At 44.0% G+C, this 140,985-nt stretch overlaps 8 protein-coding genes and 4 long non-coding RNA genes across 16 annotated transcripts; 7 read left to right on the top strand and 5 right to left on the bottom strand.

Annotated features, from left to right (window-relative positions):
- The first annotated feature begins 4,161 nt into the window (after positions 1-4,161).
- On the top strand, positions 4,162-8,483 carry coq2 (coenzyme Q2 4-hydroxybenzoate polyprenyltransferase). The gene is made up of 8 exons (XM_064297437.1): positions 4,162-4,300; positions 4,751-5,108; positions 5,594-5,760; positions 6,331-6,452; positions 6,585-6,670; positions 6,794-6,927; positions 7,277-7,465; positions 8,028-8,483. Exons 2-8 carry the CDS (start codon positions 4,793-4,795, stop codon positions 8,181-8,183), a joined length of 1,170 nt encoding a protein of 389 aa, XP_064153507.1. The 5' UTR covers positions 4,162-4,300; positions 4,751-4,792; the 3' UTR covers positions 8,184-8,483.
- Positions 8,484-13,400: 4,917 nt separating this feature from the next.
- Positions 13,401-23,923, top strand: LOC135233654 (inactive tyrosine-protein kinase PRAG1-like). Of its 2 annotated transcripts, none has more exons than XM_064297436.1 (6): positions 13,401-13,684; positions 15,938-16,299; positions 16,626-18,241; positions 19,261-19,421; positions 21,459-22,204; positions 22,820-23,923. In XM_064297436.1, the coding sequence occupies exons 2-6, from the start codon at positions 16,051-16,053 to the stop codon at positions 23,849-23,851; spliced, it is 3,804 nt and encodes a 1,267-aa protein (XP_064153506.1). In that variant the 5' UTR covers positions 13,401-13,684; positions 15,938-16,050; the 3' UTR covers positions 23,852-23,923. The 2 variants fall into 2 exon arrangements, with proteins under 2 accessions (XP_064153506.1, XP_064153505.1); XM_064297435.1 differs by lacking the exon at positions 13,401-13,684 and adding an exon at positions 13,719-13,877.
- Positions 23,897-24,269, bottom strand: LOC135233655 (uncharacterized). Its single transcript, XR_010323909.1, has 3 exons — positions 24,148-24,269; positions 24,056-24,074; positions 23,897-23,996 (listed from the first exon to the last, which is right to left on the bottom strand). It is a non-coding gene; the product is annotated as an uncharacterized LOC135233655 (long non-coding RNA).
- A 2,515-nt stretch (positions 24,270-26,784) lies between these two features.
- Positions 26,785-29,735, bottom strand: mboat4 (membrane bound O-acyltransferase domain containing 4). The gene is made up of 3 exons (XM_064297434.1): positions 29,447-29,735; positions 29,052-29,276; positions 26,785-28,422 (listed from the first exon to the last, which is right to left on the bottom strand). Exons 1-3 carry the CDS (start codon positions 29,566-29,568, stop codon positions 27,435-27,437), a joined length of 1,335 nt encoding a protein of 444 aa, XP_064153504.1. The 5' UTR covers positions 29,569-29,735; the 3' UTR covers positions 26,785-27,434.
- A 3,237-nt stretch (positions 29,736-32,972) lies between these two features.
- On the top strand, positions 32,973-54,334 carry gldc (glycine dehydrogenase (decarboxylating)). Its single transcript, XM_064297432.1, has 25 exons — positions 32,973-33,400; positions 33,577-33,655; positions 37,223-37,358; positions 38,659-38,823; positions 38,944-39,021; positions 39,914-40,061; positions 41,699-41,895; positions 43,364-43,460; positions 43,665-43,770; positions 44,123-44,262; positions 44,732-44,812; positions 44,955-45,052; positions 45,386-45,470; positions 45,630-45,671; positions 45,870-46,012; positions 47,016-47,091; positions 48,789-48,914; positions 50,455-50,604; positions 51,188-51,300; positions 51,543-51,684; positions 51,979-52,090; positions 52,429-52,524; positions 52,852-53,024; positions 53,343-53,423; positions 53,780-54,334. Exons 1-25 carry the CDS (start codon positions 33,110-33,112, stop codon positions 53,918-53,920), a joined length of 3,096 nt encoding a protein of 1,031 aa, XP_064153502.1. The 5' UTR covers positions 32,973-33,109; the 3' UTR covers positions 53,921-54,334.
- Positions 54,335-54,565: 231 nt separating this feature from the next.
- On the top strand, positions 54,566-66,591 carry LOC135233651 (cilia- and flagella-associated protein 57-like). 2 transcript variants are annotated; one of them, XM_064297430.1, is made up of 24 exons: positions 54,566-55,611; positions 56,121-56,294; positions 56,578-56,888; positions 57,206-57,456; positions 57,745-57,892; positions 58,199-58,336; positions 58,425-58,567; positions 58,919-59,084; positions 59,244-59,357; positions 59,531-59,743; positions 60,084-60,260; positions 60,425-60,583; positions 60,717-60,872; positions 60,958-61,051; positions 61,309-61,499; positions 61,946-62,119; positions 62,283-62,441; positions 63,240-63,383; positions 63,689-63,805; positions 64,221-64,355; positions 64,636-64,695; positions 65,015-65,110; positions 65,346-65,466; positions 65,643-66,589. In XM_064297430.1, exons 2-24 carry the CDS (start codon positions 56,135-56,137, stop codon positions 65,840-65,842), a joined length of 3,627 nt encoding a protein of 1,208 aa, XP_064153500.1. In that variant the 5' UTR covers positions 54,566-55,611; positions 56,121-56,134; the 3' UTR covers positions 65,843-66,589. The 2 variants fall into 2 exon arrangements, with proteins under 2 accessions (XP_064153500.1, XP_064153501.1); XM_064297431.1 differs by lacking the exon at positions 64,636-64,695 and having other exon boundaries at positions 65,643-66,591.
- A 9,092-nt stretch (positions 66,592-75,683) lies between these two features.
- LOC135233649 (uncharacterized) lies at positions 75,684-85,711 on the bottom strand. 2 transcript variants are annotated; one of them, XR_010323906.1, is made up of 3 exons: positions 85,599-85,711; positions 85,284-85,346; positions 75,684-75,822 (listed from the first exon to the last, which is right to left on the bottom strand). It is a non-coding gene; the product is annotated as an uncharacterized LOC135233649 (long non-coding RNA). The 2 variants fall into 2 exon arrangements; XR_010323907.1 differs by lacking the exon at positions 85,599-85,711 and adding an exon at positions 85,485-85,577.
- LOC135233650 (uncharacterized) lies at positions 83,463-84,089 on the top strand. Its single transcript, XR_010323908.1, has 2 exons — positions 83,463-83,853; positions 83,948-84,089. It is a non-coding gene; the product is annotated as an uncharacterized LOC135233650 (long non-coding RNA).
- Positions 85,712-100,687: 14,976 nt separating the features above from the next.
- Positions 100,688-104,888, top strand: LOC135233648 (transcription factor Jun-like). Of its 2 annotated transcripts, XM_064297429.1 has the most exons (3): positions 100,688-101,403; positions 101,921-102,015; positions 102,092-104,888. In XM_064297429.1, the coding sequence occupies exon 3, from the start codon at positions 102,108-102,110 to the stop codon at positions 103,029-103,031; it is 924 nt and encodes a 307-aa protein (XP_064153499.1). In that variant the 5' UTR covers positions 100,688-101,403; positions 101,921-102,015; positions 102,092-102,107; the 3' UTR covers positions 103,032-104,888. The 2 variants fall into 2 exon arrangements, with proteins under 2 accessions (XP_064153499.1, XP_064153498.1); XM_064297428.1 differs by having other exon boundaries at positions 100,699-101,403; positions 101,921-104,888.
- A 10,669-nt stretch (positions 104,889-115,557) lies between these two features.
- On the bottom strand, positions 115,558-116,729 carry LOC135233647 (uncharacterized). Its single transcript, XR_010323905.1, has 2 exons — positions 116,629-116,729; positions 115,558-115,982 (listed from the first exon to the last, which is right to left on the bottom strand). It is a non-coding gene; the product is annotated as an uncharacterized LOC135233647 (long non-coding RNA).
- A 50-nt stretch (positions 116,730-116,779) lies between these two features.
- On the top strand, positions 116,780-125,033 carry zgc:152968 (uncharacterized protein LOC564848 homolog). Its single transcript, XM_064297403.1, has 16 exons — positions 116,780-117,021; positions 117,462-119,029; positions 119,118-119,201; positions 119,281-119,488; positions 119,716-119,864; positions 120,396-120,536; positions 120,766-120,880; positions 121,121-121,192; positions 121,422-121,568; positions 122,096-122,209; positions 122,449-122,522; positions 123,053-123,157; positions 123,618-123,733; positions 123,889-124,027; positions 124,165-124,285; positions 124,519-125,033. The coding sequence occupies exons 1-16, from the start codon at positions 116,874-116,876 to the stop codon at positions 124,608-124,610; spliced, it is 3,393 nt and encodes a 1,130-aa protein (XP_064153473.1). The 5' UTR covers positions 116,780-116,873; the 3' UTR covers positions 124,611-125,033.
- A 481-nt stretch (positions 125,034-125,514) lies between these two features.
- On the bottom strand, positions 125,515-136,400 carry LOC135233644 (angiopoietin-1 receptor-like). The gene is made up of 19 exons (XM_064297419.1): positions 136,150-136,400; positions 132,393-132,683; positions 131,939-132,049; positions 131,611-131,763; positions 131,275-131,406; positions 130,793-130,930; positions 129,919-130,044; positions 129,476-129,763; positions 129,010-129,318; positions 128,447-128,607; positions 127,998-128,205; positions 127,770-127,880; positions 127,453-127,643; positions 127,153-127,266; positions 126,987-127,057; positions 126,788-126,828; positions 126,504-126,600; positions 126,289-126,388; positions 125,515-125,940 (listed from the first exon to the last, which is right to left on the bottom strand). Exons 1-19 carry the CDS (start codon positions 136,199-136,201, stop codon positions 125,866-125,868), a joined length of 2,769 nt encoding a protein of 922 aa, XP_064153489.1. The 5' UTR covers positions 136,202-136,400; the 3' UTR covers positions 125,515-125,865.
- Between the last annotated feature and the right edge of the window lie 4,585 nt (positions 136,401-140,985).

Below are 140,985 nucleotides of genomic sequence, written 5' to 3'. Positions count from 1 at the left end.
AATGCACTTTCTCTCCCATCCAATGAATTCATACTTTCAGCTGGTTAATATGCATTAAAGGTCTAATTGCAGTAGAGCCAAAATGGTCAGAGCTAGGACTGCCTGAAACCGTTACAGCCCATCCTAATGCTGTGGTCTCTCAACGTGAGGATCAAAGAAGTGTCAATGCCAGCACACCAGGCAACCATGAGGCTGAAAAATCTGAATAAACTGTTCAGAGACATAAACAGTTTGCTCTTTGACTCAGAATGTTGAGTTTGTGTTGTTCGAACTTAATGAGAAAAGAAGGCATTGTTGTGAATTTCTCTCCGAACAGCTACTTTCACGAAGGGTTTAACTGCTTATTCTATGAAGATGAATCACACTTAATACCTAAGGACAAGCTTATCTCCAGTCTATTAAAACCAGACATACTGGCTCTCGGTAGTGCTTTAGTCCGTGTCCACCAGGGCTTATCTACAAATATTTGAGATCATTTATCTCATTGAGATCATGCAGTCTTTTAATAAGAACCTTTCATACTGCATGATAAATGACTGATATTATTTTTAATCATGGCAGATAGGTCTACCTGTATTTTAATCAGACGGTGAATCTAAAAGAACATTGTGAATACAATACCAGGCATCTTTAAACTATGAAATTAATCATTGAATTAGCATCTTGTGAATGATACATTTATTGACAGATTTTTGTTCATTCTCAAAAGAAAGCAAATTTGTGTTAGTCTGCAGAATTGCACACAGCGTTTGTAAGTTTTTGAGTTTTTCAGGGGAAGAGTACTGCATGTTCCATGCACATGTAAATTCAAAGAAATATAAAAACTGTAAAAAGATCTGTTGAGCTTGCAGACATTTTAATAGTAAAATTATGAAGATGTATTATTTGGTTCCACTGTAAAGACACAGACACAGAAAATGCCTTCTGTCAGTAAGTGTAAATGCAAAGAAGGCTCCAATATATCAGTAAACCTCTCTCCCCAGTCCGGCTGTGCTGAAGATTAGCTGCTTCTTTTCAGGCAGAGGTATTGTGGACGGAATGAGTCGGGTTGTATTGCTGTATTACTCCTGGATAAAGTATCAGGGCCAGTAATCTTCCTGGGATTAATGGTTTCTTTTTTATCTGCCATGGCTGTTCTGCTCAGATGTCTAGACTCTGAGAGAGCCTTCCCCTGGAATACTAATGACAGCTCCAGCTCGCCTGAAACCAGCCGAGTGCCACCCTCTGCTCTGGGAAATAAATGGCATCCTTGTCAGCCATTTACATAAAGGACTTGGAGGGAGTAACCATGGGAGCAGAGTACTCAGGGTCCCCTGTGCACCTGTCAGACAGAAGCAGAGCATCTTGGGAGATTTCTGAATAATAGAGGGTTGATGCACCTTTCAAGTGACAGGGCTGTTTTTAAATTAATTGGGGTCACAGAAATTATATTGAATGTCGCTGGTGAGGTCTTGTTCCAATTCTAAACTTCCTCGCTCAATTTTAATATCCTAAAATTAAACAGGGACTAGATGTGGATGACCAGGATGAACACACCAGACATAATTTCAGTGTACAGATCAGCATCTCCAGCTGTACACTAAAGCAATCCTTCGTGAAAGAGATCCAATTCTTTTCCTTCTCCATGCAGAACCATCTCCAATCATATATGAACTGATAGAAAAGTGAACTGAAAGAAAAGGTTACATCAGTTACAAATCAATTAAAAAACTTAAAGAACCACAAGAACAAGCGAAGAAACGGTCTCAAAAAAATGAAGGAACCGGTTGAGTTGTTTGCCAATGAGAGGCAGTTTGCACTTGCTATAGTCATTCATATTTCAAAAATTCATATTTCAATGGGGTGAGATGAAACTGGCTCTTAAAGCCAGCAGATGTGTGTGAGGCATCGAGCATGGCTCTATACTCACACATTCCAGGGTTTGCGTGAATCTGAATGCAAATAGGTCTGCTTCCTGCTTCCTGTCCTTGCCCTGCTCAGGAGTCAGACCTTGAACGGCCCCAGCCTGTGGGGCCCGTTAGCATTCTGCAGCGCAGCTGTGGGGAGAGGTAGAGAGTGCCATGGCAGCTCCACGCTGGCCTGACGTGACTCCACACTCCCGCCTGGCAGCTCTCTCTCCATCACCTGCTCTTCTGGCTCTTTCTCAAATCGATCACACAGACTTCCTATTTCACCTCAGTCAAACATCTACATTAATTACACACACACATACAATATGGACCTGTCTGTGTCATTTCTTTTTTTCACAAATAAAAATGAACAAAGACAAACCTCTCTCACTTTCCCTTTCCATCTCCTTTTTTAATCTCTACTCCTGTTTCTCTCCCACACACACACATATACATATATATATATATATATATATATATATATATACATGCAATTTCAATACCGCAATAAAGAATTTTTGTTATGCTTTATGAAATATGTTCCAGTGCTGCAGCATGTTTTCACTGTGAAACCTTTCTGCCTGTCCTCATTCTGCTCACTGAGCCATTCACTGAAATATTCCTGGTTCACATCACGGCTGCGTTGGCTGTTAAGCGGTGAAAAGGCACTGTAGGCAATGCTTCAGTGATGCTTTTGGCCTAGAACACAATGTTCTCTTAAAATACTCATCTGGTAAGGATGTCAAATCATCTAACACAATCTATGATGTTGCTCACTGGGAACATCAAAACCTTTTTATAAACCACTGTAGCCTGTCTGTCACTTCAAAAATATTTCCCCTAAATTAAATTTATAAAAGTAAAATTATGCATGTAGACACATCTTTATTTTCGAAGGAAGATTAGCAGTTGGAATAGTCATTGTTACCTTTTCCACACTTTGTCTGTTGGCAGCTACCATTGCCACAGCAGGAGAGGGGTCTCACTAACCATCCAGCTATTGTCTGCCTGTTCAGATTAGATTTAGGAGCTGAGTCGCAGCACCGCGATGAGAGACACATACCCCCTTGTGGACATCATGTATAATTGCAGCCGGTGAAGGGTCTTGGCTTTCATCTTATTTTCTGCTAGTCTGTGTTGATATCATAGTACATGTCTCTGAAAGGACAATGAGAGACATCGGCAGCTATTTCAGAAATACTCTACAAAATAACTAAAATGGACAACTAAGATTTAAACTAATATTTAAACGAAATAATTTATTTAGATTCATATAAATAAGTTTTATATTTAAAAAAAGTATATAAACGTATTCAGTCGTGCAGTGATAAACTGATACAGCACATGTTGGGGACCTAAAGGCCAGGAATATGTTCTCATATTCCCCATATGGAGCCATTATAACTAAGAGAAATGAAAGAAAGAAGAGCAAGTTGCATTATGAACATTATGAAGGAGGTATGGGCAGCTGCATACGCTTTGTGAAGCAGAGAGGAGGGCTGGAAAGAGGGGTTCAGTTATTAATGAATCACACATCCTGCCGCAGGCTCCCCTCTGGCTGATAGCATTAGCATTGCACCATTTCATTGGATTACAGCTCAGCATGTTTCTGACAGGGCATTTATCCAAAGGGCCCGTGTGCCTCTGCAGTCCTATAGCGTTTCATGAGACATTGACTGACGGCAACTTGTTGAACATTGTTCAAGGTTGTATTAAAAACCGATGGATGACACAATAGATGAATGCACACGTTACTAGAATATATGATACAGTGTAAAAAATGTATTAAAGCACGCAACGCAGAGACATCTGGAGACATAGAAGCTATGATGGGTTTGCAGGAGAGACAGATAACGCATGCTGTATTGTATTTCTGTTGTCACATATGTTATGCTGAAGGTCTTTGATAGTGTCCTTTGCATCTGGAATTGAAAAATTCTTGTTTAAGCCTCCAGGGCACAATTTCACATTCTATGATGAGACACTGTGAAAAATGCGATGACAGAACTCCATGAGAATCAGCCTGCTTATTGTACAGTCGACACATGCATTTTCTACGTTAAAGGCATACTACGCAGGATTTTACCTTGAAAGTATTATTTAAAAAACCATGCTCAGTCATGCCTATGATGCACTGGCAGGCATTCAGAAAGGTTTTTGTCGATATTTGGTCATGTTAAAGTGGAAGCTCGAACTACATCGTGTTATGCATGTATAATAGATGTAATGCATAACTTAATTGAACGTAATCGTTATGTAAAATATGAATTAAACTTTGTTTCTGCTCGTAGCAAGGGGGAAAACCGTTGCCCTTCATGCGGAACCAAAGGTAGCCGTCCACATTTCTGAGGGAAGACGCACGTAACTCACGTGGTGTTTACGGAAGTCACTTACGTTCTTCTGCTATTACTGTAAGTCTAACTTTACCAGAGTACAAACTGTATATAGACACTTTTAATTAATTAATTAAAAACGAGCCCTGTTTGTGTAAACAGTTGTAAATACGAAGTTATCGTTAGTCTTCCCTTTCGCACATAAAGCATAAGACAGTTGGCTATCCGAGAACAGCTAGTTCGATTAATGGTCATTTATAAATGTAAATTTTAGTCTAATGTTTTTACAATAACCAGCTTTTATGTATTGGTCTCAATCGGACAAAGTCGCTGTCATTTTCAGAAAGTTTTTTAAATACGAGGAAAGCCCAAAGCCAGCAGTCGAACGAACAAAGAGACAGAGGAAATGTCCTGCTAAGCACTTTCTTTGACAGAATGTGTGCGGTTGCTCCATTGTAAAACAGCTCCCATTTACAAAAAAAAAAGACTTAGAATGTAAGCTGGTTTGCCTGTTTCCCTTCATCTCAGGTTTGACAGGTCTTCTAATGAGGAGTTTGAAGAACAGATATTATGATCCTTCCTAAATCTACACGGCTCTCTCTCCTCTTCTTAAGAAGATTTCACCCTGGAACTTGCTTCTCCTGCCTTTCAATCGACCACAGACCCAGAAACAGAGAGACGGAAAATGGGGTGTTTAGAACCCAGGGGAAAAGTTTGTTTAATTCCACTTTTCGCACGCAAGGCTCGTGGTCACACCTCTTGTCCAAACTGGACACTGGTCTTGGTGAGAGACGATCGTTCAGCCTGTCTGCTGCCGGGATCGTTAACTCTGCACCGGTGGCTGTTCAGCCCTACCTCCGGCTTATGAGACTGGACAAACCGATCGGTGAGTCACTTAAGTTTCGGCATTGCTAAAAAGCAGGGTTTTTTTGGTTTTGTTTGTAGAAATACAGTTTTGCAGGCGTTGTGTTGCATTTTTATTTGAGTTGAATTTTCAGTACACTTCATAAAGCATCTCATAAATTTCCATTACTGTATTTAAAGTCTTGTTCAACTTTGCTGGTTCGTTAAGGTTTGAAATAATCAAAACATTGGAAGCATATGTAAACATTATTAGATCCAGGACACACATAAAATAGTGTAAATAAAAACCGAAGCAGGCGTGCAGTGGTAGATTTGAGGATGATGATGAGGAGGGAGATGTTACTGGCTGACTGAGTGTGTTTGCTGCAGGGACGTGGCTGCTCTACCTGCCCTGCTCATGGAGCATTGTTATTGGCTGACTGAGTGTGTTTGCTGCAGGGACATGGCTGCTCTACCTGCCCTGCTCATGGAGCATTGTTATTGGCTGACTGAGTGTGTTTGCTGCAGGGACGTGGCTGCTGTACCTGCCCTGCACCTGGAGCATTGCTCTGGCGGCTGACCCCGGCTGCCTGCCTGACCTGGCCATGCTCATGCTGTTTGGGACGGGGGCCGTACTGATGAGGGGCGCGGGGTGCACCATCAACGACATGTGGGACAAGGACTTCGACAAGAAGGTACCTCTGCCAGGGACAAAATCATTTATGTACAATGACACAAGTGCTGCGTTGATATTCATTTTTTAGATGGGTGATTGTTAAATAATGTCCAGTAGAACCTCTAAGATATTAAAGCATTGAGAATGAAGATTACTCAGAAATGAAATGCTTGATGACATTATTGAGGTGCCAGAAATGTGCATGTAGCAATTCTGCATCTTCCAGGCATGATTAAATTGCCAAGTCTGATCAGACTGGCTGCAGTGAAACCCAGCCCCCACCCCAGCCACAGATAGTTTGTTAAACTAAGCTCTTCTGCAGCTGCGCTGCATGTGCTTTAGTCTGTAATTACAAAATCACCAGCATTTATTTTGACTCCTCGTTTGTGACTGCTGGAGCCTGACTGCTGTGATGTGGAGATGGGGCCTTGTGATTGCTTTTGTTTTGCTTTCAGCTTAACATTCTCTGTAGGAGATATTCAAGGGTGTGTTTGTTCTCAAAGGTCCTAATGACCACAGAAGCCCCCCTCCCCCTGCTCTGAGGGTTGCCGTGGGGACTCAGAGCTCCTAACCTGTGTGGCTTTGTCAGGTGACCAGGACAGCCAGTCGGCCAATCGCCTCCGGGGAGATCTCTCAGCTGCAAGCTCTCTCTTTCCTCGGGGTCCAGCTGACCTCAGCGCTGGCTGTGCTGCTGTCTCTCAACTACTACAGGTGAGTGACCTGCCAGGTGGGGTTCCCCAGTCAGTGAAATGCTGTGACCTGCAGGTGGGGTTCCCCAGCCGGTGCGTGTTGATGTGTTTTAGAAGTTTTAAACGCTGTTGTGTTTTTTGCTGCTTTTTGCAGCATCGCCCTTGGTGCTGCTTCGTTGTCACTGGTGGTGAGTTATCCTCTGATGAAGAGGATCACGTACTGGCCCCAGATTGTGTTGGGTATGTCCTTACGTACAGCTCTTCTACCTCAGTGACACGTTGAGATTGTTTTCATGTGTAGTGTAGCTGGCTAAGAGCAGCATCCACCCTGGAAGACCTGTGAAAGTCTCACCTGCTTTTCAGGATTTGCCTTTAACTGGGGAGCCCTGCTGGGCTGGTCTGCTGTGAAGGGGTCCTGTGATTGGTCAGTTTGCCTGCCTCTCTACTTCTCTGGGGTGATGTGGACATTGGTGTACGACACCATCTATGCCCATCAGGTCAGTCAGACATGTCCCAGAATGCACTGGATCACAGCTTTCATATCTGAGATTGTCGCTGAGTCGAGCTCTCTTTAGTGCTTGTAGTGTGCTGCTGAGTACTCATATACAGCTGGTGACACCAGGATGAACATGTGACTCAGGGCATGTACTGATCATGTTTAGCATAGATGTTCCATTTCGTAACAGTGTCTCTCGACCCTTTCCTCGTGAATATTCTAGGGGAAGACACAACCTTGTAATGAATGCGAAAACTAAGCAGCCCAAGCAGATTACTACTATTCGCCTCAGTGCTTGGTGGATTGCAGTGTTCTTCCCTGGGTTCCATGTTCGTTCTCATGTTTCTCAGGACAAGGCCGATGACGTCCTGGTCGGGGTGAAGTCCACCGCTCTGAGGTTTGGGGAGCAGACCAAGCTGTGGCTGAGCGGCTTCACCGGGGCCATGCTGGGGGGGCTGGTGCTCACGGGGGTCAACGCCCAGCAGACCCTGCCGTACTACGCCGCCGTTTCCATGGCAGCCCTTCACCTCTCCCGCCAGGTGTGATGTTACAGCAGAGCACAGCGCTGCAGTGTCAGCACACACACACACACACACACACACACACACACACACAGTAATGCACACACTACACGCACACACACACACACACTAATGCACACACTAATGCACACACACACACACACACACGCACACACACACACACACACACACAGTAATGCACACACACACACACTAATGCACACACTACACACACACACACACACACACACTACACGGTGAATACTCATCCGGCTGCACGAACAGTGCCGTTGCCATCACACATGAAATGGCCTAAATTACTGTATCTGCTCTGCAAAGCAAGATCATTGTTTCAGCTCTTCCATACGACCTGAGTTGTAAAGCCCGTAAGGGCATGTGGGGGTGCATTGAGAGCTGATAGGGAATATAATCACTCTGCAGTATAACACCACACAGTAGCGCTATGCAGGCATTGTGGGGTATTGCTGTCTTTAAAGTCAAACTTGCATTGCCCTGTTTTCTTTATATGCTTGTAAGAGTTGTTCCAGGATTGATATCCACGCTTCTTTGTGTCCCACAGATCTACACCTTAGACATCAACAAGCCTGAGGACTGCTGGAAGAAGTTTGTCTCCAACCGTAATCTCGGACTTCTTCTGTTTTTAGGAATAGTTATTGGAAATTTGTGGAAAACAAGAAATGATATTTTATTAGAAAATGGGAGAAAAGAGGAATAAAATTATTTGGGATGTGTTATAGGTATTGTGGACATTATTTATAGACTGAGAAATGCTTTTGAAGCACTTTTGCTTATTTATTCTTGCCATGTAGAGATCTGGCCACTAGGTGTCAGCAGAAGAGCATAAAATGCATGAGTGGTCGTAGACAAAGCCAAAGTGTGAGATTGAATTCCGTACATCCTGTCATTTTATGAGTTATATTACATTTGTCTATTATTTTAATGGCTTAATTATTTTAAACATTTAACACCAAAAATTAATTAAGATAATTGTACATGAAATAAAAACTTTACTAAAGATGGTGGATTAATTGCCATGTATTCAAACACAAACCCAGCCCATTATTTTTTAAATATCATGTTTATTCTCCCTTTTTTATGTTCATGTGCACATTACCATGTTACTGTGAAGGTGCTCTGCCCACCTGTTACATTACAGCCACATAGCACACACTCGTATCCACAGCGACTAAAGGGAATACCAGGATTAGTATCAGGAATACAAAGTGCAGTGTCACCAAGACGTCTCAGAAGGCTTGTCTTTCCTCATGGACTATCATGTTAACGGACAAAACAATAAATGAGTCTTGTAAGCGGTTACCACTATATGGCTAACTATAGTTCAGTATCTTCTGCTGTCTTCTAAAGAATGCCTCCTGTCCCTCCTTCCACAACACCACATGAAACATCCCAGATCTCAGGCCTGCTATGCGACAGTTTCTGTTGAAATAAGTGCCGTACAAGTAAAATTTAATTGAATATTTTTCAATTAACAGACATAAAAAGACAGATGATAAAAGGCAAACTGATCTCAAGATAGTTGGGAATGTGTCATATGCTTTGTGTTCAGTTGTCATGGTTACTGAAAGAGATGGAAAAAAGAAGGCTTAATTATAACATAATTGACAAATGAAAAAAATTGAAGTGAGAAAGTCGATATGTAAAACAAATAGTAAATAACAGTATTGTGCAAATTGTCTTGCAATATTGCAATTGTCCTGCCAATATAGCACACAAGTGTTTTAGTGGGAAAGTTAAAAAAATGAAAAAAGAAAGACCCTTGTGCGGTACCTCAGTGTATGTGGGAAAGGCTTAATTTGGTATGGTCAGTGTGACAGGTACTCTTTGAAGGTATGAAATGTGAGAGGGTGTGACATTAATTCATAGACTTAGGCGTGTGATAAATCTTCTAACGGATGTAATCTCTTAGAAGATTTCACCTTCGCAAAGTGGAAAGTTTGCTTGCATTTGTTGGTGATATTAACAGAACCAAGTATGAAATTTGTGTTTTGGATGGAAGGGTTGAGTAATGGGAGGTTACTGAAAAAAACAAAGTGACGGAGAGTGTGCATTCCGAGATGCTCTGCTGATCACTTCTGTCTAATCTCCTTGGCATCTGTAACTGAAGCCCGTAATGGTGCTTTTCCTTACGAGCAGTTCAGCCGGCTGAGACAGTGCATTGCTAGATTGACTGTGGTCATTAAGAACCCAGAAAATGGATCCATTCACACTCTTAGGCAATATGTGGAGCTCAAACGCGAAGCTGATTGATAGGATCTTGCATGGTGCATTCTCTATGATCCATAATGCCCCCCCCCCTCCCATTGTCATATCTCTGTGAAGCAGCGAAGACATAATGCCCCCCCCCCTCCCCCAGATCGACTCCGACCCGTACCAGTGCTGTCTGTGGCCCCCAGGAGCAGCGCATAACGGGCTTAGGGTCGCTCAGGGATATGGGAGGGATACAAACCCTGCCCTGGACCTGTCGAAGTGTCCTTGAGCAAGACACCTAACCCCTAACTGCTCTGGCGAATGAAAGGCATCAATTGTAAAGCGCTTTGGATAAAAGCTCTATAAAAATGCAGTCCATTTACAATTCTGAATTCCATACAGACGGTAGGAATTGTTGCTCGAGTAACTCCTGGTGGCCGTCCGGGTGCCTGTGTCTGGCTCTCTCTGAGCACACGTATGACTGGGTCTCCTCCGCCCCTGCTCTGCATTTGCACAGCTTGCAGGTACGGTGTGAAAAGAAGCAGTCGCTGGCAGGCTAAACTCACTACATCTGTGCCGGCAGCAGGGACTATGTGTGTGAGCTTGCCTGTACGTAGGCTGTGAATTGGACATGCCAGATTCAGGTGGGAATGAAGGTGCCAAGTTAAAAAAAAAAATATATATATATATGTATATATATATATATATATATATATATCCACAATTTGCAGATGCTGAAGTGCAGCTGAAACATGGCGCTTGTTTGGTTCAGCGAGGCTTTGTTAGGATTATCTGGGTGTGCTGGTTTTTGTAAACGTGCTTGCAGGACTGTAATCAGCTGGCTCTATGCTGTAGTGCTCACCCCTGCCTTTCTTACAGCTGCAGCATTGTGATATATCACCACACTGAGTCAGAGTAGCGCCCTGTTCTACTCCAGAGCTGCTGCCCTCACTGCCAAAACCAGCAGAGCCGGGGAAAAAGTCAAAACTCGTTTAAACGGAGGGTTATGGATCCATACGAACCCCCCACTGTCCCACATAATGCATTTTACACATTCAGTTTTTGTATACATGCATTTCCATTATTGTTTTTCTATTTCATAATCCTGCTTAAAGCTGCAGGTATCACAAAATGGCTGCCTTGGTAGTTCAACTAACACCCACTAGATTTTTCACATTTTAATTAATAAATTAACAGGAAAAGTCTTGTCAGTTTCAGACCTGAATGCAAACCCTTTTCTGAAACTTCCCCTAAATGGCTGTGATGTTTATAGGGAGTATCTGTGCAATGGTTTCTCATAGATTTCTCGTTTATTTGACATTAATTGGTGCCCTTTGCAGAAAATGTAATAGTAAAAAAGCACAAGAGTACATCATTAGGAGGAATCCTGTCTTGCCACGTCTGCACTTCAGAAACCTCAAATGCACCTAGTGATGCTTTTTTCCCTTGATGGTTTCTGAGCTGGAAACATGAAACACTCCGAGCAAAACAAGGCACACTCTTTTCTTTCCTGTCAGCAGAACTGACTGACAGTTACACTGAGGATACTTTCTTTGAAAAACTTTCCTCAACGAGACAAGAACAATGGCTCTTAATCAGGACAGGAGCCAGTTCCACTTCCTGTCTTCATTTTTGGACCCCCAACTCATATATTCTCTTACTTCTCTCTTTCCATTTTGTGCTCACTTTTTGTACCAATGATAAAACCAGAAACAACAGGTTCAGTCAACTGGTCTATGCATAAATAATCTATTCTATATTTAAGTGCAGTTGGTTTCATGTCAGATGGACAGTGGCCTGAATGTGTAAGTATTGGTATATCTGTGCAGACGTGTGTGTGTGTGTGTGTGTGTGTGTAAGAGAGAGTGTGTTTATGTAGACATAAAATTAACTTGGCTGCAGATTTGGAGAATTAATAATTAGGGGACCAGGTTTTGTTCCAATTTTGTTTTTCATTTTTTAGAGAGGCTGTGACTATTTTGAATGAAAAATGAAGTAGTATGGAGTGTTACTCTATATTGTACCAAAGAGACATTTTGTTATTGGGTTTACACGCCAGGAATGCAACATTAGCTAACTAATTAGCGCTGAGCCAGAACATGAACACAGGCAAATCCGCCTCTGAGTGAAGATGCTGAGATGGAGACAGAGAAGACATGCTTTAATGAGGGCCTGTCAGCAAGCTGCACGCATGCCAGCCAGAGGAAGCAGATCAGGCTGTAAAATATTCATCACATCAATGAGAAAGGAGACTATGAAACAGCTCTTACTACAGACATGAGCCCATGAATTCAACAGTCTGCAGATGTAGTTAGTTTAGCCCTCCCCCAGTCCAGAGACATGCAGGTAGGCTAATTGGTGACTCTAAATTGCCCATAGGTATGAGCATGTGAGTGGATGGTGTGAGCGCCCTGTGATAGATTGGCGACCTGCCTAGGGTGTTTCCTGCCCAGTGCATGCTGGGATAGGCTCCAGCACCCCCGCGACCTTGACCAGGAATAAGAGGATACAGATAATGGATGGATGGATTAATGTATGCCAGATATACTCAGGTCATGTGCATTGTATATTAAGGAGGACATTTCTTGTGCAAACAAGAGCAACAGGGGATGACATTTTCATATATGACATGACATTCTTGGAACATCACACAAACTCACACAGACAAAATGTGTCAGTGTTTGCAGCAGTGAGACACAACGGATCATGTGCAAGCTGAAGCCCCTGGTGTGACGCTCAAACCCATGTCTGACAGTTTGGATGAAGTGCTGGACGATGGTTTACTTGAATTGCAATAGGACATGAGATTTCCCCGCTGATCACCCTGTCTGTGAGCACAGTGATGTCTGGGTCTTGCGTCCGGCCCCTTTAGGGGGGTAGCTGTGCTCCTCTGAATGAGCTCAATCCCAGACGGCAGGGACCTCTGGGAGTTCCCCCTTTCAGAACTCTGCAGGCTGTTCTGTTCCTTCACGCATCGCTAAACGCATAATCACTAAAAATCTAACAATTTAGAGCACATGTAGTATGCAAATGGCTGTCCTTGTCCACAACCTATAGGTAAAACCTGTTTCCTTCTACATACAAGAATAACAGAACATTAGCACTATCAATAGCGGTTCAGTCATAAGCTATAATCTTAATGCTGATACAGGACAAACTTGTTTTGACCCACGATATAAAATAAATGTCCTGAGATTTGAACAACGGTCTTTACAGATGCTTCAGGATCTAAATAAAGCATACATACACGCTGTTGAAAATCATAGCCAAAATCATTTACAAAAAAAAAAAAATTGAACTCTGATGGAGGCTTTATCAGCACCTGAAAGTAAAGGCAGCAGGAGAATAATGGACATTCGTCCGTTCGACGTTACGTGAGCTGCAGGAGTTGTATGTGGGCTAAGTGTAAAAATCCGTTTAATATTATTTTTATTAGAACTATTTCCTATGATGCACCTGGCAGGTCGTCAGAAACTTCTGCTGGCCGAATACTAAAATATCAAATCACACACTAATTGAGCGCATAGGCTACGCTAAAACTGAAAAAGAAACTATCACTTTAAGGAGCTTGGCACTACTACAGGTAAAACAGAGTTCCAAAGATTTCAATACACGGAAAGGGAAATATACCCTCGCGTAGGCTATTAAGACGTAAAGATGTATCTTGGTTTTTTTCACCCGAAATTATTATAGCCTACTATTATAATTCTCGACGTCATAACACGGATGCTTACAGATACAGCTTTGGTTTAAGTCCGTCATGGTGGGCATGTCATTTCTCACGCGGAGCTCCTCCCCTGTTGCCGGAGCTCTGCACACTTTTCCCCCAAACCTTATCAGCTTTGCAGAGCTCCTGCTGCAAGAGGGCTCCTCGTGGTGGAATCTGTGGCTGATGGAGCGGTGTCCAGCAGATATGTACGCAACTAGAATCTGAATTAGCAAATGGTCAACTAGTTTCGGTGAGGATATTTGCTGCGGGCACGCAGGTCTGTGGAAGATTGGCCACAGGTGAGTAAAATGAGGAGGCGTAACATTAATCGATTGCAGATGTCACCCGGTATGCTGGACGCGTACAGGTCACTATAGTATCAGTGTGACAAACAGCGAATTCTTGCTGAGCGGCAGTCCTTTCCAAAACTACGCATCTGCAGGCCTGTAAATCACGGAATAAGGCAACGGCTCGTCGCGCGGTTAATACTTGGTAACTGAACGATCGTGTTATTGTATTTGATAGGCTATTGTGATTGTTTAGCCTATGCGTGACGAATTATGTAAAATTGCTCAGTCGTTAATTTTATGTTTTGTCAGGAATCATCATTTCCCTAGGAGCTTGGAAATTCAAAATTTATTTATTTATTTATTTTGTAGCATGAATATGTTATGGCTATCGGGGGACATGTAACGCTACATAATAATGCGGAACACATTAATCGTACAATGAAACACGTGTTTGATGCGCAGTCCAGATTTGTTCATGGTATGAAAACGGTAAAATTGTCATAAAGTCATTGCTAACGCAAATATCGGTAATGCTTATATAACCCAACAATGGCTTAGAATTAGTTGTCAGTTATTTAATCAGCATTTCTTTCTCTTTCATTTGTGGTTGAAATAATGAAGAGCGTTTCTAATCCACGCAAAGGTGTGTGTGTGTGTGTGTGTGAATTCCCCCGTGATCCTGTCTTGGCGATGTTCCCAAGCGTCCTTGTCAGAATTGCAGTTCTGCCCGTTTGAGTTGAGGTGCAGTGATAGGTTGTAGGTTGTCAGTGGCTGTTACTCTCGTAACGAAAGATCCACTCTGGTTTCATTATTTAAATCAAAATTTCCAAATCTAGGGAGCAGTGTGGTCCATTGCCAGCAGCACACACGCATTTGATGAATAGTGCTAAGACAAATCAATCACTGTACACACATGTTCAACTTAACGTCAGCAGGTGCAAGGTCTCACCTGAAATGTGGAGTTTGTTAGGTTTCGTCAAAATTGTTCGCCTTGTTTGGGACAACTCTTGTTATTTTCAGACTAAACCTAGTTGTGCTTTCTTCCATTGGGGAAATTTATTTATTTATTTATTTATTACCAAACTTCATACTTTAGACAAGTATTTTTGAAGTCATGATTGTGAACTAGTGAAGAATGTACTTTTCCAGACAAACTTAAGTTAAGAAAATGATTAGCTTCATAATATACACCAATTATCTAGCATAATGTTACATTGCATATGTGCTCCAATATTAGTAATAAATTTACTTGTGTGTGAAAGTATGTTAAATTTGGGTTTAAAGGCAGAAATTTGACTGTGACTGAAACAACTTTCCACTCTTCTAGACCATAGCGATATACTGAGATACCAAAGGGTGTGGGGTGGCTTAGCTTCAGCCGGAATGGTAACATCTCGCCTAGTTCTTAGAGGACTTCCACATCTGTTCCCTGATTGGCTGACCAGTCAGTCCGTGACCCCAGGAGTCGCATCCCTGAGGTTCTGCTGCAGTGTCATGTGCATCACAGTGTCTGACCACCCATGATTCTGCCATAACTGCCATAACTGGCATCGCATATCTGGGATCTGCTGCCTGTTCATTTGTGGCACCGGTCGCTTGATGGATTGTGTGACCAGCATAAAAGATTCCTCAGGCTGTTTACGCTCACGGTCGCTGTTCATAACCGGTGAAGAATGCAAGCGTGCCACTTTGTAGTGCCACTGAAGGGCTAAGTGAGTGTTATGCTGCTGGAGATTACATCACACTGAATGTAGGTTACATTAAATTTGGGAATTTCATGAGTGAGCATTTGTGGAGGCTTATGTCTTCCAAAATGTTAGGCTCAGCCTTGGCTGTAAATTACGTGTTTATATATATATATATATATATATACCTTCAGTATATTTAACCCTGTTTATCAATTTATAATATAAATTAAGAACATAGAATAACATAGAATTTTGTTCCTTGTAGCACCCAATGATAAAGTGCACAAAAGGACTTGTGCTTATTGTTCAAGTTCATGTTAGCCATTCTGATTTGTCTTACTCAGTTTCCTTAGTCTTCCTCCAGTTCCACGTCTAATATCTTGAAAGAAATATGCCTTCTTGCATTAAAAATATGAGGATAGGTGCCGAGATTCAGGCTGACAGGCCCTGCTGTAAAGCCTAAAATCATTTTGTATCTGGGAAACGTTCAGAGCCTGTAAGGGAAACATTTTGAGCTTCTTGGTGTTGTTTGTTTCATGCCAGTCGCAGTCGTGTTTGTCTGTTATCTCTGCAGGACACTCCCAGAGGAAACCTCCTGAGGTCAGGTGACCAGGTAGCTGTGATTACACCATGTCAGAGGTCCTCCTGCCCAGTGGAACCTGGCAGTGATTAGCGCTGAAGAGGAAGATGTCTGCGTGCGGCAAATTTGCTGACCACTTGTGGAAACCAGGCTCCTGCAAGAACTGCTTCCACCCCAGCAGTGCCCACCGTTCCAATGGTGGTTTGGTCCAAGCCAAGGCCCGTGCAGACGCAGATGAGGATAACTGTGTGAACCTCTCCACCTCCTACTCAAAACCCACCATCGCTGTCAGGCCCACTGTGATGAACCCGGACACGTCAGACATGTTGACGGATGTCAACATGAACACTGAACAGGTTAGGCCTCAGCATGCTTCTCCGTGTGCTTTTTCAAGGCCTAAAATGTGAAAGGTTTCTATCATGAGAAAAGCAGCAGATGGTCATATCAACTGTGCTGCCTTACAGAATAATTCTTGTTATGTCTGATACTTCTTATGGGGGCTATAAAAGCCATTGTTCAGATAAGATAAGAAGCTTTATTTCTTTTGAGATGGAGGTTTGAGATGACTATTAAGCTTACTGCATGACACTAGAACTATAAATGATAAAAATATTGCTTACGTGGTTTTGCACTTATCAGAATGCTGTAGGAGTTTTATATGGGTATCTTCCTTCTGTTTCAGGATAACCAGAAGTACGTAATGGACAAGCTCAGCCTGATGGAGATGCTGGAACTTTCTCCCTTCTATAGAGGCAAAAACGGCTGCAGCAGATCGCTGAGAGAGGTTGTTATGCAAAACGCCGCCTCTGGGAAAGTGGACTACTTTTGCAGGTTCTCCTGTGATTCTCTGTCCTGCTCAGCCCACCAGCCCGAGACGCGGTTTGTCAGCAGCGTCCCGGTGGAAGGACAGGGGCCCCTGGCTCTGAGGGAGTGTGGTGCCAGCGCTGCATCCAGGCCTCAGGTCACTGATCCTGTGAAGAGCAGCAGCCCCACCAGGGCTTCTGTACAGGAGCCTGAGAGAACAGCGCCCTCCTCTGGAAGCTGTGAGGAACACAGGGGCATCGTTTCAGACGGACTGGCAGCACAGAAGCAGCAGGCTGCCCTGGCCAATGCCATGGACATTGTTGCCACGGCCCCCACCAGCCCTGTCCAGTCCAGGAACACGGAGCCCCCAGATTCTTCCGGCAGTTTCTCCCTGGGCTGTGTGCCACTGGGGAGTCCAGATCACAGCTGCAGCTGTGGCAGCTCCCTGGGTGAGCTGCCTGGGGCACCAGGCCCCTGCTCCTGCCCCCGCTCCTGCCCCAGCCCTATGGACTCATCCAGCTGCTCCACAGGGCAGTCCTGGCCCCAAACAGTGCTCATTTTACCCAGCATGCCCTCAGACAGCGAGAGCATCACACTGCGTTCTGAGCCCATATATGCGGAGAGCACCAAACGCAAGAAGAAGGCCACTGTGGGGAGCCCTTCCCAGCAGCACTCTGCTCTGGAGGGGGCGCTGGCTGTGGACCTCCAGGGCCCCAGAAATCACAGCATGACTGGCAACACAGGAGGGCCAGGAGGGATTCTTTACCTGGCACGTTCAGGTTCAGCTGTAAGATTGCTGTGTCCACACTTAAGCTCCGCCTCCTGCAAAGACTCTGGGTGTTCCACCTTCCAGTGTTGCCATACCAGCACAGAGACCAACACAGGTCCTCTCAAGTGTAGGCCTCAAGTCAGCCCTCCCATTCCCCCCAAGAGGAGCTCTTCTTCTCCAAAATTTGAGCCTGCATGCCTCTCTCCTTCACCCCACCCGGAGGTGCATTCATACCCCAGCCCCCCCACGCAGCAGCTCTGCCTGTCCCAAGCCTGGAACAGAGACATGGGGGGGGTTCACTCCCCCATCCCTGCTGGGGAAGCCCTGGAACTGAGGAACGCTCAGAACCCCAAAACTGAGGAGCAAGAAGAGGAGGAAGGGGGAGAGTGTGGAACACCCAGGGCCTCCGACACAGCCTCTGTGTTACAGCCGAAGGATTGGTGTCCCACAGTGCACTGCAAGGAGAGCACCTCACCCGGCACAGCTCGCAGCGGGGTCAGTCCGCTGGGCCTGAACCGTCACCGAGGGAACAGGTTCACCAGCGGCACTTCCTGTACTGCAGCTCAGTCAGAGGGGAACAGTGGGAGCCACCACGACACCATGCCACCTCAACCCCCCCCCAGCGACACCATGCCACCTCAACCCCCCCCCAGCGACACCATGCCACCTCAACCCCCCCCCAGCGACACCATGCCACCTCCACCTCCCCCCAAGAAACACCACAGGTCAGAGCTCCATCTTAGCAGAAGGATGCTTCTCCTGCATTTTTACTGTTCAAATGCATGCAGTTATAACCGTTCCCATACACCACATCTCTTCATAAAGCAGTGACACTGTGATGCGTGTTGTGATGTTATGGTGTTGTTCTGCACCTCCTGGTCCTGGTGCTGTTGTTAAGGTCAATGGAATCATGAACTCAGCGAATATGAAGACATTTTGGCCACAAAACCTGAATGATTTTGGAGGGTACTGCTGTACATTCATGTGATGGAACTGAGACCTTGAACAGAGCCTGAATAGAGCACGTGCCTCTCTCCTGCTTGACTTACAGCACTGGGCTGAAGTGCACCCATTTATGACATACAGCATCCAATGATGAGGCTACAAATTTCTAAATAATTTATTGCTACCACAAATAAAGATTTGGCTGTAAATTATTTAACACTGACTGCACTCTCATACATGCATGTAAGATTGATGGCTTATTTCGGGCCTCTTGATCAAAATAAGACCAGTTTTCCTAAACCAGTAGAGCTGCCGCACGTTCTCTGGTAATTCCCTCAAACAGCCACAGTTCCCTGACCACTGGCTCTGGCCAAACCTCTGTACTGAGAGGTTTGCCCAGCATGAAGGCTTGCACTCCAATGAAGTTTACATATACTCTTGATTATCATGGTTAAAAAAACCCCAATGTGAATTGTGCCTGCATAATGAAGGAACGGTTTGTTCATGCATCATAAATAACAGAACAATGGGCACTTAGGGTGTGGTATTGCTGCATTGCGACAGAAGCAGAAGTTTATGAACATGCAAACATTCAAAATGAAAAATGATATTTCTCAGCTAATATGGTCTCTCCATTGCTCAGAGAGTGCTTGTGGCTTGTAGGGCGTTGGCATGGGGATGGTCCTCAGTGCGCATAGCAAATGCCAGTCTTTGTCTCTCGGGTTGCAAAGTGTCCGGTAAGATCTTTGTCTCCCGGGTTGCAGGATGTCCGGTAAGATCTTTGTCTCCCGGGTTGCAGGATGTCCGGTACGATGCAGCAGCCCAACGCTGACCTGCAGACGAGAGCCTGGACGGACCATGTGGAGCACTTCACCCCACCATTCAGAACCCTGCCCGGAGGCTTCTGTGCCACTTCCTCTGATGGCCCCGCCTCCTTTCCCAGAATCCTCTCTGATGGGGGTGAGTGAGGCCAGTATCTCAGAACTTCCTGTGGCCAATCACATCATCAACAGTGACAGCAGCAGGCTGATTTCAAATGCCAGATTCTATCCGTAGAATGCACTTTCGAACTATACAGAGCACTGGTAGGATGTAAGTAAAAAATGGCTTGTAATGGGGAAGTAGCAGTAATTTTTGAAGTAGATGGGGAAGTAGCAGCATCCATGCTTTAAAAAAAAACCCCATAAGTCTGGAATTCTGCAGCAGACTCGAATAGGAATATAATTTTGGGGATTATGATCGGAGAGGTCATTGACCACATTGGCAACATAGAGCCCATCTTGAACATGGGTTGGGTTTTCCAGAGAGAAAATAAGGAATCCTTTCTCGTTTAGAGAAGGAAATACAGGTTTTTTCAGGCTTTGCACTTTGGAAGTCCCATCATGACTGACATAAAAGCATTGGCAGAGAAGGTAGGGTACATTACGCAGTGATGATGGAGAGGTTAAACCACGCACTCCCAGAATAATGTACCTTTGGATAAATTGCTTGTCAAATCCATTCTGGCTGATGCAAGCAATAGTCTAACTTGCAGTGAGAGAAATTCACACATAAAATTGGCATCGCTCTAAAGTGGCCGGGTTATTATTGGATGTACGATGTTCAGCAGGCAGACTCCTAGAGCTGGAGTTGAAGGGATGCAACGGAATGCCATCTGCTAACATAGGAGAACCCCCAACTCCACCGCCTTTGAACCTTTTCTGCTTTTTCTGATGTTTGCTTTTTTTTCCTCATTGGAAACCTGTTTTAGCTCTATCATGATAGCCAATCTCCTTTTCCCCAGTTCACTACAGCAGGTGGGGTGGGTGGGAGGGGAGGTTCTGTTAAAATTCCAATGTTATTATCCATCAGTGCAAATCATTGCCATGTTTCCCTCAAGTGTGAATCCAGTGCATGTTTTTCAAATCTTCTAAGGTCATCCATGTTTGACCCAGAGACCTAGTCCCTGTGTAGCCCTGTTAAATCACCTCATCCCCAGTGAAGAGGGAACATAGTCCTTTATGTGCTGTGACCATGTTCAGTGCTGTCTCCATGTTCAGTGCTGTCTCCATGTTCAGTGCTGTCTCCATGTTCAGTGCTGTCACCAAGTTCAGTGCTGTCTCCATGTTCAGTGCTGTCTCCATGTCCAGTGCTGTCGTGGCCCCGCCCGTTTGATATTGCTTCCACTGCAGGCCGCTGCTCAGCTTTTGGAGCAGAGAAATGAAAGGGAAAGGCTCTTTAAAAAGCCCCACACAGTGCACACACATTCCAAGGAGAACAGCCAAAGACAGATGATTAGAGCTCTCTGCATATTAATTTGAGAGAGACTTTTTCTTGCTCAGATCTCAAGGTTTCCTGATTCTTCCTTTTCTGAAGCACTCAATTATAAGCCCATGGAGTCTATTTTGACACAATACAAGGAACCCTCCATAACCCATAAACCATATGTGGTTTTTGTGACATATGGTGACTTGAGTATGCTCATCACTTTTTTCAAAAATATTTTTTCAATTTAACTTTTATTTTGCCAGGTTGGTCCCACTGAGATTAAAATCTTGTTTACAAGAGAGACCTGGCCAGGAAGGATAATGACTTTACTTACAGACAACACAATATAAAAGCACACAAAAATCACAAGGAATAGTAAAATGTGCAAAAATACCATCAAAACAATTTTTCTTTTTCCAATAGAATATGTTCACAGCCTCTTTACAATCGCTGTAAATTCACAGAGAGTGACTGAGCTGTGGGGCTTTATCCCATTCTGAAGGCTGTTCCAGAACACAGAAAGGGCTACTGGCCAAACTCAGCGTGACCTTTTGGAACAGCAGAGCTACCAAATCCATGTGTGAGAAGACGACAGGTTCTGCCTTTTCTCTGGACACGGCGACTGCGTTTGCTACACTCCTCCATCATAACGTCCTGTTAGTGGGCCTGAGCAAATAGCTCTTTTAGATTGTTTGTACCTCAGATTGTTTTGTGGAAATGTTTAATTGGAATGTTTCTGTTCTTTCTCAGGTGGCCCCTTCTTGCCCAGCCTGTCGGTGTGTCTGACCCCCCCTCTGGTGTGGCCTCTTCCAGACGCGCCCCCCAGCAGCAGCCCAGGCCTGTCCCAGCAGCCCCCTCCTCTTCCTGAGAAGAGGCTGGTGAACCGCTGTGTATCCGGGTCCATAACCGGGTTCTTATTCGGGTCCATATCCGGGCCCCGCAGCGAGGGGGGGAGGCGACTGAGCGCCCCAAACCCCCGTTCCCCCCCCAGCTGGTCAGAGGGCGACGTCTCTACGACGACAACCCTGCTGAACCCGCACTCTCCCGCAGAGTCCCAGGAGCATGCTCAGACGACGCTGAGCCACGCCCTGCCCCCCCGCACGCTGGCCCAGCCACTCGAACAGGGACATCACCCCTGTAGGGCCGTCACCTCCTGCTTTTCCTCCCCCTCCTCCCCCTCCTGCTCCTCCTCCCCACCCTCACTCAGTGCGCCCCCTGCTGGCTCTGGCCTCCACCTGCAGATGCTCCTCAGTAACACGGACAGCCGCGAGGGCGTGTACTCCAAATTGGGCGGTCTGTACGCCGAGTCGCTGCGGCGACTGGCGCTGAAGTGTGAGGAGCACTTCACGCGCAGCCAGAGGAACCCGCTGCGGTTCGACGAGAGCAGCTGGTCGCTGTTCAAGCTCACCTGCAGCACACCCTGCTGCCACGCCGCAGACGCCATCTACTACTCCGCCTCCTGCTCCTCCGACCCCCGCAGCCCCTACGCAGTCAAGGTAACCGCCATCCCATAATGCACTTCACTCCTGCAGGCCCTGCGCAGTCAAGGTAACCGCTATCCCATAATGCACTTCACTCCTGCAGCCCCTACTCAGTGAAGGTAACACCTGTCCCATAATGCACTTCACCCCCGCAGCCCCTACACAGTGAAGGTAACACCTGTCCCATAATGCACTTCACTCCCGCAGCCCCTACACAGTGAAAGTAACCGCCATCCCATACTGCAGTTCACCACCCGACGTTTACATGCAGGTACAATTGTAAAAGCTTGTACTGTCAAGGTTATGTTCCAAATTATTCCCATATGACTATTTCTCCTGTGGGTCAACGTCTTTGGTAATAGGCTGGTTTTCGTTTAGTGGAATTTGAATTGGAGATTGTAGTAATATTTTTTAAAGAGAAAAGCATGTAATGTAGTAGAAATGCTCATTGCATGCTCTACATATGTTATAGTCCAGTGTTGTGTCAGTTTGACACAGGACGAGCCCAGGCTTCATAAGGATTAAGGCAATGATTAGGCAGACTTTATTACAGGGTAAAGACTTCCCAGACATAGCTGCTGCTCAGCTCAGATGCTGACTGTTACTGTTGCGTTTGCTTTGCATTTTCAGATCTGTAGGAGCCCCAGTGAGGATGCCAAGCAGGGCCACCTGTACGGGCTGTCTGTGCAGCAGAGTTACCCTCCGCACTTCAACCTGCAGCAGGACTGCGGCCATTTTATTGCCCGCGTCCCCCACAGCATGCTGCCCCCGGAGGAGAACCAGCGCCACTGCGAGCAGGAGCGCGTGGTGGTCATCACCCGCGAGGTGCCCCGCCAGAGCGCCGCCGGGTTCGTCCAGCAGGGGGCAGCCTTTCACCGGAGCCACCCGGAGGTGTACGAGCGGCGCGTCTGCTTCCTGCTGCTGCAGCTCTGCAACGGGCTGGAGCACCTGAAGGAGCACGGCATCGCCCACGGCAACCTCTGCCTGGAGAACCTGCTGCTGGTGCCCCCCCCACACCAGCCCCCCGGCGGCGGCAACCAGAACCAGCTCCCCCGCCTGCTGGTGAGCGGCTTCGCCAAGGCGCAGCGCCACTCCGCGCCCCACCCCGCCGCCGACCCCCTGCTGACGGACCGCTCGCGCCTGGCCCCCGAGATCCTGTCCGCCTCCCAGTACCGCAAGTTCGACGAGTTCCAGACGGGCATCCTGATCTACGAGCTCCTGCACCAGCCTAACCCGTTCACAGCGAGCCCCGCACTGAAGGGGCAGGACTACCGCTGCGAGGACCTCCCCCCCGTCCCGCACGTGTCCCTGTACTCCGCCGGACTCCAGCGGCTGGCCCACCTGCTGCTGCACCCGGACCCCACCCAGCGCCTCCACATCCAGGGGGCTCGCCGCGCGCTGCAGAGCCTGCTGTGGGGGCCCCGGGGGGGCCTGCTGGAGCGGGACGGGCCCGGGGACGGCCCCCGCCACGAGGGCCCCCGCCACGAGCGCCTGCTCAGCTGGCTGGACGTCAAGCGGGCGCTGCTGATGATGAAGTTCGCCGAGCGGTCCCTGGAGCCCGAGCAGAGCGCCGAGCTGGAGGACTGGCTGTGCTGCCAGTACTTCTCCTCCGCCAACCCGCCAAACCTGTGCCATACCGCCGATCTGCTGTATGCCAACTAACGCACCCAACCCGCCACTAACGCACCCAACCCGCCAACCCGCCCACTAACGCACCCAACCCGCCAACCCGCCAACTAACGCACCCAACCCGCCCACTAACGCACCCAACCCGCCAACCCGCCAACTAACGCACCCAACCCGCCAACTAACTCACCCAACCCGCCCACTAACGCACCCAACCCGCCAACCCGCCAACTAACTCACCCAACAACCCGCCAAACCTCTGCCATACCGCCGATCTGCTCTAGGGCAACTAACATACCCAAACTGCCAACCCGCCAACTAATGCACCCAACCCGCCATACCGCCAATCTGCTCTACGGCAAATAACGCACCCAACCTGCCAACTAACTCTCCAAACCCGCCACCTAATGCACCCAACCCGCCAACTAACTCACCCAACCCGCCAACCCACCAACCCACCAAACCTCTGACACACCACCAATCTGCTCTATGTCGACTAACGCAATAATCGTGGGACGCGTTAATTTCAGTTTTGGCTTGGTGGAAAGACTTATTTCATTGAAAAATGCTAAATAAATTAATCTAAGGCTTCTGTTTAACCTATTTAAGCTGTGTGCTGTTCTGCCTTTAGCTTCGCGTGCCACATTTTCAGTTTTGCTCAATATTTGTCCTGAACTGTAGTGAACGTGAAATTCATAATGTTATATACAAAGCAATAGCATAATGTTATACACAGAAACATAGCACTTATTAACATTAAGTTAACATAAAGTTAAGAAAATGGAAGAACAAAATGGCAAAGCAAATTGATTAAGTTGACCCCAAACTATTTAATCAAAAGCATATGCAGTAAGTGGTCCTTACTGACATGATTTTGGTTAATTTTTTTAATGTTTTCATGATTTTTATTATTTATTTTTTTAAAAAGGTGCAGTGCCTTTTTTAGTGCCTTATGTGGCAATTTGTTAATTCATTGCAGAAATAGTGAGAAATCCAACTGTATATCTAACGTGATGCCACTGTAAATCTGCATTAGAACATTGGGAACTTATGAATTAAGTCAGACCTATGTGTGTATATTTTTTAAACACAAACACTTATGAAAGCAGGTCTTAATGCCATGGATAAATTCCATGTGACATATTTATGATAACTTACCAGTTGTTCACAGGAGTACCTGTTTTGGTTTATTTCAGGATATTCCGATGTTTAGGAGCAACTGTAGCCCTGAGTGGATCAGGTAATCCCTCTCAATGGAAAAGGAATTAATGGTATTTTGTCTCTGATTTGTCGATGCCCAAATCTGCACAAAACCTGTCTGAATGTGTCTGTAATTTTTATTTATGAACTGTATGTTCTGTGTTACATGTTTCATTAATGGTGAAACTTAACATGCATTGTGGCTCAAGATATTTCCATTGCAAATGCACATTTGTACGGATGTGTAATATTAAAAAATGTTGAACCAAACCTTATAATCTTATAATCTTATAAAATTTATAGGAGCTGAAATAAGCTCACTCTTTCAGGCTTGGTCAGCTATGTAACCAAGTCTCACACTGACGTTCATTAGTAATTACATGTGTGCAAGCTTCACCTGCTGTGTCTAATAAATTGTACATTTATTTTTACATTGTGGTGCCTTTGGATATATTTTTTGAGAATATTTGTAGGAAATGTATATACTTTAGAGCCACAATAATTTTTCAACCAACCAAAAAAATAAATTGAAATGAATTATTGCCTTCTGTTCAGAATATTGGTATTGTTGGTAGTACACCATTAGTTCTGAGTGTCTCTTTGTCGTTATTTATTAAAACACTGTGATCCTTTCTTCCTTCTTTGAGTTTCCAGTTAAACAAGAAATGATTCCAGTTGACAGGAATTTGTAATGTAATCCACATGGAAGCACAGTCATGTTTAAAATGGCTGTTTATTTGGTTGGGTTCTGTGTAAAGCCATCAGAGTCTCTGAATTTCCCTGCTTTTTTGGCATTATAAACTTGTGTATCATCACTTAAAACATAATTTTGTCAGGAATAGTCGATTTATGTTTTTATCTTTTGGTTGTCAGTTTTAACATTTACCAATTACTGTGTGTGATCCAAGACAACATGATGCATCTCAAGATGACTGGCTTTAAAGAATATGCTGCTGCTATCGCATTATGCTATTATTAAATCATTATAACTTGATAAAATGAAGATGATTATTAATCTGTTCCTGTGGCTGTTTCCCACGTGTATCCCTGCCTGCCTGTGTGAGAGCTGTATCGGGGTAATAATGGGGAGCTCATGGTCTGAATAAATCTTAAATCTGAATGAGTCTAAATTCCCCTACTCAGTGCAGACTCTCAGCCCCCCATACCCCCCCCCTTACTGCTGGGTGGCACTTTTGGTCTCAATCAATCACACTCAAAAAGCATCGCAAGCCCCCATGTCATAGGTGGAATGTGTTGCTATGGCACACTGGCCAATGGAGGGACGCCATTTCCTGTGCAGCCATAGTATGGCTCAAAGCCCCGGAGTGCTCCATGGCCAGACCTCTTTTGTGCTGGAAGTGACTGCAGGTCATGTGTCTTTTGAGAAGACCCTCGCTGAAAAATCAAGATCACCGGAACAAAAGATGATTGTTCATTTTACGATGCGTTTCAGGAGCACTAGCTTTGGGACCTCCATACCTCGCTGAAGCACCATAATAGACACATTAGCAAAATAATGTGTACATTAATAAAAATGTACAAATTTGGGAGCCTAACAAGGAACTTTGAAATCTACTAAAGTAATATAAGAAGATTTAACATAATCCAGAAATTACATTCAAACAAAAAAAATTCTGCAATTGGGAAATAAAAAGATCAGATTATAAAACAGCATTGTTTTATGGGACTTAACCTAAACATTGAAGGCTTAGAAAGTGGCTATAAAAACATTTTTTATTCCATAAAAATTTTTTTTTCATTTTGTTGAACTGAATAAATATATATATATATTTTTTAATGATAAGGTAGATAGATAGATAGATAGATAGGTAGGTAAAAAAGGAGTGTAATTCATATAGGTTTCATGTTTTCTATGTATTACACTGACACCTAGTGGTGAAACAGTGACAGCATTTTTAACCCGTTATGTAGAAGAAGCAGAGCACTGATTCTCGCGCAGCGATTTTTATGGTTCCAAGCCTGTTTCAAAGACAAACTGAATGTTCTGGAAATTTCTGATTTTGACCCTCCCAGCAGAAACTAACTGTGAACCCACAGCATTGTTTTCCTACCTGTAACAGTAGGTTACATGTGAAAATAAACATAAGTTTTTAAATTCTCATGCCTTCCTCATCAAATATCCAGACATAATGAATTTGATGGAAACTGGGCATACGTGCCAAAATGTCCAGCTGCAATTAGTCAGATTAACTGACAACGTTTTACCAACTGCCTGTTCAATCCTCAGGAAACCTTTGCTTACTGCGTTTGCCTATTTTGTCTGTGTTCCATAATCTTTTCTCTGTCTATTTTTGCTGATTGTGCCAGGAACCATATAATTTCTGCTTGAAGTTATATTTTATTGTGTATTTTTTATGTTATTTTCTGTGTTTCTAAATATTTTACAAATCATTAATTTTTAGGGATGTTTTTGTGGCAGAAAAAACAACAGTATGACGTACAGAAGAAGGAAAACAGAAATGTGGGTCTTCCAGAGCAGCCACATAAAACAGGCGCCCCGAAGCTCCACGGCAACCACCACACACGCAATCAGCAGCTGGGTGTGCGCCCAGCCCAGGCCGCGGTACAGCCGCTGTGTGGCTGGAGAGGTCAGGAGAGGGCGCACGCGCTGGTGTATGCGGTAGTCTGCCTTCACCGCGACGCCCCAGAGGAGGAACCCCAGCACCTGCCCCGGGTGCAGGCCGTGCCACCAGGCGGAGAACCCGAAAGTCATCGCCAGCGGGGCGGTCCTGCACCTCTGAAACACCGCCCTGCGCAGCCAGGCAGCCGTCGTCCCGTTCCAGTGCCGCGCAAACGCAGACGGCCGGCTGCACGTCTCCAGGGTCCAGGGGTCCCCGTCCGACACCCCGTCCCACCGCGGGACGCCCCGCCCGCTGTACCCCCGGAAGCCCAACCCGGCCGCGTTGTTCAGGCCCGCGCTCAGCGCCCAGTGGGAGTAATAGCTCAGCCTGAACACCAGGGCGAGGCCCAACACCCACAGGGTACTCTGCACTGCGCTCAGCTGGGCAAGGCCTGGGGAGTAACGCTCCATCACGTCCACAAGGACACATTTACCCCACTGCAGGCCTAAAGCCCAACAGACCTTACAGCACACAGCGTACAGAGGCTGTGGGGCAGGGCTGACCCTCTGCTCCACAAAGGAAACAAACTGCTGAAAAGAACAGAGGGGTCCGCCCAGGAGCCCGGGGAAGTAAAGTGTGTAACTGAGGTATTGGAGTGCTGATGTGGCACTGCCCACACTCTGTGTGCCAGCCAGGTGTGGTGCCAGGGCTGATGTGGCACTGCCCACACTCTGTGTGCCAGTCAGTTTGCCCTCCTGGAGATCCATCGACACCGATGTGATTCTCTGTGTGAGAAGCATCAGGGATGAGACTGCGATCAAGAGCCTGAGAGAATGGTGAAGAGAAAAGGAATAATTACTACGCTGCCGACTTCAAACGAGACCTGGAGCACCACAGCATGGTCTCTCTGATTACACATGACATTTGGGTGGCACCTAGGGTTGATTATAATTAGGTACTGTACAACCTTTCAGTCACAAAAAAAGACAGAAACCAAAATTTCAACATGAATGTCACACAAAAGGCATGCTGATAATGGTTCATCTCCAGACTGGTGCCGATGCACTGTAGGGGTCCAGTACCAAGAGCAACATGAGAAAGAGCACCAAAAATGTACCTAGCTTAAGCTGCCAGCAGTACGTATTATGTAAATCATATTTTTACTGTTTTTAATCCTGACAAAGACAAATAATGGCTGAAACAATGACTGTCACTTGCTTGACATGAAACATCAAATAAATGACTTATTGTTGTGAGTGTTAGATCATGATAAATTTTTTGGGTCTTTATCTCATATTTATAGTCAAGTCAAGTCATCATTTATTTAAAATGCATTTCACAGATGTCTCAACACACTGTACATTTACTTTATCTTAGATATAGATATTTCATATGAAATATTACAGGCAAAAACCACTTCAAAGAGAAGCTGTTCTTTAAACTCCATGCGATACCTGGTGTCTACAGGCTCCTGAAGCCAGTACTCCTTGTACTGAATGAAGAGGTGCCAGCCGGTTTGCCAGCACATCTGGGCTCCAAATACGCAGGTATGAGCGTGCAGGGAGCGTGCTGAGGGGACCAGCACTGCAGAAGCTCCAACAGGAACGAAGACCAGCCAGCAGTACGAGCCCATGGACACCATAGCGAGCACACAGCCACCTAACGCCAGGTAAACGTACCTGAGAAGCCAAATACGCAGCTGCAATGAGCTCAGCGACACACTTAACACTGTAATACAGCTGGTAATACAAATAGAGATATGATATGAGGTGAACAGCAGTGACATAAATCAATAAATTCAATTAAATTCCCAATATGCAGATACTGTTGAAGAATTGATAACACGTACCTGTTTGTTGAGGAGAGGCATCCTTGTCTGGCCAGAATATAATACAGTAAAGCAAAAGGAAACGGCAAAAACTGATAAATCAGTTGTGAGTTTTGCTGAAAAACCATCAATTTCAAATCCATTTTAAAAAGCGTTGTTTTTACCAAAATATCTATTATAGGAGCTCTTATTAATTTGCTGTCGATGGCTTGTATATCCAACGGTCTTCTCGCTGTTGGTTTTATTTAATATGTAGATTATGTTAGCACAAATATACAAGCAAGAAATCCTGAATGCTATCCAGATTAAATGCTGGTGTCCTCTGGTGAAAATTTATACCCCAATTCCCAGCTGATTGCAATGCTCCTATTATTGGGTAAACTGTCTACAGAGATACTTTATCTGAATTGTAACTGCCAACCCTGCTATGTACACATTTATCTATGCTTTCCTTGATATGATTTGTTTGCATATTTCTCACATTCTTTTCTCTCCCCTTTGTGGATACACAGTGCAAGTATGATGCATTACAATTGTTTGTTTCAAATGGACAGTAAAAGCTGCCAAAAATCAACAGGCTGCATGCCAGTATCTGAGACCTCAGAACAGTAATCCGCAGCGGTTATAAATGAGGCTAGCTCGTATGTGGGTTCACTCCGCTTAAGGCAGATGTAATATGACCCACCGTGTGTCCTGCCATAATTCTAACTCTAAATAATAAATGGCTGATAAATGGCTGGTGAAAGCTTGCCGCATACTCGATGTTCACTGTCCAGTAGAGTCCTGCTGTTAAGGATTCAACCAGATCACAGGGCAGAGTCTGTAACACTGAGTAAATCAGAGCAGACTGCCTCTGTCTGGAGCCTCAGACAGCCTTCCTTCTGTGGAAGGTGCGCTTGCCTCTGTCTGGAGCCTCAGACAGCCTTCCTTCTGTGGAAGGTGCGCTCGTCTCTGTCTGGAGCCTCAGACAGCCTTCCTTCTGTGGAAGGTGCGCTCGTCTCCCTGGGAGTCTCAGACAGCCTTCGTTCTGTGGAAGGTGCGCTCGTCTCCCTGGGAGTCTCAGACAGCCTTCGTTCTGTGGAAGGTGCGCTCGTCTCTGTCTGGAGCCTCAGACAGCCTTCGTTCTGTGGAAGGTGCGCTCGTCTCCCTGGGAGTCTCAGACAGCCTTCGTTCTGTGGAAGGTGCGCTCGTCTCCCTGGGAGTCTCAGACAGCCTTCGTTCTGTGGAAGGTGCGCTCGTCTCCCTGGGAGTCTCAGACAGCCTTCGTTCTGTGGAAGGTGCGCTCGTCTCCCTGGGAGTCTCAGACAGCCTTCGTTCTGTGGAAGGTGCGCTCGTCTCCCTGGGAGTCTCAGACAGCCTTCCTTCTGTGGAAGGTGCGCTCGTCTCCCTGGGAGTCTCAGACAGCCTTCGTTCTGTGGAAGGTGCGCTCGTCTCCCTGGGAGTCTCAGACAGCCTTCCTTCTGTGGAAGGTACGCTCGCCTCGCTGGAGAGCCGCTGGTGCCTTGACGCTGACGGCCCAACGCAAGCTCAGCCACACTCTGGCGTGAACCTCACTGCTGATTCAGGAGGGGGTAGACCTTCCCCCGTCCTCCCCTGGAACACGTGATGACCCCAGACTCTTTCTTTTTACACACACTGCAGCCCACAGGCAAGCTCACTCCCAAGTGAAAATATATACTTAAGGGTATTAAAAATATAACTTAATACTTCACAAAAATATTTCAAGTGTACTTACAGTTTTTGTACTTAATTTAATGTATGCTTAAAATGTACTTTTTAAAAGTATGCTTCCAAATATATGTCATTAAATAGTACTGCAGTGTACTTAAGTACTACATCACAAATACTTATAATGATATTTTAGTATACCCATAAAAAGTATGCTTTGGTGAAAGCTGTACTTCAAATAAATTGCATATACTTATAGTGGTATTTTAGTGGGAGCAAAAAAAAAAAGGTGTTTTTAGTCACTAATTAAGTAGATGAAGCCTTTATTGCCCTGAAGGGTATTTTTTTGGCACAGAGTTAAAAAATGGGATAGTCCGTTTTGGGTTGAACCACTAGATGGCCCCCATGCTTCTGATTAACAGGAATAACACCACATGACTGCAGAGCATTAGGATACTGGAGAAAATAACATGTTCTTTCGGACAGCCTAAATGTGTGGTGGTATAGAATTGCATGAACCTTATTTATTCAACATGAAACTTGATGACATCCTGAGCAGTGTGGATATGAACGTGAGAAAAGTATTGAGACCATTTTGACGTCTTTATCAAGTCAGTACCCAAATATCCAAGTACCCATGTGGCAGTATAGAGCGAAACTACAAAAATTGTGTCACTGTCAAAATACTTATGGACTGCACTGTATAAATTTATGAACAACTAAGGATAATGTTGCAGACAGGTAAAGATAAAGAGGAGATTATCCTATTAGTAAGCACTGTCAGGTAAATCATTAAGAACTTGGTAGGTGTGTCAGCAATCAGACGGTGCCAAAATAAGGCTGTTCCTCTAAAGTGGGCGGTGGGGAGAGGGCGGGAGAGGCAGGGGGACTGTTCTGAGGGCAGCAGTGACTGCAGAATTTTGCAGTAGCGAAAAACAGCTGAGTTAACAACACACCCAGTCACTCAATGCTGAGGTCCGCGTACAGGGCACTGCTAAGGTCTATGGAAACGAAAGAGAAAATGTATGCATGAAATGTACATTAACATATAACCATCACTGTCATGCATTTTGATGTTTGGGATTAGTAATACTTTCTTGGTGTTTGTGTATCAGAAAGAGAGAGGTACACACAATCATGCGTGTTCTGACTGCATGTGTGGGAAACATCGTAAGGTTAGACACAACTTTCACAGTAGAACGGCATTCCTGCTTTTTCTGGGTCCATCCAAAGTGCTGGTTCTGTGCTGTAATGCGATGGTTGTGCATTGGATCCTAACTGTGCCAGGCCAGACAGTGACGTGGGGTCCCATGTGGTGAAACATAATTGACCCTGGAGAGGCAGGAGGGCAGGATATACCGCCCCTCTTGGCGCGATATGGACTGGACACAAGGTCGGCCGGCGACTGCACGGGACTACAGGTGGATAAGGAGGAGAACCGCGTGGTGAAAAAAAGCGGCTTGGTGGTGTTCACTGGTGTGCTCTCCTTACTGAGGATGCTGTTGTGCTAAGGATGTGTTTCACTTGCGAATGCTCATTTCAACGGGGAAATAAAAATGTCGATTAAAACAGTGGTTAAAAACAACAAAGGCTATTATTGTTTGTATGTAGGGCATATTGTTACGCAAACAAGTCTAAACGCATACTGTACACCATGATGATATTCTTACTAGAAATGATAGGCCTACGGTCGCTAAATGTAAAATGTTCGGTATCAACAGTTAATCAGGCGACTGTTCGCCGTTCCGAAGGCAACGAAGTTCCAGCGATAGAGCGCTCTATCACTCTCTTCACAACTCCAGCACGTGAGAAAGTTCAAAGCAGCTGTGCACGGGGGCTTGACACTGCGTCAGTGAGCTTTCTATTATTGATTGGCTGGTTCCTTGTGTAATGAGGAGGCGTATGTATTAGCGAGTCACTTTTTAAGAACTTGGCAGACTTCTTTTCTGGAGTTATACATATAACCGGAGAACTGGTGGAGCTGAAGAAATATATATTTTTAAAAGTTAGATTAAAATGCAACGCTGTGTAAAATCCTGGGGTCTCATCTCTAGGTCGGCGAACACTCACGTGCCATGTAGAAAACTAGCTGGTAAAAGCGGCGCTTTACACAAGCCTCTAGCAAACAGATTTTTGAAAGAAACTGAACACGTTTTTCTGTCTTTGCGCGGTGTTCGGTGTTCTGCAGTTACATTCACATCCAGGCAGATCGAGAGAATACTGCCAAGGCACGATGATTTCGCCGAAAGACATATTGGACCAGGTGACAAAGAGAAAAGCGAGATGCTCGACACCCTTGGATTTAAGGTAAGTTTGACAGTTATCAGACAGACAATAAGCTAATAGCCTACAGATAGTCTGCTTACAGTATGCTACCGTAATAAGGACAGTTAACAATGGGCACTGAATCTTACTGATTATATCCATCAATGTGTAATTTTAAGAACATTTTCTAACCGCGCTAACAATTGCCTATTTTTCAGACAATTGGAGAATTGATTGAAAAAACTCTCCCAGCCTCAATCCGTTTACAAAGAAGTTTGAAAATGGATGACCCAGTTTGTAAGTCTATTTTCGTGTTTTAGGCATCAGTCAAGACGCACGTGCTTTGCTTTCATTTTGCCACATGCAAGCTATTTATTTCAATGAACATTCATCCACCAAGCGTAGTTTAAAAACGCCTTGAAATTAAACGGGGAATTATATCGGCGTCCATAAAGTACAATTTATGGATCCATTCATTTTTAATCTACTTTACGACTGCGTCTGTTATTAAGGTGTATAAAACAAGAGTTTTTTGTTGATAAACTCGCTATCTGAACAAGGAAATCAAAACGAAAAAAAACCCCTGAAATGTACGTTGCGCGGTTATTGTGTGAGTCTTCTATGTAGAGCAATTCCGTTAAGTCTTCCTTTGAACATATTTGGAGTTGTTTTTGCAAAACCCAACGAGCAGCACCAATCTCCTGTTGGCTGCAGCCGATGCTAATAGGATGGCAATTAGAGTGTAAAGTTCAGCCTTGAGCTGCAGTCACAAGTCCAGTTCAATCTGGTTGGCGTTGGCATTACATCACAGCCGCAACGGACTGTGTGCGATGAAAAGAGTCAGTGAGTATATATCCAAATATGGGCTGTCGACACGTTTTCCCGGTATTTTGCATATGTTGGCTTTATAGGCCTAAGTCTATGGGTTGTCAAGTGAAAGTGCATTTAAGCAGGGTTCCTCAAAAATAGAAGCCTGCTAATAACCTTTGAAAGTTCTCTGCGGGGAGTTTGGGTTTCGTCTTCTACCAGAGGCACATTTAATATCGACAGAAATAGAAAATTCAAAATACGAATTTATCAAAGACGAGCTGTATCAACAGATATGATTTTAAAGGTACCTTACAGTACAGTCAGTAAAATACGTTGTGGAAGAACTGTCGTTGAAGAAGTGTAGTAAAGGTTTAATTGATGCAGGAAGCTAGTTATGGATTGTAGGCCTAGTCTATACGTCCTTTTATTGTATGTTGTTGCATCTGAAACTTCTTACAGATTCAGTTCAGATTCTTAGGGTCATAAATCTGAATCGTCTCACCAGGGTTATGCACACAATACTATAGGTAGGCAGGGTCTTTTGCAGGCAGTGTGATACGGTCTAACGGCACTCTGGATAAAAGTGTCTGCCAAATATAAAGTCATTACTGAAAGCACTGTCAATGTTTGAGCCCCATCCTAAGCACTGTAACTCCAGGTCTCCGCACAGGAGCTTATTGTTGGGGTTAGGTAAAGATTCACAACACAAGGCACAAGCAAGGCTGTGAAAAAGCAACATTAATCGAATATTATGAAAGAATAGTAGGCCTAGCAGAACTGGTCCACACTATTGGTGTCCAAACAGTGCTATTCACCTGCTCTTGGAGCACACGGGGTGTGCAGATTTATATTGTTGCTCAGCACTTGGTTAATTCAAGCAGTTGATTTTATTGCAGTTTATTGCACCTCATATAGTTTCTTGGGTCCGAATTGGTGAAAAAAACAGCTACCCACCAAAGGCAAGAGTCAATACCAGTGGTAGTCTTCCAAATAATGCAAGGAAATTGTCAGTAATCTAATCAATCCATATACTTAACCTTTTGCTAAACTAGTTATTTGCCTCACAGTACATTTGTGAAAATGAAAAGCATGTTTGAGAACTGCCCTGGGATATGATTATAGATTACTATACGATTCAGTTGTCATTGTATGCATTGTTATTTCTGATGTAATGTGGCCTTGGGGATAAATCGGCCCTCAGTAGGCATTACAGGAGTATAATGAAGCGCTAACAGCTAACAGCAGTAAAGGGGCGCCCAGGAGCAAAGGTGGGAAACACATAAATTCACCTCTGCTGAGAAATGCCGTCCAGCCAGCTAACCAGCTCTCAATAAACCAACACACACAGCTGAGGATGTACGCTAAATGTATTGCTCAATACGATACATATGTGCTATCGCACCAGGTTGTGAAGAGTCTTCCGAGAATGCAAGCTTGCCAATACCGCAGACCAGGGTTTATTACCTGTCGTGAACTGTTGCATAGTGTGTAAACAGTCATGATTTAAATCTGACCTATATTAGAACAAAAACCTATGATTTATATTTGTTTGATTACAGAACGTTTGGTTTATTTGTCCAAATATGAAAGGAGTTTGTTGAATATGCTCCCCGTTGATCTTTCTCAGGGGTGGATGTGCCCCAGTGGAATGGGACAGTGTCCTTCGCCCAAGCCCCCCCCCCTTCATCAGTTGTGCATGTGTCAGGCTGACTGTGCAGAAGAGAAACAAAATGGGGGCAGTGCTGGCTCCTGTGTGCTCAGCCGGAAGGGCTTGGTTGGCAGTGCCTGCGAGGGATTCTCTCCTGAACAATGGATGTGCTGGATCGTTTCAAATGCGGCTGATAGACTCCATTTTTGGCAGTTGAGGGGGCGTTTCAGAGGTCTGGGGAAACTGGCAGGGAGCAGGGAAACGGTGAAGTGAGGGGTGCTGCCCCTGCTTCACCAGCCTTACAGGGAGTGAATCACGAGCCTTCCATTGGCCGGTCCGGTAGAAAAGGCACCATATATTGACCATATTTCCAGACTCCCCCCCCCCCCCCCCATAAACATATCTTAACTGGAAAGTGAAGCTTTAATTCATGAGTAAAAATTCAGTTCACTAAAATTCAATACCCAATTAACTGTGAATAATGCAATTTAGTGAACTAAAATTAATTACTTAAGCTCTACTCTTGCCCAGATGTTCCTCCCTGAAAGAAAAGGCATGTTATTGTATAAAGGTTTAATTGAATAAGGGTTTCATTAAATGAGGGTATTAAGTGTCCTGATGTTTTAATGATCACTGAAATAATTTGGGCTGTGCTGTCAGGCCAGGTGTCTCTTTGCTGCTGGAGGAGTTGCCAAGCAGCAGCGGAATGCCTAGGGGAATTCCGTATCCCAGTGTGCACTGGGTGTTCTGCCCTGCACAGCACTGGGAATTAAACTAGATAACTAGCCATCGGGAAATGGGCCATATGCTGCCCCCCAGTCATCCTTCCGCATAAGTAAACCATAGAAATGTGGAACATACACATGATGTCCCTTCAGAATATCCAAATGCAGCATACAAATTCCAATACAATTCAAATTCAGTGCTTGACACTGCTGAAACAAACCTGTTTTAAGGTCACAAAAAATACTTTAAAATCTGTTTCTCAAAAGCAAGTTTAACAGGAGTTGTGAACATGTATACCCTCTTGAAATGAATCTTACTGAAACATGAAACGCGTGTATGTTTTTGCAATAAGATTAATTTCAAGGGGGAATGACTGAAGTCTTAGTATGGTCACCAGGTCTACTGTGCCTAGACCTCAAGATCGTCTCCTGAAGTAACTACTCCAGTCACTGAACTGTGTGTGGGGCTATTGATTATGATGATATATGATATTATTTAATATTATATGATATTATGCTACTTATGTCTGCTTTAGGGGAATTGATTCCGTTTTGCCTATTTGTACTGTTATACCACACATTGTTTTATGTGAGCAGTTAACATATTCATGACCTGCTGAGCATCTCTGTGGAATGCAGAGGCTCTGTGTGACTGGTGTGCATGTGGCTTATGCCTTGTAGGTGAGAATGAAATTCTGGACACCTTGCAGAAGATAGCGAGCAGGAATAAGCTGTGGAGGTCCTACATCGGAATGGGCTACTACAACTGCTCTGTGCCTCCTGTCATACAAAGGAATCTTCTGGAGAACTCTGGATGGTTGGTTCCTCTTTCACTCCTGATTCAGACACATGCCTACGTCCTGTTCATGTTCTGGATGGTTGGTTCCCGTTTCACTCCTGATTCAGAAACATGCCTACTTCGTGTTCATGCTTGCATGGATACTGGCCACTGCGGAATTGCTACATTTCATCACCGACAAAAGCAAATTGTTGGCTGTGAGATATTAGATTTGCCTGCATGTGGTTTTTCAACAATATGTACAGTGTATTGGTTATTCCAATGGAATGCCATTTAAAATTGCCACATGTCTGCTGTTCACTTGACTATTATGCATTCAGTTGCTGCATTATGGGATGTCATAGCTTGTGACTTTTGGACTCTTTAGGACAGTCCAGTTCTAAGATTCCGGAGTCAAAGCCTTCTCTCTTGAATTTAACCACTTGTTTCCTTACTTGAATAAAGTGGTCATGGTTGTATTTAGTTTTTTTTGTTTCAATTTCTTGCAATGACTAAGGTCAGTAGTCCCAAGATAATGTCTACGGTAGCTTCAGCTTTAGATCTTTATGACTTGCTACTTATAGGTAAACTGATGCATTTATTGCACACTCTTAACCATATAATAATAATAATTCTAATGTATTTATTGCAATCAAAACAACAGGAAAAATAATTATGCTCTGTAAGCTCGTATATCCTTAAGTGTATTTCTGCTGGAAATGATCACCCTTAAATGCAGCAGTTATCTTGCTGTCATTACCTTGGTCACGCAGAGGCAGTTGGGCTGGCACAGACGCAGACCAGAGGAGCGAATTTCATGTGCAGCTCAGCAGAAGAACATGCGTGTGCCCACTTGGCCAGTAGGGGTCACTGGTGTGTGATGAGTCACTGTTATATGGGCTGACTGGAACCCTCCCCTCTCTGGCCAACACTCAAGCCGATTGCGTCATCCTGAGGAGCTGCCCGCAGCGGTTGGCACGGCACAGTGTGGATTGGGTTTGATGCCAAACTGAGGCCTGCTCCAGTGCTAGAACAGAGCTCTACTGGGGATGAGTCATCTTTATTCCCACTGAGGCCTCCTCCAGTGCTAGAACAGAGCTCTACTGGGGATGAGTCGTCTTTATCCCACTGAGGCCTGCTCCAGTGCTAGAACAGAGCTCTGCTGGGGATGAGTCATCCAGCAGATCCTTATTCCCATCCTCATCTGAGCTGTTGACACTCTGGGAGATGCATGTGTATTCTGCATGTGAAGCTGAAAGTTATTTTGATCTCATTTTGTAGGGGAGCGATTGACTGTCGTGTTTAATGTGTCCTAAGCGGCCAGTCTGTCTGATCCTAGGGTAACGCAGTACACCCCCTACCAGCCGGAGGTGTCTCAGGGTCGTCTGGAGAGCTTGCTGAACTACCAGACCATGGTGTGTGACCTCACAGGCATGGCCGTAGCCAACGCCTCGCTCCTGGACGAAGGCACGGCGGCGGCGGAGGCGATGCAGCTCTGTCACAGGTCAGTGACCTTTGACCTGTTTCAAGTTCAAAACCAAAGTCAGCCCATGTTAATCATAAGCCGTGTTTTTCAATTTTCCCAGAAGCTTTGTGATTATTTATTTCTTTTTCTGTTCCTCAGGCAGAATAAACGGAGGACATTTTATATCGACCCTCGCTGCCACCCTCAGACCATTGCCGTTGTACAGACCAGAGCCAAGTATGGGGTGTAGTCTTTCCTTTTCCTGCCCTAACCCTAACCTTACCCTAACCTTACTCTAACCTTACTCTAACCCTAACCTTACTCTAACCCTAACCTTACTCTAACCCGAACCCAAACCCTTACCCTAACCCTTACCCTAACCCGAACCCAAACCTGAGCCCTAACCCTAACCCTTATGTTTCATAAAACATCTCAAACTAAAGCTCATTCTGACATGACTCATCTGTAAAGTGCAGTGTTTCTGATTGGACGTGACTGACTGAGATTTATGCTGCACATTTACATATGAACACTTTCAAGGTTAAAACATCAGGTCTTTTGTGCTCTCTTACGGAAAATGAATACTCCTTCCTTCTGTCTCTAATGAACTTTCCAAAATGGCTGATTCAGCACTGACTTCAGCTCCTGCCTGCCAGATGAGGTCAGGGCAGCCGGGCAGGATGTGGGCCACATATTTCAGCTTCTGTTCTTTCAGATTTGCTTCTAGTCACAGTTTTTGCCTCCTGCAAATCACTGAGACACTAATCGTACATGTGTTGAATTTTCTGTCGCACCCAGCTTTTGTAAATTGTACAGTGTACTGTGAGTGAATGGCGTGCGTGGCCTGTGATGGATTAGTGACCTGTCCAGGGTGTATCCCAGCCTATCCCTACATAACGCACGTTTAATATTACTTTCAGATACTGTGTAGTTTTTATTGTCAGTCTTATGATTATTGACAATACGTGCTGACAGAACTGACAGCCTCGCTCGACTCAAACAGCATTGTTCTGTTCAGGGACTGAATCTGCGTTCAGCTGAAGTGCTCTGTTCTGTGCTGCCGTCTCATGTTGTTTTTATACTGTACTGGCGATTGACCATGAAGCATTATTCTGATTGTCATTGACAGCTACATAGGAGTGAAAACAGAGTTAAAAATGCCTCATGAGATGGACTTCAGTGGAAGGGACGTTTCCGGCGTGCTGTTCCAGTATCCCGACACGGAGGGTCGAGTGGAGGACTTCGCTGGGTTGGTGGACCGTGCACACAAGGCTGGGGTGAGTGTGGCCTAACTAAATAAGGGTTAAAGGTGTAATCTGTGTAAAAACAGTTGTGCTTTCTTTATTAATAATATGCAGTATACCTGTAGATTATGATTTCATGAACTAATTGATTTGCTTAACTTGCTGTATTCCTTTACAAAGCCCAAAGCCCTGTCAGCGCTGTAACAGCCTCAGGGCCTACTGTCAGCTCTGTAACAGCCTCAGGGCTTCAGGGCCTACTGTCAGTGCTGTAACAGCCTCAGGGCTTCAGGGCCTACTGTCAGCGCTGTAACAGCCTCAGGGCTTCAGGGCCTACTGTCAGCTCTGTAACAGCCTCAGGGCTTCAGGGCCTACTGTCAGCGCTGTAACAGCCTCAGGGCTTCAGGGCCTACTGTCAGCTCTGTAACAGCCTCAGGGCTTCAGGGCCTACTGTCAGCTCTGTAACAGCCTCAGGGCTTCAGGGCCTACTGTCAGCTCTGTAACAGCCTCAGGGCTTCAGGGCCTACTGTCAGCTCTGTAACAGCCTCAGGGCTTCAGGGTATGCTGTCAGCGCTGTAATAGCCTGAGATGAACTGCTTGTCCGGGTCCTGCTCTCCCAGCATTCCCTTTCACTGGAGCTGTGCTATGCTAATCGCTGAGGTCAGCCCTGGCTGGTGCTCTGCATGAGAAGCATTTTGGCTGCCCGCAATGACCTGGCATAGGCCTCCGTGTGGGAGGGATGGGGGGGGGGGTTTCAGTTTGGGAGCGCTGCCCGTAACTCCCGGGCCCCCTGCCCTGAACCAGAGCACCACATCCCGGCAGTCATGAGCCCTGGGATTGGTGACATTCTCCCCTGCCTGGGAATTCAGGTCCCGGTTTTAATTTATAAATCAAATCTTTTTGGGAGGCCTCTTCTGCTCGAGTGACTCCTGCCTGACTGGCATATTTGAGAGTTTGTGATTATCTCCATTTTCTCCTTCTGCCCTTGGTGAGGGCCTGTTTGTGCTGCTGACTGGGTTAGCTGTGTGTGTGTGTTGGTCTGCATCTCCAGTTCTGACGCATCATTCTGACAATGGCAGAGTTCCAGGTATAAAGCTTATAGCCGGTGTTGACAGGCTTCTGAGCTGATTATCATGCAGAACTTGAAGTTTGCCACTCCTGTAATGTCTGTGGGCTGGTTTGGCCTTCATAGCTGCATTGTTAAATTGTGTGTCAGTAATACTGTTTCAGAAGGACCTTAAATTCCCTGGGGAATCCCATGTGTCTCCTTCCAACCTCAAGCTTCCATCTCTGTCCCTCTCAGTCTCTCAGTTTCAGTCCAGTCTGTGGTTATAGGCTGTCATAAGTGAATTAAAATGTAGTGCTTTATTGGTGTTGCACTTACAGCTGCAGGTCTGGCACTGTTGCTCTCATAACTCAGGCGAATGCTCTTAAATCACTGTGGGCATGAGCATCTGCTAAAGCAGTTGATAAATAGAATCAGATGACATAGTGCTGGGCTAGAACAAAAACCTGCACCCACATGGGCTCTTTTCTGAAAAGATTGGACACCCGTGTTATCGGAACTTATTGTAACGTAACGTACTGTAACATAATGTAACGTACCATAAGGTAATATAACATAATGTAATGGCGCCCGTGTCCTGTCCTAACCCGAACCCTGTGCCCCTCAGGCTCTGACCTGCTGTGCCACTGATCTGCTGGCGCTGTGTGTGCTGCGCCCGCCGGGCGAGTTTGGCGTGGACATCGCGCTCGGGAGCTCGCAGAGGTTCGGCGTGCCGCTCTGCTACGGCGGCCCGCACGCCGCCTTCTTCTCCGTCAGAGAGAGCCTGGTGAGGATGATGCCCGGGAGGATGGTCGGAGTCACCAGGTCAGCGCCCGAACCCGAACCTGAGCCCTATCCCTTACCCTTACCTTAACCCTTACTCAAACCTGAGCCCTAATCCTAACCCTTACCGTTACCCTTACCCTAACCTTACTCTAACCCGAACCCAAACCTGAGCCCTAACCCTTACCCTTACCCAAACCTGAGCCCTAACCCTAACCCTTACCCTTACCTTTACCCGAACCTGAGCCCTTACTTTTGTCTGAATTTTCCTTTCACTTCTGCCAGTCCTGCTTCACCCCTTGCATCTGAACTTCACAACTGATCAGCCATTAAGGAGCCTTTAGGGACTTAATTCATACTTTATCTCATACTCATAACCGTGGACCTTTGTTAGTTAACATTTTGCTATCATGCTTGCTAAATTCACATAGACTCTTAGTGTGTGCATTGCCATACTTTCTCAAAATTACTTGCCATAAGTAAAACGGAGACAGATTAAGGAGCTAGCAAACTGGCAGAGTGGTCTGTGAATGGTAACATTGTATAGCATTGTATGTTGCATTAAATGTTGCCATTTTGTGCTCCGTCCTTTGACTCATGATTTTATGCCAGAATATGAAGCGCATATATACATACCAGAACCCGGAGACATTCTGGGTAAAATCTGCAAAGGCCTTATGGGTAAAAATCTTCTTCTGGTTGTGTAAGAAATGTGGTGCTTTTGTCATGAAGTGCCGGATTCCAGTAGAAACAGCCCCTTATCTGCTGCACAGAAGGCTTGACAAAAGTAACCTTGAGTGCAGCTGTTATCATAATAATGCAAGCTTGCAAGTCCAGCACGGTACTTTACGACAAGTCAAGCTTGCGAAACTTTGTATTTCGAGACGTCAACGATTAACCAATTTATGAGTTGATCTCTAAGGCCTGTATTAATGGTTACTGGTTTTTAATCATCTTTAATATCAACAGACGCAAACCTTTGGACAACATAAAAATGACAAACTAAAATCAGCGAATGTGGTTCAAACTGGTCAGTAACTATGTAATAATAATAATAATTATTTATTTCATTTTTAAGCCATTTTTAAACTCTCACTGAGATAAAAATTCTGTTCAAAAGAGTAACCGAATATGCTGTCTCAGTTATACATAAACAAGGAGAAGAGGCGAAGATTGATTTAGAAACTTGGCAACTTAATGTTTACATTCCTGTGACACAGTGCTTTGTAGGACAGCTTTTAAAACATACCCAGGGGCATGATGGTGCCGAGTCTTAGCTGATTATTCCAGTCCCATTGTAAAGTGTCCCAGCCCCAGAAGCACTAAGCAGGTTGTTTTTATATGAGTCCAGTTTTAATGACTCTGCAGATGTACCATTTTAATGACTCTGCACATGATGCTTTGTGGTTTCTTTGCTACATAAAGCATTCATGGAAAGGTGGAACTAAAGCGTGTTTTGTGAACGTAGCAGCCTGAAGTGGATTACCTGTGTTTCTGTGTACCTGTGCAGAGATGCAGCAGGTAAAGAGGTGTACCGGCTGGCCCTGCAGACCAGAGAGCAGCACATCCGCAGGGACAAGGCCACAAGCAACATCTGCACGGCTCAGGTCAGCTGGGGGGCAGTAGAACATCCTGATGGAAGTGATGGAAATATAACTTTTTTTTTTTTTTTTTGCCTGGTTGCTAAATGGTTCAGAAAATGACTTATGAATGAAATTAATTGCACCAGTTTTGACAAACCCCTGTTCAGGTTATTTCTTATTTTTGAGTGACCTTGAATCTCTTGTTGACTGCCCTGCATGTCCTTCCAGGCTCTTCTTGCCAACATGGCCGTCATGTTTGCGCTGTACCACGGGCCCCAGGGTCTCAAGCACATTGCGAAGAGGACACACAATGCCACCCTCATCCTCGCTGAAGGTACTTCTGCAGTTCTTTCTCCTTAGATGTGCTATGTGGTATTTTGTTGTTGAACTTAAGTTATTTGAGACTTTGGAATCCAGTCAAGTGTCCTGGTAGTGAGGTGACATCTATTGAAGTTAGCAGAATAGGTAAAGTCTCTTATCGTAGAGTCAGGTGTAGTCAGCTTTTATGGTGCTGGAACAGGGAGCATGCGTGTGAGTGGAGATTACGATGCTTTACGATGCACACTAGGCATAAACAGGTTGTCCAGGTCCAAGTAACTAAGCCTGGAACAAGTGCTGGAACAGGAGGTTTTGAGCCTGACAGAAATGGGTGGGGTTATTATTGATAAGAATGTTATTTCTGATAGGTCTGAAGCGAGCGGGACACAAGCTACAGCATGAAATGTTCTTTGACACGCTGAAGATCCACTGCAGTGTGGCGGTCAAAGACATCCTGGAGAGGGCGGTGCAAAGACAGATCAATCTGCGGGTCTACAGCGAAGGACTGGTGGGTTTCCTTACCTATAACTGAACCCTACAGACCAGGTGTTGCACCACCCTACACCCTAACCCTATAGACCAGGGGCTGCAGCACCCTACACCCAACTCTTGATCTTGATCATAAAATTCTCTACACAAAAAAGTGCCAGGAAAATAATTGGCTGTGGCTGAACGTCACAAGAGCTGGAGTGAGCATGTGATCACCTCAATAGGGTGCATTAATAAGAGTGTGAGCAGTTCCCTTAATTAATGAGCATGTCTCACCCTCACTAAGCTAAATGTTTCACTGGTGTCAAGCAGCCAGCAAGGAAAACTGTATCCATTTTAACTTCTGTTCAACTTCTATCCATCACACTATCCTTTCTGATCATATATAATTATATTTATTTATTATGTATTATTATTATTGTGATATTATGACTAATGGGCTTGGTGAGGAGCAGTTGCTCACTTGTTTATGTGATGTGTGTGTACAGCTGGGCATCTCCCTGGATGAGACAGTGACAGAGAAGGATTTGGATGATCTTCTCTGGGTGTTTGGCTGTGAATCATCAGCGGTGGGAAACCTTTATTTACTTTATCACTCATGACTGGAAAAATGTGCATAAATCCCCACCATAGAACATATGAATTTATGATGAGGTTCATGCTCCTGTTTATTCTTGGGTGACAAGAATCTCCTAAATTGTAATTTTGCAGGAGCTGATTGCTGAGAAAATGGGGGAGAGGATGAAAGGCATTCTGGCAACTCCGTTCAAGAGGACCAGCGACTTCCTCACACACACCGTGTTCAACAGGTTGGCTCAGGACCTGCAGACACAGACCTTTACACCAGAAAACCAGCAAAATGTCTCAGCTGGATGTAGCAGTCCATCCTTATAACCCAACTTTAAAATTTTAATATCCCAGCATAGTCCTGTTACCTCTGAGAGAAGTCATCTGAACAGTTCTATCTATATATACATTTTTTTTAAGCTAAAACCAATTTAGCATGATGAATTTAATTAATTTCCTTTGGTCAAAGCACAGTTCCAAATGTGTGAAGATGTTGCCTGCTTTGCTCTCCCCTTTTGTGATTAATGTCTCAGTAATATGTGTATTAATTATGCAATGTTCCTTTAATTTTGCAGTTATCACTCCGAGACCAATATTGTTCGCTACATGAAGCGTCTGGAGAACAAAGACATATCTCTCGTGCACAGTATGATTCCTCTGGTGAGCCCGAAGTGGATTCTGTTTCTCGTCAAAATCCACTGCATATTTCAACATCACTTATAGATCAAAGCTAGGGTTGCTTGTGTAATGATGTGCTTATATTTATAATTATGTCTTTTATTATATGTGTATAATCACATGTAACTTGCTCAATCCTAGGGCTCTTGCACTATGAAGCTGAACAGTTCCTCTGAACTCATGGTGAGTTTTGTTCTTTTCGGGATGTTACTGAATTATACTTCACTTTGCATATTTTGCACAGATCTTAATCATTTACATGATGTGGACAGTCATTTCAGACCATTTAGTACTGAAGAGATGATGCATCACATGAGTTTCCTGACCAGCTTGCTTCACTCAGATGTCACTCTGACCTGATTCCCTTTGATTCCCTAACAGCCAATCACATGGAAGGAGTTTGCGAACCTGCACCCCTTTGTGCCGCTGGACCAGGCAGAGGGGTATCAGCAGCTCTTCCGGCAGCTGGAGAGAGACCTGTGTGAGGTCACAGGATACGACAAGATCTCATTTCAGCCCAACAGGTCAGGATTTAGTCACTGTTGCTGAATGTATGATTATATGAATGCATCGGAATCCACATATTCAACTAACATTTCAAGTATTGTATTTGGATGGATTGCCAGTTCTGACCTAATATTATTCCCTGGCTATTATATTGTTTATTGTATATTGTATTGTTTTGTGTCATGATTGACGTCCCAAGCCTTGGTGATTATAAGAGACTTTTAACTTTGGCCTTGTGATACTGTGCAAGTGATACATAATGTACCCAGCCTGCATGCTGAGTCTGGGATCTTTCCTACCGATACGAAATGTTTCTTTTTAACCGTCTGTATACAGTTAACCTCTGATAGCTTTGCAGCATCCATTTACACTTGCACAAATGTAGCTTTGACTACTCTGCTTTCTGTAATCATGTCCAGTGACAAGGGCAACCATTGCATTGCAGACATTGATTTATCAATGACCTGAGCTGACTAATCTTTATTGTCAGTTCTCTTGTACTGGACAGAACACAAGCCAGTGGTCCATTGATTATTAGGTATATCTTAATCTTATCACCACTAATGGACTTATCTTGCATACACACTGTTCATTATTTGCTTTAAAAACCTGGTTGAATAACTATGCAGATATTACAAAGAAGTTAATTTTGCTAAAGTTGTACTTAGGCTTAGGAAATTGATAGGTCCTCTAATTTTGGTTGTTTTGCTGTGCCATTTCTTTTACAGCTAAAACCATTTAAAAATTACATTTAAACGTAGCCAGTGTTGTAATTTACCATGTTTAGTGAAAGTGTTCTTTGTTACAGTACTCACTGATTGAGAAATGTATTTATGATAAGTATTACTGTACATTGTTGCTTTTAAGGTTTTTCCTGGATGTGTCAGTGTGATGTCACGTGTTTTCCTGGATGTGCAGTGTGATGTCAGATGTGTGTTTTCCTGGATGTGCAGTGTGATGTCAGATGTGTGTTTTCCTGGATGTGCACTGTGATGTCAGATGTGTGCCTTTGTCTTGCAGTGGAGCTCAGGGTGAATATGCTGGCCTCGCAGCCATCAAAGCCTATCTGAACTCCAAAGGAGAGGCTCATCGAAAGGTAAAGCCCGGAAAAAATCAACAGTCAAGCCAACTGGCTTTTATTTTTAAAAAAATGAAATGTACAGTACTTACACCTGAAATTTCACAATATGGACAATTTCACATGTGGCCCCTGGCATCCTACAGCTCCTTGCCAAGTCTCACATGCTTCTGTTATATTTCAAACTTATTCAATATTCTTGCAAATAAACATCAGCATATTCGACTCTCCCATGGCAGGGAAAGTGTACAAACAAACCAAGAACCGCGGCTGTGTGTTAATTCTCAAGTCGGGGAAAGAGCTCAGGAGTACAGGGCGTTTAGTCTCACCTGCCCAGAGGACAGGTGAGGTTCACAGAGAGCAAACTGAACACAAATAAAGCTTTCTGAGGGAAGACCTGGGTCAGGATGAGGCGCAGCAGTTAGGAACTGTGCCACCTACCTTGAGAGGCCCCTGCTGTCATTACCAAATGGGACTTGCAGTACGTATATGTACACACATTGAGTTCTGTTAGAAAGATGAATGGAAACCAGTTTAACTGTTATGGCTAATTGCACCTTAATTATAATATGAGAATGGTTCTTAAGAAAACCATAACTGTTGCATTTAATTGAAGGCAAGTGTCTTGGATGATTGTATCCAGATTCCAGTGTCCATAGAACATGCATTTAAACATCAGATATTTTTAAAGTGTCTGATTTAATTAAATACAGTATTTTCAAAATGTAAAGAGAATTAAAACTTGCATTCTAAAAAAATCCTTTTATTCACCATAAACTGTACATCTCACAAATGTGCACAGATCTATATCCAATTCAGAATTTGATTGAAATTCTGTGGTTCATAGAATTTACTAGAAATAAAATGTAATTGTTGGTGTTGGTATTACACGACTTGACTGGAATCAACTTGGTGCCACCTAGTGGACACTTTAATATAGGCACTGTAAATTAATTCAATTTACCATGTCCATGTTCTAGATAGATCAGCTGTTGGTAAGGGATCAACAATTCATGATGATGAAAGAGGAAAAGGGCAAAGTGACCCTTGGTTATGTTCCACAGCCATATTCCTCTTAAAAACACCACCATTTATTATATGTGCACATTGGCAGGGTACATTATTGCAAATGCCAATCAGGGCCAGGGTCAAAGTTCAGCTGTGGAAGACAGTACATGGTAAGGAGAAATACTAAGAACGCTAAGATAAGCACTGGGGGGCTGGAGTGATCTGCTAGATAAGGCCGTTCGTACGAGTAGCTTGAGAGTTTTGTAACCTGGCCTTTATTTAACTACTCCCTTATAAGCCCATCTTTAGATAGTGGGGAGAGCTCTTCAACCAGTCAAGGTCCAAACTGCCAATGTTCAGCAAACAAGGGAGGGGAAAAAACACTCATTTTGAAGGTTACAGGATTCTGGTTGCATATGAAGAACCATATTTGGTGATTTTTGAAACAATCCATTGGCAGGCTGGTCAGACCCTCCCCCCCCCTTCATTCCCATGAAACACTCAGGAATGTTTCCCAATATGCAACAATCCTATAATACAGTCCAATACATTTTCCACATTTTGGCAGGATTATGGAATTATGTTAAGGCAAAAAAATCTTGCCTTCATGACATAACTGAAAAAGAAAAGGTAAAGTTTTTGTTTGGCAGTCAGCCAATCCCAGGCGACCTTTCTGACACCTTTCTGACCTTTCTGTTTTCTCCCAGGTGTGTCTGATCCCTAAATCGGCCCACGGGACGAACCCTGCCAGTGCACAGATGGCTGGGATGAAGGTGCAGGTGGTGGAGGTCGATCGGGACGGCAATATTGACGTGGCACACCTGAAAGCTATGGTAGGAGCCTGAAAGCCACAGTGCTACGCTAACACCACAGAGCTACTGTACACTAATGCCACAGTGCTACGCTAACGCCACAGAGCTACGCTAACGCCACAGAGCTACGTTAACGCCACAGCGCTACGCTAGTGCCACAGTGCTACGCTAACGCCACAGAGCTACACTAAAGCCACAGAGCTACGCTAACGCCACAGTGCTATGCTACCACCACAGAACTGCACTACGCTAACGCCACAGTGCTACGCTAACACCACAGAGCTGCACTACACTAACGCCACAGTGCTACGCTAACACCACAGAGCTGCACTACACTAATGCCACAGAGCTACACTTATGCCACAGTGCTAATGCCCGTAGTGTTTTCAGGACGGTGATCACATCTCTATCCCTTATCCTCTCTGCTCTCCCACTGTTTGAATAGTGATAAAATGCATAAGGAGGACAGACTGTCCGCTCTCCTTTAAATATGGGGATTTTGGCATCCTACTATTAAAACTGTCATCCGGTGGAGCACTTACCACTTCAACTGACTCAAAGCCTGAAAGTCTATAGACCTCATTTGTGAATATTGAAGTTGTCTGAAGACTATAGAAAAGCTTGTACTAGGTCACCCTGCAAACAGGCACAATATTAAAGGTTTCAATTTAAATTGACAGTTAGAAAAAAATGACTGTGCAGATTCAGCCGGTTTCGTTTTTCAGTTCATCAAATCTTTGGCAACAGTTCTTGTGAAAAAAATCAGACCCTTTGGCCTTATCTTATTTCTTGATGTTTTTGTAAAATTATTTACAGACTTGGTTCAGCAGCTTGAGGCAGTTTCCCTTTCTAGACCTGCTCCAGACTCAACCGGTTTTCTTAAAAATAGATTCTTTTTTCCCTTTAATCCCCCAGGCTCTGCTTCTAATTAGTTATACCACGTTCATGTCACATTGTGTATAGAATCTGCTTCAGTATTTGTAACTGAAGAGAATGAAATCTGTGTCCCTTTTTCACTTAAATGTTGGTGTCTCCATATTTTAATTTTTTCTTAAAACAGTACATGCAATGTATCTACATGTTATTTCCTTTTGCAAACACACAGTTCCATAACCAATGCCATTGCCATTATTCAATTTATTTGCCTATTATTTACACCTGCAGTGAACATGTCTGTTGTTGCTAGCTTTATTGCTGATTGCACTGATTTCAACCTTAATTTGGCACACTTATTTCTACTAATTAGCAGCTCAATGAGATCTCTAGCTGTTGAATGAGGTGTGCTTTGTTGAACCCCAGCCACTCTCCAGGAGAGGAGGGGAAAGTGAAATTAACATTGTTTGGTCCACACCCTGTTTGATAAACTCAACTATTCGAGTCTGAACTATTGTCCCCTTCCTCTGAATTTACACATTAATATGAAGCTCAGCGGTTCTGCTTTCTGCACTGGCCTCAGAATGATGACGTGTTTGGCTTGAGCCTGCTGTGGGAAATTAAAGAAATGCAGAAAGGGACAGGAGTGCTCGAGATAACCTTGCCTTCACCATTCCTCCGGCCGCAGGTGGACAAACACAAGGCCAACCTGGCAGCCATGATGATCACGTACCCCTCCACGAACGGCGTGTTCGAGGAGAACATCAGGGAGGTCTGTGACCTCATCCACCTGAACGGGGGGCAGGTGTACCTGGATGGAGCCAACATGAATGCTCAGGTGGGCGGAGCTTTGAGCACAACAGTCAATCGTATGCTGTCAGCATTGGCCTGGTCTTTTAATTGCCTTTTTTTTTTTTTTTTAAATACGTTTTTTACCACAATGCAAAAATGTTGTTAAAGCCAAGACCCACATTTCAACAGGAAATATTTCTTGCATGCAGTGTAAAAATAGGTTGGAGAAGCGGGTAAACTACATAAAGTTGCACCTGTAGTGGAGTAGTAATAATAATAATAATAACTTTGTGTATGTGTCTTTTGTACAGTACACACATCCCAAACTGCTTCACTGACACACATGGCCCAGTTCCACATTTTGTTCAGCAATAGATGCATTTCACAAGCTTTGCATGGGGCTTTTTTTTCTTTCTTTCTTCTTTCTTCTTATTTAAGTAAACAAAAACAAACAAAACAAAAGGGCAGAGGAGGTAACAAAGTCATAAAATAAAATGACCTAATCAAACCAGAACAAAACGGAAAAAGAGGAAAGAAAACCAATAATCAAACAAAGAAGAAAAAGAAAAAAAAAAGAAAAAAAAATTAGCAAATTAGCAAATTACCTGTCCTTCTGCTCTGCGGTGCAGGTTGGCTTGTGTCGCCCGGGTGACTACGGGTCAGATGTGTCGCACCTGAACCTCCACAAAACCTTCTGCATTCCCCATGGAGGCGGAGGCCCAGGCATGGGTCCTATTGGAGTGTGAGTGCACATGCATGTAGAATGCTTCTTATTGGAGTGTGAGTGCACATGCATGCAGAATGCTTCTTAGAATGGGTCCTATTGGAGTGTGAGTGCACATGCATGCAGTATGCTTCTTAGAATGGGTCCTATTGGAGTGTGAGTGCACATGCATGTAGAATGCCTCTTAGAATGGGTCCGCACCAGCTGTAACAGTGGAAATCAGTATCGGTGGAAATCGCTCTCCATTTTGTTCTCTGCAGAAAGCAGCACCTTGCTCCATTCCTGCCAAGCCACCCAGTGGTCAGTCTGAAGTCAGATGATGCCGTGTCCTCCCTGGGCACCATCAGTGCTGCCCCCTGGGGGTCCAGTGCCATCCTGCCCATCTCCTGGGCCTACATCAAAGTAAGGCCCCCTGATGTAGCGACCTAACCTTCAGCCTCAGAAACAGAGCAAAAACTACAGCACATGAACAACAGGTTACTGCACTACAAATTTCAAAGCATTTTTATTGAGATCAGGATATTGGTTTGGATTATAAATTAAAAAAAGGTTTGTGAAAAATGTGAACATGAACATTGTTTTGTTATTGTAATGGGGATTACCTACTTTATGAATGGGTTTCCATTAGACTAGAATTAGACTAGATGAGATGAATCGTTGCTCTGCCAGTAATGTGGGTCCTGTCTCGTGTGTCAGATGATGGGGGCAAAGGGCCTGGTGCACGCCACAGAGGTGGCCATCCTCAACGCCAACTATATGGCCAAGCGACTGGAGAGCCACTACAAGGTCCTCTTCAGGGGTGTCCGTGGTGAGTGCCAGCTGCTTCCCCAGGAAACCAGGATCAGCTTACTGATCCTCCTGAGAACCTTTCTACACCCTGTCAAGCCTTCAACACTGTCCTGAGTGTCAATGTCAGCGAGGGCTTTTTCAAGGGTTCCCAACACCAACTCTTTTTACCCTCTTTTTGAGTCCTTGAATTTGAGAAAACTTGGCCTTGAAAGTCATTGAGAAGCTTTTGATTGGACATCAAAGGAGGAACCGATCTGAGATCATTTCTGCTATGCAGTAGAGGGATATAATGTGTGTTCACTTAATTATGAATACTGTCTGAAAATGTCAAAACCAAGTTCTCCACTTCCATCACAGGGTTTGTCGCTCATGAGTTCATCTTGGACGTGAGACCATACAAGAAGACCGCCAATATTGAGGCAGTGGATATCGCCAAGAGGCTCCAGGATTATGGTAGGTGCTCCATACCGTAAACGTCTGGGGGTTGATTATAATACAGAACCACCAGCATATTTGTTGTGATCAATAGTAATTAGAATTAGAATTGGAATTTCTTTTGTCATTGTACTGGTGCGTACAACGAAATCCAGGCGCACTGTAACAGTGTAGTGTCAAGACTGGGCAAGCCTAGTTGAGCCGGACCCTGGATACAGCCTCAGGGAAGCCAGTTCCCTCGCTGTCTATTTGAGTCTCACTGTAATCCACGTGGTCTGGTGCAGTGCTGTAATAAAGCTCTCCTGCCTAATGCTTACCCCCCCCCTCATTTTTGCTCCATGAAAGGCTTCCACGCCCCCACCATGTCCTGGCCAGTGGCGGGGACGCTGATGATCGAGCCCACCGAGTCGGAGGACAAGGCGGAGCTGGACCGCTTCTGTGACGCGCTCGCCAGCATCCGGCAGGAGATCGCCGACATCGAGGAGGGAAGGATGGACTCGCGGATCAACCCGCTGAAGGTGGGGGGGGAGCACAGCGAGCCGCAGTCTATCAAAACAGTATTAAAAACGCATATTAATAAGGAGTATCGAGTCTCTGTTACGGTGTGATATGTGTGTTAAAGCGGTGTTGAGTCAGTGTGTTACGGTGTGATATGTGTGTTAAAGGGGTGTTGAGTCCGTGTGTTACGGTGTGATACGTGTGTTAAAGCGGTGTTGAGTCAGTGTGTTAGGGTGTGATATGTGTGTTAAAGCGGTGATGAGTCCGTGTGTTACGGTGTGATATGTGTGTTAAAGCGGTGTTGAGTCAGTGTGTTAGGGTGCGTCTCTGTGCCGTAGATGTCGCCTCACTCCTTGGCCTGCATCTCTGCGTCTACGTGGGACCGGCCGTACTCCCGAGAGAGCGCTGCATTTCCACTGGTGAGCGTCTCCAAAAAAGCTTCATTAGCAATGTGGAATAGTACCCTGTAACTGCACCCTGTAACTCTACCCTGTAACTGCAGCCAGATGAGGGGGGGTAGCGCTCGCAGATTTTGCTCAAGCCTTTGCTCTCTCACGCATGGTCGCAGTCTTTTTTATCTATTAATTTTTTTTAAATTTATGAACGGGCTTAGACAATCCAATTCTCTGAAATCATTCCCAGTGGCAAATCAGCTGTTGTAGAATGGTCTTGAAGCTATACACCTGTTTCAGTCTGAGCAAACATAATGTTCTGGCTTTTGGAAAGAAATTCACATTTTGATTGATACTGATTTTTATTATTTTTTTATTCTCAGCCTTTTGTAAAACCGGAAAGCAAGTTCTGGCCCAGTATCTCACGGATCGATGACATTTATGGCGACCAGCACCTGGTGTGCACCTGCCCACCCATGGAAGTCTACGAGTCCCCCTTTGAAGAAAAGAGAGCTTCGTCATGACAGCAGATCAGAAGTTTCTCACAGAAGAGAACAGCAGAAGGACAGCCCCTCCTGTTCCCTCTCCCAGGGTTTATTCATGATGTGGATTCGGTGCCTCAGATTTCAGACACTCTGTACAAACACACGTAGTTGCCTTGAGACTACACTTCACTGTCGGTCCCTTCCTGCACTAAAAACTCATTTCATCTGTTAAATCGTATCACTGGATCTGCGTGCTCTTTGTTTATAGTTGTTTTTTGTGGGGGGGAAATGGTAGAGAATATTGTCTGAATTGTGTGTGTGACATTTGTGGTTCAACCACAAAAACGCTTTTAGAAAGAATTTCATTTCTGGGGGCTTATGCTTAACAAATATTTTCTAATTACCTTTGTTAATCAACCTGCTGTAGAGATTTAATAAATGTTCTAGAAGAGATTTATCCTTTTCCATTTGTCACAATACATAAAGGTGGTTGAGGGGCAAATTTGTATATTAAACATTTCTAAATCTGCCTGCCATAATGTATTTGATGAATTGTATCTCCACATAGCTCATGCAATTTTTCTGTGAGGTCAGGGGGAGTGGTACATGGTATCTGATTGCTACACAGGATTGAAATTTCCAGAAAGTTAGTTGATCAAATATTATAGAACTTATTTTTCAACCCTTGAAAAATAAACCCTTTGGTGTAGAAGGTATTTCACTCTACAGATAAAAGATTCAATGGATTCAAAATGCAAGTCATGTATGTGTTCACTAGGGAGATAACATCCACATCATTTAAAAATAGCACAGACCAACATCCCCCTGTACATTTCCTCTGACATTAACTAAATCACACAAAAGTAGACAAAGTTGAATCAGAGTACCAGTGTGAATATAAGGGTACTGTAGAGCCAAACACTGCAAATAATGCCCCAGTGAAGCTTGACAGTTGGCCATTTGTGCGAATACAGTCTACAAACCATTGGTCTGCCAAAGTAAGAACACAAGTTTACAACTAGGCTAGATATATGCTGACATACAAACATTAAATATTAATATGAAAAGAATGGAGTGTTTCTCTGAATGAATATTAATCTGTTACAGTCCCAGGGCACAAGACAGTGCAGAAGTATATATTATGTAGTAAATATCTTTGCCTATAAATCACTCCATTATTCATGCAAGTTATGTTGTATGTAAATATATTTTTAATGGCAATACGTCATCACCATGGTTTTAACTCTGGACTGCTGCGTCTTACCATGGTTTCTAGCAGCAGCGATGCAGTAAATGTGAGACGAAATTCTTTTTAAAAATAAGGAGTAGTTCACTTAAAAATGATAGCTGACTTAATGATAAGGTTGCTGTGCATTTGTAACAAAGCGATTCGCTGATTGGCGGCTTGTGCACGCAATATGCTTGGCGGCTTACTCCATCACATTAATGTAAACCGTGCTATCTTTACGTCTGGTAACCTCTACCCCGGCGCAGTTCAGATCTTGCTTTTACAAGAAGAAAGCAATAATAACTCTACTTTAATGTGAAAATTCCATATAAATCACACAGAACCTATGTGTGAAAGCTTAACCATTTAAGAGCAGTGGGATTCTTTTTGACTTCTTTTGCTCTTGATAGCTCCTTGTTTTGTCACAGTAGCTTTGGAATGCCATTAAAAGCTAAATATTCTGTGTGCTAGAAAAGGAGTCCAGTGTAAAGAGTGGATTAAGGTAGGTGAGGTTAGCTGTGTAATGATGCTTTTGTTGAAATGAGGGCCTTAAAGGAGAAAGTCAAAATTAAATATCTGTGCTTGTGATTGAACCGTGATTTTGAGTTACAGTTTTTTCACACGACGTTAAATATTGCTCACTAATTAGTGGCTACTTGTCCCATAGGCTGACTCACTTGTAAGGCAACTTGTTATTTCGTTTCATTTGAATATGTTCATGGTACGGATGCATGTGTTATGTGTAGAGTAGCCACTTGTAACCTAACCGGCTGTCAGATACAGACTTTCTTTAGCTGGACAGACCTATGTAAATAGGCTACTGACTTAACGGGAAACGTTGAAAGGAGAAAATCGTAAATAACGTTTTTTGAATGCAAAAAAAGTGTTCAAAATACAGTTGGAAGCATTCAGTCGATATCGCAAGCATTCCTGATATTTTCATACATCCCTCTCCTGACGTCTACAAGTACACCACAGTCAAACAGGCTACAATGTTCGCTCTTCCTCTAGGCTACAGCTGGATCATGTCGGCGGTGGCTAGCGCTCAGCCACACTTTGTCTTTGGAACGCAGGCCAGGGTGCCAAACAGCCTTGCCTATTTTGATGAACAGACCATAATTTTCCCGTCTGGAAACAACTGTGTTTTCTATGACACTCACCGGAAATGTCAGCGCTTCGTTACAGGTATATATGTTCTAGCTAGTAAACAACTGTTGAGTTTTAGTGGATAAACGACTGGTTAGATGCTAAGAATGGACACTTAACTTCCAAATGTGGTAGACAGTCCGTTTTAAAATTTCAAAGCACTGGGAGGTCGCTTAGTTAGCAGGTGTCCAGGCTCACATCACATCACGGAGGATCGGCATGCTTGTCCATATGTTGTCTTTAAAAATGTGTTTGAAACAAAAAGATGAAACCTTGCCCGCGTGGAGGATGAGCAGTTAACACATGATGCGTTTTAACGCAGCTACTGAGAAAAGCCAAGGATTGCAGGCCTTGGCCATCAGCCCGGACCGTCTCTACCTGGCTGTGTCAGAACGCGGTGAGAAGAGCACCGTCACAGTGTATGAACTTCAGCAAGATTACATGAGGAAGAGGAAGGTGCTGAGTGGAGAAGGCCTTTTGCAGGTGTTTGTCTGTATGGCCTTCTCCCATGACTCTCAATACCTGATTGGGCAGTCAGGAGAACCAGACTGGACCCTCTTCTTGTGGATCTGGCAGAAGAATAAGCTCATTCCCACCATAAAGACTGGTGGGCCCACCTCTCCCATCTGTAAGGTATGTAGACAGCAATGACTATGACAACATTAACACAGTTATTCCCCCTAATGATAAGTTTTGTTGTGTGAGCTAAGGAGGCGTGAGTTAAGTACCTCACTCAGGGGTAGAACAGCAGCCTCCCAGCGTTCAGCTGAACCCACAGCCTTTGAGTCACAAGCCCAGCTCCCAGCCCATTGTGCTACATCACCACCCACAAAACATTGGCCCGGAGCGTTTTACACAAGTTACGGTTTACTGCCTGCAGCACTGAATACGGGTGAAGTGTGAATATTTTACGCACACCCTTTATTAATTTAATTCTTTATTTTATACAGGTGAGCTTCAATCCTCAGGACAATACTCAGGTCTTTGTGTGTGGACATGGCGTGTTCAAGTTCTTCAGTTATGTGGAGGGGACCCTGAAACAGACCAACAGCAAGAGGCAGGAGCCCCACCACTACCTGTCCTATGACTGGGTGTCTGAGAGCGAGGTGCTGATGGGCACTGACAGGGGCCAACTGCTCCTCTTCAGGTACCAAGACCTGCTGTGGAGGACAGACCTGAGAACCATACAGGACCCTGAACGGTACGTAGGAGAGTGTGATTACATTACATTGCTTTTTATTTGCCAGATGCTTGGCAGAGGATATAAACATATTTTATGTTTAAAGCCTGACAAATGAAATGTCATTGAGCATTTCCATTAAAAACAGTTAATCATTGATTTAAGGCTGGGGGAATTGAGACTGGAAATTGACATTAGCGTTTTCCATGGTCAGAATTCCCGCACTAGTGGAGATACAGTGACACACAGTGGCTTTTGCTCGAATTGCAGGCATTACTCCCAGACTAGTGATCTATTTCTGTCCTTTAGGTTAGAGGAGCAGAAGCAGGAAGACATCCATGTCACAGCCATCGCTGCCTACTCCAAGGGCTTTGCCTGCTCCGCTGGACCAGGGTTGGTTTATCTGTTCCAGAAGACGAAGGATACGGACATCTACAGGATATCCAGAGAGATCCGGGTGCCTGGGTCTTCTCTTTGTGAAAACATTATTCTGATTTCAGTAATACTAAGCCTATTTCAAACTAATATCAGGCCCTGTTTACACTTCTGTGTTTGCACAAGTCTGTCCCATTTGTCCCCTGATTTTGGTCTAAATAGAAGGTTTAAATTGATTGGATTTGTCTAAATCTTATTTTAAAACTGCCAGTGGTCTGGATAGGACTTCCCTGTATGTGTTCTACATATATCTCTTAGTAATTATGTCACTAGGAAACCAGTAGATTTGAGTGTTTTTATGTGTATGATTTATGTGTATGTTTTCCAGATCCCGTTTGATATCTATAGCAACGATCCCATCCTAGCTGTGCAGCAGGAGATTGCCTCCATGTGTGTTAGTCCACTGAAGAAGAGCCTGACAGTCGGCACTGACCTTGGGCAGCTCTACACCGTGGACTTGACCTCGGTAACGCTCCGATGAGCATGCTCAGTTCATACGGTGCTGACGTCCCCTCGGTCAGCGAATGAAGGCTAATCTGGCTCTTATTTTTTAGGAGAAGGACCAACCCCAGTTTCAGTTCCTGTCCCACTCCTTCCACTGTGGTGCCGTTACCGGTCTGTCCATCTGCATTCAGAAACCGCTCCTGGCCACCTGCTCCAAGGACCGCACGGTCCGCATCTGGAACTTCGAGACCAGGTATGGTCAACATGCAGTGTCACTGCATACCTCTTCACTGGATCTTAACCAAACCATAACTTCAAAACTACGACAGATTTTTAACAGAAAAGTGCAGAAGTGCTCTCTTATTTCCAGCGTAGGCACTGTCATTTGCACCTTCTATCACAGAACTTCTGAATTAATGTACATGAAGACGTGACATATTCCAGTGTCTGTTTAAGGCCGAAATGAAATTAATAAAATATGAATGATCAGTGTTTTGTTTAAGAGATGTCCGCTACTTTACAGAAGTTGAGCATTGAAGATTTTATAGCCATATATAAATAATTGAACATGGATCTTCTCTCTTGATTGCGTGTGTTCTCCCAGGACGCTGGAGCTCTGCAAGGTGTTCTGTGAGGTTCCGCTCAGCATAGCACTCCACCCCACCGGTCTCTCCATCCTGGTCGTCTTCCTAAAAAAGCTGCTTTTGCTGAACTTGCTTATCGATGACGTCAGAACCTTCAAGGAGTTCCCTCTGGCAGGGTGTAGAGAGGTGTGCCCTGGGGGAGGACAAACTCTCCACACATTCTGCTGTGTACTGACCAAATTGGCTCTTGCTGCCTAATGCCTGTTCACATTTATATTAAAGGGTGAGTGTGTCCTTTAATGACTTGCTGTTGTGTGATTCCTCCCCCCCCTCACGCCCCCCCAGTGTGGGTTCAGCCATGGGGGGCACGTGTTTGCAGTCGCCTGTGGAACCGACATTCACTTTTTCTCCACTACAACACTGGAAAAAGTCCTGAAACTTACGGGTCACAAGAAAAAGGTGAGAGTAGAGTTACTACGATATATAAAAGTGTGCAGACTCAACTAAAATTGTGTCACTGTCTAAACTTCTGGACTCCACTGTACATGCAAAGTAGCACTTTAATGGTTTTGGACAGACAAAATGGTGAAATGGGTGCAGTTTTTACCAAGATGATTGATATGCTGTCTCAGGTTCAGTCCATCGATTGGAGTGAAGATGACAGAAAGCTGGTGTCGCTTGATGTGGATGGTGCTGTTTATGAGTGGAACGTCATCACCGGCGAGCTGCAGTTAGAGATCGTCCACACGTCTTACATGTACACTAGTGTTGCCATTTCCCCCGACAGCAAGATCGTCTTTGTTGTGGGAACAGACTTTACCCTGAGAGAGATTCATGATGCCAAGGTATATGAAAATGATCTCAAGTTTCTTCATGGACGTGTGTTGATTGTGAAACAGCAATCTCAATGAAGCATGTTTCCCATATAATGTTAATGTTGAAATTAAAATGAAACAATCATATATGTCATAAAATTCACATGACGCTATCATTACTTTTGTTGAAATGGTTGGAAGTAGACTTTCACAGCTTATGAACACATGAGCAAACCGTAAGGCAGGGGTTTTTGAATGAGTGAGACTGTTTCTTCCTGCAAGTAGGCAGATATCTATGTTTCCATTTCAACTGTTTTACTTTGGGTATAGATCTCAGATGTCCTCCGTGCTTTTGTTCTCTGTTTCGTAGATCCTGGCTGAAGTGCCAACCGGTGACGTCACCTACACAACGATGGCCCTGTCCCGGTCCGGCAGGGTGCTGTTCTGTGGCACCACTACTGGAGCCGTGATGGCCATATCCTGTCCCCTGTTTGAACCGAAGAACTTCCTGTACCAGGGCCAGGGCCACACTGCTCCTATTACCAAGGTGCCTGTCCATTTCATGACCGAACACAGAAAAGCAAGACCTTCTGGATTCATTTTTATACTGGAGAAAAAAAATGTCTTTTATAGGAAAACACATTTTCATTACATATCAGTTTTATTCTGTCCTTAAAGATTCTCACAACACTGAATTTTCGATGTCCCCAGATGATCGTCACATTTGATGACCACTTCCTGCTGACTGTATCAGAGGACGGCTGCCTGTTCATCTGGAAGATTGTCTGGGAGAGGTATGGTCTGAAGAAGGACATGGAGTTGTGCTACTTGGAGGAGATCTTCATCACCAAGTCTGACCTAGAGGAAAAGGTACACACGCCCATTGACTGCCAGAACACAACAGGTTGCACATTTGGTAATATATGTGTAATCATAGTGTATATTTCTGAAATAATATTTATGAAATAATCACCTTCTCATCTTCTATTTACAAACTCTCCAGAACCGGCTCATGCAGGAGCTCAGGACTCAAGTGAAGGAACTGAAAATAGACAACAGATTTCAGCTTTGCTTCAAGGACATGGACCACGAGCGGGAAGTGCGGAAGATGACGGAGAAGTACACCGAGGAGATTGAGAACCTGAAAACCAACAACGAGGTGGGCTGAGAACGTCACGTAAGACTCTGTGAGACCCGAGTTTAATAACATGGCACAACCTGATGATCTGTGAAATGTTTTGTAGGTTCTTACAACTGAGAATGAGAGGCTGGAGCTGTTCCACGAGGAGACAATGGAAGCAGTGGTGGAGAAGAACACCAGAGAGCTTCGAATTTTAAGTAAGCCCATGCTACAAGTTAATATATGCAAAGAAACCACTCATAAAATCATGAAGATTGCTTGTGTCCCTACATGAAACATTTTACTGTGGTCTAATCTTCAGTCAAACCAGCATTGGTATATTCAGCTAATTTGCTAAATAGGCCAGGGCGATTGCTGGCAACAAATGGCTGCATACAAGAATTGCCAATCCCTGAATGGAGGGCAGTATGGAGTGCTGTCATTCTCTTGTGTTCCTCCGTGTGGCGCTCTCCAGAGGCGGATACGTACCGGAAGCTGACTCACGAGTACGAGGTCTCCCACGCCATGCAGCTCAACTCCCAGAAGAAGCTGGAGGAGTATGAGTCCAAACTCCACAAGATTGAGGACAGCCACAGACGGGTGCTCCAGGACCTAACTGGACGTTACGAGTCCAGGCTGCAGGAGAACATTGTTAGGCTAACAGCAGTGAGCATTGAGGAGCATGGGGTTGGGGGAGAACATCGCTAAGCTAACAGCAGTGAGCATTGAGGAGCATGGGGTTGGCGAGAACATCGCTAAGCTAACAGCAGTGAGCATTGAGGAGCATGGGGTTGGGGGAGAACATCGCTAAGCTAACAGCAGTGAGCATTGAGGAGCATGGGGTTGGGGGAGAACATCGCTAAGCTAACAGCAGTGAGCATTGAGGAGCATGGGGTTGGGGGAGAACATCGCTAAGCTAACAGCAGTGACCACTCAGGAATATGGCTGATAAATAGGAAAGTAGGCTCATTGTGATAGCACCTTTCTGTGTACAAGGAATGTAGGATCAAGAACAAACGCTTTTAGGGCAGAGGACAGTGTCCACATGGTCAGTCTTACCTGTCGTTCCTCTTTGTCCTTCCTCTGTCCTTCCTCTTCACGCTGTGCCCCAGAGCGAAAGCGTGTCCCATCAGCAGCAGCAGGAGTATGAGGTGATGAAGAAGATGATGGAGGAAGACGCGGACCGAGAGATCCTGGACATCCGCTGCAGATATGAGCACGAGCTACAGAAAGAGAAGGCCATCGCCACCGAGTACCGGGACGAGACCGGCATCATGAGGAAAAAGGTCTCTGGTGTCGCTCAGCCTGTTTCTGTAATGTATCTGTGTCTGTGTCATGTGTGTCTTTGTTTAAGTTTCACAGTGAGGGACAGCCTGTACTATTCAGGGCCATTTATGTGTGGGGGGAAAGTCATTCTCCATGTTTCTGTTTCACGTTTTGTCCTTATAGGCCAGTCATGTGCAGAAGGAGATGAGCAACAAGAACACGGAGATCGAGAAACTGAAACTGGAACTTCAGAAGCGTCAGAATGTCATCGATGCCTTAAAGAAGGACATTGTGGGCTTTAAGAATGAGATCAAACTGAGGAACAGCAATATTGAGGAGAAGGTATGCTGAATACATGGTAGATTCTGTGAGAAAAATATCAGCCACACCCTTCTTCTTAGTCCCTTTTTATATTTTCTGTTTAATTACTTCAGTGTAGCAGTGCTCTGAAATCACGAGGCTCTATAAATGTATTTGCTGAGGCTAAATCAATAGCTTACTTAGTGTTTAGAAGTTGCCAGTGAAAGGATTAGACCCTGTAAGTGCATCAGTGCAATTTCAAAGAACTACGCTAAGAAAACTTAAGACAAGACACTGTATGGAATACATTTAAATTTCTGCTCTTAATCAGTGTTGGAGCCCCACAAGCCTGAATTAACTGTGAGATGTTTGTGTCTTTTGCCAAGCTTGCTGTGCACTGATGTAGCAAATGGAGGGGAAAGCACTAGCATACTGTGTGTCCCTGCAGCAGAAGTGCGTATGGTGGTGAAGCACTAGCATACAGTGTGTCTCTGCAGGAGAAGTGCGTATGGTGCTGAAGCACTAGCATACAGTGTGTCTCTACAGCAGAAGTGCGTGTGGTGGTGAAGCACTAGCATACAGTGTGTCCCTGCAGCAGAAGTGTGTATGGTGCTGAAGTACTAGCATACAGTGTGTCCCTGCAGCAGAAGTGCGTATGGTGGTGAAGCACTAGCATACAGTGTGTCCCTGCAGCAGAAGTGCGTATGGTGGTGAAGCACTAGCATACAGTGTGTCCCTGCAGCAGAAGTGCGTATGGTGGTGAAGCACTAGCATACAGTGTGTCCCTGCAGCAGAAGTGTGTATGGTGGTGAAGCACTAGCATACAGTGTGTCTCTACAGGAGAAGTGTATCAGTGAACTGAGGAACATGATCACAGACCTCGATAAGTCCAAATTTCTCATGGACTACAAAATCAAAGAGCTGCTGAATAAAGTCGAGCCCAATGAGAAGATCATCGAAGAGATGAAGGAGCAGATCCAGGAGGTAAAGACACCAAGAACTATCTGAACTTATACTGAGTACATTTGCATATACAAATACCTCATTTTGTTTTTGCTGTTTATGGAATGAAGGATTATTGAATACATGTTGGAGCTCTGAAGATTTTTCAAATGTCAATGATTGTACCTTGTTATATGGGTGGGTGGGTGGAGATGGGTGGAGATGGGTGGGTGGGTGCACTCCCTACAGTAAAGGGGATTCACATAAAGAGCCAAGGGACTGATTGGTAATGACCGTTGCTAGCGGGAAAAATTAATTTAGACCTGTTTCTTTTTGTTTTCACATAGATGGAGGGTGAACTGGAGATGTTCAAAACGGAGAACACCAAGATGAAGCTGATAATATCAGAACTCAAAGTGAAACTGAAGGTCTCAGATACAGATAAGCGTAGAGAAATGCAAAAGGTATGTGTGTGACCAGAGTACCACTGTAGACAAGGACACTTACTGTACACACTGATAAGAGGGCCCTTACGCATGAAAATAACGCTGTACTGTCTGACACATTAAACAGGGCGTATGCCACATTACTGCCACATTACTGCCACGTTGGTGGTGACACAGTAATGCCACATTATGTTATTTACTCCCTGCTTTGCTCCCAAAAGCCCAACACTCACATTCAAAAGCTCTTCTAATAACCCTGAGGATTCCGCCTCATGCAGGCAAAATTTCAACAAGAATTAGGACACTTTCAGTGAACTCACGAGGACCATTAGAAGAGCCATATTGTGGCTAACATTGTTTCCTGTGACCTTGCCATACTGTGACTGGGGTTGTGTTAAAGAGAAGGTCTGTGCCCCACCCCTCCTCCTTTCAGCTGAGCAACATGGAGTCTCGGATGTGGAGCTTCAAGTCGGACCTTCACCACTGTGTGGAGTTCATCCAGGACCCCCGGAGACTGAAGGAAGGGATATGGAAGCTCCACAGCACCTACCTGGAGCCGTCCGATGTGGTGAGACACCTGTGCGCTCTGCCAGCCTGAAGCAGCATCCAGAGACCTTTTCCCTAGCAACAGCGTTTTATTGTGGCCAGCCCGAAAAGATTTTCGAGGGGGTGAAGGGTGTTTAAAATTCATTACCAAGGAAGTGAATGAATTCCTGCACTTCCACTCATTCTTTCTAATTGATATTTTAAATTTAGCTGTAGTTGATATGAATGTTTCTCAGAAGTATAGCAATGTGCAGGGTGTGAGTTTGCGTTGCCATGTGAGGCTGATTGTGTTTCTGATGCAGGAGTTCATCCAGCGGCTGGACTCCGACTCTCAGGAGAGCATTCGTCAGGTTTTATGTGAGGTGTGTTAGTAAAGTTGGTTGGTTAGTTTGGCTTGAGGGTTTCAGAGAAAATTTAAATTCATTAGTCAGATTTCAGAGTCTGTTTAAATTCAAATTCATATGCAGGAATTTTTGCAACAGCATTAAAACATTGGCTAAAGAAGTAACAGACTGAAAGTTTCATGTAGCAAAAAAGTTTTTTTTTTTTCAAAATAGTTTAAAGTTTCAAAGTTAGTGACATGTAAGCTCTGATGAGATACTGAGAGGGAATGTTCAGTCAGTGCAGCGCGGCTGTAAGAGGTGAGCCTCGCTGATCATGCCCTTGTCTCGCCCCCATCAGCGGGAGGAAATGGCGAGGAACGCGATTCATGCACTCAAGAGCATGCTGGCCAGGGAGACGGAAACGCGCCAGGCTTCCACTATGAAGACCATGAAGGTCAGTGTGACCCTGTTACTGGCTAATGCCTCAGTACTTTACTGCTGAAATGTGACATTATGCTTCTCAGATCTTAGAAATGCTAATTAGTACCCTTCTGAACTGTTCTGAATAAAGAGTCAGAATCCTATGTAAGGATGTCATTGGTAATTTCCCATCTTGAGTTTTATTTCATAGAAATTTGCAGAATAGATGAACACTTCATAATGTTTTTCTTTCTAATAATGCCATGTAGGAAAATGCAACACTGATCACTGAGATAAACAATTTACGCTGCAATCTGATAATCCTGGAAGATCAGCTCCGCAAGAACCAGTCTGAGTTGAACAGAAAGCGGAACTTTTTAGAAGACGAAGGTACTTCCTCTCATTTTACCATAAACTCCTTTGCTTTGAGGATTCCTGTCCCTGCATTCTCCTGAAAGTCTTGTTTCTGAGCCCTGGGTCTCCTGTCTGAGTGATGTAGCTGCGCAGGTGTGCGCAGGTGTGTGTCACGGACGTGGTTATCGTGGCTGCTTCCTGTGCTCTCTCAGGCCCCACGTCCCTGTTCCCCCTCACGGCATTGGCTGAGGTGCAGAAGGAGCAAGAGCGGACCGCCCAGCTGCGGGTCGAGCCACTGAAGAGGCCTTCCCAGGGGGCCGAGGGGCAAGCCAAGCCTGGCCAGCCCCCCCACGGAGGCAAAGAGCCCCAGAGCATGCCTGAGACAGGGGCCCTCCCCAGCCCCCCGTCGTAGAGCCATAATGGTTGTGAATATCATTAACATCTGCATTCTGAATGGGTGGGACTTTGTATATAAGATGCTGGAATTTCATACATGGTGAAACCAAAATGTCAAATTGGTTCAGTGTCAAATTTATTTAAAAAATTAAATTAAATTAAAAAAAAAAAATTCCTATGGACCTAATCTCTGATCTGTGCCCAATAACACCATTACATGGGACCGCTTCAGACCCAGGAGGTTATTGTTCTGGTTTTTACTGGGGTTGGCCACCAGATGTCAGTGTAAGACAATTTGAAATTATTCTCGTAAAATGGCGCAATGAAACGGCTCCTAAAGACACCCTTCACTTTTTGTCTTTTAGTTTTAAGCCGTAAGAAAAAGGTGTGTTTTAACTTTCTCCAAATTCATGAACAGGAGAAAAACAATTCCTGATGTAAAGTTGTAAATGCAGGGTTCATACTTCCATCTCCTGGAGGTGATATTAGAATACTTACAGGAATTGAAAACGCATTTACTGTTCTCTCTGGTCTCATGGTTTAATTTAAATCACCGGATAAAATATCAGAATATTGTCTGTTCATGACTGAATTCACTCCCAGTCCCAAAGTGTGACCTCACCTCCACTGGTAGCTTAAGCAGCTAAAACACGCTGCAGAGAAATTAAGCTTTTAAAATGTGCCTGAATATGTTGCCTGTTTTTGCATGACTCATAATAAAGACGCCTTCAACCTAATTTTAAGAAGAAGGGCAGAAAAAATATGTTGTTTTTAATCTTACCGCAATTTGATAAAAACCTTTAGCCATTTCCAGGAAATTGTAATTAATTGCAAGCATTTCAGCATTTAATACCAGAGCTTATGCATGTTATTTTCAGTTTCGCTACATACGGGTACATTTCATACCATATTCCTGAAAAACCTTCCCAGATAGTAGCTCAGTGATGGCCCAATGTTTTCTTCTGTGGTTATCAGTGTGCACAGGGCTCCTCTCTGATGGGTGATGTGTGTGTGTGTGGGGGGGGGGGGGGGCGGTCGCTGGTTTGGAGGAACAGGTGCAACGGGCCTTGGTTCACACCTCAGAGCCTCAGAGCCGATACGTGACTAACCCCGTACTTCCCTCCGTCCCCGGCTGAGTCATCACGGACAGAGGCCAGCGCTGCCAGAAGAGGAGCATCTCACCTGAGAACCCAACAGGTTAGCGCTAGGGTTAGCGAGCGCTACAGCTCCCTCTCACCATTCACACACGGGTTAGCGAACACTCCCTCTCACCATTCACACACGGGTTAGCGAGCGCTACAGCTCCCTCTCACCATTCACACACGGGTTAGCGAACACTCCCTCTCACCATTCACACACGGGTTAGCGAACACTCCCTCTCACCATTCACACACGGGTTAGCGAGCGCTACAGCTCCCTCTCACCATTCACACACGGGTTAGCGAGCGCTACAGCCCCCTCTCACCATTCACACACGGGTTAGCGCTACAGCTCCCTCTCACAATTCACACACGGGTTAGCGCTACAGCTCCCTCTCACCATTCACACACGGGTTAGCGCTACAGCTCCCTCTCACCATTCACACACGGGTTAGCGCTACAGCTCCCTCTCACCATTCACACACGGGTTAGCGAGACGCTCCCTCTCACCATTCACACACGGGTTAGAGCGCTACAGCTCCCTCTCACCATTCACACACGGGTTTAGCGCTACAGCTCCCTCTCACCATTCACACACGGGTTAGCGCTACAGCTCCCTCTCACCATTCACACACGGGTTAGCGAGCGCTCCCTCTCACCATTCACACACGGGTTAGCGCTACAGCTCCCTCTCACCATTCACACACGGGTTAGCGCTACAGCTCCCTCTCACCATTCACACACGGGTTAGCGAGCGCTACAGCTCCCTCTCACCATTCACACACGGGTTAGCGAGCGCTACAGCTCCCTCTCACCATTCACACACGGGTTAGCGAGCGCTCCCTCTCACCATTCACACACGGGTTAGCGAGCGATACAGCTTCCTCTCACCATTCACACGAGTTAGTGAGCAGTACAGCCCCATCTCACCATTCACACACGGGTTAGCGCTACAGCTCCCTCTCACCATTCACACACGGGTTAGCGAGCGCTCCCTCTCACCATTCACACACGGGTTAGCCCTACAGCCCCCTCTCACCATTCACACACGGGTTAGCGGGCGCTCCCTCTCACCATTCACACACGGGTTAGCGAGCGCTCCCTCTCACCATTCACACACGGGTTAGTGAGCGCTACAGCTCCCTCTCACCATTCACACACGGGTTAGCGAGCGATACAGCTTCCTCTCACCATTCTCACGAGTTAGTGAGCAGTACAGCCCCATCTCACCATTCACACACGGGTTAGCCCTACAGCCCCCTCTCACCATTCACACACGGGTTAGCGGGCGCTCCCTCTCACCATTCACACACGGGTTAGCGAGCGCTACAGCTCCCTCTCACCATTCACACACGGGTTAGCGCTACAGCTCCCTCTCACCATTCACACACGGGTTAGCGAGCGCTACAGCCCCCTCTTACCATTCACACGGGTTAGCGAGCGCTACAGCTCCCTCTCACCATTCACACGGGTTAGCGAGTGCTACAGCTCCCTCTCACCATTCACACGGGTTAGCGCTACAGCTCCCTCTCACCATTCACACACGGGTTAGCGAGCGCTACAGCTCCCTCTCACCATTCACACACGGGTTAGCGGGCGCTACAGCTCCCTCTCACCATTCACACACGGGTTAGCGAGCGCTTTCAAACGGCAGCTGCTCCATACCTTCCTTCTGGGCCTCGAACACTTTCGTTATTTAACATGCAGCACAAGCTTCCCACGTATACTTATGATTCACGCCGTGGCATTAAATATGGGATCAGATTCTTGCCTCTCTGTTCTCCTACATGCTACATAAATACATCAGCGCTCTGTGTTGGGTAATCAGCTGTAGGGCAGGCTATGGCCGGAGAGCCCTCCTGAAGCGATCACCACAGGTTCATTAAAAATCGATACAACCTGTGGAGCTTAAACATAATGTACTAATTACTCTGAGCTTTTCATTAATTAATCTGAACCTTAAGAAAATAATAAAATATACATAGAAAGATTTTAGGACACTTTGGGTTATTCATGACAAGGATACTGGCAAATCTTGAAATTTTAGAGGATGCATTCCATTCATTACTTTAATTCTTTAATTGCAATTTTACTCTTCAACTTGAAAAGGTTGGTGGCCCTGAATCCCGTTGGTTAGTCGATGCCAACAGGAAGCTGAAGGTTCTGAATTTGAGTGAAAAATTTATACATGAACTACAAATGTTATTTAAATATTGAAATATGCCAAGGATAATAAAACAGAGACAAAGCAGCATTCATACGTTTGTAGCCACATAATGATGTTTAAACAGTGACAAGAAAAAGCCTCTCCCCACACACACACACACACAGGATGTGTGTCAGCTCGGCAGTTGCGTCACAGCCCTTGATGATGCCGTTGCTGACGCAGTCGCTCCCCCTGTGTGGGAGACGGGCTCATCTCAGGTGGGCAGGAGGGACGCTGAGTCACCCGCGGGATCGAGGTGCTCGCGCGCCCTGTCCGAACCCCCCAAACCCCCGAAACCCCTGAGCCGCGCGGCGTGAGGGGGTGCAGCCTTTCATCCTCTCACCCTCCCCCCCTTCATCTGTGTGACGCTGAAATAAAAGAGTGCCTGTCTGAGGAGGAAGTCCACACTGCTTCTTCTTAATTTGGAAATGGAGGGAAAACAGGACTCCCAGTCCCTCTGAGGACTCTCAGTCCCTCCCAGTCCCTCTGAGGCCCCAGAGTCCACACACAGACCACATCAGCAGCTCTGTTCCAGTTTCAGAGGATTCTCAGGCTGAGAGGAGAATGTAAACCTGCAGCACGTGGGGAGTGCTGCTGCGGTTAAAATCCGCATGAAACCGTTTTCTAACGCAAACTCGACGGGCGAGACCGTGGTGCTGTCTGCAGGGCGGCCCCCTTTCTGACCCCAAAAACAACACAAAATAACAAACTTGCGTCCCGATGGGAGGATTTGTGGTCCTGCTGGGAACACACTAACCAGAGCACTATACAGCAAGCAGAGGGCAAAACGAGAGTCAATGAGCAAATGCAAAACACGAAATCCAATCGGCGAACAAAACTGAGGGGCTAGTCGAGAATCGAAGACTGTTGGAGTGGTGGGCTATCAAATTTTTCAGGAGATTTCAATAACATATTCTGTTAAAACAAACTGCTACTGGGACATTTGTTATTATTTCTGGGCATGAGTGAGTGGGGAGGATTGGTGTTATATGTGTGTGACTCTGGGAACACCACAATAGGGCGTTTGAGTAAGCTGTTGAGCTGTTATATTCATTTGCCCTATTGTGAGACTGCACTTGAAAGAATGACAATGGTGTGAAAAACAGCCTCACACCAGGTTAAGCCAACAAAACTCCAATTTACCAAATAATCTCAGAAAATCTCCAATATAATGCCCATCTGAATGTGTAAATGTACACACACAGCTTGTAAAAATAAAAAATAACAAACTCCCCTACCTTCCAACAAGGCTGAAGGGAAGAGGAAAGATTGGAAAAAAAATTAAGCTTTGTTGTTTGCCTGTTAAAATAAACTTCTATTTTCCTTCATATGATGGTATTTCTTTCTTCCTTTAAATGAAGGTTTCTCGTTAGCCCGTTAGCGCCTCCCCAGTAGGTATGCAGGCAGCCAGTTCATTAGTAAATTCAGCACACCTGTTTACCTGGGCCGAGTCTATTTAAGCAGAAGATTTTCCCCATTCAGGTGGGTGACTCCAAATGTGCAGTTGCCCCAAACAGCAGTTTTGTGACACACTGAGGCTGGGTTAGCAAGGTCTGGAAAAAGAAATGCTGTTGCACGTTTCCTAAGTTTGTAAAACAGGAGAATTTAGGGGGATCTGTATTAGTTTGTTCTTCACTCTTTGGAGGAACAAACGTCCCCAGTAGAGTTGTGGTGTTGGGGGTGTGAGTAACCCAACACCCAGATAGTTACACTGTGAGAAGCAGTGGTGGGGAAAAAGACTTTCTCCAGTCAAGTTTGTTACTCTTTAGATCTTAGTTTGTGTAATGACACAAATCCTAGAAGCTGACTAAGTCCTTTTTAGACTTCCTAGTGGGTCATGCTTCATGTATGATCTTTTAGAACCCATTGTTATGAGTGCATGGAGGACTAGTTGGGCAGCTTATCTATAAGAAATTATTTATTTTATTTCATTTTTTGAGGCTGTAATGCCTGGTAATAAGGATACTGACTAGGTGTTTATCACAGAAGTTGTGGGTTTCACAGAATCCAATGGTTTTGCCATTTTCTGTTTCATGCTTTCTATGAATGTTCAGTATTTGATGGCATCTGTAAGCCATGATGTGCTCTACAGTGAGGGCAGGGGCCAGTTGGTTGTGGAGCCGTTTCACTAGTTGAGGGTTCATTCATCTTATCAAATGCGTGTCTGAAATTAATGAAAACTAGTTGAAGTGGTGAAAATGAGTCCCCAAATTACCAAAATTAAGTTGGACATGCCCAAATTCGCCAGTGCCATGCATCACCACTGTCTGACCACTGCACCTTGACTGCAAGAACAGGGCACCAAGTGTTTCGCATCCAAAAAAATTATTACCCTGCAGGAAATCGGCAAAGGGGAGCAAGCTCTATCGGTTAGTTTTAAAAACATAATTCACTAGGACTTGCTCCTCAGGGGAGACCGCTGGCTGGTCCTGATGTTCCGGCTGAAGATATAAAATAAAATGTTTAAAGTATCTGAGCGTTTGCCTTCTCACCATACTGAAATTTGAAAATGCATCAAGTGATCAATGTGATTGCATCTGTTCCATATTCATTCAATTCCAGTTTTAAAATGTAGACTAGTGATCCATTGATTAAAATGGGTACCTGGCCAAGCTGGTGTGAACTACAATGAATCTAGCAGTTATTCGAGCCAGAGGAACTGTTAAAAATGGGTTGAATAATAAGTAATTTAACTCCTTATCTGCGTAGAATGCTCTTTAGCCTTTTTTTAAATCTTCCCTTGCATTGCCTGCTCAGGTGTGGCACACAGGGGATTTGGTCCTGAATCAGTCGCTCAGTGGTTTGCATTTTATATTAGTTGCTGCTTCATAATAAAGTCCCCTAGGAGAATAAAATAACAAAATATATTTTATTCTGAACGCCAAAGGCCAGTTGGTTAAGCCTGGTTTAACATGATTCTTCTTGTTTAGCATTTTAATGACCTTGCCAAACCATTACACAAAAATGCAAGTGTATTAAGACCCTTCAGACGTGACCCTGGGTTTTCAGTTAAAACCAGTGCACTCAGATCACTGGTTGTGTTTCAGTTTTTAAAAGCTGTCCATTTTGTCAATTTGCTGTCATTATTTTAACTGTTAAATTAAACCATCATTTACACAACTACAAAGCTTGTTACTTGGCAAAAGTGATCCAACCCATCTTTTAAAACCATAGGGAACAACGTTCTGTAGCAATGGTGCCATTACCTCCGTTTAAACAATTTTCACGAGACACGTTCCGTAGTTGTCACGGCCCCCCTCGCTCCGGCTTCCGGTCTTCCTTTTAAAAACCCCAGGCTCACTGTTGAAAGCAATCAGAGGCAATCAGCGCAATTAAACAATTAACAATTATCGGCGCTGATTACCTCCAGCTGACAGTTGTGACGAAGGATCCGAGAGCTGCTCCTCTCACACTCTCTCTCTGCAGCCGACGCTCAAACCACGCCCACCCCACCACACTGTCCTTTTAAATGAACACCTTGCTGCAGTTCTTAAAGCATACACAACTGCAGTTGTCAGTTAAAGCAATATACTTCAAAAAGTATGCACATTTTGACCTGTCAAGCTATGAATAATATTTGAGGATGTTTATCATAATGGCTCTGAGTCACATCTAAGATTTATTTATTTTTCTATTTGTTTTTTTTTTTACATGTTTTAAGGGGAAGTCCGTTGGAATTAATGTGATTTCGTTAGATAGCCCCCCTGAAATGCCCCCAGCACTCCAACTAGCAACGAGGGTTGTGGGAATTCAATGATCTCACCGGTCAGGTGAGGCTTTGCATAGTTAAATATTAGGAATGGACCTATAGTCTCTTATCTAGGTGCACAGCCTAAGAGCTATCTGGAAGAGCTGTTTTGTTGCCACGGAGATGTCCCACTGATATTGACTCAGAGTAGACTCATACTAGTCTGCTCTGAGTCGGAAGTGTGGGACCATATGGGGGGGGGCTTTGTGGGACCATATGGGGGGGTGGCTGTGTGGGACCATATGGGGGGGGGTGGCTTTGTGGGACCATATGGGGGGGTGGCTGTGTGGGAATGGGGGGCTGGGACCATATGGGGGGGGGCTTTGTGGGACCATATGGGGGGGGCTTGTGGGACCATAGGGTTGGCAAGGGGGGGGGCTGGGCGGGGGGCGTGTGGACATATGGCAGCCGTGGGGCGAACCTGCGCTCCCATACCTGTGTCCCCTCAGGTGACCTTGTGTCTGAGTCACTGTGAGAAGGCCAGTCGCTACTTAACAGCCTCTCAGGGAATGTATTTTTCCGTGCTGAATGTTATTATTACCTGCACTCTCAGTATACGTGGGCTGCACTGAATATGAGGTAAAATTTGTTGGGTTAGAACCCAATCAAAGAACCACAGTGTTACTGTGTGGATGTGGTTTTGATCACTGCACTTAAAGGGTAATTTATTGACATCAAACAGAACAATGAATTGTGCTGTGTCTAGAGTAATTTCATCAGTTTGAAATTTATTTATATTTTAACTTTAGACAAAATAGTTTGAATTTGCATTTAAATCCATGATCAAACTTTGCCCTGATCAACATACCTATATTTTCTATAAAAAAAGGTATATTCTATGTGGTTTGAGTGAAACACAACATCATACACACACACACACACATACACACAGGCAGTCATATAAATATAAAAGGCAAAGTACATGCAGAACTTTAAGTCACTGACTTGAAATAAGCAGTGATGTGAGCTACAGTTTCTGTACAGATGCATTAGGAAATATGCCTATGAATACATTAAAATATAATAACAGCCAATGATGTAAAATGATCTTTAGGATGTGCACACAACTGCCCCACTTATCTATACTGACTGCACACTTCATGAGCCCTGCACTCTCCAACTACAGTGGATTTTTTAGACTCTAACTTTGTGTTGGCCATTACTGTTCCACTAATCAGGCATTGAGTGCTCAGGAAAGGGTTTGTGATGATGGATCTGTCAGCACTAGAGGCTTTGGGGTATTCAGCTGAAACACACGGGCTGCGTTCCAATCCAAATTAAAATAAAGAAGAAAAAAAATCATGCTAGCAGGCTTAATTTCCATTCATATTCAGTTTTATTGTCCCCACGGGGACATTCTCGGCAGGTGTGTACATAAAACCGTAAAACCGTAAAAACCTGCATGACACAGGAAAGACAATAAAACGACAACACAGCCACCTATCAGACCTTAAGTAAGCATCGTAATTCCATTCAAAACATTGAGCGCTCAAGAATAACGACCGCAGTCTTGAGTAAACAGTAATTACAAAATACTGGTACTGACGATGTGGAAATGACTGCGCTTGTGTAGGCTTGCACACCGTACGCCCCTGTATGAGCGTTAGAGTTAGCCGCTGAAATTCGAAGTTACTGGTTTGCTGTGCTGGAATACCGTGTGTTTCACTGTAAACCTCCTGGGATTTTATGCGGGACTGAGATTGCATCTGAATGTTTGGGAGCAAATTAACTGAGGAGAAGAAATATGTGTTATAAAAATGAGCAGTTTAAATGATGTACTCGCAATTAAAGCTCATTTGGGGGCACAGGACTGAACCTTTTGTTTTGCCTTTTGTTGTCAGTATTGCTGTTATTGATGTGTTCGCCTTGGTAAAAATACAAGGAAAACAAAGAAGATTTATTCATTTCCCAGTTCTCATCACTCACATAGTCCATGTATGTAGCTCTGTTATTCTCTCTTGTGTACCATTGACAGAATGAGAGGTAGACTGCTATTAGACTGTCCCAGCAATATATCAATACATCAAATCAGAATTGAAATTAGAAATTCTATCTATTGCACATACTTCGAACCAAATATTATAATTTATGCCAATTATGAATTAAATTCTTGTCTTTAACATATGTTCCATATATCCTAAAAGAAAAACATTTGAAACCTCTTGATTGTGGGCAAAACTTAACATCTTTGATGCATTCTATTCTGACATGCTGTAGGTTGTTATTATATCTTTAGATATAGAGAACAGTCACCCAGCATGCATTGCTGCTGCGGTCATGGAGGTGAAGGTCACGGATAGCTCAGAGCACATGGAGGCCAGTAGAATTGAAGACCAGAGATTAAAAGTGCTTTAAATCATAACAGATTTATTTAAAATTATGCCAGATTATGAAATCTAAAAATAGCTGGAAACATACGGGACTGCAGAGACCAGCCTTTATTTTATTTACTTTCCAAAGAAAACTGTCATTAAGAAAATAATGCAAAAATAATAATGCATGAAAAAACCTAAAATCATGTTACCATGTTTGGTCAACATGAATGGGGGATAGGCCTTTTATTTATTTATTTTTTTAAATAAATGTAAGATGTACAAATTTCTTTTTTTACATGGTGTCTAACTCATTTTTACTGCCACTGTCTTGAGCATGCTATGCACCATTGTGCTCAGTAACAGATAAACTATTAAATAGCATTGCAATACAGTTCAATTCCTAAGAGAGCTCGGAATGGAAGCCTGTCAGAATGTTGGTCTCTTGTTTTGTTGTTTTGTAAAAGTACAGACAGTCGACAGTTTCTGCAGGCAGTCTGCTGGGAAGTGGTGCAATCCGGGGCAAACTGCTGGGAGAAGTGAGCTCCCTCCTCTCCAGGCCGCCGGAACAGAGCTGCCGAGTAATTGTACCTCAGGAGGAAGAGGAAGCGAACACAATGAAACAGTTCAGAGGAAGGCACCTTGCTGCAGTTCCTGAATGAGACCTTCAAACGAACCAAAAATACACTCAGAAGTTTCTTTTCTCCCTCAGATGAATTTCTTTTCCAAATGTGCGGATAGATTCCCAGTCATACATTAGATTCATATACAGTATAGATTATAAAAAACAGTCTAGTGCGCTACATGGATGTGGTCACATGCTGTCATTTGGGGAAAGGTTTCAGAAGTGGTCGCTTCTTCTACAGTATGTATACCTGTTGGAATGGAATAAAATTAATAGAACTAAGTAATCCTTTTATCCAGCTCAAAGTGACCATATAAGGAGTGAGCTATTCTGAAATTTTCCCTCGCTGCCTGGATCCAAGTTTTCTACTTGCCCCAACACACAGATGATAAAATGTAGTCTCATTCCCGGTGTTCCTGCACTGCATGCACCCCTATGTGTTCTGTAGAAAGCATCTGCTGCAGCGAGCATGACCAGACCCTTCAGACCCGAGTCCAACATCAGATGCATTACCGCTCATCTCAGGTTTGCCCCTGTCTGTCTGGATGTGCACAACAGTGTACAATATCTACAGACCACACTGCACTGAGGAATCATCTGTAAACCCAATATGAGTGCGTATATAATTACTACAAAATTAAATATTAGACACCCACATCAATAAAGCACTTCATTAGGAGTTAGTTTAAAATACTATGATAAATTATTTTAGGTCATGTGTTATATTGTCCGTTTTATATCAGTGGCTGCACAATTAACTTAGAGATGGCATAATTAAATTCAGACACGCAGCAACAACACTAATAGCAGTAAACACTGTGGAATAAACACTTTACTATGCCCCCTCTGAAAGTTACCTTCAGGGAGTCAAACCTCATTTCCGAATGAGGAGTTTTTAATTTGGAAAATCATTTCAAAACAGCAATTTAAAAAATTAAAATCATTTAATAATTGGACTCCTTACTGAAAGTACTATAGCCTCATTTAAAAATAGGATACTCTCAATTTCACTGCATCAGGATGATTTAATTTTGACCAAATAACCAAAGTGTTAGAGTAGATATAAATATTACAGTAGATAAAGAATTTACTGAATGAATACTTTGATGATATTCAAGTGAAATGAAAATAATTTTAATTTCTTTAGTTGTCCCTAGGAAAACCTTATCGCTCGACAGCCAAATAGATTTCATTCAGAGAAGAATAAATTAAATGTGGTTCTAATAGTATCAAAAAAGACCAAACAATTGGCTATGAGTCACTGGTTTGGGTGTATTATTAATATTTGAAATGTATCTTATTGATTTTATTTGCACATGTTTTTTTCAAAGGCATTCTCTAATTAAACTTTTGAAGACCCTGATCATTTTTCACAGGATTCTAATGTTGGTTTAAAAAAAATAATAGAAAACTGCCAAAAGATACAATAAAAAGATGTAAACACCCTCTAAAGATATCATCTTTATCTGCTAAAGAGGTTATTGTCTGAAACATGAAGATACTTCTAAAATATGACCCAGTATCATCTTCTGAAGTGAAGTCACAGTTGCATTCTATTCTTAATTCCAAATTAAACCATAGGGCCATAGAATAGATCCAGGCCAAACATACCCTTCCCATAATGGAAAATCGCAGCACCCCTCAAGCCAAAATGAACATGTGACCCAGGCACTGTATGAGGAAATCCAGAATCCAAAACACCCAAATGTGAGCCAAAACTACCTCCTCATACATTCTCCCTATTCAATAATGACACAGTTATGCAGCCTAAAATTCTATGAACTGAGGAAAATGGGAATGTGTTTGGCTGAAGAGACAAAACCATGAAACTCCTTTTAATCCATGATGGCTCCCCTCAGGAGCTGCCGATGCAGAGGAGGAGGAGGACCACCATTCAGGGTAAAAAGAGGAAAAGTGCAGCTCAAAACAATAACCAAAAAAGAAAAAAACCCAATTTTTCAAGGGGCCCTGAAACCTTACGGATATGTGCACAACCTTCGCGAATCACAATACTGACAAGTTCCTTTTTCATTTCACACTCGAATGTTCTTGTATAATGTATTGTTTCTGTGGGAAAACTGGGGAAAAAGACAAAATTAAGAAGTATCATTCATATTCATATATATGTATGCCCAATGTTGCAGTGGTCACTGAACTCTATGGTAAGCTAAATTACATTTTAAATGGTCATCATATACTGTATGTATTCATTGTTAACTAAATTGAACAAATCTTACATTTATAGTGGGTAAAGTGGACTGTTTTGTACTGTATGCATAAATTGTCACGTTTATGAAATTATATGGAGCTGTCTGTATCACACATTAAACAGTGTAATCCAGATGCTTAACCAATAACGCTTCCCATTAATATAAAAGGTGTTACATTTTAAGAATCTCCATCTTTAGGTGAAATACGCCTACTTGCTGAGTTTGTTGGCTGGAACAAGTTTCTTAAAGAGTTGAAGTTACTTTTTTGAATGGCCACATTGTGCATATGTTTTGTATTGTATGTACTGTTATTTTATTAAGCATAATTATTTTATTTGAAGGACATGGCAGAAGAAAATGTATAAGCTGATTTACATTGTATGGTCACATGGGAATATTCAGTAATCCATCATTTGGACAAAAAATTAGAAACCTCTCCAGCACTATCATCATTACTGGCAAAAGTATGTTTCCTGTCAAACCCAGTGTCATTATGTTAAACACCACATTCCTGCTGTAAGCGTGCTCTGGGTCTCTGAGGGATATTCGTGCTCCAAATGGAAGACAGCACAGCCATAACTGTGCGTAAATGTTTGAGTTTAGAGGTTTCACACGAGCGGCCCAAGATCGTTTCTGTATTTCTGCTTCTCTGGACAGCAGATGTCACAGTATTTGTTAAATTGCCATGACAACATGTCACAACAAAAACAGTGATTAAACACAAAACTGTTCAGCAGGTCTCGTGCACAAGGCTCAAGATGCCCAATGGAATAATTTGGAAAATGTAGTAATCATAATAAAAATGTGTTCTTATTTAGATTCTTTTCTCTTTTTTTCCCTGAAGACAGAGATTTTCTTCACCGCTCATTTACTGTAAAGATTGTGACACTTTCGGAACAATTACTAAATGGCTGGAATTCATTAAAGTCAACAAAAGACTTTGCATTTGTTCCCCTTGAAAAACAACCAGATGGTGGTAACTATAGGGTGACTGGGAACAATAGACCACTCCCACCTATACAGACACAAGGCTTTTTCAGGTTCACGCAAGCACACATTGTAAATTTGCCCCTCAGACTCCCAACCAAACCTGCACTGAAGATGCACTGACCGTTCTCTCTACCGAATGGTAATAAGACACTACCATGATGACATCATGAATGCGTCCTCTGCTCAGTGTTTCATTGAATGCATGATTCACTTTTAGTTCATGAATCACGCATTCAATAGTTCACTTTTAGCTGGAGATAATGTGCCTCTTCTTGCTATTAGTTGCTGTAAGTGAGGGATGTGCCTCTTGGTCAGTGCTAGCTCTCTCCTGTGGTACTGTGCAGTCTGTGGGATGTTAAATAATCACTGGCTCACAGTGAATCACAGGCATATTCTGTATTTCAGCTGCAGTCCTCCGGCGACATAGAGGTGGGAGGGAACCTGAGAGCCACAGATGGAGAGAAGAAAGGGAAAATGCTTTTTTCTTTTTAAGCGCATCTCAAACATTATGTTTAGGAATGCGTAAATGTGCATTCTGCGTATTTTGGTTTTATTTTATGCAGGAGTGCTTAATGTTTTATTCATTTTGATGTATTTTTGTTTTTCTTCCCCTCTGTAATTAAACACAGTTCACCTTTGAGTTAATGTGAGGCAGATACTATTTTAATTTTCCATGAACACACATTTTACAGTAGTACATTTCTTCTTGCAAAAATCTTATATAATGAAGTATTTTAATAAAATATTTATGTTAGGAGAGATGGCTGGAGAATACATATATAAAGTTTTCAAGCACTACAGCCCCAGACCCTCAGTGTTATAATGCCTCACAATCACGCATTAATAATGCATTTTTATATTCCGTTCAGCTGTACCACTGCCTGTCACATTAGCCATGGCTGTGTGCCTCCTTTGGTTTAATCCAAAATGTACAATCTGTGTTCCTCATTGGGGATGGGGCTCATTCAAAATTCAAACTGTGGATTCAAAAGAGAGCTTGGCTAGATGACAAAAACAAGACAAAAAATCGGGTAACTGCAGATGAAAGCTTTACTTTCTCTGGTTTTAGTTGGAATGGCTTCCATGATGGTGCGATGCCAAGAGCTGATTAAAGTGATGATCTAGCAAGCTGAAAGCTGGGTGCTCCTGCTCGATGCTGTCCGTGTGCATGCATGTGCACAAAAGGAGCAGGGAAATCACAAAAGCCGTGGGGGAAGGAGTTCCGTCACCATCTAGCTCCCTCAGTTGTTAGGAAGATTATTTAAATTACACTGAGAATAAGCCAACAAAATTGTTTCAAAGGAAGGAACAAGATTGCCTTGTAGGAACAAAGAAGGGAAATTCAATGGTACACAGCTTACAAGAATTTGAAATGTAGTGCAAAATATATCTAGCATAACATTACAAATCCAATTAAGATAATCATATTAAATGTATGCAGTTTTGTTTCAGCTGGTTAATTACTTTCCATTTATAAACTACACTCTCCTTTGAAAAGGCTTTCATAAGGATTATAAACAACACCAGAATATCCAACTAAAACCTTTTATCTAAAACTATATGAAGGAGAGGGATGTTCATCAGTACATCAATTAATGGATTGCTACACAAAGAGCTACGGTAATATTCTGTTTTAGGTAGTTGGTTTTAGTACTGGTGATTTATGTTTTAGCGATGTTTCACTGATCGTGAGTAATTTAAATAACATGGCATACCTTGGAGCATTTCCATCAGTGAATACAAAGACGTATGCACAGTAACAAATGCAATTACAAGGGCTAGTCATGTACTTACAAGGTGTTATTGAACAATGGGTACCAGCCTCTGAGAAGTGTGCCTGTTCCTGGGGTGGTATGTCCCACAGTATGACTGGAACTGCACAACCCGGGTTCATCAGCAAGGTGCGTAATGACAGCTTCTGATCCCCTTTACTGTCTGTGACTGAATATTATGGGTTAACTTAAATACAGTAAGACACACACAACACTTCAATCTTATTTATAATTTCGAACAGTAAGATGTACTATGATGAGTCACCAAAATGTCATGACTCAGAATACAATTATAGAACATTAGACCAAAGTGAATGATGAACTAGGCATAATAATGGATCTTAATGATTGGCATGAGGTTACTCTGAGGTCACACAGCTCTTTCTGAAGGTCATGTGTGCTTGTTTTTATTTCAGCAGGTCCATCTGTCTTAATTCTCTGAGCAGCTGTATGTTGCTTCTCTTGTTCATCAGATCACAGTAAAATGGTTTAGCCAAGGATGCACGCAAAGTCTGCAGATGCAGCTAATTACTGTATCGAAAATGTCAGCTCAAATAAATGGTTTGGCTAATTAATCAAGGACAGAGGTTGGCATAATTCTGGAACAGATGAGACTTTTGTTGTGAACCCTCTGGTTTACCAATTTATTCTAGCATATGGGCCAATAAAATAAAATAAAAGCCTTTGCTGTAATATCAGTAACTGTGGCATTCAATATTATAATCAGAAGTGCCTAAACAGCTGTCTTGTGAGAATCAGAACGACGCAGGTTTAAAGAAGATAAACATTCAATTTGTAAGCTCTCAGGGATATTTCTCAGAAGGCACATGTTACGTTATGTTATTTATTTTTTTCAAGCTTCTTGAATAAAAATTCTATACTTGTGATACAAAGCCAAAATTCTACTGTTCCCAGAGGCAGGAACTCTGGATAAAGCACATGGTACAGGTTCTCTGTGCTCCTTCCCCAGGGGAGAGAGATGACCAGTCACCACATCCTTCCCTCCTGTACATTAAAGCCAGTTCTAGTCAGTTCATGTCTGGGAGAGCCGTACAAGCGTCCCAATAAAGTCCTCCAGAGAGGACGCAGAGTCAGAATGAAATGGCTGCAGTCGGGCCTTTCAGTGTCTCTGAGAGAGGAGACCGTTCAGGAGCACAGGCATCCATTAGCCCTCCTCACTCCCTCATCTCCCAGGCTCCTCATCTCCCAGGCTCCTCATCTCCCAGGCTCCTCATCTCCCAGGCTCCTCATCTCCCAGGCTCCTGAACCTTACAGAACTCTCCGGATATTCTCTGCATTCAGAAAGCTGTTTTTTAAAAGTATTTATTTATTTACTTATTCATTTATTTAGTAATTTATCCATTTATTCATGTTTTAGTCAAGATGCTGCCAAAAGCAGGTGCATTCATATTTAAGTGTCTTTAATTAAAATCCTCCAGTATTTTTTAAGACTCACAGACAGGAATTATGTGATGTTTCACAAACACAAGGTGGTGTATTACATTTTTTTTACACTGTGGATTTGCAAAACCAGTGTGCATTCAATCCCAGAACTGTTGCAACCCTGAAGTACAGATTTCCATTACGTCTAAATTAATTGCGTTCTATTTGTTAGACTTGTTTTGCAACTATACTGCAGATTAAATGTCTGATAGAAAGCATATTATGTAAAATAGATCACACAAACAACCGATTATCATGTCTGTTATGTCATCACCCAATTAATTCCCCATCCCTTAGAGATGGATCAATCAGAGCAACCTTACAGCATCATCAACCTTACAGAGATGGCCTACATCCAAAACCTTGCGATCAGTCCCGCCCAGTGCAGGTGCTTCTGGGACATTTTCAGCTTGATTTTGTGGCAGCTTAGCTGTGAACAGACCCAGACAGGAGTAAGGACCTGCAACACGTCTATTGAGTGATTTGAGGTCATGTTTGGCATGTTTGAAACACCTATCCATTTGTCCCACCTGTCAAAGGTGATGTCAGTAGAGTCACCATATAATGCCATTTTTGTGAGCCATCATTTTCAGGTGGTTTACAAGTTAAAATTCTGTAAACGTGACTGACTGTTAGCTTGGTTCTGTCATCCTGGCCAAATCCAACCTCTGCAACCTTTCAAATGACAACACTTTTCTGCTTGAGGACGCATGATGGGCATGAACGCCTGAGAAGCATGTGACCCATTGTGCTCTACGACAGCGAGCTGTGTGTCAGAGGCATGTCGTGTTATTGTGGGAACATCTGAAGTGTTAAAGAGCTTCAGATGCTTTGACCGGCTGGACGGTTCACCCTCGTGTGAAGAACTGAATGCGCTGGTGGAGAACAAATGAATTATGAGGACTCTGACAGTTCCATCCATGTACCGGCTCTTTCACGTAGAGCCACATTTTCAGCATTTCGTCTCACTTATTGCATCATTTAGTTAGCATAACTTGTAAAGTGGCTATTGACCTATTCACTATATTTCTGTATCATTCTTAACAACATACCATCTGAAAATATTGCCATTTATAAAAGTTTTCCATGACAACTGCCAGAACACGCATTGATTTCCCTATGTGCACGTGCTAACCATGTTAGAATTCTCATATCATAATCTAAGCCTTCATCACCTTTCCTTCGTCTTTTGTGTCATTAAGCCATAAAAGTAGTAATTAAGTGGACGTATTATTTGAGAAGATCAGGTGTTCATTAGTTCAAAAAGTCATTACTTAATAGGTGTGGGTTTACTTGAGGGTTGGAAAGTTCTTTTTGCTCAAATCGATATTTTAAAGTTGTGCCAAGTACAGAATTCAGGCCCTGCCCTACCCCGCCCTCCCTAGAATTATGTTACTGTGGCAACGCCAGCATAACAAAAACACAGCTGAGAAAGGTTTCTCTGTGTGTGTGCGCTGCTAGACCCACAAAGAAGAAAAAAGAATGAGCAGAGGGGGAAGGGGGGGATTCTGACGACCTGCTGGGATTAACAGCTACTGACACTCAAAAGAAGTCTAATATTAGGATTCACATTAAGATGAAGGTGTGTTGCCTTTTGTGATATATTCAATGCAGAAAGGAAAAATGATGTGATGACATTTATGTAACCTGAAGTAAACCTACATGGGTGTTTTCAGGATACTGCACACACTGTGTCTCTGGTCTAGAGCAGCAGAAGCGGATTGGCTAAAGCAGCAGAAGCGGATTGGCTAGAGTAGCAGAAGCAGATTGGCTAGAGCAGCAGAAGCGGATTGGCTAGAGCAGCCGAAGACCACGCCAGGTTCCACTCCTGTCAGCTACGAACTGGAAGATGGGGCTACAGTGAGCATGTGATCATCAAAGCTGGATGACTGAAGATTTATTTATATTTATTAAAAAGGCAGCAAATTCTTCAGTCTTAGTTGTTGAGATACATTTGGTGGGATAGCGAGCAGAGGGCTTAACAGATCAAATGTGGAAAAGGATTTGTACATTCCTCCGATTATATATAATCCCAGAGAGGTGTGATTGCCCAGAGAGTTTTGTTCCCTTGTTTTCTTCTTTTCCCCCAAGGAGCATATTTCCCTGACATAGTTCCTGTTTTCACTGGGGCAATGCTGTCAGTTATGCTTTAATAAACTGTTAAAACCAGGTCCGCCAGGGCATCACAAGGAGACATGGGGGGCAGTGTCAACGTGGAGAAAAGGTCAATAAACATTTACGCTGAACTGGCATTAAGATACCGTCTCTTAACACTTAACAAACAATGCTTGACTTGCTCTGCATGAAAAATCACATCAAAAACACAGAAATGTTAAGAAATGGCAAATAGAAGCTGCTGTGATGTCAAGGCCTTTAAGGATAACCAATATAATTTATTGTACATATAATACAAAACATCTAGGTTTGAGAACTGTAACAAAAAAAAAACATAATTAGTTAAATTAGTTATCGAATGAAGCACTGTACTGAAATTGTTAAAATCCTAAAAGTAAAAGAATGTACAATGCATAATGTGCTTAGGAGAAAATCGGAGTGTACCCAGAAAAGCATATTTCATTTTCATTTCAGAAGAATTCCTTCCCATTTCAGCCATGGTATCACAGTATAACATTTATCAGATGTCAAATATTATTTCACAATTTACACAAATTGTTTACACACATTAGTAACTAGTTTGTCATTTTCAACAAGGGCAAAAGTGGACCCTACCTAAATATTATACACATCTGCTGAACTACAAAAAAGAAACACTGAATTTACTGGATCGTGAATATTTCACAACAATGAAAACATTCTAAAAGCTGCATAATAATGACTACACAACCACAATCTTTGCAAAGTTCAGCCTTCTAATTAGCATTTCATTCAGTGCCTTATTTCTCACACAATAATTAATCAAAATTCATAATAGTGCCATGATTGTATAAACTGTTAGAATTTCATAATGATATTTCTACAGGCAAAACAAAAACAGAAAGAATTAATGCTTACCTTTTGAGATGCACATGATGGCAATTAAAGTTATGATCAGCTCAGCTATGCAATCAGTAATGACTGGAAAACAAAAAAATCCCGTTTTACACAAGAGGAACTGCCCACAAATTATACCTCCACTATAATAAAAAATGATACCTAAACAATTGTTATAATGTTCAATATCATTCACGCTGGGAGAAATTCACTTGATATTACCCTTGAATGTGATCATAGAGAAAGCCAGCCCAGTCGGAGTGTTTCAGTCATTTGCAGCGTGTTTTATTTGTGTATTTGTGCATATGACTAAAGTTAACCGGCCGGGTGAATCACCTGATGCGTCACGTTCCGGGGAGCCGCCATCTGTGCCTCTTCTGAGGGGCGCGCGCGAGCGGGAGAGCCGGAGGAGCGCGTGAGCAACGGCACTCTGAGTGAGACGATGGTGGTGGGACCGCTCTGCCATTTCCCTCCTCCGAAATGTGGGCTGTCGTCTTTTTTTATAAGGTTTCGTTTTTAACCTCAGAAAAGAAAGCTTTTGCTTCGCTACCTTCAGAAAGCTGCCGCTGCTAGATTTATTTGTGAAATGCGATTGAATTTCTGAAATGCGGTAAAGCATAATAACTGATGGCCTGAGCGTATAAATTCTTGAATATGGTTTTCTTGAAACGGGCCCAGTGCTTCCAACATAGTTCTTAAGCTATAAACTAAATGCCAAAATGTACTAGAGTGGCATCGTTTACCAAAGTTGTATACATTTTACTTGAATCTAGCTTTGTAAACCACAGATATGTGGGAACTGGATCAATTGTGTTTATTTTAATGAGGTTAGAATTAATGCATGAGGAAACAGAGGTGTGATGTGAGTGTGTGAGATGTAGGCACTGCGTTAGATTCACACTCAGTGTATAAGAACTGGTAGCGCTGTTAAGGACTGATGCAAAGTAGTATTAAAATGGGAGGGAAGGTGGGTGGGTGGGGTTGTAGGAGGGCTTGTTGCTGTGGAAACAAGCTTGGCTGCTGGGGTCTTGGGTGTAGAGGAGCTGTTTCACTGCAGTTCAGGAGTATTCTGAAACGATGTAGGAAGTGATGGTTCCGTCTTTGTCCACTTCTCAGTTGTGAAAGTAACAGACATTGTTAATTTCCTAACAAGGTTTTTAATTAGCACCCTCATTCTGGAAGGTTGTATGCATTGTACGTTTTCAGTTTTTATGGTCCCAGAGTCCAAATAACAATATAGAACCACATGGACAATATGTGCAATGGAAGCAAATGTCCAAGAAGCAGAAAAAAAAACTGAATGCCAGAATATACTACTTGCCACTAATTGAGATTAAATTACCATTAAAAAATGTTTCTATGATTAATCAATAAGCAAACTAGGCAACTGGAATCAGCGCTACTTCTCTGTATACTTCTGAAGATATTTTATTTTCTAGGTCATTTTTGTTACTACTAAAAAATGAAGGGATTGTACGTTAAAGATTATACGTAAAAGCAAAGAAAATAGTTGACTAAAAGAATATAATGAAATTGAATGTCCATAAAAAACATGTTGTGGCATTGGTGGAGGAGCCCAGTAATAGGTCTTATATAGTCCACCAATCACCACAGTGAGCAGAGAAGTCAAAGGGTATTTTAAAGCATTTTTGGAGGAGGGGCTTAACTTTTGAATGGCAAATAATGGTACACATTTGTAATACTCTGAAACTACAAAAAAAAGCAATCATCTCAAGAGCCAAAGGCCATATTTTGACATCTCACAAAAGTATTTTGAATCTCAATCGTTGTATTTGGTTTAATTTCGAGCTCTGGTAGTAGAGTGCTGTTTTCAGTTGTGGCAGAGCTATTGGATTGGATGTTTTCACCTCATAACTGGTGGTAAACTTGATGGCCCACTTGATAGCATCAGATTTGTTGATTTATTTGTATAATTTTTATACATGTTGCTGTAATCAGTCAGATCCTGTGATGCACAGATGAAAATACTTACAAGAAAATTTCAATAATGCGAGCTTTATTTAGCAATAGCGTCATCATGATTTTTGGCCTGGATTCAGTCAACATTTATCCTTAGCTTAGCAAAGCAAATAAATGTAAGTGCACTTTTTTTCCTTTACAAACAGAGTGACAAGTTAATTCTCAAGATTACCAAACTTCGCAAACTGTGTGTTGTGAAGAAAAGCATGCATGCAATTGTGAGTCAGATTTTACAGACTCAAGGTCATAATTATCTACTGGAATGATTTAATCGTCACAGAAAAAAAGAAACCAGCAGGTAATTTCAAAATGCCGATGCGGGGACATAACGTGTGAATTCAACGAGGCACAGCCACTCCTCAATGGGTTGTGAGTGACGCAGTCAAATGCAACAAAACTGCTTCAATGTCTGCTTTAGTCTCAGGATGAGTAAATGTCACTCCACAAGAAACATTTCACAGTATTATGGATCAATCAGGCTGTTAAACTACCACACAGATGCCGATAGTATGTGCTTCCCCCACATCTGTGGGAGTTCTGAAATTCCAGTTACCATCTGTCCCTCCTGATTGGCAAGCCAGGATCAGTACTCTTCTGCGTCTAAAGTGAAGAGTCGGAACTCGCATAATTACATGTTAAGTGCATTGCATGCAGCAGAGTTGCTGTGTGCCCTTGATACATTTGGTTGGTATACACACAATTCAGTCATTTTAGCATTGAAAAAAAAATTAGCTTTCAAACATAAGTGTGCTCTGTGTTTACTGTGTTGAATGCTAAAACAATTAAAGAGTTTTTCTGGGCCAAAAAGTAGAAGGTTCTTGACTGGCCAAGTCAATCACTTGATCTGAATCCAATTGAACATGCGTTTCTCTCTCGCACACACACACACATATGTAAAGCAGGATGGTGGAGAGGCAGAGGAGTCGTGCCCCCCCAACCCCCCCCCCCCCCTCGTGTCCCCAGTTTGACTCTGTTCCAGGGTTGTGCAGCTTGCGGTGGTGGGTGCTCTCTCCCCCCGTGCGGCTGAGGCTGTGCTCTAGTAACTGAAACAGCCCTGTCAGTGTGACTCACTTTCATTAAAAGGTCACAGACTTGCTCTACACAGAGTGCCCACACAGCACCACACTGTGCACAGCACTGAGCACACAGCTCACAGACCACACAGCTCATATCACTGAGCACACAGAGGACCGCACTGAGCTGAAAGCACAGCACTGAGCACACAGAGCACAGCTCACTGAGCGCACAGCACTGAGCACACAGAGGACAGCACACAGCACTGAGCACACAGAGCACAGAGGACAGGACACAGCACTGAGCTCACAGAGCACAACACTGAGCACACAGAGCACAGCTCACTGAGCTCAAAGCACAGCACTGAGCACACAGAGGACAGCACTGAGCACACAGAGCACAGCTCACTGAGCGCACAGCGCTGAGCACACAAAGCACAGCTCACTGAGCGCACAGCACTGAGCACACAGAGGACAGCACACAGCACTGAGCACACAGAGCACAGAGGACAGGACACAGCACTGAGCTCACAGAGCACAACACTGAGCACACAGAGCACAGCACTGAGCTCACAGAGCACAGCACTGAGTGCATAGTGGGAAGGGAAGGGAAAAACCGATGGATTAGGGCAATGCACAGGGTGTTGCTAAGCGATAGAAATAGAAACTAATACTTATGCAATCACGGCATGACAAGTGATAATGATTTCACTGCTTTCAAAAGTCAAATCTGTTTGTCCTGGTATATCTGGGCACTTTCTTTTCTCATATTTCCAACATTCCTTAGATTAAAAAATAATAATAATAAAACCTAAAAAAAAACGCCTACAGTGAAGGATCATTTGTGATGCATGTCACAAACAAAGGAGAGAACCTACTTTTTGGGTCTGATTAGGAATTTGCCTAAAATTTCATACTTTCTGTACATTGTGAAACCTAAAACAAGATGCAATCATGCATATAAAATGGAATTCAGTAGAATGAGATTTTCATATGGCAGAGGTGCATTTGATTAGGGCACACTATGAAATGAGAGATGATACCAGATATTAAACCTGGGAGGAGCTGGATCATCTGGTAAGATTAGCTGGGCTGAAGTGATTATACAGGGTGTAAGAACCCATGGAGCAGCCAGTCGGGCTGGCTTAGCCACTGGCTAAGGTACACACCTTGAGGATTATAGCATTAAATTCAGAAGCATTTGGTTTTATTTTTTTTCTTTTTGTATTGGGATGGCTGGTGTGAAGGTATTGTTATTAGACACTTTGTGACACAAAGTTTGAATGATCACATTGTCTTCAGATGGTAAGGTGGGGGTCGGAGTGGAGTGGGGAGAGCCCATCCTCCACTGACTGGCCTGGTGTTACTATTCACGTCATTTCATTTACAAGGTGCTCATGAACAGGCATTGTGCCACAATTAAACTGTGCAACACAGCCAGATGTAATTATTTTGAGGAGGTACATACTTGGCTGCTGACCAACCTGGGCTGCATGTGTTGCTGCTTGGACAGGGTTGTGTACCAGGCAGACCTGGCCAACGGACCAGCCTGCAGACTGGGCCACAGATCATGTGATCATTTGACAGGGCAATTTATGAAGTGGCATGAGAGATTTAGTGAGGTGCAGTAATGATTGTGGGCATTCAAAGCAATCAACTAGCTATTTGGATGAGGTAGCCAGTGTATATTTCCATTTACGCAATGCCAGCATGACTACATTAAGCATTACATTAAAAGAATTTCTAACCTGACCGAACAACGTGCATATCTGATATCTGATTGTTGGATGAGGTGCAGACCTTACTGTTCAGACGAGGCTGCACTCTTGGCCACTAGATGAGGTTTCAGACCTCAAATAAATTGAATCATTTACAGACTTCAAATAAGATGATACAAGAACCAAAAGTGTTAGGGCAGATAATTTAACAGAGACATGCACAAAGTACATACGAAAGGTTAAGTGAGGTGCAGTTTTAACAGTGGGTGGTTCAAACAGTAGGCTAGCTATTTTTGACAAGGTAGGCCACATATTGGCATTTGGACAAAGCAGGCATTGCATTACAAAAAGGAATTTAATATTATTTAACCATTAGGCTAGGCAGCACCACTGGCTTGGTCTTTCGAAGGGAGAATGGTTGCCGTGGCGACTGAAACCAGAAAGGAAAACAGCTGGCAGATTTGAGATGGGTCTGGGTAGAGGAGGAACGGAATCAATGAGCTGCTGCAATCAGTTGCCATGAAGATGGAGGAATGGGATTTAGGGAGATTTTGGGAACACATGGCAGGATATTACTGAGAACGATGTGTCAGGAAGCAGACCTGAACACAGAGCCAAGGCTCGATAGACCTGCCTGCACTGGAGGGATTTGTGCCACGCTGGTGAACGTGGCACCTGCCACGCTGGTGAACATTACATCCTTTATATCTGTCTGCCTCCCTAAAAATCAATTGCACCTGTCAATTTCTCTCCCCTGCCCAGCCCACTGCACCCTACCTTGATTTACTCTCACAGGTATCACATTCCAGACCGAAGTCCCATGGAGACTGAGGCCCAGCCAGGTAGCAGCCCACGCCCTCCTGAGGAACATCTCCACAGGAACAGCCCACACCCTTCTGAGGAACATCTCTACAGGAACAGCCCACACCCTTCTGCCCTCCTGAGGAACATCTCTACAGGAACAGCCCACGCCCTTCTGAGGAACATCTCTGCAGGAACAGCCCACGCCCTCCTGAGGAACATCTCCACAGGAACAGCCCACACCCTCCTGAGGAACATCTCCACAGGATCAGCCCACGCCCTTCTGAGGAATGATTCCACATGAAATAAACAATTAATGAGAGCAAAGATGGAAAATAATTGCCAACTGAGGAATGCTGTTGCAACATGATGTTCTCCTGATTGGTACTTACCCTCGTTTCTCACACAGTGTTCCGATGGTGAGGGTGGAGCCAGGTGAGGCTTCCAGTCGGCTTGGGACAGAGGTGGGGTGGAGGAGATCATGTGTCCTGGTTTGGGAGGTTGTGTAATTGGAGTCACACCTCAGGGAAAAGCAGCGCTGTTTCTAGAACTGACAGAAATAAATATTACGGTGATTCTCATGGAAGGTTTCATTTGGTAAAGAAAAGATGAAAAGTATAAAACCCATTAGCAGAAAGCGATCATGACCAGTATCAGCTTGCACATTGTATAGAGCAAGTAAAATACTGATTCTTGTGCAAAAAGAAAAAAACATTACATCAATTCTCCTTTCACAATCCACTACTGGACACCCGGACGCCTTTACGGGTCATGTCATGGGTCTTTCATAAAAACATAAACATAAAAGTCAGATGTGACTTTATTGAAAAAGGAAAAGTATGAGCACCCATGACATCTCTCTCTCCACCCAAGTCTTCCCACACATTCAATGTAGAAAGGCCTTGTGCTCAAAGACATGATGCATATCTACACAGAAATGCACTGAAATGTCTCCTACTTCTGAAGGTCACCATACTGTAATATTTATCTCCAGATCACAACGTTGTATTTTCTTTTCAGAATTTGATTTATAGGCAAGTCACTACATGTGATACAGTTCTTTTGAATAAAGGCATCTGCTTATTAAAACTGCAATACATATTTGTGTTATGGAAGTAACACAAATATGTATGGAAATGTATGGAAATGTTTGGTGTTTTTACACAAAGTTGAGTTTGACAGTTACTAAAAATAAGAAGAGACAAAGAGTCAACCCTTTTTTTCATTATAGCAAATCTAATTATTCTTTGAGGGATTGATTTATTTTTTCTTTGGATTATCTGGTTTCTTTAGATGACTATTTTCTGGGTCAGCTTTAAAAAAAAAAAACAACACAAGCAAGGGAAGCTTTGACCTTTCACTAAATAATTTTAGAGCTATTTTCAGACTCTCCACAGTTCACTATGCAATTAAGTTATGACTGCATGAGCACCCCGTGCCTTTCACACATCTCCAAAGTTCAGATGCTGCAGGTCAGCACACTTTTCCCCTCAGATAAGGGTGAAAAAGCACAGAAACTTTGAACATTGCTATGGCTCCATTGGAAGTTTTGTAAAAACATTTCACTTGAACAGTTGCATTCCACACACTCACATACATGCATGCACACAGAAATAGATTTGAATAAATTTTTGTTATAAAATAGTTTGATTATTGAACTCAGAGGGCTCAATTCCAACTGTCTCAATGAAGTACTCACTACATCATTACATCATACCCGGGCACAGTATTGTTTCTTGTCACTGTGCAACATGAAAGAGCACAATTGCTACAGCCCCTTTTCCACCGGGCTGTAAGAACTAAAAGTGGGCAGAACTATCCACAGCGTGGATTAAAACAGTTCCTGTGTTTCTCTCCCACCGTACCTCAATAACCGGCAGGATTATGCAGAGGAGGAGGAAGCAGCAGTGGGAACTCCTCATCAAAGCGTTCACTGGGCCGTCTGTTTCAGCCCCTGCAGTTATTCTGCTCTTTCTGTAATCCTGCTGGATGAGCGGTCTATGCCCAGTTCAGCACAAACACAAAGAAATCATTTGCACACCTCTTCCCTACAAGTCCCCTACTCAGAATCACTGAGGGGAATCCACAGTGGTACTAAAGAGTTACATTTTCACAGCATAATTAACACTGCATGCAGAGTAACTACATGAAAACTGATCACAGAAGCGACTGTTTTATTTAACCTACTTAGCCATGGCTGTGTTGAGGTGCCTGAAGGTTTTAACATTTGCAGCTGTCACAGTGAATTAGTCTCCGCAAATACAACTGGAATCCTGAACACTTTATCGGTGAGTGACTCAGAATCTATATCAACAAAGGAGAGTTTACCATGTGATTCTGCTCCTTCAGCTGAAAAGCACGGCGCGTTTAAAGAGTTTTCTGACTTTGTGTGGAGTTTTTTTTATATTTTGTATTTTATTTATAGTATTTTCTTTAAAAAAAGAATTATAAAATAAAAAACAGTTTCCCTTAAGCTGACTGCCATCTTTGATTTGTTTGCCTGTGGTGTTGACCTGACTGTCATGTAATTGGATGTAGATTATTTGCACAGCATGAAGCTATTGTGTTTGAATCTGAGCTGGCCCCACCCAATTTACACTGGGATAGGCTCCACCCCCCTGCAACTCTGACCATGAGCAAGCTGTATAGAAAATGGATGGATGGATATTTTATTTTTGTATGTATTTATTCTTTTTTTTTACATTGGCTCAGGGTAAAACTCTTAGTTACATGAACTTGGTCGTTTTTATTTTCTATTTGAATGGAGTAATAAAATGTAAATACAAATATCTTACAGGACCTATTATTTGTTTTAGCCGAACAGCACAATATGAGTTAATACAACTTATTTATGCTTGCTATGCCAACACAAAAGGCTTGTTCACAGGATCTTAGAATTTGTAAACCAAAGAACCTAAGTTGAGCCAATTTAATAAGTTCATTGTAATCAGTTACTCACAATTTTGTAGTTGGAGGAGGAGTTTATTTTTTATTATTTCATTTTTTTAAACAGTGTAATTATACTAAATCCAGAAGTAAACACGAGTACAATTCAGCCTTTCAAAGCAATTTTCCTCCATGGAAAAGCAGAAATGAAACATCCAGCCACTCGGTCGCCTCTGTACAGCCTCTGTCCCCAGCCTAAAGCCTAAAGTTAGAGCTGGACACATGCTGTCTGTAAAAGGAAAAACAAACTTTGGTAAATGAATGACGTAGCACTGGACTGAAGTCACCATTTAAAGTTAATTTGTATACAGTAACCAACATAATAAATGGTCAGTCTGGCTGAAAGGTCAAAGTGGAGCTTTAGCAGAGTCTTAATACATCAAGAATAACATTCTCCTTCCTCCAAACTGTGTTGAAGTGTGCTGCCATTCTCGGTGCATGCGTGTGTGCATGTGTGTTGCCATAGTTTAAATCCCAGAATTTTCACAAGCTGTTAATTTTCTTGTCTAGAGGGATTATTTATCCTCTGATGCTGCAGTATGTCAGAAATAGTGCAGAATCTGATGTTCATGTCGTGCTGATTATGTTGCAAGCAATTACATAAAAAGAGGTAAAAAAGAAATGTATCTGATCAAATTAAAGACTGAGGTGAATCAACAAACTCGTAATTGGTAAGAGTGTGGACACGGCCATTAAGACAACCATTTGGAATGAGGATGAGGGTTGCCGTGTAACACATGATTTGGAATGAGGATGAGGGTTGCCGTGTAACACGTGATTTGGAATGAGGATGAGGGTTGCCGTGTAACATGCGTGATTGGAATGAGGATGAGCTTGTCAGTGTAACTGCTCAAGCAGGAGAATGGGAGGTAGGAGTAGGGGTTTCATATGGGTTGAGGAGTGAAGAAGGTAACCATTAGAAGTTGTTAAAATTGAACAATCCCATCCCCACATTAAGACCATTATTAGAACAAAGCAAAGCAAATGGCAAAGAGCCAAGCCTGTATTGCCTAAAACCACATGGGGGTACTTGAAGACCAGTGGGTGAGAACCACTGCTTTACGTCTTCCCCAGGTTGACCACGCCTTTCACCCAAGGCCCAGAGCTTATATAAGCAACACAATCATTCACTTCCCCCATGAATCAATCCCTGTCATTCATGGGGTTGTCACTTAACCAAACACATACTCAAGTCATAGCCATGGGGTAAAACATACCTGATCTCTGCTTTACGGTTTCAGTTTGTAAAAATGGAGTACCCTTTAGAAGGCCATAAATATCTCAGCATGACAGATCGAGCTGGTTTTGAAAAAATTTTTTTTACAATAGCTCATTAAGTGTACAACAGATTTTTCAAACAGATTTATGACAAGTGTAAGTAAACAAGTCTTGCAATAGAAGATTCTGCACACAATACAAGCCATATTTAAAAAAATAACCAACACAGATCGCATTTTCTTAAGTGTAGGGATGCCTATGAGGCAATGAATGGGGAAGTGGATATTCTTATGCGCTGAACGGGTTGCTTGCTGTGTTTCCAGAGAGATACGGATCAAAAAGCATCTGCACAGTGTGAGCTTGGTTCATGTGCTTTCTAAATTAAAGGCATGAGATGGAATTAATTGCCCTGAATGAGTTGCGTTTGAATGAATTACCCAAAAATCTTCAGGCTTATAGGAGAACCCCTTCTTCTGCAAATTAGAAAGCAGTGTTTAGCATGCTGCTTCAGTATTCTTAAAAAAGTACTTCCTTTGTATATGAGCTTTTACTCCCTTTGAATATGAGCTTTTACTTCCTTTGAATATGAGCTTTTATTTCCTTTGAATAGATCATGCAAATCTTTCAGCAAACTGTACAGCTAATTTTGAAATCTAAAATGATTTCAACATGGATAAAAAAATCTGTAATAACTTGGAATAAAACTAATATATAGTGTTATGCAGAGAAATAATGGGGACAATGTTGCAATGCAATGGGTCAGATGAACTTCAAACTGCTTTTGTCCCACAATTGCCATTAAAATAGAATCACACTATTTTCTTCTCATTCAGACAGAATCATTTATTATGGGTTGATATTAACTGAAGCAACAGCAGATTAGCTCCCCTGTCTAAGGGCGCACCAGCAGTGCTGCCTCACAGACTAAGCCTGGCTACTCCTTTAGTGTTCAGGGCTTGTGCCATCCGGGCACCCCAAACCACAGAGAGATCTCCAGAGTGGTTCTGCCGATGAAGTCAAGGGTGGAGGCTAGCCAAGGCTTTGCAAGGCATGAAATATTACTTTCTGACTTAATAAGGCCCTTGGTTAATTCGTTTTGGCTCAGAGCACTTGGGGCTCCACCCCAACTGTAGAGCCAAGAATTTAATGAGCGTTTAAGCTGTCAGGTCATGTTGTTGTTTTAAAACACGCCCTTGGACAAGCCTCGGCCCTGCTCTCCATACCTGCACATGCTGGATTCACATGGGGCCCCTCCTTTCTGGTTGGGACGGTTGTGAATATAGTTGTGCAGAATAAGATATTTGTACTTATATGTGTTGTTACACAAGGCAGGCATGAAACTGAAAAGATGCCTCTGTCAAATGATCAAGCACACGCACACATACACACACGCACGCGCACACACACATGCACACGTACACACACACGCACGCGCACACACACGCACACGTACACACACGCACGCGTACACACACGCACACATACACACACACACGCACGCACACACACACTCACACGTACACACACGCGCACACACATGCACACGTACACACACGCATGCGCACACACACGCACACGTACACACACACGCACGCGCACACACACGCACACATACACACACACTGAATATGTGAGTACTGTTCAAGTATGATGGAAAATTCTACATTCCTGTCAGATCCTGGGCGGCCAACACTCACTACAGAGGTGTCGGGGGAAAAGAACAAAGCAAAGCGTTACCAGTGAAGAGCCAGTGTGGATTACTCAGGTCCTAGACTGCAGTATCTCCTTAAACTTGAGTAATGGTAATCATGACAAAGCAAGTGTTATTTTTTGTAATAACGGTGCATTTGTCTGTTTTTTTTAATTTCAGACTTTTAGGACCCTATTTTCATCCTGGCTCGAGTTTATTGGTAATTTTGGCTCATACTCAGTTCACTCCGCTGCTGAGGTCGGTACTTTTCTGATCTAACCTGCGTGTATCTGCTCTCCTGTGGGAGGTGTGGCTTTAGCAGGGTTGTGTTTAAGAAAATTACCTGCTGAAGTGATAGTTTCACCTATAGCCAACACAAACCACTTTTCTTTATGCCCACAAAATGACCTCTTAGCCCAGATGCAGTCAAATCTCTGCAGTTGTCATCCAAATAAGGCCAAGATCCCATCTCGCATGCTTCATGCTGTGAGAGTGCAGGCACACGATTACACACTTATTTCATACATACTGTAACATGGACTGATAATGACCTATACATACAGTGCCCCCATAATGTCTGAGACAGTCATATATTTTTTTTCTTAATTTAGCTCAAACAATTTTGAAATTTGAAATCAAACAATTCACATGTGGTTAAAGTGCAGATTCGCAGCCTTTTTAAAGGGTATGTTTTTATACAGTTCAGTTTCACCATGTTCCCATTTCAGGGCATCATAATGTTTGGGATATACCCATAGACATCACCATGTGCTGAGTATGTTCTCTGGTGATGCTATGCCTATCCTGTAATACAGTCATCTTCAGTTCCTCCTGTTTTGGGGGCTAGTTACCTTTTCTTTCCAGCATATGAAAGGTATGTTCAATTAGATTCAGATCAGGTAACTGACTTGGCCAATCAAGAATTTTCCAGTTTGGGTTTGAAAAATGACAAATTGATTATCAGTGCATCCTGACAAAATTACTCAAAGAAGGTTAAAAAATGTCCTCGTTTGAATAAAGCATAAAAATGGTTTAGTTCTTTTTTATATGCACTCAAGTTTTTAAAGATAAAAGTACATATGCGTGGGATTTAAACAGCTCTTTGAGTTTGAGAAAAATCAGTGAAATTCCTGTCACAGGTGGTTGGTTCCTTGCATTTGGAAACCAGGGGCTTCACCAGTAAACACCAGTAAATACTTATTCTGTACTCCCAGACATTACCTCATGTACTGTCTGTTCAAACGTCTTGCCATCTTCCTGTTTATATTAATTTACACTACTAATATCTGTAGCGTAGACACATATACTATGAGAGAATATTTCACAAAAATATCAGTTTTTCCTTCTGAAATTACGAACCCCCCCTTGGAAAAGACAGAAGCGTCACACTGCAGTTGTTCGATTTTTGCGCCTTGTTGGTTTTAGTATCTTAAGAGACACCATAAATCAAAAAGGTTCATAAGATATTAAGTCAGTAGTTTATGTTTTGTCAAAATTGTCACTCTAAAACAATGTTGACCATGAACGACTTTTGAACACTAGAGATTAGCCTAGGAATCCCATGATTTGTTATTAATTTGGAGTTGTGGATTAATGACAGCAGGTGATTCAGTTATCATTGAAATGAATCACCAGATCAGTTACTCATCACAGATCTTTAAGCCCACTGACATACTGCAACACAGTGGAGACGAAGCTATTGTGGAAAGACTGCTGGAAGGAATTAATTTATTTTTAGATTTCTTTTAATTCTACCATATATCATGTACTTCTATGATTTTTTTTTTCTTTCCCCAAAACTCAACATGATTCAGCTATATCCATCTGAAACAAAATATACAAAATAGTGTGATATGCTCTAAATAATTAGTAAAAGATCAATGTAAGGCTCAATGCGGAGATAATGACACCCTCTGCTCTGTGGCTACACCGCCTGTGTCTCTTAGTCCAAGGAATTCTTTCCCCACCAACCTTATTGATTTTTCTGATGTCTTTATTGAAATAAGAAGGCAAAAGATAAGGGCTCTTGTTTTCAATTGTGTTGGGCAATGAATTGGAGATAGGATCAATATGTACAAAATATGATTACCCAGTGTTGTGATTTCATTTATTTTTTTTGGAGAGGAGACTCATACCGCTGCCTGACAACACTCTTCAGGAGATGGAAGGCCACTGGACATCGCCTGGCAACCAGAGCCGCTGGCTGTGGATGCCTGGGACCAGGGACCATCACAGAGCAGCATATAGGATTGCGTTGCTGTACAGTAAAAACCTGCTTGTCTTTTTACGTATCACATTGTGCTCAACTGGGTCTTTCAGGTTGTGGTTCTTGTTGAAGTGGTTTAGTGTTGCGTCCACTAGCGTACATCTGCTTACTGCAATGCAGGTGGGTTTCAGAAAGTAACACCTAGTAAAATAAATCAAATAATGGCAGGCAAACTGGCTGCTTTACTACACAGAAAATCAAAATGGAAAATAATTATCTCAAAAAATTTCACAGACATTGTTCAGAAAATTGTGATTTGAAGCCTTTTACTGTGGTCCAGAGTGTCGAATGTGCTGATTGCACGGTGCTGGCTGTGTAAATTAGCACACTATTATAACAAAGCTTTTTGAGGGAATCTTCAAGATTTAACAAAAGATGAAAGTCACACACCGTGCACTGTCTGCTTTTCTAAAGCAGGAATATACTTGGGGCCTTTTTGAATGACCTTGCAATTTAAAAAGCAATTACTGTGAAGAAATCAGCAGTGTTTTTGCATGAGGTTGGAATCTTAAATGAGATCAAATCATCTTTAGATTTTTAATGCAGACTAAAGAACAAAACCCATCCAAGCTCAATGATTGGCTGTGAATAAATGACATTTTTTGTTCTCACTTTCAGTGCTGTCAGTGGGACATTATTGTACACTGAGAGGAGGCATGATGTTTGACTGTAGGACTAAAGACTAAATTCTACTGAAATTGTAACTAATTGGTTTTCAATACTTGATAATAAAGTATAATAAAATATGATTTTGGTAATAATTTGTTTTCTCTGCCTCTGAATGTTAGAACCAGACTGAAGTTAGCAAGTACAGAGACAGATGGCATTCTGTATTTGTATAGGCCTAGTTGGTGTCATCTGAGGTCAGTAATCAAGAAGACCCAGATATGACCTGTCCTGGAATCTTATTTCTGCGTGAATGAACATACTGTTTAACTGTTTTCTGTAGGACTTGTAATTGTTGTTTTCTTCAGCAATTCACATTATTGTGAGAGTAATGTTGAATGGAAAATTCCAAAAATTCAATGGCGTAGTTTGTTCCCTTGAAGCAAGTTGACCATACAGATGGGCCCTTCATGAAGACTGCTTGTCCTCAAACCTTCCTGGAGGTTTGTCATGAGTTTTGATTTTTGTACAAATCTTTGCTGCCCTTTTAACCTGTACATTGTATATCCAAGCCAAATCAGACCAACAAAACAAAGGTGTGATATAAACTAAATCGTCCTTGTTTTAGAAAGTAAACTATAGCTCATGTACACTCAGTATGTAAAGGTCATGAAATAAAATGCAAAGATGATTACATAAAATGTAAAGATTATTAAATAAAATGCCCACATATGGTTTGCATGATTAAGGGTTTACAGCCCCTGAAAGACTTTCATTTTTTAATGATCTGCTAACTTTACAATGGCATACAAACTTTCGTTTGTTATCTAAGGTCAGAAAGTACCATTTATGTAGCCTATTGGCCAAATCGAAAATATAGCCTATACGCTAAAATTGAAATAAAACCTCATAAAGTTCCTGTCCCTTTAGATCGAGGGCCGCTTATTTCTCACTCAAAAATATTTACCCAGTGCTCATACAAACACTTTTTAATTGGTTTCTTCTAAAGCCTAATAACACGTCGGGTACAGGTAACTAGGCTACGCCCTCCCAAAGCACTTGTAAATCACAATAATTTTAGAAATCGCCAGTGCTGATTATTGTCTGTTACAATGCGCGTGACGCATGTTGGAAATGTCTCTTTTCGTTTTGATTTCGCTTACAGCTGAGTCCGTACTTGTTCATAATACGATTCCCCTTCAGATAACTTTCTGTTGTAGCCACTGCACATACCGACACTATCGCAACAATAGTCCAACAACTGGCGTGCAAACGAAGAGGACGGGAAACATGTGCGCGCTGTGACCTCAACCAATTGCGGAGGAGGAGGTAGTAAAGTGTGACATCAGTGCAGGGTAGTTTCAGGAACTGAAGAAACAGAGGGCGTGTGATTTTTAGTAATCAGACAAGCAGAAAGTCCCAGAGAGACGAGCTGACAGGAGCAAGGTCGGGCGGGAAATAGCGTTGCTCAATAGCACATACTTTATGGCTAGCGACTTGTGTGACTAATATGGTATACATGCATTATACTGCTGTATGTTTTGAAAAACGGCATCTGTCAACCGACAACTTCATTTCCAACGTCATATTGTTTGCAGCGGGAGCAGTGGCTGCGGTTCTGATACACCATTCGTACTAACGCAGTGGATGGCTGCCTTGCTTGCTTACCGGGTTCCTCGTCTGCGTGGATAACATGCCCACGGTGGACGGTATTTTGTGTCATCGTTAAGCAGTGTGACTAATCGTATACACCCAGGATCGTTGACTCATTGGATTTTATAAGCAAACTTTATTTATTTATTTTTTTTCAAGAAATGGCGATATAAACTGAATATAGGCTATAGCCCTGCTGTCGTGGTGGTCGGATTTACCTTTTTGAAAACGGATTCATCGTTTGCGTACAGTAAGTAAAGTGGACAGTATTTACCTGTGTTGAAATTAAGTTGTTTATAATAACGTTAGTCTAACGTGCTAAAAATGTGACAAAATCGAGTTGTAATAAACGGTCATAGCCTATGGAATGACGGAATTGTTGTCGCCCAGCACTGTTTATGTATGGCATGCGTTATAAATATGTAGCTATGTGTGTGTATGACTTTATATATTTTAAGCTATAGGCTGGTTTGTATTGGACTGATGTATTCAACAGTCGCCTGCTAGTCTGCCTGTAACTCATCGAAACACATGCTGAGTACGGTACATGAATCACGTCCTCCGTTGTCTATAGAGCTCTGGCAGTGCTCGTCTAGTAAGTTAGTATGGCTAATAGCTTGTTCAGCGAACTGATGATACCGTACTACAAAAGTGAAAGGGTTGTCAGTATTTATGTTGGCTACGTACGTCGAGTGTTACCTGAATTTGAATCTTTCTTGTCCTATTATTTACCTTTTTGTTAATTTTTCTCTTTTTTTATTTAACAGGTGAAAACTCAAAGGCTGAGTTTACTATATAATGCATTTGTGGAAATACCCCTGATATGTGTTAATCAGATTCTGCTAGTCTGTGTTCATGACGGGTAAGATGGAAACCCCTTTTTATCACGATGACACACCAGATCTTCCAAACTTTGAACAAATTCCTCAATATGGCAGGTACCAAAACCACAAGATGATGACGAGCAAGAAAAATATGGCGGGGCAGAATTTCCCTGGAGAGCCGTCCAGGCTGAAGCTGTTGCACGGAAGCAGTGACGGCGTGAACCCGAATGACACGGCGATCAGCGGCGGCGCTAACGCCTCCATGATGCCCCCCGCAGACATTAACCTGCTGAAGCTTGCTTCCCCTGACCTGGAGCACCTGATCAACCAGGGGCTGGTGACGACCAGTCCAGCACCCAGCTCCACGGGCAGCAACTTCATGTACAGGAACCAGGTGACTAATGAACAGGAGGGCTTCGCAGACGGCTTTGTGAAAGCCTTAGCCGACCTGCACAAACAGAACCAGCTCATCGGGGGCCCCAGCTCCCCGCCCTCCTCGATCCCGGGCCCGTATCAGAGGGGCATGATGCCCGGTGGGGACATGCCCGTCTACACTAACCTCAGCAGCTACGCCCCGGGCAGCATCGCCGTGTCCTCGTCCTACACGGGCAGCCAGCTGTCCTACGCCGCCTCTGTCCACGGCCTGGGCCAGGGAGGGCTGGCGCACGGGCCCCACCCCCACAGCCGGGGCCTGGACGAGCCGCAGACCGTCCCCGAGGTGCCCCCCCCTCCGGGGGACCCTGCCGGCTCCCCCCCCTCGCTGTCCCCCATCGACCTGGAGACGCAGGAGCGGATCAAGGCGGAGAGGAAGAGGCTGAGGAACCGCATCGCCGCCTCCAAGTGCCGCAAGCGGAAGCTGGAGAGGATCTCGCGCCTGGAGGAGAAGGTGAAGGTGCTGAAGACGCAGAACGCCGACCTGGCCTCCACCGCCAGCATCCTGCGGGAGCAGGTGGCACAGCTCAAGCAGAAAGTCATGAACCACGTCACCAACGGCTGCCAGATAGCGGTGAGCTCGGCCACGCTGGGGAAGAGCGGGGAGGGCACCAGCTGCTGAACTCCGCTGCTGAGGGTGTATTTGGAAGTCGCCTTCTGAGTCAGAGACGTAAAGAAGCAGCAGAGTAAATAAGGATGAGGCTGAGAGGGCTGGGCCAGGTCTCGGCTCTTCCTGAACAGAATGCATCAGATTCATACTGCGAGTCTGTGACATTTCATCTCTTTTAAACAAGGGCACCAGGGAGAGGCTCTCGCAGAATAAAAGCTACCTGCACTATCCAGACTGCCACAATTACTCATCTACAGGGTCAGCCTGTGTACACACATACGCACACACACATGCACGCGTACACACACACACGCACACACATGCACATGTGTACACACACACACACACACCCACATGCACACGCGTACACACACACACCCACATGCACACACACACGCACACACCCACATGCACATGCGTACACACACACACACATGCAGACGCGTGCATACACACACACATGCACACGCATGCACACACACACACACACACACACACATGCACACGCGTGCACACACACACACACACTCACTGTGGCTGTGACTGTGACTAAGTCAGAGAGTGGAGCAGCTTTCAGACTGAGGCGTTCTCAGAGCTGTTAGTCAGAAGGTGCACTGGGTGGAGGTGGGCAGAAGTGGAGGACGGCTCTACAGGATCCCTGCGGATGGATTCAGATATTAGAGGATCTGTGGAGGAATAAAAGGGAATCCCAGCATTTTCAATATTTCATATTCAGTCAGAACGGAGCTGTTTTTTAGGATCTTAAGGATACGAGCACATCCTGAGCTCCGGAGCATAACTGAGTGAAGATGCAGCTGGGAGCTGCTGAAGCGCAGTAGGGGTGTACTGTTTAGCCGCTCATTGTCTCATACACATGCTCCTTTACTTCAAGGCACTAACAAAGACACAAGTCATGAGCACTTTAATGTGAAAATTTCCAGCTGTTTATGGTAAGTGACGTAGGTTAGGCTGTCGCTTAAGTGGCCCTTTTAGCCAAGTGAAACTTATTTAGGTGGTTTCATCGACAACCTGTGGTCTGCATTTCCCTAAGCTGTCTAAATCGATACCTTTCACTGTGTTGTTCAGTTGTGCTGATTGAAGACTCCTTTAGTCTCCGCCATCTAATATTGAGTATTTTTCCTGTTGTACAAACAGGGGTGTGTTGGCAAAATGAGGCAGCATTTTGACCATACAATTTGAGGACTATATACGTACCTTGACTTTCTTTATTTGGTAACTCATCAAGGTGATATCAAAGTGCTTAATCTGTGGAAAGTGATTAAGTGTAAGGGAGCAATGGTATAAAATACTTTGATGTAAAGTACGCATATTATTTTGACAGTGCTTAAACTACATGCAGTTGTTGTTAAGCAATTGTGGACTTAATTCCTCTGCATTCCAAGATAAGTGTAATTTAAGCGGAGTTCTGGCATACATGAAAGTTATATTTACAAAACAGTACATTGAAAAAGCCGTTTGATTGGTTCCTGGTTTGCACAGCCACAAGTTCTTTATTTTCAAAATGGTGTCAAGCTGTGTTTTTAGGAGACATCTGTGTCTTTCTTTAACATTCCGTGTCCAATTGGCATTCAGCGAGTAAATAATCAGCCATGGAGATGTGTTTTGTTGTCCGTTATGAGTAAATCTGTGTGTGTGTGTGTGTGTGTGTGTGTGTGTGTTGGGTGGGGGATCGCAGCTTGCCTCCATGCTGTCGCTCAGTTTGAAGTTGTCCATGCCTGAAATATTTAAAAAGGGCTTTCGGTCAATAGTGTTTTCTTCTTTTTGAGATTAAGACATTTAATAGTTTATTTATGTTAAATATTTACTATTTATATTTTTATGTTAATAAAAATGTGTGTGAGGCAAGTGTATGACACATGCTTTATTTTGGGAACGGTCATATTGCACTTAAAGGAAACATTACATATTTTATATTTATAGCTATATTATTATGCCAAGACAATTCATTACATTACATTACATTACAGGCATTTGGCAGACGCTCTTATCCAGAGCGACGTACAACAAAGTGTATAACCATAACCAGGAACAAGTATGACGAAACCCCTAGAGAGAAGTACCGGTCCAAGTACAGGGAACAACCGCATAGTTCAACCTGGACCCTGGTGGTTAAACTGATTAACACTAACAACGAGAACGGCAACAACGCAATCTATGGAAAAATAAAAATAAATAAAGATACAAGTAGTCGTTAAGACTGGCGCATCAACTAAGTCACCTATTAAACAGCTGCCTAGTTACAACCCTAAGTTTAGTCATTTACAGGGGGGGAAGGGATGGGGAGAGGTGCAGCCTGAAGAGGTGGGTCTTCAGTCGTCGTTTGAAATGGGTCACAGTCTCAGCTGTTCTGACCTCCACAGGGAGGTCATTCCACCATCGTGGGGCCAGAACAGAGAGGAGACGTGTTCTGGAAGTGCAGGTGCGAAGAGGGGGAGGTGCTAGGCGTCCTGAGGTAGCAGAACGGAGGGATCTGGCTGGCATGTAGGGTTTGAATATCTTTTGAAGGTATGCTGGGGCTGATCCCTTGACTGCCTGGTATGCTAGAACCAATGTTTTGAATTTGATGCGAGCTATAACAATTCATGTACAGTATAATGCTGATCTGCTGAAATTGTATTTTTGAGATTCCTGCAAATAAAATGTCAGGATGGCTTTTTTTCTCAACAAATACGAAGCCTACTCCTGCTGTTGTCATCCAGGAAAATGTTACGACAGTTTGCTCATAAATGTGTTGCATCACATTGGACAACATTGAAAGTATTGCTGCGTTCTACTGCTATTGGTACATACAGTGCTGTTGCAGTGTACAGTGACTTGTTTCATAAAATTTGAAATATTTGGTACTTAAATACCTTTGCTTAACCTTTGGTATGGGTATATAGATGATGCTTTATACATGTGTATTTATACAGATATGAACAGTCACAGATTTACTTGGGGAGTCCTCTACTGATATGAAAGCTGTCAAACAGAGTAATATTGAGTGTTGTTCAGAAGATATTTATTTTTTGAAACTTGAATAAGGCTTTAGTTGTTGACTCTATTTTTATACAAAAAAAAGTTTTGCATTTGGAGTTCTCAATGAGGATAGGACATGAGAAATGAGGTCTGGCCTGAAGTGTTCATTCAACTTTGGCCATTCCAGAATCCATTATTTATTGAAGTTGTATTCAAAAGGCAGTCCTTGTTTTTTAAACATATTTTAAACACTTTGCTTCTTTTATAATGGTGACATAATAAGCAGTTTCTGGCTGACTGACTTCAAAATGGCCGACCATTTTAGACAAAATGTTGCTGTGATGCAATGTTGGAGAACAGAGGTTGTAATATCACATACAGAGAACTTGGTGCCGAGTGAAAGAGGTTGGTGTTATATTCCTTCTTTAGCCAGTATAGAAGTGTGAGTTGTTACTAGAAGGCTTTTATACATTTACATTGTTTAATTGTAAATATTGAAATTAAATGGATTAATCTGTATGTTTGCCAAAATAAACCCTTCATGTTGCTGCACAGTCTGCATTTCCAGATCATTTTAAAGTGGGTGGTTCAGAATCTTCTTTGTTTGTGAATCACAAACACTTTAGTGAGGTGAACATAAGCACCAAGTGTTTTTAATTTTTCAGCATCACTTGGGTGTGGCTTAATCCAATCAGCATTTTACTGCCTTTAATTCTGTGGATTCAGAACTGAGAGAGCTACTGTTCATACAGAAATGACTTATGAATTTTATAAAAAAATGATTATAAAATTTTATGAAAGACTGCACTCAGGTTGCGAAGGGAAGATTTGCGAGAAATAACAAAGTCATGTTGAATTTGTCAGGAGAATTGAAAGGTTTTCAGACTTGTACGAAGTTTAAGCACTTCTCATTATGAATGAAAATGAGAGAATTTTCAACTCGATGGCGCTTAATTTAAGGTGTATTTTGACAGGAGGAGATGCTCACTGTTGGGTCATGTTCTTGTGGGTGAATCTCAAAGCTAAAGAACACCTGCATCTCGCCCCAAGCTCCCCACTGCAGTGGAGCTGATGTAAAGGCTCAAGTGTGAGGATTTGACACTGGTTCATGCTACCAGGTTTAATTAATGTTTACAGGAATTAAAGCTGTGTCTGCAATTTTCAAACAAAGTGTAACATTCAAGGTTTGACAAAGATACGTATTTTGAACATTTAAGGTGTTGCACAAGGATCCTTCACGGGTTAATGTTAACATTGTCGTTTAAAAGAAGCTTTAAAATGGCAGGAGTGAGAGACAAAGCAGAGAGCTCCTGAACTGGGCAGGTTACAGGTAACTGGTACCTTAACACAGGTTCAGTTCATTGTTAACATTTTAAGAGGACTGTTGTTTCAATACAACCACGTGTCAACGGAGGAGTGATTTTTGACTAAAAGGCGTCTTGCCTTGCTTTCTTTAACTGTTCCTTATTCATTGTTTGTTTTTTTATTTTACTTTCGTGAGAAATGTTTACTGTTTGTTTGGAATTTTAAAATGAAAAATAAAATAATTAGGTTTCCAAAACCAATGAATGTTTTTTCCTGTGTTATTACAAATACAGTTATCATCACTCAGCGTGAGCTCTTCTCTGGATTAACATCAGTGATGGTCTCAACACTGCTGAATATGATCAGTTAGATTTGAAGTTAGCCAGTTAGCCTAATAAACCAGCTGTTCAAATCGTAAGTTAACAGTTCACATATCTTTACACAGTTATACCTAAAGCAGTATTCCGAAGGACCGTCTGAAAGAAAGAGTACTAAATAGGGTCAGAGGGACATTGTGCAGTCATCTTGTGACTACAGGCAGTGAGAGACTGCTGTCTTGGGGATGCATTCTTCAAACTGCTTATAAATTAGGATGACCTCTGACCTATGAGCCATCACTGGATTTTTGGAATGTTAGGAATGCATTTGGCTAATATGGACCAATAGCTTTTTTCCATCTCAGAATTCCAGGCCACATTTTTGCACCAGGGGTAGCCATTCCAGACGTACTGCTTTTCCAAAAAAGAAAAAATAAGTATTAATACAAAAGCATCTGTTTGGGACTTAATCTCTGTAGTTTCTGCGTGAATATTGTCAGGGGTGAAAACAGAACCTTTGTTTGCAGAAGCATTCATTGTTTCTCTCATTGTTTGACCAGCCCAATGGCATGTCAGGCCACGGAAATCCAGTCAGACTTCAAACTACCTGAGGTAATCTCTCCACTTTGATTTCTCCTGATTATGTGTTTTATCAGCTCCAAGACTTGACAACATGTAGCAAATTGTACAGTTAGTACTTTATAGAGATCTCCGGGACTTGCATGTGCACAAGGAACCGTTGATATTTTATGCTTTAATGTGCTTGTTTGTAATATCAGTCACTGTACTGTATATGTTTTTTTTTGTCGGGGGAGGATGGGGATTTGGCAGGAACAATGTTTGTACAAAGATCAAACACTGTGTGAAACCACTAGGTCTGAAAATTTTGTTTAACCCTAAACTCCTGCTCCCCTGTTAAAAAAAGAAAGGTTATTTCTTGATGTGACCACCTGTGTGCCTCCAAGATTTCCTGTAATGAAGACCCAGCCTTCCAGTAACGCACAGGGAATAGGCCTTCCAGTAAAGCAGGGGTTAGGGTTAGGGTTAGCATGGGTCATTGTGAGAGACAAATTCACTGATGCCAGTCTTGGCAGGGGAATCACAGGAATTTCCACTTTGAGTCTGGATACATGAAATGAGTCTGCTCACGATGATGACTGCGTGAGCAATGCAATCTCAGCCAATAGAAATTCAGCCCCACTTTCTCTTGGGCCTGAGCAAAAATAAATCTGAGGATATGACACATGGTTTGTTCAGTTTTATTTGCCTTTTGGTTACTGAGTGCGAGCTTGTTTTGTTTTTTTTTTCATCAGAAAAGCTAGTAGTACTTTTTAAGTTTGTATGAACCACATAAAAAAACTTTGAATGAATGATTAACAGATAAGTCATCATTGGTTTTGGGTGTGTAGTAAAAACTGGAAAAAACGACATACATAGGAACAGTGCACAACTGTTTGTAGAACAAAATATAAAAATATATACATATTTAATGCATTGGATATTTAGTATTTACTGTACACACATGCACATACACGCTCTTTCTTGCCAGTGAACTGAAGACTGATAAGATACTGTTTCCAGCTGGAATTGGTACAGATTGCAGGTAATTAAAACTAATCCTCTGAGGAAGATCATTTGATGTCAGATGACTTGTCACCATCATGGTGGGATTCATGTTATGTCTTGGTTTGTATGATTTATCACATGTTACTTTTTGACAGAGCAGGTGAGTTTGGACATATTTGATTACTTTGTGACAGTATTTCTTTTGCCCAGCACTATAACACCTTCCATTCATCCATCCACCCTTCCATCCATTATCCAACATCCTTATTGTCTTGGGGGCCGGATGAAGAGTGCTGGGTTAAAACAGAAATGCACACACACACCCTTTTTGCATAAGCTTGGACACCCCCACCATAGCTTCTCCCCAAGTCATCCATATGTTAGTCAGTGGGGAATCCTTCAATGACCTTATGAAACATTTCATTACTACCAGCAACCCAGACAAACACGCACACACACACTCACACGCACACGCGCACACACACACACACACACACACACACACGCATAGGCACACACGCACACATGCACACATGCAAACATCCATGCTCTCTTAAAGTAACTGAACACATTTACCCTCCAGAACAAAGCCTGACATGCGGCAGGCTGACCTGTCACCTCATCAGTAATAAATGTTATATCTGTATTCGGCCTTCTGTTTAGTTTCTTTTGCTGCACTCATTTAGCCCAGACTGATGTGCTGCTGGCTCAGTAGGCCTTTTCTCCAAACGGTCTGTTTGTGAGTCGCTGTCTCTGTCAAAGGTTAGGCTGACATGGGATGGGAACGCGTGTGTGCAGCGAGAGGTTAACAGTGCCTGGGGTCCCAGGGATTTGCATACCGTCATAAAAATAACAGTCTCATTATGCGACCTGGCAGCCGAGCACACCTGTACCTGCTTCCACCTGACATGATCTGGCAGAGTGCCACAGCCACAGCCCAATCCGGAGTACCACTGCAGCCCACAGCTGAATCTGTCATAGTTATGTGACAGAATTAAACAAGCCTAATTACCAATGACAAAATATGTGGGTTTTTTAAAAAGTACAATCATAAAGGGCCCATGTGCACCACAATGGGCACCACAAAGTATGACGTCATTGGAGCATTTAAAGCGGCAGGTGGATGCATCATTTAATTGGCATCCCGATGAAAATCTGTTTTGTGAGTCATTTGTGTTCATTGGAGATACTCTGGTGCCAAGTTATTCGCAACAAAACCTCCAGTAATTTGAAATGAATGCACCTGACTCTTACAGCACCAGCCATTAGAATGCCCATGCATGGCATGTCCATTGTGACATCACAGGGAGATTATCTGGCAAGCAGGTGGCTGGTTCCATAGATGCCTCAGCAGTGTGTAATGGAACAAACCGTGCATGTGCTGGCTGGAGCAGCAAAAAAAAAACAAACATCTGAAAGCTGTTATCAGCCCTGATGACATCATCACCGCTGTTTGAGGCCCCTCCCATACTCACGTGCTGCACATGCACATGGCTATTAGCAAGAAGATGGCCTCCGTGGATCGGCCCACACATGCCTCAGCACAGTCTCTCAAAATGGAAACAACGTTGTATAAAACAAACAAATCATTTGTATAATTAACAAGAAAACAGCATGCCCAAGTTTAGTATAAATACCAGTACTTAACATAACACAATGTAATGAAGGCATTATGGAACAGAAAACGCATTACACAAAACAGACAAGTTACTGGTAATTTTGGATTCTTACAGCATTGAAATGACGGTTCAGCTTTCAAACAGAAGTAATGATGCAATTTATTCAGAAAACATTGTGAGGTTCTATGATAACATCAAATCAGGGAAAACCATTTGGAATTATATTAGAGCATTGCTAAATATGCCTTGTGATGCTTTTACAGTGTGCTGACACGTTCAGGGAAATTGTTTCTCTTGAGTATACTTTTAAAAAATACATTTAATGATCTCCATTAAATATACTTAAATATACTTACATATACGTAAACTACTCCTCCATCTTCTTTCTAGTAGCATCATGTATGTCAGCCTCAGAACCGTAAAAACATTCTGTGCAGGTTGTGACTCCTGCATGTTCCCTTCTGTGGAAAGGAAACAAGCCGGAACGTAATTATGAGATGTTTGTAGCCTTAATTGCCACACAGGAAGAGAAATGTTTGGATGGTGACCTGCTTTCTGACCGTGGACTGTCCTGTCAGCAGTTCTTGCGGCACTATAGCTGAGGTATTTTTCAGGTTGACTCTAGACTCGAGACGGGAAAACAGGCATCTGCCGGAACTGTGGAGCCCTGAAGAAGGCATTTTCATATCTGTACAGTAATTACACAAACACACACCTAAACCTGCATTTCCAAACACAAGAGCTGCACATAACTGTTTTACCAAGCTGCAAGGACAACATCCAGAGCTGCCTTTGACCTAACAGCTCAAATTCGTGACCTACATTGTTCAGATGTGATTTACCAAACATGCAAAAGGCAGTATTTCCTGAAGCAATGTGGGTGTTCTGTTCAAAGACATTAACATGTCATGTTCCTCTTGCTATTAGAACACACCCTTCTGAGCATCATTCCACTGCAATAACCACTGCAGTTTGCACATTTTCTCAAAGTGAAACCCTTTCATTTACTTTTTCCTAGGGCTTAGACCCAGTCTAATTATAATGCACAAGAATTTTGCTTGTATTTTTTGTATTTTTTGATGACAAAATGAATTAACTTTTCACTGCTTTAAGCGGTAAACAGTATTGTGGTTGAAATTAGATTTGAGTACAAGCTTGGAAAGATATAATGAGGTTGTCTCTAGTCAGCGTTGATATTATTATTGTATATAAGATTGAATGTTAAAGTATGGGCAGTGATCACGAACTGCAGAATCAAACATTAGGACATGCGCACGCACACACACACGCAGGCACACGCACACGCACACAAACATGCAGACACACGCACACACACACACATAAACATGCAGACACACGCACAACAACACACACACAAACACGCACACGCACACACACGCGCACACACACGCACACGCACACACACACACACACACACACACACACGCACACACACACACACGGGGATATGAAAATGTTTTACCCCTGACAGGGCTGTAGCCTCCTGCCCAGGTGTGATGAAGCCATGCAGGGGTCTGTTATGTTCCCAAACTCTGCCGTGTCCCTTAATTAAAGCAGTAGCACAATATCCTCCCAGAACAGCTCTGACGTGCGCACTGGTGTAGCTGCAGCCTCTGATTCACCCCGATTACTAATGTGATGAGAATGTGTTCCTGAAAGGCTGTGGCCGGATCAAAGCTGGAGGATCACAGGTTTTAGGGGCTCCAGAGCCTTTCCAGGCTGTATTTACAGAACAAGTCTCTGGGTGCTGAGGAGAATGTGATCTATGTGAGTGAAAAATAAAGCTATCTTGGGCTCTGGTAAATGCATAACAATGGTCTGTTCAAATACAGTGCACACTGGGCTAAACTGCACTGCGAAGCTGTTTTCTAGCCATAAAACAAACAACAAAATCCCTGGAGAGGGTTTCCTCCCATTCATACACAGGTGTGTGTGCTCTCTGCCACTGCTTTCCAAAATATTTAAAACACCTCACCTCACCCGCCCCAAGATCATCATGTCCACAGTCAGAATATTTGCATACAGAAAAATTTGGATGCTCTGGTGAAATGTGAACGGGCACATTGTCTTTAACAGTTTGGGTGAAATGTGAACGGGCACATTGTCTTTAACAGTTTGGGTGAAATGTGAACGGGCACATTGTCTTTAACAGTTTGGGTGAAATGTGAACGGGCACATTGTCTTTAACAGTTTGGGTGAAATGTGAACGGGCACATTGTCTTTAACAGTTTGGGTGAAATGTGAACGGGCACATTGTCTGTTTGTTCAAGGCTGCAGCAGTTTCAGAAGCAGGAGCTCTTTCCTGTAAGCCCAGGCAAACGCTAGTGATTGAAAAGTTTTAGCAGGCAAGTTGACTATGTAGGTCAATGATTCCAGCTAAGTAAGCAAATAAGTATAATAGCACAGTTTCATTAGAGAAAAATGCGCATCAGGTATATTTAATCAGATGTGCTGGAACAGAAGCATTATTATGTGGGGCGACATAGCTCAGGAGCCGATTGTCTGGCAGTCGGCGGGTTGCCGGTTCAAACCCCGCCCTGGGCGTGTCGAAGTGTCCTTGAGCAAGACACCTAACCCCTAACTGCTCTGGCGAATGAGAGGCATCAATTGTAAAGCGCTTTGGATAAAAGCGCTATATAAATGCAGTCCATTTACCATTAACCCAATAGTGTATTAAGTATGGAACATATTGAGGAAAATAAGTAATAAGGTTAAAGTTAAATAATCTCATTTATATGAACTGTATATTAGACTATATATGAACCACAAAGCAACATTTCTATTTAAATTCCATATTGAAAGCTGTTAACACTGAAGAACACTTTCCTTTTCAGATGATATTTCTGCTCCAATGGGGAAAACTCCAGTTGAGTTTAACAAGTCATAAGCAGTGTTCAGTACTCAGTCTTTATGTTACGTTCTGCCAGATGGATGGATGGGTGGCCTTCGTCATTGTGTGCTCAGGCTAAATATTCGGGAAAAAATGGTGTCAGCTGCAGCTCTGGGCCTCTTTAAGGTTCAGAGCAGCCTAATAAACACAGGAGTCTTCCAGAAAAGGCACTTGAAGTGAGTGTTGGTCCAAGTTTCTCTGCACACAATTCCTTCAGAACCACACACCTCCAACTGCTCACTCCTTCAGAGCCACACACCTCCAACCGCTCACTCCTTCAGAGCCACACACCTCCAACCGCTCACTCCTTCAGAGCCACACACCTCCAACCGCTCACTCCTTCAGAGCCACACACCTCCAACCGCTCACTCCTTCAGAACCACACACCTCCAACCGCTCACTCCTTCAGAGCCACACACCTCCAACCGCTCACTCCTTCAGAGCCACACACCTCCAACCGCTCACTCCTTCAGAACCACACACCTCCAACCGCTCACTCCTTCAGAGCCACACACCTCCAACCGCTCACTCCTTCAGAACCACACACCTCCAACCGCTCACTCCTGCGAGCTTCACACCCCGGAAACAAGGTCTCAGGAGTGGGCTTTCTGTTGATTGCTGTCATTGATAAGATCGGCTCCCAGCTGAACACTGCGTCTTTCCAAACACCTGACCCCCCCCCCATAGCCCTGCAATAATATTTTTGAGGTTAAACGCATTCTCTCCCAAACTGCCTTTCATGGCTATCATATATTTAAACTGTTTTGTAGTTATTTTAACACAGATAGTGTTTATGCAGCGCTCACAGTACAGGCACTGCAAGCGAAATGGTTCGGATGTGTGTTTCTGTATAGGAACGCTTTGGACACAAATATTAATTCAATTAGCATTTCTATGCACGTTGTATAATATATTCAGTAATTCTACTGATCACAAAATTGGATTTGTATATTCAGTATGTGTAAGAGTTTATATATATTTTTAATAGCCATTCATGTAGAATGGCACATAAACCAACATAAGCCAACACAGCCATCTTCATTTGAATGTCTGGAAAAAACCGTGTAGGGAAAAACACCATCATAATAATTATGGCAGATTTGTGTGTTTTTTCTGGCGGGAGTATACGTGTTATTGAAGGTAATGTCTGGAATGTTCTGGTGTGGGTGGGCATTACTGTAATTACATGCCCATAAAGATGTAAATGAGTGTGTGGCATAAAGAGACTGGCTGCTCTGATAAAGGGGTTAGTCTTTCTGCCTTCCGTCTAATCTGAAATGCTGTGAATTTACAGCTCTTCAGGACTCATATTTATCATTTTTCATAACTTATGAAGGCAGTGACATTATTGTATGAAGACATAATTGTAAGTAAAATTTAAAAAAAACTAACCTTATTGTAAAACATTATAAACAAAATGAAATATTAAAAACCATATCCTGATAAGTTACAGTATCAATGTGTCAATGTTCAATCAGTGTTCTGACATGGGACAGTCCAAAATCACTGAACAGGTGTAAATTTGATATTTATTCTTGCTTAGTAAAGAAGAGCTTTGAAAAAGGTTAAATTGGTCATGAGCTAGCTTGCAAACACCTGGGAATCAGCAAGGCACAGTTTGCTAAATGCTGGGAGTAGGGGGTTGGCGTACTGGGGTGATTTCACGACATACTGTAGGCTGCAGGTTTATATCTTAGCCACGCGCAATTAAACAAGGCACGTAAAGCGAATTGTTTGCATAAAAACAGAAATCCAGCTGTATGTAAAGCTGGTGGGTAAAGGAATGCCTCACTGGATAAAGATTTCTCCTCTGAGATGACAAACTGACACAGCAATCAGGATCTAAACTTTGAGATGTTTTTATTTTATCATACTGATAATGGACCAGTGATTCAAATAGGCCTGACACATTCAAGTGATTTTCATTATTATAATTCTGGAATGGAGAGAAATTCTGTGTTACAGAGCACTCTACTGGAAAAAACTAGGCAGTACAGTTTGAGGTGACAGTGCGGAGGTGTAGCATCAAAGGTAATGATGTGTCAATCTTGCCCTGCGATAGACTGGCGGCTTGTCCAGGGTGTATTCTTGCGTCTCGCCCAATACACGCTGGGATAGCCTCCAGCACCCACCGCGACCCGGTCCAGGATAAGCGGGTATACATAATGAATGGATGTTTCTCCTCTTTTAATTGAGTCCAGCAGTCTGCTTCTTAATGCGACAATGTCTCCCCCTGCTGTCTGGTATGAGAATACACCAATTTGACCTTCAAAAAAAAAATAATAATAATAATCTATTGAATCATATTTAGTGTAGAGAAAATATTTACAAATCAAACTCACATACATAATTGACTTTTTCCATTCGTTTAGAAAGGAGCATCAATGGACAATCACTCAACCTCCCGCATGCAATAATTATGACAACTGCCTAATACCCTTTGGGTAAAGAGCGAATATCGAGCCCGGGGCTGTCCGGGCTCATTAGAAAAGGGCCGGTCTGGGAGCAGGTTTTTGTTCTAGTCCAGCACAAAGACACCTTATCAAGGTTTTGATTGAAGACCATGATTAGTTAATTAGTTGATTCAGGTGTCATAGTACTGGGCAAAAAAAAAAACTGCACCCACATTAGCTCTTTTCAGATAAGACTGGACACGTCTGATCTAACCTGTGTGTGTCTGCGTTTGACCATTTCCTTACTGAAGAGGGCATGTTCAAGCGCCATTACATATACGTGCAACAGGAAGAAAACGGTTGTTCTCTGAGAACTTTATAAAAAGAAAAAAAAACAGCATTTATTTTTCAGCCAACGATATTGACAAATGTTGACTAAACACCGACCAGCCAAGTGACACAACCATTTATGCACATGGTTTTCTACCCTTTAAGCTTTTAGATAAACGTTGTACCAACCGCAGGCAAGTCTGGAAACGCCTATTCTCAACCATCCGGTCTTTATTCTCCATCGTTTGGTGTAAGCGCACGTGCGCTTTTGGGTCCTTTAAACAATGACGTGGCCGGACCTTAAGGAACATTTCCTGTCAGATGATCCTATAAAATCTGACGTCTGATTGACGCCAAATTCGGCGCTGTAAACAAACCTGGGAGGTTCACGTACGAAATTACACTTGTTTGGGCCATATAAGAATAACCTGTTGATGTTACCTTCAGCAGGATTTTTTGAGAAAATACACTGCCCTCTTTTCCTACAGGGCTTCTGTGAGCGACCTTTTTGTCAATATAAACATGCAAAAGATGAAATGGTACTTACAGCTTCACCTCGGCCACCTTTCACAAGAGCGGCTGGTAAGGTCATAGCTGTCTAAATTAATTCAAGTTGTTTTGATTTGTTTAGTCAAACGCTTCACAGAGTACAGCTTTGATGTGAAATTCAACTTTGTAGGCTTTTAATTGGGTTGCAACGTAATTGCCCAGCACAGTCTATCGTACTCGTTTCGTTTCTAAATTACCCATCTGGCTTGGTGAACAGGAACACTTATGTTGTTCAAAGGTTTGACGTCGCGTTTATATTTAATGAAGGACGGGGTTTAAAAAACCCGTATTAATTAAACCGTGCAGGGTGAATTACAGCTCAGGGTTTAGTTTGCTTGGAAATTCTGTTTAAATTTTTTAAAAATTTTATTCTATATCATTATTTACTTGCATTATTTATTTACTGAAGTTTGGGTATTCTGAAATATTTCCTGTATGAAACCATGTTTTTCCCCCCTTTTTCCTCAAAACAGCAACTGCAAGGAATCACTTAACTCATGGCAAGATCGTCCACCACACTAGAGATGTCTCTTTTGCAAGGGACCCTTGCCTTTTGGAGTTGGAAAGGATCAACAAAGAAATTGAAACGGTTAAATGTGAAGTAGAGAAAGAGCAGAGACGATTATCCCATTACAAGAGCCTTCAGGGGGACAGTGATATCACGAGCAAAGCTTTGACCCCCTATAGTGATTCTGCAGGTAAAGCCCAATACCCCCGTAGCCCGGGCAACCGCAGCGTGCCCCGCCCACAGAAGCCCGCCGCTGCCCGTTCCCGCGGTAGCAAATATGTGGTGGACAATTCCAAACCCAGGACGAATTTGGAATACGACCCTTTGTCCAACTACGCTGCGGAAGTGCGGTCGAGCAGCTCCCCCGAGCCGAAGCCTCCGCCCTGCGGGGGCGCTGTAGGGAAGCGGAGCCTGAAGAGGCCGCGGGAGCCCGTTAGCACAGACCGGAGCGAGCCGCTCACTGCGGAGCTCGAAGACTCGGATGACGGCGTCCTTGTCATTGATGTTCCGCCACTTGAAGTAAAACGGAAGACTCGCAGACCCCCAAAATTGCGCAAGGCCTCACCTGAAGTTCCTGAAGATGCCACCCCTCTACCTGCCGTGACTGATGCTTCGGTTCCAGCTCAAGCATGCAAAGCAGTGGTGCCCTCGCCTGCCATGGTTGGCACACCTGACACAGTTGGCACACAGTCAGGTTCCAGATGCACTCAGCCCTCAGCTGGTCTTCCTGTAAATCAAGGAGGAGAAGGTGATCTAAACCCCAACCCCAATGTACTGGAAGACATATCCAAGTGTCTGGAGACTCTCAGGAGTGAAAGCGAAAAAATAGTTTCGCCCCCAGAAATGGAAGTCATGACGATGGACAGGAGCAGCGCTGCTTCACAGTCCTCCCCAGTGACCTCGGTCTCCTGGGCCCTGAAGGACCCACCAGGCGAGCAGAACGGAAACTCCCACACGGTGGTGCCTCAGGTGATAAAACATGAGCTTACGCTCAGTTATGATGAAAAACACAACTCCTTCCCAAATACACCAGAAAGTGACCAGGGGATACTCCCATTAGCACTCAAATCCAGTTCACATGTCCAGAGTAATGATCAGCAGGTCACCAGCAGAGTTGAAGGTTATTGGTTGCCTGTGCAACAAATTCCAGTTCCATGTTTGCAGAAAACAGTTCTGCAAATATCAGAGGCAGACTCCCCCAAAGTTCAGTCCATGTCACCTGCAGACCCCAAGTACAGTGACCATCCAGAACCTACAGCAGATATCTATCCTATCAGCCTGCTGCCCGATCCATCCCCATCTGAGGTTCCACAGCCAGTCACCAGTGAGGTGGACCTCCTCGACATTCCCAAGGACCCACTGATGCACAACATCAGCGAATCTGCTCCCAAAACTGATTTGAGCTCCGGAGAGGACATGAATTATTCGGACATGGACCTGTCTGATAGTGACCCCATGGAGGAGTGTTACCGCATCTTCATGGAGGCCAACCAGGCCGGCCAAGGACCGGTGGAGCAGCCGGGGAGTTCACCTGTAAGATTCTTACCTGGCTTGGTGCTTGGTTGTGGTGTGGACAGAGGAGCAGAGGTCAGGTTATCTGAGTATGATTGCGTTTATTCAGGTGGAGATGTTGGGTTTGGAGAAGCCACCTGTCCTCCCACCAGGACCAAAGAAAAGGGTCGCACACGTGTCCAAACACAACGAGGTGCGTGTGCGTGTGCGTGCGTGCATGTGCGTGTGTGACATGTGACCTCGTTTTTATTATGGTTTGATTCGTTCCACAGATGAATAAAAGCAGACAGCAGGTGATTGTTCCCCGGAGGGGCCCAGGTGCACACCTGCACAACCCCTCCAGGATCCTGCAGCTGCAGCAGAAGGCCGCAGTGTTGACCACGGCCATCAAAGGAGGCCAGGCTTTTGTTGCTGCCGCTACTGGGCAGAGGAAGCCAGTAACCCTGCTTCCTGTTTCTCAGCCCACCCCTGTGCAGACCAGTAAGTGCTGTCCAGAGTACAAGCAATGTATTTGTTTAACTGATGGAATTCCATGATGTCATATCAATTTGTCACCAACTGTAAATTTATTCTGTCCTCAACCTTGACTGCAAATTTATATTGAGGCTTCCTATAGTGAGTGTACAGCATGTTTCACTGTAAATGGTTCTTTTGACGGTTGATTAATAGAATTGAACCTCTTATTTTGTATTCCTTATCTTCTTCAGCCTGTGTTAATATAATTCCTGTTGGAGCAACTATACAACTGGGCTCCAATGTGCACTTCATCATACCGGACGGGAACATTGCTCTGCCTGTAACTCCAGTTCCCGCCCACATGGTGTCACCACAGCAGACTGCCCTGACCCCTGCTAAGGTATGCCTGGCCCTCTGCAAACAGCAGACTGCCCTGACCCCTCACCCCTGCTAAGGTACGTCTGGCCCTCTGCAGTCACAGCAGTCTGCTTTGAGTGTGAGAACCCTGACATCAGTGAGCCTGAACTGCTGAACTGTGCTGCACTGTGAACCAGTTTTCAGACCAGACTGTGTCTGAATTGTGACATTGTATCTGCCAAGTAAAAAAATTTCTGAGGCTTTTGTGTGACAGGGTACATCACATCTACTAGTAATGATACATTTTCTTTAGAAAACCCTTATGAGATCCAAATTTGGAGTACAAACTGCTATTACACCATTAGAAATGGGCCAGGCTAAAAACATGGATCCTCACATCTTCTTTAAGTGTTTTTGGAATCTTGAATTTGTTGGGGGAGAGAGTTCCAGGGCAAGTCTCCTGGGCTAGGCTTCCATTGTGCAAAACCGAGTTTTGGAGTGTCACAAATCTAGACCTTATGCGTCTAAGGTTGTGAAAGTTCAAAGAAGTGCCACCAGAATTGTGTCCCAACAGCCATTTGTCGTCAAAAGAAAACCGAAGTCTCGCCCGGAGCCTGGCATCAAAGTTCCCCACGACGTACGCCAGCGTTATGTCAACCTGTTTGTGGAGGAATTCCTGAGAACATCCTTCACCGTGCAGGATGCCTTCGAAAAGGTCTGTGTCTAAGATGCGATCTTTATGAAGTCTCTCTTGTGTCTGCAAATTGGCTCATCTGCAGATTTTACAGAAGACATTGCAGTAATGAGCTGAGCTTTAGAATATGATTAGGCATTACTTAGTGGGGCAAAAGGAAAAAGGCAGTTATACTTGTGCTATGCCAAAAGGAGGTGTGGAATGAGTCTTGTTGGTGACTTGAACTCCATTGGAATTGTTTGCGTGCTAGGCCCTGGCTGAGGAGAAGATGGTGTATGATCGCAGCATCAACAAGCTGAAGTATCTGAGTGTCGCTGTGAACTCGCTCAAGAAACTAAAGAACCAGAGTGCTCCTTCTGTGAAAGGTTTGTTTCTGAAATGGTCTAATATCCTAGCCTTTAACATTAAAGTGTACTGTGTGTCACACCATGGACAGCCTAGAACTAAATCCTTTCTAATCCTGTGACTGGATTTGTTTTGAATGATAGTCTATATGCTGATTTTTAAATGCTATGTCTGAGGTTAATATAAATGTGCTAATGATGAAGCTGAACTCTAAGATCTTTCAGTTTGTTCTGTTAAACTCTGGGTTTCTGTTTTTACAGCGAGCACTGAGGCCAACATCAAGGGATCCAGAGGCAAAATTAGTCTCAGTCCTGCAGGACTACAGGTCAATGGTAGGAATTAGTATTGGCTGCATAAAGGGCATTTTTTGCCCATATGAATGTTCTGTTTAAATAATGTGATTGGTGTTGTGGTTGACCGTAGCGTAGTGTGCTGTCATTGTGCTCAATGGCCACAGATGGCTTTCTGACTCCAATATTCAGTTTCTTCTTGGAGCTTTTTCTGTCATCCCTCTCAGAACTGTGAAGCTTAAATTTGACTGGCCTTCATGATCCATTTCAGATCCTGGAGTTGTGGCACTTTACGAACAGCTGAAGGAACATGTGCTGTCTGAGGCGGCTCTGAAGGAGAATGGCTATCCTCTGCAGAGCCCAGACAAGCCTGCTAGCGCCATGTTGTATGGGGAGGTGAAGAAAGGCAGCACTGACCGTAGGTACCCTGCTGTGGTTACGACCAAGATTTAGACTTCAGCCCTTTTCCCATAACTTAGAGTTTCCAATCTGAACAAAAGTTACTGCAAATACAAAGCGTACCAATGAGTTCAGCATTGAGCTGCAAAAGTTTCCCTCAACTGTGGCTTACAAATTGGTACCAGTGTTGGGTCTGTTTCTTTCAAAGGTAGTGCAAAGTGAACGTAGCAAAGTGTTTGTAAAGAAAAAAAAAAAGTGGTAACCTGTTGTGTGTGGAGATGCATGTTGATTGAATTCAAGTTGCAATGAAATTGAATAATCATTTATTCTGCATTTTTGAATAATGGAACAGAAATGGAAGAATAGAAATGGATGGTATGGGTGTGGGGCTGATATACATGTAGATATCATGAAAAAAAAAACATTTAGAACTGACATTCCTGTGTCAGTTGTTACTTTGTATTTAATACAGGCAATTTTTGCCTTTATGCTATGAATTCTTTTTGAGCTGATTTTGATGTGTAAACATTCCTGACATGAAAACAGCAATGAAGAGGATTTGCTGCCGGTGTGGAGCGACTTTCTCTGTCGGCCAATCAGGGAAACACGTCCGTAAAGAGGAGTGCAACTATCACTATGGGAAAGTGGTGGAAAACAAGGGTGAGTAGGTGAATGTAAAACTCAAACTCAACTGAACGTCCAGAATTGTCTTGTCATTGTTATCATGCTGATGTTCCTCACTGCTGTTGGACTGAAACTCTGGACTGAGGTGTTTACACCCAGTCTGAATTATTTAAGTAAGTTCAGAGCTGAACGGAGCATGACTCTGTAATGCCCACCGTCGGGTAGAGGCTGCAGAGCTCAGACGTGAGAACCGTCGCGCTGTTTGGTCGTTTCAGTTCCTGGAGGAGTGGAGACGCGCTACAGCTGCTGTGAAGGAGCCATTGGCACACCTGGATGCCAGGTGTTTAAGGTGAAACAAGGCGTGATCATGTGTTCACTGCAATTAGTGTTTCTTATGCTCTGTAAATTGTATTAACGTATTTTCAGACATAGAATTACATGGAAGCTGAGTTTAAGTTCAGGGCAGATTGAAGTCTCCGGGCGTTCCTCTGGTCCCTGCTGCCTTAGCTGCTCCCAACAGGATAACTGCTGCCAGTGATTGAATTAATACCTGCATGTGACTTTCCATCTGTGATTAGTATACTCTGTTTGGGGTCCTCAAAGTATAACTAATCATTTACTGTGAAAGGTAATTTCATTTTAATATTACTTTTTCTTACTATACTGCCCCTTTCTGTCCCTCTAACTGAACTGTACTGTAATAATTTGGGAGTAAACTCGGCACATTTGTCCTGTTGCCATTTTTGTGAATTTGAAGCAGGACTGGGAAGAAAATGGATGCAGTGCATGACCTGGAAGTAGTTTTGCTCTAAATCTGTTACTCTTGCTGTGGCTTTTCCGGTTATAAAGGTCAGTTTTAATTAGCATTTCCTCTCCCAGCTGCATGTCCATGACGCTGTTAGTCTGGACGGTTTTGTGAAGAGCGTCCCCAAGCCCCCTCCGGAGAACGGCTGTCCTGGGCTGTTTGCGCTGGACTGTGAGATGGTAAAATTCAGTCTGCTTCATGGAGGAACTGAGCTTGTGATTTTCACTACTAGTCCTCAACATTCACTCTGTGTGACCAACAAATGGAGACAATCAAGATTCTGAATTGGCAGAAATTATAAGATGAATTAATTTTTGCCACAGATAAAACTCTGGCTCATGAGAAGTTAATGTTGCATGTTTTAAATATTTTATTGATCTTGTGTGCAATTTACTTGTATCTCATTCTAATTCCATTTTGTTTTGACCAGTTTAAGCATCAACATCGTTACTAGGAGAGGCAGTGACATTTTTGCAACTTTCAGATTGGTTTTGTATCCAAGATCTGGGCTGACAGTTGTTTAAGGAGAACTCTTTCAATATTAATTCTGTTGTAGTTGTAAATAGTAATTTTTATGTTATGAGACTGTATGATATGTATAAGTGTGCAAAGCTAAAATGGTTTTCCCTCTTCGTATAGTGTTACACCACTCACGGTCTTGAGCTGGCCAGGGTCACTGTGGTCAACCCCAGTCTGCAGATCATCTATGACACCTTTGTAAAACCTGACAATGAAGTCATTGACTACAACACCAGGTAAAGTAGTGCCCCTCTATCGCCCTACAGAGAACCAGTGTTCAGAGCTCAGGTTTTGGAAAGTCACCAGGAGTTTATGCAGTGGGAGTGTACAGTAGACCTGTGGTTGGCCTGTAGTGTACAAGTGACCCATGACCCCACCATTTGACCTGCAGGTTCTCAGGGGTGAGTGAGGAAGATCTGGAAGGTTCCAGCTCGTCCATACGGGACGTCCAGGAGGTCCTGCTGAGCTTCATCAGCGCTGACACCATCCTTATCGGACACGGCCTGGAAAAAGACCTCTGTGCCCTCAAGGTGTGCGGGCATCAGTCACGCATCTGCACCAGTGCCATGTGTGCCAGTGCCAGTGCTTCCTATTTTTCGGGATCTTGTGACCCGGGATCTTGTGACCCATGTGACCCGAGATCTTGACGGTAAATGTCCGGTTTCAGCTTCTTCACGGCAGCGTGGTGGACCTGACTGCGGTGTTTCCTCACCGGCTCGGCCTCCCGCACAAGCGAGGCCTTCTAAGCCTGACGGCGGATTACCTGCGCAGAATCATCCAGGAGAGCGGTAGGTCATGCACGCTCGCGTATGCATGCTTGTGTATGCACGCTTGTGTATGCACGCTCGCGTATGCACGCTCGCGTATGCATGCTTGTGTATGCATGCTCGCGTATGCATGCTTGTGTATGCACGCTCGCGTATGCACGCTTGTGTATGCATGCTCGCGTATGCATGCTTGTGTATGCACACATGCGTACAGGCATTCTAAACAGCGGCTGTTTGTGTTTCCTCTCATGCAGTCCAGGGTCATGACTCTGGGGAAGACGCCACTGCCTGCATGGAACTGATGCTGTGGAAGGTCAAGGAAGACGGCAAAGTGAAAAGATGGTGATTTGAATAAATTCTGTGTCGCCCGATCCAGAGGGAAAAAAACAGATTATATCAAACCCTGTTCTGATTGGCTTCACACATCTGCGAAATGAGCACACCTCACCCACTGTGTGCGCTCTGCGTGTTTTGGTTTGAAGTTTTTGTCTTGGCTAGTTTTCGTTTGGCCTTTGCTGTGCATTGTTTACTGTTGGGACAGCATCACACGCCTGGGGCTTATGTTTAAGTTTATTGGGGAGGGGGGAGGGGGGAGGGGTTGGGGGCATGGTTCGGTGGGGTTGAAACACATTCATGCACTGCACACAAGATATAATGCACTTGGAAAGGGGAAACGGAGAGCAAAGGAATGCACATCACCTGCGATGTGGTTCCAGTGAATGAGCCTGCTGGTGATGAAGAGCTGAAGTAAAGACACGTTAAAGCTGTATGACTCGTGTGTGTTTGTTCCCCTCCAACACGTACACTTGCTGTTTATGCGTTTGCTCAAACGTGGGAGGATCCTGGGTGTGAGACCCAATCAGAAGCCAGAAACACATGACTGACAAGTAGGTCACGCCTCCTTTTGCTGAGGCCGTATCACAGCTAGCAGCTGGATTCACTCTTCACTTTGGAGGTTAACCAATGAAAATCAGTAACTGGATGAGTGAATTACCTGGTCATCTTCACATGTGTCTCATTTATCTAGTATCTGTAGAAACTCAGCTGTTTTACATCAGTCTCAAGAGACTTCAGCTGGCCCTGTGGTATTCACAGCCAATCAAATGTCCATCAGGTTGTGGTAATGAGGTCAAAATGATAAACCAATTAATATAATTCTGGTTCGAGAATGAAAACAATCAACATACCTATCAACTCTATTTGGGGAAGGGGTGTTATACTGATATTCAAGAAACCATTTGAACAACAGCCACAGAAATGCTCTTTAATATGAAGCCATTTATATACAAGTAGAAATGTAGAAAATTGCCTTTTTGTTTGAAGTACATCTGAAGAAAAGCATACTTTTCCAATATCTTTACAAACTAGTGTTTGAAGTTGCCATCTTCAGTGGATTGTCAGGTATCAGCTCATTTGCATGGTTAGGGTTGTAGTGATACATTTGTGACAGGTTTTTTTATTTTATGAAAATTATCAGAAATGTACAAAAATGGAGGTCCTTAAATTAAATGAAAAAACAAGGAAGGAATGATGTTTGATTTGTTTTTTGAACCATGACACTGTTATTTACACGTCTGATACAATGGCGGGGAAGAGCAGAACTACCCCGCTTCCTCTGCAGAGCAGTCGATGCCAGCGTAGGTGAACTTTTCATACAGGGTGGTGTTGACATACGTCTGAAAAAGATAAGAGAAAATGTAATTTAATACTACAGCACTTAGAGCAGGCAACATCTCATGTTTCAACATTTCAACAGCATGTTTCCATGTGAGAGATCCTGCTTCCAGGTGAGAGATCCTGTTTGCAGGTGCGAGATCCTGCTTCCAGGTGCGAGATCCTGTTTCCAGGTGAGAGATCCTGTTTGCAGGTGTGAGATCCTGCTTCAAGTGAGAGATCCTGCTTCCAGGTGAGAGACCCTGCTTCCAGGTGAGAGACCCTGCTTCCAGGTGAGAGACCCTGCTTCCAGGTGAGAGATTCTGTTTCCAGGTGAGAGACCCTGCTTCCAGGTGAGAGGTGCGTTTTACCTTGCGCTCCTCGAGCATCCTGTTGAGTGACAGCAGGATGTGGGCGAAGGACGGCCTCTCGTACGGCTTCTCCCGCCAGCACTGTCTCATCAGGTCATACCTGGGGGGAAGGGGGGGGGGGACAGGTGCGCTGAGTGGGCGAACACAGAGGCACAGCCTAGCTGAATGAAACCGTGCCTGGGACGCCTGGTCGTGAGGGACGCTGCGGGACTTACACCTCGTCATCACAGTTCAGCGGCTTCTCCAGCCTGTAGCCCTGAGGAAGCTTCTCATACAGCTCTGCACAGGTAAGCCCACAGTACGGCGTCCCACCTGCACACACACACACACACACACGCATGCGTGCACACACGCGCATGCACACGCATGCACACATGCGTGCGTGCACACACACACACACACACAAGCACGATTACATGAATGACATTTCTCTTTGATGCTTGCGATCACAAATAAAATATAATTGCAAATTAACCACAACCTTATATTCAATACAGACCTAAGCTTACAACCTCCCACAGTAGAACACCATATGACCATCTGTAGAGAAAGCAAGAGAAATAATTTCCATCAGTACGTATGTTTTGACGTGTTTGTTAAGCGAGCCATTGTAACCTTTCTTTGGGTGTCCGTTACATTTTCTGTCCAGTTACTGCAGGTTGAAGCTCTTTGTTGCAGGTCTGACGCGCTGTACTCACACGTCACTGTTTGTGGTGTAAACGCTGTAGTTCAGGGATTCGATTGCCATCCATCTGACAGGTAATCTCCCCTGTGAGGTGTGCAATAAAAACAAATGTCTTCTAACGCACATAGCAACAGAGTTTTAAAAATGTTAGTGCTACAGAAGGTAAATAAATCCCTTACCATTGTCTTCTTTACATAAACCTCCTGTCCTCGAGAGAGACCAAAGTCTGCTATTTTTGCCACATAATTCTCCCCCACGAGAATGTTTCTGGCTGCCAGGTCTCTGTGGATGAACTAGATTTTTTTTTCAGTTAACAAAAAATGAACCGGTCAGTATATTCAGCATTCAACAATATGTGGGACAAACCCATGTCAACAGTTAGCAGTATCATAATGGTGAGGTGGGTCAGGGTGCATGTAATGGTGAGGTGGTGGTGGCTGTATGTGCAGAACTGGTCAGGAGGGATACATGCTGCTCACCTGTTTCTGGCTCAGGTAGGCCATGCCCCGGGCCACGTCGGCGGCGAAGTGGAGGAGCTGCTGGGAGGAGAGGGTGGAGGCGGTGCTGTTGGCGATGGCGAAGGCGGGGTCCGTCTCCAGGACCCTGCTCTTCCTCAGGAAGTCCAGCAGGTTCCCGTGAGGAGCGAACTCAATGGCCAGGTACAGGTACCCTGAGACCCAGAGCACGACTGCGTTAGCTTGGACAGATTTTCAGTGTACAGATACTGTTTGGGGGGAGGTCACCCTGTTTGACCTCTCCCATAGTGTACCTTCGCAGGTGTGTTTGTGAGTCTGACCTCTGTGTTCGCAGGCACCCAGCAGGTTGATGATGTTGGGGTGATGCCCAAGTTTGCAGAGCACTTCCAGTTCGCCAGCAAAGTCCCTGTGGTCGTCTTTAGAGGCGTATTCTGTGTCACAGTTCGAAACAGAAAGAGGTCTAAAATGCACTGAACAATATTAATCTACAGAGCAAGAGGAAGATGCTTCACAGCTATAAAATGTACGAACAAATTTTTCATTCCAACCTTTCATTCGCTTGATCGCTGCATCCATTCTCATCCCGTCCTTTTTAATCCGGGCCTTCAGGACCTGGCCGAAGTTTCCCTCGCCGATGACGTCCTGGAACTTGATGTCGTTCCACTCCAGGGCGGGGTAGGCCACCGACTCCGTGGGCATCTGTGGCTTCTTCATGTTCAGAGACCCCGAGCTGAACTGCACCACCGGCTCATCTCTCTACATCCAAGATAAAAGAATGATTCTTATTTTTATTTGAATTGATTATTATAAATATTTTTTTTCCAGAAATATTAACATGGTTGATAGTGCCTGCATATGTAGTGGAACTGGAATTCCGACCCACAGTGTAACTGGAATTCTAACCCACCTCTTGGTTCTGCGGGGTGTTCTGACCCACCTCTTGGTTCTGCGGGGTGTTCTGACCCACCTCTTGGTTCTGCGGGGTGTTCTGACTCACCTCTTGGTTCTGCAGGGCCTGCACCGCTCGGCGCTGGAGGCTGGCCTTCTTCAGCTGCAGCACGATGCAGAATGCCAGCAGGATGGTAATGCAGGTGAGTCCAGCAGAGCCCAGGATGGCGAAGAACAGCATGTTCCCGTCTCCGCCCAGTCCCTGCAGCACTGGAACACAAGAGCAAGGCTGGGCCAACCACATCTAAGGTGCGTTCAGTTCTATGAGATTACATTACATTACATTATAGGCATTTAGCAGACGCTCTTATCCAGAGCGACGTACAACAAGTGCATAGGTTTCAAGATGTAGAGGCGCAAAAGAAACACTAGAGTGAAGTAAGGGAGATCAACCTTAGATCAACCTTAGATCCTAAACTTTGGTGAAATAATGGTTCCTGTTGCAAAAATATGAAACTGTTTTGATCAATATGAGCACATTTTTATTTCATTTCACAGGCCAGGTCAGGTGTCCAGCCTGATGCTTCCATGACCGTCTCTGAAGCAGTATATGTGTACAGGAGCAGACTGTAGAGCTGAGCTCAATGCTGTATGTGAGTCCTGGCTGCTTACAGGAGCTCTCCTGGTGCTGGGTGGTGGTGACGTGCAGGCGGGGGCTGTTGAGGCTGACCCCCACGTTGTTCCGGGCCCAGAGCTCCACCGCGTAGGTGGTGTCGGCCTTCAGGCCGCGGAGCTGGACCTGCATGGCCGGGTCCTCCTGCACGTTGATCTCCGCCAGCTGATTATAGTCCGCCATGGCGAGGTCCTGGAAGCGGATCGTGACGGCAGAAATGGAGTTTCCCTCCTCCAGCGCCCAGGTGATGATGGCGGAGGAGTCGGTGATGTTGCAGGTCTTTATGTTAAACGGAGCCGGTGGGAGCTCTGCCACAGGATACGGGTCAGTGTGTTTAAGCCATTACCATCATCACAATTATTATCATTATGAACACTCATAAAAAAATATCATCATCATCCTACTAACCACACAGCAATCCTACCACACAAAATAAAATTGATAATCATTTGCTTTAGTACCCACCGTTGCTGAATGTCCACGCAGACACCAGTGGGCTGTACACTCCCACTGAATGGGTCTTCATGAAGACTTCACACTCGTACTTCTTCTTGGGCAGCAGTCCTGTGAGCTGCAGGACTGTGGCATTGTGGGGCTGCTGGTACACCACAGAGCTCCCAGGCTGGCCTGTCTGCCAGCACTCCACCTGATAGTGCCACGCCTCTTTGGGAGGACTGGCTGGACCGTCCCAGGACAGGCTCAGAGAGGTCTGGCTCACGGGGACCAGCTTCACCCCTGTGGGTGCGGGCAGATCTATCCGGGGTGAAAGAGGTGGTGACAAGAACAACTCCTTAAAAAGGCTGGTGTGCCCAGCAAGCACACGTACTGTACACACATACTGGCCGCTAATGATGAACCTGCTCAGCAGATCCAAACTGATCTAAAGGGGAAACGGTTTTTGGTTTTACCTGCTCTCTCACAGCGGGCTCCGTGCCGCCCCCCACACACGCAGCCACGGTAACGGTCACACACCCCTGCGTCTCCGCACTCACACTTCAGCCTGCAGCCAGCGCCATAGTAACCGTGGGGGCAAGCTGGAATCAGACAGACCAACACAATCACAGGGGCCCTTACCCTCACTGTACAGTGGCCCTTACCCTCACTGCACAGCCCTTACCCTCTCTGCACAGGGGCCCTTACCCTCACTGCACAGGGGCCCTTACCCTCACTGCACAGCCCTTACCCTCACTGCACAGGGGCCTTTACCCTCACTGCACAGACGGGGGCCCTTACCCTCACTGCACAGACGGGGGCCCTTACCCTCACTGCACAGGGGCCCTTACCCTCACTGCACAGCCCTTACCCCCTCTGCACAGGGGCCCTTACCTTCACTGCACAGGGCCTTTACCCTCACTGCACAGGGGCCCTTACCCTCTCTGCACAGTGGCCCTTACCCTCACTGCACAGGGGCCCTTACCCTCACTGCACAGGGGCCCTTACCCTCACTGCACAGGGGCCCTTACCCTCACTGCACAGGGGCCCTTACCCTCACTGCACAAGGGCCCTTACCCTCTCTGCACAGTGGCCCTTACCCACACTGCACAGGGGCCCTTACCCACACTGCACAGACAGGGGCCCTTACCCACACTGCACAGGGGCCCTTACCCACACTGCACAGGGGCCCTTACCCTCACTGCACAGACAGGGGCCCTTACCCACACTGCACAGGGGCCCTTACCCACACTGCACAGACAGGGGCCCTTACCCACACTGCACAGACAGGGGCCCTTACCCCCTCTGCACAGGGGCCCTTACCCACACTGCACAGACAGGAGCCCTTACCCTCGCTGCAGTCCAGGCCCCTCCAGCCAGTGGCACAGGAGCAGCCGAACGGGTCGGGTGAGCAGAACACCACGGAGTGGCAGGATCCGTTCTGACACCGCTCCTCACAGGCTCTCCCAAACCGGCCCGGGCCACACACTGCAAAACAGTGCAGCTGGATTACTGATTTACTCATTTACCGATTCACTGATTCACAGATTTACTCATTTACTGATTCACTGATTTACTCATTTACTTAGCCAAGTGCTCAGCAGGTCTATGCACACAGTTTGCTGTTTTACATATCATCCAATCATGATGGGTTTTTACTGAAGCAATAAAAGGCTTAAGGGTACAAAGGCAGTGCCAAACCCCTAAACTCCCCTTCTGTGCAACCACAGTGCTACATTTACTGTGACTAAAGAACAGAACACACAGCACCAGGATGACTGTCCCCTTAACTCATGAACACAGGTGTGACTTGCTCATGACAAATCATTTACCGATTTCACAGGTGTGACCTTTGAACCCAGGGGGACAGAGGCATTCTCCAGTCTCGTCATGGCAGATGCCCCCATTGGTGCATGGCAGGCAGGCCTCAGAACAGCCCGGTCCCCACGATCCTGCAGGGCATTCTGGGATGCAGTGACAGAAAACATCATTAGGTAAAATAAACTAAGTATATTTTTATTTAACAATTTAATTTATTTTAAAAGCAACCAACATTTTGGCAGGAGCTGTCTTGTGTGTCTCTTTGTACAGAAGTGTCAGGATATTTCATTTGTGTAATGTAATAATGTAATGCAATGCCATGGGAGAATGACTGTAGACACACTAACTTCTTACTATCAGCCGGGTGATGGCGGAGGAGGACACGTTCTCAGAGATGTATCTGACAGTGTACAGGCCCGACTGCTCCAACCCCACGGCGTTGACTGGGTAGTGCAGGGTCTCCGACAGCTCAAAATTCGGCACAGAGTAGATAAAGGTCTCTTAGAAACATAAAAACAAAGACAGAGCTGGTGAGAATTCTACAGATGTGTTTCACATAGACCATTTAGGGCAGCCAGAAGTTCACAATAGCATGTTATGAGCCATATTGTGTAATCTGGATAATTATACATCTTTGGACACGACTTCCCCCCCCACGACTTTTTCATCTCTCACCGTTTTTGTGTATGACCGCGTCCTCTGCAACAGCTCTCCGGCGCGTGTAGGAAATGTTGACATCCTCTCCCAAGCTGGCAGTGATCGTTAACGCCTCTGGGAGGAAGGCCGCTAGGAGGAATTAATGTTTAATATGTTTAATGTCTGAATTATTGTGCTGTTTGTGAAAGAGGTGGAGCTGATTTTGCAGCCCTCTGTTTGCTCCCCGCTCTTTGAGGAAGATGAATGTAAACAAACACTTCTGACAGGAAGTCAGCCCGATTGAAGTCCAATATCCCATTTATCCTTCGTGGCATTGTGTTTACCCAAGGGACTCCCGATAGGATGCTTCCCTGTGGAAGTTTCTGTATGGAAGTTTTCCTGTGGGAGTTTGCCTATGGGAGTTTGTGTGGTTTAATTGAATATGACAGAATACAAAAAAATTTTAAAAACTTTAGGAACTTAAACTTGCTACCTTTCTTTAGCATCTTGAAGGTGTACACCTGACTTGCTGAGTCTCCCCTTCCCTTCCTGCAGTAGAACGCTCCAAAGCTGTTTTGGGGTTTCAGGGTGACCTTGGTGGCCGCTCTGTAGTCGGGGTCCTGAACGGCCAGCAGGTTCTGGGGGTCCCCTGGGTAGTCCCGCCCTATGCTGGGCAGAGTGCCGCCTCTCCAGTCGCCGCTGACACAGCGCAGCGACCAATCGCGGCCAGGCCCCAGGGGCCCCACGGGGGCCGAGTTCAGGAGCGTCAAGTCCGCCGCCGTTCCTGAAACGGCAGTTATTTCACACGTCATTCTCATGTGAGTGAGCGTTGGGCGTGGTGGACGACGCTCTCTGGCTGATGGAGGGGCACGCCTCGCCCGCTGGCCGCAGGACAAGTTAGCAGATACTCACATTGTTTTCGTTTGACGAGAGTTAATAAACATAGTGCACCTACTTCCTTTCACTCTCAACCATACTTGATTCTGTTGTAGAAATCTTGGTGAAGCTGACGAGCGTGTGTTTTGAATACATACGCTGTAAGCGTTTGTTGCTGCGGCTCATGCTGTGGAAGCAGCTGTGTTTGTGTGAACGTGAGGCTTCTCTGTGCAGGACAGCGCTCAGGGACTATAACCCAGACTGATTAACGAGCTGTGGAAATGTAGGTCATGAGCCCTGCACACTGTAGATGCTAAAGAGGCGTAATGTCTGAACAACAACATTGTTTAAAAAAAAGGCTAAACATAAATCCATTCTGTCTCGACTTGATTGCATGTGCAAAATGCATTAGTAATCAGTGGCCACCAATATATATACTGACAGCCTACGACCCCCCACCCCCTCCGCCCCCCCCCCCGCTCAGGGCCCCAGGTGGTTCTCTGCCCTGCATGTTTACAGGATTCACCTCTGTGAAGCTCTTTTGCAGGTTAACTGTAAACCTCACACATTGATGAGGCCTAAATAGGATTTTGAAAATCATGTGCAAAAAGACAAAAAGTGGCTAATAAAAATTAGACCAGGGAAGGTGTCAAAAAGGAAAGAAAAGGAAGCATTTTGGGCTGAGTATGACTCGACTATTTCTCTCTCCTTAACTGTGTAAAATAAAAGAACACTGCAGGTCTTTTTTTCATCCCGCAGACTGTTGACAGGCTGAGAGAAGTGATGTGTAGTGTGTCATAAGGCTCACAGGACTCTCTCTGTGAGGTTTCCATTCTGTGAGGTCACTGATCCATTCCTCAGAGCATGACCTCAGCACACTGTCCCTGTCTGCGTGATATGTTCCATATGCCGCCATCTTGGCTGTTCCTCCCACACACACAGCTCTGCGTTGATGCTCGCATAAATCACAATGACGACGGGCCCCCCACAAAAGCCTGCCACCATCTTTATTACTTATGAGGCCCATTCATCAGCTTCATTTAGGCAGCTAGAAACTTCCATTTTGGGAGGAGAGAAATGCTCATTCGGTGAGATGGCTGACAGCAGTGAAGTTTAAATACACAGGACGTATTCGAGGCATCCTACTGAAGCAGACATTACATTACATTACATTACAGGCATTTAGCAGACGCTCTTATCCAGAGCGACTTACACAACTTTTTTTACATAGCACCCATTTATACAGTTGGATAGATACTGAAGCAATGCAGGTTAAGTACCTTGCTCAAGGGTACAACGGCAGTGTCCTTACCCGGGAATCGAACCTGCGACCTTTCGGTTACAAGCGCAGTTCCTTACCCACTGTGCCACACTCCGTCCTTTTCGTACCGCTGCTCACAACAGTGCCACACGGCCACTACAGCAGTCTGCTAACGGCTGGTCCATTCAACTGTTTCATCTTCTCTTAATAACCTCAACCTGACTGCCTGGCCTTGGCTGTCCACTAGCTGCCTGCTGGCACTGATCTGCAAAACTCTGATGGGCTAAAACCCAGAGCTAATGACTGGCCATTGCATGCTTTATTGGCTCCATTCAGTGACCATTTTGTTGTACAGTAATTGCAGCAAGACAATGGCTTGCACCAGTCTCACACGGTCCTGCCTTGTCCACAAACATCATAAACGGTTAGAGGACTGAAGCAAATGGGCATGAGAGGAAACGGGACAAGTCAGTACAGCGGTGAAGAGTTATAACCTTCCCTCTGGACAGTCTCATTAAATACTGTTTATACACTTTCCACTATCTTCTGTGTTCCCAGATGATCGTGATTTTATTCCCCAAAAAACCTTCTGCGAAATCTCTCAACTTCAACTGGCTCTTTTTCAAGAGAATTTCAAGGCCTTTTCCTACTTATCTCTTAAAAATGCACCATTGACCATTGACTCCCATAAATTCTACCCCTGAAATGACTCCATGGGATCAGAAACCCTATATTGGACAGAAAATATGAAACCCTGACAACCATCTGCTATTCACTTTAACTCCCTGCAGTCATGGCTAATTAAAAATGCGATAAATCCTGTTGCACATTTCCTGTCGTTGCACACAAAGTTTGTGTGATGAAGCATAAATGAATGTCTGTTTAATATTAAATGATACATAGAGTAAGATGCACTGCTGCATGAGCTGCCTGTTCTACTGCAAGAACCACTGATGGTTTGTTTGACTGGCTGTCTGTTTTGTTCTGAACTCACACACTGGATATTAATCCGAGCCCCATGTAATAAAAAGATGAAAATGCGTGATTCATCATAAATTCATAATTGAGGTCTTTTACCTCTTCACTCGTGGAGCAGCATATCTTCTCATTTAATTCCACACACTAATATGAAAATTTGTCTTGAACATTTGTCCTGAAAAATGATATCTATCCATCTATTTCCTCACTGACTCATTCTAAAATGGACCCTGGGAGGAACAATTGGTAATAATTTTCCAAATCTGAATTTTGGCCACTGGCATCAGATTTCTTACATGTGATATTTCACTAAGACAGGAAAAGCTGTCAAATGTTCCAGAAAAACGGTGATGTGGAACATATGAATCTGCTGGAATTCAAGTCTGATCACCTGATTCAACACTTATGCAAATAGACCGTATCGCTCATTGATTTCGATTAGGTATTTAAAGTGAACATGATTTCTATGGATAATTCCTCTCTTCTTGACTCTTATAACTTTTCCATGAGAATCTCACACTGAGTAGAGCACAAACACACATGTGAGTCTATAGCACAACAATAGATTATCAATTAAAGTGATTCTGTTACAGTATATGCCTTATATATACTCCATATATAATCTGTTTTGAATGTTGATGCATTCAAGTACACATCCAGGTTCTTAAAATGTGCACTGAATTCTGTGTACATAATTAAACTTTGTGAGATTCTCTTTCATGATATAATACATACATAATAACCAGCAAAGTCACTAGTTACTGAACATGATATAACTTTTTGTTTTGTAATGGCATATGACTGTTAAGCCCTTGTAATTTACCAAATGATTAAATGTGATTAAATTCAGATTAAAAGTTGAACAGTGTAACATTTTAGTTCTTTTTGGAATGACTCATCCTAGTATGATTTAGGCTTTTTTCCCCCGAAGTAATCAATAGTAATTCAGATGACCATCAGATTAGCTATGTAATAATAGTAATATAATTTTGAGAAACTATTACACTAAGTTAAGGCCCAGATGCATTTGAGCTATTTTTATAATCCATCATGCAGAACGGGACACGCAAACAAGACAGAAAGCCTGGACACAGGATATGCTTTATTATCTATGAGCGAAATCAGCGGGACGTACCTGTAAATAGCCAGCAGACCATGCAGAGGACCCTGGAGATGAGGTAATCCATGTTGCTCAGATCAGAGGGAGAGAGAGGCTGGTTTTATACCCACTGTGTGGTCCCGCTCGGGGCTGAGACTGACCATGGGGCTAAAAACCGGGGGGGGTCAGACAGACTCATGGGTGCGCTCCTCCACTCTCTCTGCGAACTGCCGGCACTTTCGTTCGTCCCGTATCCTCCGTTCCCTCCCTTTCTCCAGATCTCTCTCTCTCTCCTCCTCGGCACTGTCCGGTGCCGGGGGAGTTCCTTTTTCCTGTTTCCTTTTCACAAACAATTACTCGCCATCAATTGCGTTTTAACAGCCTTCTGAGGTTTACGTCTGTTAGTGTGACCTGCGAGAAAGAGCCTCCCAGAGCTCACTGGAAGCACATCAGAAGAACTTTTATTTAATCTAATTGTGTCCATTTATTTGATTACTTCATTCATTTCATGTTATGTTTTTTAATTTTATGTCCTAGCATGTTAGGTAGCTTGTAGCTTGTATTTAGAACAGTTGTGAACCGTTTACACAGGAAATTACTTTCATTTGTTAGTGGATATATTTTGCTGTGAGTCTGGAGTGCCATATATGGGGTCTCTTAAATACTAGTGAACTTAGTCTCCATACGTCATTCTTCCCAAAAACCCTTCCTTTGAGACGGCAAATTGAGAAATTAAGTGAGGAATCTACCCCATGCTGTAATGACCGTGACTGGATGGAGAGTGATACTGAAACATTAGTACCAAGCTCCAGTGGTTATTATAGGGTCCGCTCTTTTCGTTCGCAATGCTAGTAGCTTCCAGGCCAAGTCCCCTGAGATTGTATCTATGGCCTCCATGATCTGCTGGCTCAGAGCCACTCAGGCAGTCCACTGAACGCTAATTTAGCATTAAATGTTTGTCCATGAAGAGGGAAGATATAAAGGGCTCCTGAGTGTCTCATTCTATAACAGTGATCTCCGCTAGTGTGGGCTGGGCCCAGAGGAACATCTCAGCTTTATGCCTGAGCAGCCCATCACTGCTCATCTGTGACCGGGAACACTGGCAACACCCCATTCAATTATTTATATTTGACTCTGTGGACCAGAAGCATTTGACTCTGTGGACCAGAAGCATTTGACTCTGTGGACCAGAAGTATTTGACTCTGTGGACCATACTGTCAGTATGTGTTAAACAGACACACTAGCGATGGTTTAAGTGGTAGAGCTGTTGACTGGTTCAGGAACAACCTACCTGATAAAACCCAATGTGTAAATACAGTGATCATCAGTCAATCAGTTTCGGTTTCTGAATTCAATTCTGTCTTTTTCTGAATGCTCTTACAGTTCATGCTCTTGTCATGTCTCTTTAAAGCATCTCCTATCTTGGCAAAATGGCATTTTCTCACTTAGTACCATGGACTTAACATCCAAAGCTCTTTTAAGTTAGACCTTCCTTATCCATTATCATCCATTATCCAAATCATCTATTGAATTAATTAATTACCCTTGTGCATACCATTTTCCGTGATCAGTGTAATTATATTAACTAAGTCTAAGTGAATTGTGTGGTTCCTCATGAATCATATTTTTCGTATAGCAGCTGCTATCTTGATCGGGTTCTCCTCAAAAAAAGAGCTTTCATCTCAGTGGACCTTCTGGCTAAATAAATGTTTCAAATGAAGTAAAAATGGATGAAGTTCCCTTGACAATACTCTGTTCAGCATGTGAAATGGTATTAGTCCATGAGTAAAAAATAATATTGAGAAGCTGCCTATATGCATATCAGCACAGTTGTTGGAAAAATGATATATGACCTTTGAGGTCTGAATGGAATGGATGAGAGGACTTGTTTGGACAGAAGTCAGATCCTTCCTCTAACTCATTACTCTATACAGAGGAATGTGGAAACGCTGAGCACTTACAACTGCTACAACAGCCCAGAGACAAGTGGTGCCAGTCTGTCATGTTTAAGTGTGCCCTGTGATAGACTGTCCAGGGCGTATTCCTGCCTCTCACCCAATGCATGCTGGGATAGGCTCCAGTACCCTCTGCAACCCTGACCAGGATAAGCGGGTTTAGATAATGGATGGATGTTTAAGCGTGCTTACTGAGACCCAAGGTTGTTGCCTCTTGTCTGAAGTAGCTACTGAATGTTTGCTATTTTGACCTAATTGGAACTGGGAAGAGCTCCAACACACTGAAACAAATATTGGATGGAACTGAATGTTCATTTCAGATTTCATGAATGAAAGGGTGAGGCAATGAAATGAGCAACACTACACTGTGGCCAGTGACCAATGGCCTTTATGCTGTGGCCATTCACATGAATTAACCTGCTAGAATGCATTATTCCACCTTCAGCCCAGCAGAACCCACATCCCTGCCCCCGAAGCAGAACTCACATCCCTGCCCCTGAGGCAGAACTCACATCCTTGCCCCTGGGGCAGAACTCGCTTCCCTGCCCCTGGGGCAGAACTCACATCCCTGCCCCTGGGGCAGAACCCACATCCCTGCCCATGAGGAAGAACTCACATCCCTGCCTCTGGGGCAGAACTCACATCCCTGCCCCTGCAGGTAGAACTCACATCCCTGCCCCTGCAGGTAGAACTCACATCCCTGCCCCTGGGGCAGAACTCACATCCCTGCCCTTGCAGACAGAACTCACATCACTGCCCCTGGGGCAGAACCCACATCCCTGCACCTGCAGGCAGAACTCACATCCCTGTCCCTGACGCAGAACTCACATCCCTGCCCCTGCAGGCAGAACTCACATCCCTGTCCCTGAGGTAGAACTCACATTCCTGCCCCTTGCAGACAGAACCCACATCCCTGCACCTGAAGAAGAACTCACATCCCTGCCTCTGGGGCAGAACTCACATCCCTGCCCCTGCAGGTAGAACTCACATCCCTGCCCCTGGGGCAGAACTCACATCCCTGCCCCTGGGGCAGAACCCACATCCCTGCCCCTGCAGGCAGAACTCACATCCCTGCCCCTGAGGCAGAACTCACATCCCTGCCCCTGGGGCAGAACTCACATCCCTGCCCCTGCAGGCAGAACTCACATCCCTGCCTCTGAGGTAGAACTCACATTCCTGCCCTTGCAGACAGAATTCACATCCCTGCCCCTGGGGCAGAACTCACATCCCTGCCCCTGCAGGCAGAACTCACATCCCTGCCCCTGCAGGCACACAGAACGTCTGCACGAGGAGGCAAGTGCTGCAAAACTTAGCCAACCGCTCAGAGTGCACTTCCTGTCCTACGGACGGAATGTTTGAGACATAATGGAATGTTCTGCCTGTTGAACAGGCCCCTGGTGCAGCACTTCCTGAGCTACATTTGTCTGAGAAAACGGCCAAAACCACCACCATGGCCAGAAAAACAAAGCACACACAAATACAATGTGTTAAATAAAAGATTTTTCTCGGTTATGTTTTCTCAGACAAACATTTCACGTCACAGTGAGACGTCGAGAAAACAAACTTGAAGTGCAAAGTGGAAGACATGTCTGCAAAGCGCAGGAGGACGAGGTGGAGACTGCGAGAGTCGCTCTGTTTACTACACCTGAGTGAGAAAGGACCGCTGTTCTCACCTCTGACCCTCAGTCTGCTTCTCAAAGATCAGCCCACCCTGAAAACCACACTGAGGGCATAACTGTCCTAAAGCTGCCAAAGTAGGGGCTTGACCAACCAAAAGCTCATAAAGCTGGTAAAGGTGTAACCGTGCCACAGGTGTGGAGTGAATGCATTGAACATCTGACCCTTTATTACCGAAGCTCACCATATCTAAGCAGTAGCTGATGACTCTTATCAGACAGCACCACTTTAAAAATGAATCTGTTCATTGATTTGTGAGGATTTGTGAATTCTGTTCACTGGGATTACTTATTTTCATCATTTTTGTTTGGCCAGAAAATCTGGTTCACAGACAGTGGAAATCCTCTGTGCAGCATGTGGATGTAAACAAAAATGAACTCCAGTTCAAGCTTGGATCCAGTAATTTCCGCCAGCAACGATCCAGCTTGGGGTGTGGGGGTGTGGGGCGGGGAGCTGAAAGAAATGCTCTTCCTCTTGGATGAGGGGTGGGATAGTCCAGGCTGTGTGGGGGTATGGGGGGGAGTAGGGGGGTGGGGCGAGATGGGGGGGGGGGGGACGGTATAGTTGAGTCCAGTCTGTTTTGAGGGTTGGGGGGGGGTAGCTGAGTCCAGGCTGTGTGGGGGTGTGGGGGGGAGTCGGGGGTGGGGGTGGGGGGGTAGCTGAGACACTCGCGAGGGCCAGCGGCCTGATAACACATGGCCGGAAAACAATAGCAATGAAACAATGGAGCGATCAGCCTGCCTTCCGTTAACCCCTGAGGCTCCCACACTCATTCCAACTGAACCAGGAGAACAGGAGAGCAAGAGAGCAGGAGAGCAGGTGAGCAGGAGAATAGGAAAGCAGGAGAGCAGAACCAGGAGAGCAGGAGAATAGGAGAGCAGGAGAGCAGAACCAGGAGAGCAGGAGAACAGAACCAGGAGAACAGGAGAACAGAACCAGGAGAGCAGGAGGGCAGGAGAGCAGGAGAGCAGGAGAGCAGGAGAACAGAACCAGGAGAGCAGGAGAACAGGAGAGCTGGAGAGCAGGGGAACAGAACCAGGAGAACAGGAGAGCTGGAGAGCAGGGGCTCACAGCTTTTACATTACAGGCCTTTAGCAGACGCTCTTATCCAGAGCGACTTACACAACTACACAACACAACAGCTCTAGGGCCCCCCCTCCTACATCTGCCCAGTGCGCCTCTTCACACAGCAGACTCTCCCGTGCATACACTCCGGGGGAGGGGGGGTTCAGGAAGGGG

The sequence above is a fragment of the Anguilla rostrata genome, chromosome 10 (genome assembly GCF_018555375.3).
Source record: "Anguilla rostrata isolate EN2019 chromosome 10, ASM1855537v3, whole genome shotgun sequence".
NCBI lineage: Eukaryota > Metazoa > Chordata > Actinopteri > Anguilliformes > Anguillidae > Anguilla > Anguilla rostrata.
The sequence above is the reverse complement of the archived record's forward strand: the minus strand, read 5'-3'. Positions and strand labels throughout refer to the sequence as shown.

What these genes read in the sequence shown, in the direction of transcription:
- LOC135233644 (XM_064297419.1), bottom strand. Translation starts at nt 136,201, where the DNA reads ATGGATTACCTCATCTCCAGGGTCCTCTGCATGGTCTGCTGGCTATTT. An exon ending in CGCGGTCATACACAAAAACG is followed by an intron (nt 131,764 to 131,938) that starts GTGAGAGATGAA and finishes TATGTTTCTAAG; the next exon opens with AGACCTTTATCTACTCTGTG. An exon ending in CTGAACTGTGATGACGAGGT is followed by an intron (nt 126,389 to 126,503) that starts GTAAGTCCCGCA and finishes CCTTCCCCCCAG; the next exon opens with GTATGACCTGATGAGACAGT.
- gldc (XM_064297432.1), top strand. Translation starts at nt 33,110, where the DNA reads ATGCAACGCTGTGTAAAATCCTGGGGTCTCATCTCTAGGTCGGCGAAC. An exon ending in TTGGCTGTGAATCATCAGCG is followed by an intron (nt 44,813 to 44,954) that starts GTGGGAAACCTT and finishes GTAATTTTGCAG; the next exon opens with GAGCTGATTGCTGAGAAAAT. An exon ending in ATCTCATTTCAGCCCAACAG is followed by an intron (nt 46,013 to 47,015) that starts GTCAGGATTTAG and finishes TTTGTCTTGCAG; the next exon opens with TGGAGCTCAGGGTGAATATG.
- LOC135233651 (XM_064297430.1), top strand. Translation starts at nt 56,135, where the DNA reads ATGTCGGCGGTGGCTAGCGCTCAGCCACACTTTGTCTTTGGAACGCAG. An exon ending in ACACCGTGGACTTGACCTCG is followed by an intron (nt 58,337 to 58,424) that starts GTAACGCTCCGA and finishes CTTATTTTTTAG; the next exon opens with GAGAAGGACCAACCCCAGTT. An exon ending in CCACTATGAAGACCATGAAG is followed by an intron (nt 65,111 to 65,345) that starts GTCAGTGTGACC and finishes AATGCCATGTAG; the next exon opens with GAAAATGCAACACTGATCAC.
- coq2 (XM_064297437.1), top strand. Translation starts at nt 4,793, where the DNA reads ATGATCCTTCCTAAATCTACACGGCTCTCTCTCCTCTTCTTAAGAAGA. An exon ending in GAGACTGGACAAACCGATCG is followed by an intron (nt 5,109 to 5,593) that starts GTGAGTCACTTA and finishes TGTTTGCTGCAG; the next exon opens with GGACGTGGCTGCTGTACCTG. An exon ending in ACAAGGACTTCGACAAGAAG is followed by an intron (nt 5,761 to 6,330) that starts GTACCTCTGCCA and finishes TGGCTTTGTCAG; the next exon opens with GTGACCAGGACAGCCAGTCG.
- zgc:152968 (XM_064297403.1), top strand. Translation starts at nt 116,874, where the DNA reads ATGTTACCTTCAGCAGGATTTTTTGAGAAAATACACTGCCCTCTTTTC. An exon ending in ACGTGTCCAAACACAACGAG is followed by an intron (nt 119,202 to 119,280) that starts GTGCGTGTGCGT and finishes TTCGTTCCACAG; the next exon opens with ATGAATAAAAGCAGACAGCA. An exon ending in TTGCGCTGGACTGTGAGATG is followed by an intron (nt 123,158 to 123,617) that starts GTAAAATTCAGT and finishes CTCTTCGTATAG; the next exon opens with TGTTACACCACTCACGGTCT.
- LOC135233654 (XM_064297436.1), top strand. Translation starts at nt 16,051, where the DNA reads ATGTCTGCGTGCGGCAAATTTGCTGACCACTTGTGGAAACCAGGCTCC. An exon ending in CCCCCCAAGAAACACCACAG is followed by an intron (nt 18,242 to 19,260) that starts GTCAGAGCTCCA and finishes CCCGGGTTGCAG; the next exon opens with GATGTCCGGTACGATGCAGC. An exon ending in CAGAATCCTCTCTGATGGGG is followed by an intron (nt 19,422 to 21,458) that starts GTGAGTGAGGCC and finishes GTTCTTTCTCAG; the next exon opens with GTGGCCCCTTCTTGCCCAGC.
- LOC135233648 (XM_064297428.1), top strand. Translation starts at nt 102,009, where the DNA reads ATGACGGGTAAGATGGAAACCCCTTTTTATCACGATGACACACCAGAT.
- mboat4 (XM_064297434.1), bottom strand. Translation starts at nt 29,568, where the DNA reads ATGGATTTGAAATTGATGGTTTTTCAGCAAAACTCACAACTGATTTAT. An exon ending in TGCCTCTCCTCAACAAACAG is followed by an intron (nt 29,277 to 29,446) that starts GTACGTGTTATC and finishes TTGGCTTCTCAG; the next exon opens with GTACGTTTACCTGGCGTTAG. An exon ending in CAGGAGCCTGTAGACACCAG is followed by an intron (nt 28,423 to 29,051) that starts GTATCGCATGGA and finishes CCATTCTCTCAG; the next exon opens with GCTCTTGATCGCAGTCTCAT.